This window comes from Canis lupus, chromosome 38 (assembly GCF_048164855.1).
Source record: "Canis lupus baileyi chromosome 38, mCanLup2.hap1, whole genome shotgun sequence".
Classification (NCBI taxonomy): domain Eukaryota; kingdom Metazoa; phylum Chordata; class Mammalia; order Carnivora; family Canidae; genus Canis; species Canis lupus.
In genome coordinates, this window is record NC_132875.1 from 17885769 (window position 1) to 18007664 (window position 121896).

Here is a 121896-nt window from a genome sequence, read left to right on the forward strand (position 1 = left end):
TGGCCCAGTCCTTACTCACAATGGGAGAGTTCTCACAGCCGGACCTCACACATGGAGGCTGGGGTGAGAGCATCACAGGGGACCCACTCACCAATTCAACGTCCATTTGAGAAGGAGATTCAACCTCAGGATCACTATCTGTGATCATCTCACAGATCGTCTCAGGAGAGGTTTCCTCTACTGTCTGGGCCTCAGGGCTGTGGTTCACAGGCCGCTCAGGACTACTTTCCACAGCTGGTGGGACTAAGGTTGTCTCCATTATCAGAATGGGTGGAGCTACAATCTTGATCTGCAGAGGAGGTGGCTGTTGCTGTAACTTGGCTGTTGCAAGGCCTGAAGTCGGGGAGGCTGCTGTAGAATGGTCACTTGCTGCTGAGTGGGGGGCTGAAGCATCTGTTTCAGTGGAGGGGGTTGTAGTCGGGGTGGAGGCAGTTGCATAGAAGCAGGGCCTCTCCCGCTGCCTGCAACACTGAGCGAGTGACAATTTAGGCTTGTTGACTGGGCTGGATAGTGGCTGTACTGGTTTGGCCTGGTTGGATTCCCTGGGAGGTCACCACTATGGCTGGGATAACAGTAACTATCCCTCCTTGAGATATAGTAATAGAAGAGGGTAACATCTGTTTGGTAATAATCAACTTGGGGATGTTGGGTTGATCTCTGGCCCCAGAAGATGCCTGGTTTGCCACATAGGAGGAAAGAGTGGAGTTAACAATAATGGAAGGGGACAGGGCAGGGGCTCTGTTGTGGCTGGTGCTGGAGATGCTGGGTCAACAGTAGCCATAGGAGGTGGAGAAGGCGTCTGCGGAGGTGGCACTGGGTCCAAATCTACTGGTTCCACAGTAGCACTGTGGAATCAAGACACTCTTGATTGTTTTTATATGCAGCCAGAGCCTTCAGATACTCTTTCTTAGCAGCTTCAGTTTTCCTCTTACACACTTGTTTTTGCTCCTCTCCAAGACTATCCCACACGGAGGCCACAATTTTTGAAACATCCCCAAAAGTGGCATTGGGATTCTGTCCCTTGATGGCAGCCTGTGTATCACGAAAAATAAAGCATATGCTGAAACTGGCTTCTGAGGTTCATTAGGATTTTTCTTTTTTCTCTTCTTTGGGGCCTTCTGCTTTTTTCCTGCTTCCACCACAACTGTCTTCTGGCTGGGAACTTCCCTCCGGAAATCCTCAACACCATCCTCAGGAAGTGAACTAGTAGGTGAAGGGGTGGTTGAAAGACGATCCTCGGGTGACTGGACAGGTGGCAGGATGGTGCCACCCCCTAAGCTCAAACCAAGCTGAGAACTTAGTTCTGACTGATCAATGGTGGTCAACTGGCTATGCCCCATCGAGACAGATGTCATGTCTGTCATTGGTACATCAACTGTTGGCGCTATTTTGAGTTCCTATACAATGGTCCAAGTCCATGGTCAAGCCCCCACTCAGGAGCCCCCCGTCCTGCTCCATAAGCCATGGGTCATGCCCACAGGCATGTCCAATGTCTGGACCCCACATGGGGCTGAAAAGCTGCCATCCCAAGAGGGGGAGGGGTCTACTAGGTCATCACAGTGACCAACCCACCTGAGACAGCCAGTGAGGGATCAGAATCCAAGATGAGTGGGATTTCAAATTCCTCACCTCCCAAGCTTGGTGTATGGAATGTCTCAGCCCCTGACAGGAAGGGGTGCGAGGGCCCTGTGATTGTTATTTCCTCCGGGAAACTCCATCTTCACACAACGGCTACCACCATCTCAGTTCCCTCATCGCTCCCACTGCCCCCACTGGACTCAAATTCAGTTGGGTTTGTTGTTGTTGTTGTTGTTGTTGTTGTTGTTGTTGTTGTTGTTGTTTTAGGGAGGTTAGAGAGAGTAGAACAGCAAGTAGTGGGGCAGGGGCAGAGGGAGAGAGAGAATCTTAAGCAGCACAGCCTGGCAGGGGCTCCATCTCACCACCCTGAGATCATGACCTGAGCCAAAATCAAGAGTTGGATGCTTAACTTACTGAGCCCCCAGGTGCCCCAGACAAAGGAAGTTTTTAAAGACTGCTTAGGTGCTCCTAAATTTAGAGGAAAAGTTAGGATTCATGTCGGGGAATAGGATGTTGCTGGTTAGAAGGAATAACGTGAGCAAAGATGCAGCAATATTGAACCATTGTGTTTTCTAGAAACTAAAAACAAAAGGTTGGATTAGTGGCTACCTTTCATTGTGAAACAAGGGCCATCAGTCAGAAACGTAACTCAGGGTAACACAGCAAGTATTTATGGATGCCTTCCACTTCTACAGCGTGCACTTGTCGGGACTTAGCTGCAGACGGCTCTGCCAAACTCCCCAGGCTGTGCCCATTTCTAGACAAGCACACAGCAGGATGTCTGCCTCGGCAGCTGGGTGAGGGCTCTACATCCTATGTCCGGTCTAGGAAGAGATTAAGCCCCCACTCCTGCTGTTTTTACCCTCCTGCAACAGCTTTCATTTTCTGCTGGCTAGGATGTCCTCCACATCCCGCCTCCATCTCTTCTCTTCAGTGGGACCTTGCAAGTGGCTAATGTGTACCTAGCTGCCACCTCTCATGTGAGCCAATAAAATTAAATGAAGTAGTGGTGGAAAAACAAGCAGAGATCTGATCCATCGTTAAGCTAAAACAAAACATAGAGTCTCTGGGAGTTTTGTGTGTGAGTCTTTCTTATGTTCATAAACCGTAGAGATGAGAACGTGAGGTAAATAATTAAGGGGAAAGTTTGAGTCCTTGAACCTTCCATACTCCTCCCTCATCTTGTATTAATTTGTACCCATCACTTGATCTACCCAAAGAGAAGTCCACAACAGGGAAATCTCCTATGAAAGATTATGTTAGCAGATGATTAAAGTTTTGACTTGATATACTTTTACATCTGCACTGCAGGCTTATCCAGGGATAAGTATCTTGGAAACAGTATTTCCAAATCTAAATGTCAAAGCAAGTTCAAAAATAGCCTGCTGGAGTGTTTCCCTTAAGCAAAGCAAATCCCCCTCCAAGTCCAACATGTGCAAAGTTTAAAACAAGGGTGGATAACTCTACAATGAAGCCCCAAATATTGGCAGGCCTATAAAAGATTTATTATTGGTCACGTATTATGAAAGACTATTTTTATCACTTTCTTCCCAGACAACAGGACTTTCTGCATTTGCAAGGAGCTATTCCGGATAGTCATCAAAGAGTAAATATCATGAGTAAAGATCTCCAAAAATAAAAGTATAGTTTCAAAAACACTGATCTAAAAAGAAAGTATTTCACCATCACCCACATTTATGGTTTTCTTTTCTTTCCTTTTCAACTCTCAAGCTTTTATATATAAGAGTCATGGTTTCACTTTACTTTAGATATCATCAACTCTATCCCTTAGACTCAGAAAGGACCCAAAGTATCATTTAATCCAATCCTTTCATTTCACACATGACCAACTTGACAAACGGTATGGAGCACCTGCCAACCAGGAGATATACTTATATGAAAAATCCATGTTCCTTGAATCGTTTAACAAAAATAATTTCACTTGTGACTTGAAGTTTTATATTTATTTGAAGAGACTGATACTGTATACATGCAGAGAAGGATGATTGCGAAAAGATTTGGCTCAAACGAAGTGCAATACATAGACAGGAGGAACTTATTTTGGCTGGTGGAAGTTGAAAGTAAATAGGATTTGGACTGAATTTGAAGAATGGATATAATTTCGCTAGATATAAGTGCAGTAAAAAGTTTTTCCCACAGATGGAATAGTGTTGGTAAAGATTCATTAATAGTAAAAGCGATGTGTGTCCCAGGAATTCTACAATGTGATTTGATAGAAGCAATGAAGAAAGTATCCAAAGTTGGAAAGGCACAGAATTAAGCCAGGTGGAGAAGTCTAATTTTTCACCATTTTTTACAGCATTTTGTATTAAGGGGAATTTTTGATTGGAAAAAGGAAAGAAAATAGGATTATATATATAACGGCATTGGAATAAAAAGTTGACTGAGCTGCTAAGGGTCCTACATCAGGATTAGGGCCTCCTAATGTTGAGAGTTTAGCAACAAGGATGCTTCTGACTACAAGAAGCAGACAACCTCAACTTCAAATTATCAGTCAACTTATTATCTCATGTGAGAAAGAAGTCCAGAAGTTAGATACTTCCAGGATATGTTTGTCAAATTCATCAGAGAAACTTGCTTTTTCCATTTTTTTCTATTGTGCCATCTTTGCCACGTTGGATTGGATCTCCCTTCATGTCACAAGGTGGCCTCTGTGGCTCTTGCCATCACTGCATGTAACACAGCATCCAGTAGAAGAAGAGAGACTATTTCTTCCCTGGGCCTCCTTTTAAGAATGAGGAGATCCATCCCACGAGTTGTTCAGCTGTCTTCTCCTTTGGCTTGAACTACAACATGTATTCATTCCTAAATTAATCTCTGAAAGGGAATGGGATTACCCAAAGCAACCAGGATTTTACCCTTGAGTTAAGGGGGAAGAACATCTAAGTGAACATGTAAACAAAGTCAGAGCTTTGCTAGCAAAGGAAAAAAAGAGGGTGGCTTTTGAGCAGGCAATTCATACCGTGAAGTGACCACAGCTATTCCCTAATAGTTGTTTTGGGAAAATGTTAAAGTAAGGCCCTCCCTCCCTATTCAGAACAACAGCTCATCCACCAGGCCTGGAGAAGCTGAAGGCTGGGGGGTTCATCTAGGTAGCAGCAGGCCTGGTATGATAAACAACAGTTTGGAGCTGCAGCCATGGTGCCTTCACATCTTGTTCAAATCACTATGCAGTCAGATGCATGAGGAGAGAAGCAGAAAGAAGAGGTAGTTCCAGGTCCCAAGCAAAGGTTGAAAGAATTTAAAGAAGACATTTGGAAATAAAGTAGGATCTCCTCGGCCCTCCTGGGGTTGGGCAGGGTTGCCCCATCATCTCACTAACCAATCTTAAACACTCAGAGGGTTGGTCCTTCCCAATTGCATGCCTCGTACCAGTAATATAATGCTCGATACATATATTTAAAAATGTCTCCAATTAATTTATTATTTTCTCCATTACTTTATTTCATAAGATGATGTCAGAACTCTTAACACCTCAGTAAAGGTAATGTTTTGGTTAAGGTAACTGTTGCATCCTGCGTCAAGGGCATACAATCTGGGCACCCAAATCAACTTTCATAATCGTCTGTTGCTACATTGTCATTTTAGTAAGGAAATGATGATGATGTTTTGTGAAACCACATCTTTTTTTTTTTTTCCACTGTTTTCTACCTTATGATAAGAGTGAACACAAAAACAGAATGAGTCATTCCTTAGCCACCACTTCCCTTTCATTTTCTTTCCTGTTTTCCCATTGGAGCTGTATGTAAGGTTAGTGATGGGCTCATTAGATTCTCAAATCACACTTAGGTAAAAGTATTGAGGAGATGTTTTGTCCTTCATTCCACAAATATTTATTCCAGACACTGTGCCAAAGAATAAAAAATCCAAGTAAGATACAGCCATCTAGTTTATGCAGCTATTGAAAATGATCAAATGAAAGCACATTTAGCAGCATGGAAAAATATAGCAAATGAAAATACATATCTATAAGTATTGTTTACTTTAGTGTGTATCCATCAAGAGACCCATCAAGATATTTTTCAACTCATTCTCTCTCTCTCTCTCTCATTCTCTCTCTCTCTCCCTACATACATACACATGGGAGTGGAGAATGTTATTTTAAATAAACAAAAACATGACTGTAGTCACTCTGTCTTCTTTGGGTTGATGGGGGTGGCAGGGAGTTCATGCCAGGAGAAAAATAAATCTCTATATTGCTTACTTTTGCTTACACAAACCAGTGCAAACCAGTTTTGCCTAAGAAAAATTACAATTAGGGGCACCTAGGTGGCTCAGCGGTTGAGCATCTAGCTTTAGCTCAGGTCATGATCCCGGGATCCCAGGACTGAGTCCTGCATCAGGCTTTGCATGGGGAACCTGCTTCTCCCTCTGCCTCTGTCTCTGCCTCTCTCTCTGTGTCTCTCATGAATAAATAAATAAAATCTTTTTTTAAAAGATTACAATTAAAAGAAGGATTATAATTTCAAAACATAGATTGCTTTTGCCTAATATATTTTAACTTTACAGCAATGCGCACTATTTGTATAACACAAATCTAAAAGGATATAGTTTCCATCTTCAAGGAGCTCTCCTAGGAGAGAACTTATAAATAAAACATTGCCATACAATATTATAGGGGGTATTTGAAGGGACATGTATATATAGTATATATTCTTGAAAGCACAGAGGGAGAAGCTACTAGCTCTACCTGGAGGCTCCTAGAAAGGCTTCCCCTAGACTTGGCTTCTGAATGGGGTTTTAAACCAAAGTCAGAGAGAATATTATATGTTAAAGCATAAAGAAATCTGACAACCCAGTAGGACTGGTTCTCAGATGGGTATATACAGAGACCCACATGGGGAGGGGGGGGTAGAAGTGGTGAAAAGAACAGACTGAAACAGTAGATGGGGACCAAATAATGAAAATACAAGCCATCTTCCAAAATGGCTTCACAGGGGCACCTGGGGGCCTGGATGGCTCAGCAGATTAAGTGACCAGCTCTTCATTTTGGCTCAGGTCATGATCTCAGGGGCCTGGAATTGAGCCCCAAGTTGGGCTCCATTCTCAGCAGGGAGTCAGCTTGAGGATTCACTCTCCCTCTCTCTCTCTGCCTCTCCCCCTGCTCACGCTCATGAGCTCACTCTTTCTCTCTCTCTCTCTCTCTCTGAAATAAATAAATCTTTTTTAAAAAAATGGCTTCATGAAGAAGCCATTGAAAATTACATTTTTTAACAAAAAAATAAACACAATTTTTTAAAGTTTTTTAATGGGCATTTTTTTTGCAATCCTAGAACCAAAAGAGAGAATTCTTTTCATATCCTGAAGTTTTAGATTCTTAAGACTAATTCTTTCCAATTAGAGTGGCATATGCACAACAGGTCCCCAGATTGGGGTCAGCCAATAATAAACTTTCAGCAGTCTAAGAAGCAATAAAAGAAAGAAGTATAATGTAGTGAATGTTGTATGCAACTTAAATCTATTCAATTTTTTTTGCATCAGTCATTAAAAAAACAAAACATTGATAACCCTAGGTTGTTGCCCCTCATTTGTTTTTAGATCTTCACTCAAGAAAGCTTAAGTCTGTAAATCACTGGACTATAGTTGTCTAGTTTCACTAGGCACTGAAAATAGCCAGAAAAAGGAAACTAAGCTGAGCAAAAACACAGGAAAAACAAGAAAGAAATTAGAGAGTTAGAGGAAATTCCAATGGTCTAGGAGAAAGCGTGGAAGGGGAGAAAGAACTACATTTACTAGCAAATAAAGCATTTGTTCCCTGCGAGGTTGGAATAAATCTTTAATTTTATTCTCAGAGAGACACAGTATATCTTTCTTTTAGATTTTTCATGCCAAACATCTAGATTAAACATTTATATCTTTAGGAGATGCATTTGGGGCCTGAAATACAAGGCGGCAGCATAAATTTCCTTTCTTTATATGTGTCTTCCACACAACTGGCTCTCAGGAATTTTTTTTTTACCAGGTGAATCTTTATTCTCCCATTTTTTTCAATGCTGAGAAACCTCCCTCTGCCGATTGGGTTGACAAGTCTAAAAGGAAGCTGTCCTGGCTTGTGGGATGCAGCAGAGTGCAGGGTATTTGCTGAGAGTTTCACCTTATAATTCACATTTCCTTTGCACCATCTTCTTTTATTTTATTTTTTTTAAGATTTATTTTTTTATTCATGAGAGACACAGAGACACAGGCAGAGGGAGAAGCGGGCTCCTCTCAGGGAGCCTGCTGGGAGAGGCCATCCCAGGACCCCGGGATCATGACCTGAGCCTAAGGCAGATGCTCAGCCACTGAGCCACCCAGGTGCCCTGCGTGATCTTCTTTTCTCGGCGCTCTTGTTCCCCATTCTGCAGCCCATCTACTTGCAAGCTCTTGGCCCCCATTTGTTCCTTGATTGGCTGTATTCTGCTAGCCACAAGCATGTCGACTCCAGAGATCAGTTCCCTCTGCTTCTATTTGTATCCCTGCAGGGCCCCCAGGCCCACAGACTCATTTAAGTCTATTTACTTTCTTCTTCCCACAGAGAGCAATAAAGAAAATGACCTTAGCTCTATAATCCTCACCCCTGATTTATAGACTAAGGTGAAACCATCAGTGGTTTTAATTTCAATCCTATCAATCAATGGTGTTTGGGCAGGATATCTCAAAGTTAAACATCATAAAACTAGATTCAATGGTAAGTTATTGCTATATAAATGGAAATATCCTTTTCACATTTCACTTTCCATTTCTTTTAAATCATAATACAGTGCCTCTAGTATATATGGTATGTTTAGTTAGAGACAAAAAGAATAGAAATTAGAAGGGGAGCTTTGAAGACAGGTTTGAAAATAACAAACAGATTTTCAAATTAGACTTTGCTTTTTAAGAGCAAACATGTGTGCGTTGTAAAATCCACAAAATGTGTTTGTTTATTTCCTTATAAATAATGAAAGAAGAGGATAAAATTTAAAGCTACACATACACATTTTAGAAATGTTCATTTTTTGGTCAGGTAAGAAAATATTTTGAGAGTGTATCAGTTTTTTATTTTTTTCTTCTCAATATTTATTTTTTTTAAAGATTTTATTTATTTATTCATGAGAGACACACAGAGAGAGAGGCAGAGACATAGGCAGAGGAGAAACAGGCTCCCTGCAGGGAGCCCGATGCAGGACTCGATCCAGCGACTCTAGGATCACGACCTAAGCTGAAGGCAGACGCTCAACTGCTGAGCCACCCAGGCATCCCTCAATAATTATTTTTTTAAAGACTGATTTATTTGAGAGAGAGTAGGAAGGAGAGGCAGAGGGAGAGAGAGAATCTTAAGCAGACTCTTGCACCGAGCCTAATGCAAGGCTCGATCCCATGACCCTGAGATCACAATCTGAGCCAAAACCAAGAATCAGACACTCGACCCACTGCACCACTCAGGTGCCCCTCAAAAATTATTACACTTAACTTATAAATTACTTACAAATAATTATTACATATAACATACAAATATTATAAATAACTTATAAACCTACTTCACCATCAATGGTTTAAAAATTCCATAAGCATTTTTAGTAAAACACATAAGCCTCTCTTTATCTCTATGCTCCTTTTTTTTTAAATTCCCCTACCTAAAAATAACTACAATAATAGTTGTATGTATTCTTTCCCTTCAGAGTGTATTTTAAGCAGCTAACAATGAACCCAATTTCTTAATATCACAAAGATACATAAATAAAGCATAGAGGCTTGCATTGGAAAAAATATACCAATATCACTACTCAAGATCAGTAAGATGAAGAAACTGAGGCACAAACAGGTTAGAAAATGTGTTTTGGGTCATACAAGTAGTTAGGAGCAGAATTAGATGTCAAGCTCAGGCCGTCTTATCCCACAGTTCCATAATCTATAGCCTAAATAAATAGATGGATGAATGAGCAAGAATGATTTTCGTCAACAAAAATCAAATTGTATCACTGCCTTGATTCAAACCCTTCAGGAACTCCCCTGTGTATGTGTAATAAAAACATTAACTTCTTAGCCTAGCCTGTAAGGTCTTGTGTGATCTCCTACTTCATCTTTTGCCTCACATTTCATGTCCCTCGCTCTCAAGTCAGATACAACAGCTTTCATTCAGGACCTTCCTTCTAATTCAGGCACTTGACACATGCTGTTTCTCCTCTCTGGAAGCTCTTCCCCATCCTCTTAACTGGTTAATTCCAACTCATTATTCAAGACTCCACCTAAATATGATTTCTTGTGAGAGGTTTCTCTAGTATATAGTATATGGTATATAACACAGATGCCACTTTTTTTATATAATCTGATTGCATTTAAAATAATTTCAAGTTGTGTGTGGGGGCGTGGGTGGATGTGTAGATCTGATTGTCTTTCTCTTTTGACAGCCTGTAAGTGTGATGAAGGCAGATACTATGACTCTTTTTTTCTATAAATGGCCGATATTAGGTATTTGAAAAAGGTTGTTGGAAGTAAGAATGAATTAATGAGTGAATGAATGAATAAACGGAGCCCGATCAAGAGCATTATTTACAATGACTTCTCATAATATTGTATGTGCATGTGTATTATTTCCAATTGCCAAATATATCCTGCCAAGCCCTAGCTTAAAAACCAAGGCACATTGAAAGAGTATCTACTGTGTGTTTGAGGAACTAAGACTGAAAATGGTTATCGAGTCAAGGATAAAATGAAAACAAAGGAAGATCTACTTCCTCTTTTCTTTTTCACGGTGCGAAATATATTAACTATAGTTTTATCTGTTAAGCCTGTTTGGTAACAGCTCACTTCCTCCTCTTCGAGAAAGATCTCCTGCATATTGCAGGACTCTGCCACGGGTGGGAGCAAGGAACCAGGTCAAACCACTCAAGGTCTCCCATACCTCTAGCAACAGTGATTCTTTCAGGAATGAGTATGAGGTCCCCTAGGGACCAATCAGAGTCCTCCATGTGCCTATTAAGTTAGTTCAAATAAGGTCCATTTCCTCTTGCTCTTTGGAGTCACAGATATGGGAAGATTTAAATTTAAGACTGCTTAATTGTCATCTTCCCAAGTCACATGGTGGAAACCTTTCTGTATTACAAGAAAAAGAGGCCAAGGTGCCAACGTAAACAGAAGTAAACAGAGATAAGAAACAGAGAGGAGAAACTGCTAGCATCATTCAAACCCTTGTGCTCAACTGTACCTGAAGCCAGCTGTATCCCAGACTTCCAGGAATGTGAGCAAACAAATATTTCTTTTTCACGAAGTTGATTGAGAAGTCCTTTCTATTATTTGCAGCCATGTGCCCTGACTCCCACAAATTCCCAGCCAACAACATTTCTAATACGTAAAAACATAAGGCATTATAGAGAACTATCTCAAGATTTACAGATAACTTTAAGGCTATTGGTTTGGCTCAGGTTTATGGTGAGCTTACACACAGCGTATAAAAACAGAAAATACTGTCCTAATCATAAAATCATACCAGGCCATACAAGGGCAAAGAAAGTAGAATATCCCTGGGGAAGGAAGCAAAAAGGAGGAAAGTATCCCTTATCCCTTGCAGAGAAGAGCTTCTATCCCCTCTCCACTGAGAGCTGCTGTTATTCTGGGTGAGGATCCTAGGAAAACACTAATCATGTTCCTCCGTGCCCTCGTGAGAATTCCATCAGATCAGGCCTGGCTTCCTCATGAGAAGTATGACTACAGGAGCTGCTGTTTCAAACTAAATCTGGTTTTAAACTTCAAGAACACATAATCCTACCATCATCTGACTCTGGTACTCTTGTGAAGTTGAAACTTCACATCCGTTTGTGTGATGGGATCAACTTAGGAATTACACACCAAGATTTTTATCCTTATTCCCACAGTGTTCCTCAGCACCTTACAAGATGGCAAAATAGTACAGAAAGAACAATGAATTTAAATGATCTTCTAAAAAGATGTTTATTAACTTATAAGCAACAGTTTGAAAGCAAAGGTGTGGGCTGACCGACAAAGGTAAGTTTATGGACACAGAATTCTATGAAGGTTTTCAATATTTTTTTTAATCCCCCAAGAGCTTGGTTTTCCAAAGAGAAAGGGACTCAGGTCATATTATTATTTTTTTTTTTGTTTTTTTTTTGTTTCTTGTTTTTGTTTTTTTTTAAGTAGGCTCCACTGGGCATGGAGCCCAAGGCTGGGCTTGAACTCAAAACCCTGATATCAAGACCTGAGCAGAGATCAAGTCTGATGTTTAATCAAACTGAGCCTCCCAGGTGCTCCAGGATTCAGATCATATTTATCACTAACATTTAGAAAGCATTTACTGTAAGACAGATACTTCTTATTTTAAACATTTTAACATTTTTAAAGATTTTATTTATCTATTCATGAAAGACAAACACAGAGAGAGAGGCAAAGACATAGGCAGAGGGAGAAGCAGGCTCCATGCAGAGAGCCTGATGCGGGACTCGATCCCAATACCCCAGAGTCATGACCTGAGCCAAAAAGCAGATGCTCAACCACTGAGCCACCCAGGTGCCCCATTTTAACCTTTTTAATAATTGTATTGTCTCATTTTGCTGATGAGAAAATCAAAGAGGTTAGATCCATGAAGCTATGGGACCACAGCTTACCTCTACCTTTTCTAGAATCTCAATACTGCAATACTTGGTTATCTCCAAGTCATCTCTTTCTGCTTTTTTTTTATACATCAGCAATTTTAAATCTTTATTACTCTGCATGAAATCTTGACCCTGTATTTATTTGTTCTACTTTCTGGAAGATTTCTTCAAATTTACCTTCCTTTTTTTTTATAGAACTTTTAATAAACATTTTTAATTTCCAAGAGCTATATTTTGTTCTTTGAATTTTCTTTTTCATGGCATCCTTAATCCCTCCTGTGAGGATACTTACTAGATTTATTTGTGTTTCTCTTGTTCCTTGCACTATATTTATTTCCTCAGGGACATTTTGTTTGTATGTTTTCCACTGGTGTTGGGGTGTTACTTCAAATGGATAGGGATCCTGTAATCTTCATTTATATTTGAGTATAAGGCACTAATAATAAGCCAGTTGGAGGTTTCGTTAACATGAATGAAGTTTTTTCAACGGATAGTTTGCTTTAAGATCATGACCTAATGAATAAGCCATTATACCAGGGTTCCTAAATGATACCACTTGGAGGTCCCTTGTGAGGGAATGCTGCTTATTTAGAGAAGAAACCTCTGATCTTCTAACTGAGGATTAGTAGGAATCATACCAGCATTTTGTACGTTGTGGCCGCTATTTCATACATAGACTTCCACCCCCTTGTTATGAACCTGCGTCTGATTCTGCCAAGCAAATCCGCTTTCTTCTTATTCCATTTTCTTCTAAGACTCTCTGGGGTGCAGTTTCCCTGCTGCATCTATGAAAACTCTATTTTCCACCTTCTAGGATTTTGCTGAACTCTCTCATCTTCCAGGGGCACCTCTTTCACTGTCTCCTGTACATTTTCATGAACTTATTCTTTTGTGGTCATTTTATGACAAGGTCAGGAGGAGGGCTAAGTTCTGGCTCCAACAAGAAGTCTCATCTCTATCTCCACCAGTGCTTGGGATCCCCACTCCAGCTGTCTCTGTGTGACTTCACTCTTGCCACAACACCTCGACTGTCCTACATTTCTTCTGAGCATTCTCTAATTGGCTTTTACCATGGCACAGGCTCAAATCTCTATCAGCTAAAAAAAATTTTTTAAATAAAAAAGTACTTAAATCCTATTACACCTTTTCATGACAACTTCTTTCTTCTCTTAAAAGCCAAGAATATTGAAGTAATTGTCTACATCTGCTTCTCTACCTCCTTATTTTCCAGTAATTCTTCAGCTACTGCAATCTTGCCTTCACTGTCATCCACGGAAACTGTCCTTATCAAATGACATCTTTGTTATTAAATCTAATTGCTATTTTTCATTATCATACTTGACCTCTCTAGCACTTGTCACCAATGCCTCACCTGTCTTCCACAAACCACAGTATCCAGGTTTCCTCTCCAATGCTCTATTCCTCCCCAGTATTCCCCCATGAGTTCCTCTTACTCTGTTTATTTTAAAAATATTAATATTTTCCAAGATTCTGAAGTTTCTTCTATCCCACTCTAAAAATTATTTATAAAGTATTTATTCTAATCTTGTAACTACAGTTATCAGTTACATTGTAATAAGTCAAAAAACTGTAATTATAATCCAGTATGAAGTTTTCTTTTTTACTCCAAATTCCTATATGCAATTACCTCCTGGGCATTTTAACCAACTTGGCCTATAAAGGCTCAAAAATCAACATCTTCCCTTATCTTCCAATCTCATAAATCTGCTTCTCCTATATTCCTCATCTTAGATGGATGCCACATCATCCACCCAGTTGCCCAAACCACCAGATACTATTTTCCTATACTATAAGGTCCTAGTTCCCCTCTTATCATAATATCAAATATTTTTTATTCTATTCTATTCTATTCTATTCTATTCTATTCTATTCTATTCTATTCTATTCCATTCTATTCTATCTCCCCAACAGACCCAATTCTACCCCACCCCACTATTCTTGTCAGGCAACAGACATAATTTGTCCCTGTCCGAAATACAAATCAAAACCACAGTGAGATACCACCTCACACCAGTGAGAATGGGGAAAATTAACAAGGCAGGAAACCACAAACGTTGGAGAGGATGCGGAGAAAAGGGAACCCTCTTACACTGTTGGTGGGAATGTGAACTGGTGCAGCCACTCTGGAAAACTGTGTGGAGGTTCCTCAAACAGTTAAAAATATACCTGCCCTACGACCCAGCAATTGCACTGTTGGGGATTTACCCCAAAGATACAGATGCAATGAAATGCCGGGACATCTGCACCCTGATGTTTATAGCAGCAATGGCCACAATAGCCAAACTGTGGAAGGAGCCTCGGTGTCCATCGAAAGACGAATGGATAAAGAAGATGTGGTCTATGTATACACTGGAATATTCCTCAGCCATTAGGAATGACAAATACCCACCATTTGCTTCAACGTGGATGGAACTGGAGGGTATTATGCTGAGTGAAGTGAGTCAATCGGAGAAGGACAAACATTATATGTTCTCATTCATTTGGGGAATATAAATAATAGTGAAAGGGAATAGAAGGGAAGGGAGAAGAAATGTGTGGGAAATATCAGAAAGGGAGACAGAACATAAAGACTCCCGACTCTGGGAAATGAACTAGGGGAGGTGGAAGGGGAGGAGGGCGGGGGGTGGGGGTGAATGGGTGACGGGCACTGAGGGGGGCACTTGATGGGATGAGCACTGGGTGTTATTCTGTATGTTGGCAAATTGAACACCAATAAAAAATAAATTTATTATTAAAAAATAAAATAAAATAAAATAGTATAGGTATGTATAAAAAAAAAATTTGTCCCTGTTTCTTGAATCTTATTCTCTAGAAAGGCTTCCCTGAAATTCCTCCCCAAACTAATTTCTTCTTTTCACATTCTTATTCAAGTCTGTACTCATTTATAGCACTCATTACAATTATAAATAAATTATTCATTATGTTGTCATTTGTGTCCCTCAAAAAATGTAAGTTCCTTGAGGGAATATAACACTCATTGTATTTGTTGGATGAAGGAATATATAAATCCTTCTTAAATATTGCCACCACCCTAATCTTTCTAAAACACAAACAGAGTCATTTCACTCCACTGTATAAAAGTCTTCCAGGGACTCCCACTGCCTTTAACAATTGACTTTACATCTAAACCTTTTTAGCATGGAATACAAGATTCTCTATGACCTGTCTTGCTTACCTCTCCAGTTTTGTTTCTTATAATGATTGATTGCTTAACATTACTGTTCTTCCTCAACCTTACTTAAGATAAATTAAATATTTCAAAAGTGAAAAAGGAGAAAGAATACCCTTTTAGTACTTTATCATGCTCACACTTAAAAAACAAATGAATAAAAATTATTAAATAAAGCAGCAACCTTACTTCAAACAAACACTCTAAGTTACCTCAATCACCTAGTGTGCTTCTTATTAAAAACCAAAGAATATTCCAGGTGAGTTAGATTTAAGTATAGCACACCCAGACAAAATTCCTTAACAGGAGTTACTAACCTGGTGTTACTCACTTTGGACATCAGAATCTTTTAAAAAGTAGTGTCCATTAGGTTTAGGCATAGATAGATAGGTAGATAGATAGATAGATAGATAGATAGATAGATAGATAGATAGATCAATCGATCGATCAACATGTGGAGGATTTCCTGAGAGTATAAAGGATTTTATTGAAAATAAATGAACTAGGGCACCAGCTGGCTTAGTCTGTAAAGCATGAGACTCTTGATCTCTGGGTTGTGGGTTCAAGCCCCATGTTGGGTATAGATATTATTTAAAAATAAAAATCTTTAAAATAAAAAAAATTAAAAGAAAATCACTAAGTCAACTCTAAAATGAGAATTATATAAAATTTGTTCCACATATCTGTGAAGGTAGATCTCTAGGTCCCTACTTCTCCACTCCAGACCTCTAATTAACCCAAGACAAACTCCTAACAAATAATTTAATCAAACCCTTGCAAAAAGATAGTTTCCAAACTTCTATTTTGTCATTTATATAGCTAGACGTATGCTGAAAAGGAAATATTCAGTAAGTGGTCAGCTTTCTATACTGGGCAACAGGGTGGGATTAAATAAGATACTCTGTTATAATATCAATTATACCTTTGGAGAACAATTTGACTTCACACATTTGACAAAAAGAAAACATTTTTCTTCTTTCTTAAAAGTTTAGTAGGTCTTGGAAAAAGTTTGTATGGGTGACTTTGTTGTTGTTGTTGTTGCTGTTGTTGTTTCTTAATTGGAGTTCGATTTGCCAACATATAGCATAACACCCAGTGCTCATTCCATCAAGTGCCCCCAGGTGACTTTGTTTTTTGGGAAGAAGGTGAAAGATTAAAGAGTTATTTGCCAGACAAGTGAAAGAATAAAGAAAAGTCTACAACTCACACTGACAGAAACCATAAAGAGAATAAATATTGAGTGTCTGATCGGTTCTTCAGGGATCTGGGGCACCAAGGTCTCTGATACAGTCATTCTTACTCCCAAAGCTACATAAGGACTCAGAGCACCAACATCCACCATAGACTGTCCTACATGAGTCCTACCAAATTTCATTCTGAACAGATCCATTCAGATTTGGCTAATAAGAATACTGTGAAGGAAAGTATGAAACCTGAGAGGAATGTCAACCTTAATTAATAAAGACAGAATTACCTAAAAACTACATGGTTTAATAGGTGTATACTTACCTATCCCAGGATTCATTGAGTTGTATATTTTAAATATGTACAGCTTTAAATATATATATGTATTGTATTATAGAAATATACCCAAATACATCACTAGTCATACACCCAATAAAGAATTGGTACACCATGGGCAGATTTAGAAAGTAATGCTCTTGCAAAGAAGCCCAAATGTGAAGACAGAGTGTAAAATGTTGATGACAACTATAAGGCAACTAGTCCATGGCAGATTCAATTTCCTACATGCTTTTCCTTTGAACATGAAGAAAGTCACATTTAGAAACAGTTTTATTTCTTCATCTTGCACCATAATTTCCATGTGTCACCCAAACCCACCAGTAAAATCTAACACACCTACACAGTCTACTGTGTGGTTAATATGGAGAACAAAGGGCCAGGACAGTAAAGGGAAGTATGATTTGCCTACATCTCATGAGTATCTTTTGGTGTTTATAGGAAAGAAGCTGTTACCACTCAAGAAAACTGGGTTAGGTGGCAAAATTTGACTCATAATAGAAGTGGAGGTGCGGAGAAGGAGAACGTGCTTTGGAGAACATTTGCTAACGTAAACTTGAGAATAGATATAAGACATCCCCCTTTTTGACCCTCATATACCAGCATAAGAGGACATTGAAGAAGAAGCAAAACTGGCACTTGGTTGTTGCAGTTATACTGAATGATCTAGAATGTAACATTCTACCAGTTCTTACTTGCCAAGGTATGGCGATCACAATTAAATGGTTTGGATTAAAGGAACTGACTCTAGGCTCAGAGAATCTTCTTTTGTTTCCCTCAAGCTGTTGTGTCAAGATTTTTCTAAGATATTTACATCTTTTCTTTGAGGCCTTTGCAGATGAGTCTTTGCTTATGAACCCTGGGATGGCTGTGTAATACTGTTTTCTTCCCATTAGAATAATCCAATTCGTTATCATATGTGCTTTCTTAAGTAACTGCCTTCTCTAAGCAGATTTAGCATTCTTTGATCAGAATGGTTTATTCTGGGGCAGCCTGGGTGGCTCAGCAGTTTAAGCACCTGCCTTCGGGCCAGGACGTGATCCTGGGGTCCTGGGATCAAGTCCCATGTCAGGCTCCCAGCATGGAGCTTGCTTCTCCCTCTGCTTGCTTCTCCCTCTGCTTGCTTCTCCCTCTGCTTGCTTCTCCTTCTGCCTGTGTCTCTGCCTCTCTCTCTCTCTCTCTCATGAATAAATAATCTTTTTTTTTTTTTAAAGAATGCTTTATTCTCTTGTTTGCTGTGACAATGGGAAATGTTTCAAAGGCTCTCTAGTCTAAAGAGACTATTTCAGCTGGAGTGCAAAAAATGAAAATACATCTAACACTTGGATAGTGCCATTAAATGTCCTTCAGTTGTGGGTGCCGTGGTGACCACTTAGGCACTTACTCCCACACGACCCAAGCATTCACTCCTTTAGCCCTTGTCTGTGTGGTCTTCTCTTTACTCACAGCTGAGAACCTCCCAAGGAATTGGCCTCAGCTGAGGGATCTGCCTTGACTAAGTTCATGTTCCTCTCCCCACCCCAGATCAGCCTGCTTCAAAGTAGATACAAAGGCTTGGTCCCCTTGCCTTAGCTGGAACATCATTGAAGGCCACCCCAGCTCCACAACTCCTGAGGGGTGGACTGAGATCACAGCAATCACTTGGGCAAATCAACTTCTTTCTCTGTCTTCCTTCCTTTCTTATAAAACTTCTACACGCAACCTTTCATTTCAGAGTCTGTCCCGGGAACCCGATCTAATGACTAACACTATTAAGGTTTAATGATCACTTCATTTCCAATATATTATGGATTAGATAAATCTACTGAAATTCATTAGATCTATTGACATGTGGAAACAGAAATTAATAATTGAGGACAGACTGTCATTATGAAAGAAATACCTAATTCATAATTATTTAAATATTCCTTCAAATTATCAATCATTTTATATTTAGTAATGTGTATTTATTGATATTTAGTTTTTAATAATGAGTTTATAGGGAAAATATGAATTTGATGAAAAAAAGCACAGTGAAATTTTATTCAGTTATGAACATTTATTTGTCTTAATTTTAGTGCAAAGCATTTCTAGACAATTTGAAAAAGGTTGTCCATAACTTGCCTTTGTTTTTAGTTCCAAAACTTTAGTTTCACTGTTAAATATGAAGATTTTTTTTTTTTAATCTTAAGAGAAGCTTCAAGTACACCTCTGAGTTTATATGCTCAGCATTCCTTCCTATGGAGAAACTCCCCCCATCCCTACAGCTGAAGGTTCTGATGGTGTGGCAGTTGTGATGCTGCCCTATCCCAAAGTTTGAGCAGTGATCCAGGCTGGGCAATAAGAGCACTCTATCACCTTTGCATTTGAGTTTATGAACTAAATAGGGTGAAAGAGACTCTTCCCTGGAATGGATATTTGCAAGACAGCTATTGGAACTTCCTATAGCCAACCTTTCCTCTGCATGCCAAGATCTTGCCAACAGAATGAAGCCAATACCCAGAGAGAAGCAAAGCTGAAAGATGATATCATTCAAGCCCCTGGTTACAGTGAGGGGATCTAGCCTGTTTTGGGGACTTCCCAATATATAAGGCAATAAATTCTATTTTACTTGACCAGTGTGAGTTGGGCTTCACTTCAAAAAATACCTGACACAAAGTTATATATTATCGCCCTTACACTCACAATCATTCTTCTGAGGACTCAATTCTCAGCCTTCTCTTTTCTAAGGACAAAGGCAAAAGCCACTACGTTCCCAATCTTTTTCCCACCGTCCTCTAGCTATTTTTCTTATGGAGCCATAACACCTGATGGTTGTAGTCACCCGGTGTTTACATTTAGTCATAAAGCACTACTTTACCATTTTGCAGCAAATATCATTTCCCATTCTTGAACACAGACCAGTTTCTATTCAAGAGACATAAATCCTGGTGTGCTACATTTTCTCCGACTTAATAATTTCTCTGTGTGCAAATGAGCTTTTGGACTGTGAAACTGCAGCCAAAGCACAGCGGTTTTCCTGATGGTAATTTTCTCAAATTGCTGACATATTGCTTCGGAAAAAATAGCCTCTGTAGTGCTAAATTTGCAAACTTCAATCTGTTGAGGCAGCAAATATCACATGCTTCATTAGAATAGTGAAGGCAAGTCAGTCATAGGACAATTAATTATGTAAACCTGCCACTCAATTGCCTAATAAATAAGTATCCCCAAGACTCAGGTGCTGCTGGCTTTTTCTGCCATTCTAAATCTGTTCCAAGAATCATGGTGACAAAACTAGCTTGATAACAAGTTTATCAAGCTTGTTTGATAACAAGTGATTTTTGCAGCTCTAGAGTAAAATAATTCTACAAATGAAAAGCCCATGACTTGGGCCATAGAGGAAGTTTAGGTTGATGTTCAACACATCTGTTAACTGCTGACATTTTCACAGGTGCTCAAGAAGCATGAATGTGCAGGCTCAAATAGAAGCACAGAACACACAGAATTGATCTCTCTTTGGTAGTCACAAGAAAAGCTTTGTAGCTTATGTAAAGCATGATTTGTACCCTATTTGCATAAGCAATTCTCGATTACAGAATCACAGGATGTTAGAGTCAGGAAGCACATAACAGATCATTTAGTATAATTCCTTGAAACTGAGATTCAGGGAGGTATCATGATTCACCTAAGATTTCACAGCTAGTGAATGACACAGCCAGGAGCAGGCACATCCATTTCCTCACAATTTGTCTGAAGCTATGTCACGACTTCTCTTCTGTAAACTGTTTCTTCACCGTAAATCATTAGTTTGCTCCAACCTCTAGCTGTGATTTGGTGACAAAAGCATTAGAACTAGGGTTAGAGAGCCAAGATTTAAGTCCTAGCCTTGACCCTCTAGATTTATGATCTTGGTCAAATCACATAACCTTTCTGAACTCCATTTTCTGCATCTTCATCTTTTCCTCTATCTTCCGGGGCTGTCACTAGAGTTAAATAAAATAATACATAAAGCACTTTGGTAGACTGCAAATCACTTTGCAAATACAAGGTATAGTATTTATAACCAAACTTCACCATGGTTAAAAGAAAAAATAATCAATCATAGTAATCATCAATAACTGTTCCGTACTGTTCTTGGCATAGCATTGAGCAAATTTTTCCACAAGGAACTTACCCAGAGGGTAAATCCCTATCTACAAGCAGTTTATATTTTGAAGAAATGGATTCCTGTTCTTTTATTAAGTCACAAAAGTCGGAGTATTTTGCCTAGTAAACAGAGATATGATGAATCTGGGAGACTGTCATTTAGGATACCTTTGGCTGTACCAGGAAGCCCTGACCCACAGTGTCTAAAACAAGAGGTAGGACAACTTCAGTTATAGTTTGTCAGGGTCCCAATTCAGCTTCTTAGCAATCTTTTGGCTCTGGCTTTCTTCATATGTTTGCATCTTCCTCAGCTGGTAGCAAGATGGCTGCAGCAGTGTTTCTAAATATCACATCCTAATGAGATAAAGTAGTTGAAAAGGTCTATGTCTTTAGTGTTGCCTACTCAAAAAGCAAAGAAGCTTGTCCAGAAGTCTCCAGCAGATTTCTGCCCTCTTTAGCCTGAAATGGACACCATAGAACTACGAATGCCTTAAGATAATCAGAATACATTTCCCTGAGTGGCAGATGGAACCAATTTTTCCTTGAACTTGGGTAATAGGCTAAAGAGGTGGATACTTAAGCAAAATTAGGAAGGAGAGATGCAAAGAATTCTGATGCCATACTTTTCTCATTGTTCTGTGTCTTCATCATTAGTCATGCCTCCTAGGCAGCAATTATCAACACAGGTGATGGTCCTGGTAGAGACAGAGGAGAAACTCCTAATCGACACCAGCTCACTTTCTAGGTTGTCAACTGTAAAACAGTGGGGAGTCCCTAGAAACTAAATCAGTTTGAGTTTTGTCAGCATCCTGTTTCTTTGTTGTATGTTACCTGCTATGTGATGTTATGGTAAGAATCATGCTGAAAAACAGAAGAGCAAGTTGTAAGTATTTATGATCAGTTTTATGGAGAAAAAAAACAGATTTTCAGAAATCTAGAAAGAAGATGAGCATCAGTCTGGAAGATTGAGAAAAATAATTATCTGAGGTTGAGAATATGGGATCAGTTGGATTCAAGAATGACATAGGAAATGGGACTGAACACATGAGGAAAGTCAAGCAAAAAGTAGGAAATCCAAGAGCAAGGTTAGCAGGAAAGCCCAAGTGGAGAAAGACTTTCACATTCAAAACAAGTTTAAGAAAATGTAAAAGCCAAAAGAAATCCATTTGAGAGCCAGATTTGGCTCTTGAGCTTCCAATCTGTCTTTATTGGTAGAAGACTTGAGAAGAATCATTTGAAGGTATCTGATTTCTATTATTCAAATATAGAAACATTTGCAGAAGCCTAAAGTTTGATCATTTTTCTGAAACATTTTTGTCCTTTATAGTGTTTAAAATTTCCATATATCCAATTCTTTTCCAAAAACCAATTCAATTTAATTCTATTTCATGTATGGATTTCATATATAATATCAAATGTAAGGAGTTTCTCAAAATTTTATCCCAAAACATTATATGTTTTCAAGACTGATTCTCAAGTAAAACATCTATTCCTCAGTAGTAAGACTCTTAAGTACCTATGCAATTCAATCATCTTGTTCATTCCTACTGGAGTGGCAGTGGATCTAGCAGGAATTGAATGCGCTTTTGTTCTAACCAGTGTATCAAAGATGGCTGCTTTCCACCTCTCTTTTAAACATTCTGAGCTGTATGTGCCAACCATATTCAGACAAAGTGAGTGGATGATTTCCTACACCATTTTATGGAGGGATTTGCTTCACAGCCATAGTGCTAATAGTCACCCTGCAGCTCAGCTTTGCAATCTTATTTCTTCTTACCCTATTCTTGCCCCCAAATTGGATTACCATAAAAGACAACTGAAGTCGCTTTCTCAACCATGTCAGGAGACCAGGGAGATGACTGCATAAATGTCAAAATAAGTCAGCATTCATAAATGCATTGAGACAGGGCAAATGTACCTGAATCTATTTTTGGCTGGTGAAAACTCTTACCATTTTTGGCGGTGTGAACAGTCACGCGCATGCAGTCTCGGCTCAATGCAAACGCTGGCAGTAGCTTTGATTTGTTTCTATGGTTTCAAATCACTGCAGATGACAGCCGTGATGCAGCTCACAGTAATGACTCCTGGTAAAAATCTGGTTGCAACACCTTCCTTCTCCAGCTCCCTTTAAGAAAAACTGTCACAAAATCAGCAACTCTGATTTACTGAGGGCTTTTTTTTTTTTTGTAATCACTACTTTTTAAGTGATTGATATTTCTTTGATTATGGTGTAGAGAGAAAAAGAGTTTGGGTTGGGTTAATGAAATATCTAAGTGCTACAGATGAAAAATGTAAGTTTTGAATTTCAAGAATGAAGCACCAAGCCTCCTATGTTATCTGGCTGAGTGCCCCGCCTCACTAATTTTAGTATACTTGCTGCTGAAGTGAGCACTCCTGACTCAATAATCATTATTGATATATATTTTTAAAGATGTTATTTATTTATTCATGAGAGAGACACACAAACACAGAGGCAGAGACACAGGCAGAGGGAGAAGCAGGCTCCATGCAGGGAGCCCAATGTGGGATTCAATTCCGGGTCTCCAGGATCACACCCTGGGCTGAAGGCGGTGCTAAACCGCTGAGCCACCAGGGCTGCCCTCATTATTGATATTTAATGAGATCTTAAAGTGCCTGCTTCAGTCTTTTGTTTGGATGGTATTTTGCTATGTAACAATTCACTTTGGTCACTTGAAAACATTTATTGGAACATTACTAGATAAGTCAAATACCTAAGGCTATCCTTAAGAAATTTAAGGAGTCACAAAGTTAGATGCATTCATCATGATGAGGGTAGCAGGGAAAGAAAAGAACTTATTATAATAAGGATAGAAAAAAAATTGTTTTTTATTTCTAGACCAACCACTTCCTGTCCTAGTAAATTTGTGAGAGACATTTGCAGAATGGATATCTAGAAAAATATACATCTATTTATTTATAAATTTATTATTTATTTATAAATAATTTACTTATTATTTATAAATATATATTTATTATATAAATAAAAATATTTATTCTATAGGGCTTTGACTAAAAATTTCTATGAGACTCTCACTTTTATATACTGGGTTGAATAGTGTCCCCCAAAACCTCAGATCCACTCAGAACCTTGGAAGATCATTCTATTTGGAAATAACGTCTTTGCAGACCTAATTAGCTCAGATGAGGTCACCCTGAAGCAGGGTATTGGGGCCCTAAATCCAATCACTGTTGTCCTCGTAAGAAAAGGACAGACATGCAGAAACACACGAGGAAGAAGTCCATCTGATAACAGAGGCATTTATTGGAGTGATGTAGCTCCATGCCAAAGAACACTGGGCATCACCAGCAACCGCCAGTAGCTAGGAGAGAGCATGAAACAGATTCTCCCTCAGACACTCCAGAAAGAACCAACCTTTTCAACACCTTGATTTTAGACTTCTGGACTCCAAAACTATGAGAAAATAAATTCCTATTGTTGTAAGTCACCCAGCTTGTGGTACTTTGTTATAGTAGTCCTAGGAAATTAACACAGCTTGTAAGGGGCCGAACCAGGTACTGCTGCAAGGAGTCCCTTTACCCATGTTCATAAGGCCAAGACTAAAAGTTGGCACCCTTGGCTCCTTTTTTTAAGCCTCCAGTTTACCTTTATAAGGTATAAGGTATACCTTATGTAAGTACCTATATACCTATATAAGTACCTTTACCTATATAAGTCATCAAGGTCTTTTACCCCTACAAAAGAATAACCAACTCAAAGAAAAAAGTTTTTTTTCTTGAAGGCTTAAGCATAGGCAGCCTAGTAATCCATCCTATGCCTTCATTCCTATTAGATTCCACCTTGACCCTGGAAGAGAGCCAGAGGATCCTTTCCAAATTAAAAGTTCCACCCAACCGAAGATTTTCTTATAATATCATAAATGGGAATTTAGAGAAAGAACGAATTTAAAGAGCAGTCCAAGTTAAAGAAAGGGTTCTTATCTCTTTATTTTCTAATTGTATTTGTTAAAAGGTATAATTGACATATAACTATATTGATTTCAGGTGTACAAAATAATGATTTGACATTTGTATATATTGCAAAGTACTCACCTCAATAAATCTATTTATTATCTGTCCTCATATGAAGTTAACCTTTAGGTTAACTTGGCAACTTTCAAGCATGAGCTACAATATTATTGACCATAGTTACCATACTGTACATTATATCCCATGGCTAATTTATTCTACAAACAGAAGCTTATACCTCTGAACCCCCTTTACCATTTCTTCTATTCACCATCCTCCATCCCCTCAAGCAACCACTCTATATGAGTTTTGTTCTGTTTGGTTTTGTTTGTTTTGTTTTTTAGATTCCACATATAAGTGAAATCATACAGTATTTGTATTTCTCTTTCTGACTCATTTTGCTTATCATAATACCCTCAAAGTCTATGCATGTGTCACAGACAGCAAGATTTCATATTTTTCTATGGCTGAGTAGTATTCCATATCTACAAACATAGATATCTTATATCTCCCACATCATCTTTATCCATTTATCCATCAATGGACATTTAGGTTGTTTCCATATCTTGGTTATTATAAATAATGCTGCAATGAATATAGGGGTACATATATGTTTTCAAGTTAGTGTTTCATTTTCTTCAGAAAAATACCCAGAAGTGGAATTGCTGAGTTATATGGTAGCTCCATTTTTAACTTTTTGAGAATCCTCCATACAATTTTCCCTAGTGCCTTACCACTTTACATTCCCACCAATAGCATGCCATTGTCCTTTTTTCTCCATTTCTTCACCAATAGTTATTTCTCATCTTTTTGATAATAGCCATTCTAACAAGTGTAAAAGGTGAGATCTAATGTGTGATTTGTGATCTGTGTTTCCCTGATGATTATTGATGCTGAGCATCTTTCCATGTGACTATGGGCCATCTGTATTTTTCTTTGGAAAAATGTCTACTCAGCTCCTCTGCCCATTTTGTAATTGAAGTATTTGGTTTGTTGGTTGCTTTGTTTGCTGCTAATGAGTTGTATGAGTTCATTATATATTTTGGATATTAACCACTGGGGTTAGTGTAATGAAGGTCACTTGAAGAATGTGGTTTCCATGCAGTGATAGCAAATACCTGTTGCCATGGTTTTAAGAGAAAAGGAAAGGAGACAAATTTATGACAGTGAATACAGAGGATGCTTTTAAGGAGGTTTGCTGCAAAAGGGAGCAAGGAAACTGAGTGTTAGTTGTTGAGGGAAGTGTAGTCAAGATACTTTTTTTATAAGCCTGTTGGAATGATCCATTAAAAAATGAAAAAAATGGTAATGTAAGAGAAAGAGGAGAGAATTTCTGGAATGTTGTTCTTGAATAGACAAAAAGGGATGGCTTCTAATGACAAGTAAAGCAGCCAGCTTTAGATAGGAAGATGGGTAATTTATCTGCAAGAACAGGTAAGAATGCAGAGGAGGTGCTAATGCTTTTAAGTAAGTAGATGTAGTGGTGAAAGTCTATGAAGGTTTTCTTCTGATTAGTTCCATTTCTTAGTAAAGGAGGAAGAACAGACATCAGCTGAGCATAGGAGTGATGTTGAGGTTCAAGTAAAATGAAAAAAGTCCCCATATGATCACCTCAAAAAGACAAATGAAATGGCCTAGAGATGTATAGAATGCTTACCTGATAGAATTAAGGGCCCACTTGAGGTTCATGATCAGAATTTCAAGCGAGACAAGGTAACCTGGTTTAGTTTTTTTTCCACCAGATCAGCTTCAGAATAACAGCAATTTGGACTTAACGAAAACCTAGTTTTGCCAAAGAGAACAAAGAGAACAGCAAAATAACTAAAGATGTATACAAGAGAGTTCCTGTAATAACTGACCATGAAACTTGGGCTGCGAAAAGAGAGAATACAGATATCAAAAAAAAAGAGGAAAGTTGGAAATGTGGAATTGATAAAAATGAAGGCTCAAGGGGAGTCAAAAGATTGCTGGAATTAGAATGCTAGAAGGAGCATGACATGAAGATAAGAAGTGGTGTTCAGAGAGTGAGGAGCATGAAATTCAGATGAAAGAGATGCAATTATTGGTGATAAAGAAATTCAAGGGTGTGATCACAGCATTGAGTGGCTAGACTAGAGAATATTGCTGAAGGGAAAGACTTGAAAGCACTGAATGACCAGGGTGCTGTATACTGAAATTATCAAGAATTAAAACAAGAGTTGTGTAGGAGTAAGTAACATGATTTGGGAGTTAAAATTACGAAGAAATTAGGGGTGTTGACAGCAATGATGAGTCATATAATTTGATGACATGAGATCCCAAAACAGCAAGTTTTAAGGAGGAAAGAAGGAGAATGGAAGAAGCAATGGTGAACAAGGAAAACAAGACCTACCCAATCTCAAGACACACCCAATCTCAAGACCCAGTGGAAAGAAAAAATAGCAACCCCCATAGGGTGCTAATGCTTTCATTAGAGCAAGAAGGTAAAAGAAATACTTAAAAATCTAGATTGAGGATATAAATTACATAAATTACACTGTGGGCACTGTGGAAAGGTTTCCAAAACTGAAGAGGGTGGCAAAAGGACACAGAGTCTAAAGGTGAGTAGAGCGAGGAGGATAGGGAATACCCGGGAGTCTGTGGAGTTTTGTGGTACGTAAATAGGTATAAAGAGTATGGTTAGCATCATGCTTTATTTGTCTATTCCTTTCCATATCCACATTTGCTCCTTCTTTATCAGTTCTCTGTATTACAGCAAGTGTGATCTTATAAGGATGCAAATTTGAACCTCTTTAATGATTTCTATTAATCTTTACATAAAGACTAAAATCCTTAGTGTAATTCACAAAAATCTGCACAAGCACCACTGTTAGCTGTCCAGACTCAACATGTGCATCCCAGTCGTATTGCCTTTTTAACATTCTAAAACACTAAATTCTTTCCTGTCTCACAGACTCTGTACTTCCTTCTGCCTACAGTACTTCCCTCCACACACAAACCCCCAGTTTTGCCTACTTAACTCCTACTTTTCCTTCGATTTCAGCTCGAACTGTCACCAAGATAGGTCATGTTCCCCTGTTTGATGATCTCATAGAAATAGTTGCTTCACAGCACTTACAATGGCTAGCAATTATGTATTTGTGATTATCTGGTTCATGTCTGTCAACTCTCACTAGAGTAAGTTCCATGAAGACAAAGATAATAACTGTTGCTTTTACCTTTACATGCCCAGAACCTCATTAATCTAATGCTTGTTATATGTTCAATAAATATTTATTAAATGGCTTGCTCTAGAGGACACTGTCTCCAGCACTACAATGAGGCAAATATTATTAGCATGATACCATCCATGTCCATGTTCCTCCTTATTGATAGAGTAATCTGATAGTAGAGAAGCATTAGAAATAAAATTTCAGCTTTCCTTAGAAAATAAAATTTCTTAATATCTAAAAAGCTATTACAAATGGATAACAAAAATATTAACACAGCAATAGAAAAACGGGCTAAATACACAACAGGTACTTCATTAGCAAAGAGATACAAATGGCCATTAAACACACAAAAGATTAACTCCACTAATACTCAAGGAGCATGGAAACACAAAGAATGCCATTACTGCAGAGATAAAAACTACATGTATTTTTATATTCTTATTGAAATTAACATCAATTTTTTAAGTAATTAAGAACTACTGGTAAACACTGACAGTTTCTACATATCGAAATGAACAGAAAAAGAACTTTATTGTCTACTAATGCTGTCCTGGGAGTAGCCTAGATCTCCTGGTTACAAGAACTTCAAATTAACTAATTAATTATTTTTAAATGGATGAAATGAACACAGTACCAACAAAATAACAAGGAATTACCAGACCAAAAGAAAAAAGAAAAAAAAACAGTTTGAGAAAAGAATATATGAAAGATGTTTTTGCAAAACTCTGAATTTTTTTTTTTTTTTTTTTTTTTTTATGATAGTCAGAGAGAGAGAGAGAGGCAGAGACACAGGCCGAGGGAGAAGCAGGCTCCATGCACCAGGAGCCCGACGTGGGATTCGATTCCGGGTCTCCAGGATCGCGCCCTGGGCCAAAGGCAGGCGCCAAACCGCTGCGCCACCCAGGGATCCCTAAAACTCTGAAAATTTTAAGTTTCATTTTTATGGTCTCTCAGGTCAGAAGGAATAAAAATCTAAGCCCCATCTCCCATAAAATAATATTTCAATTGGAACTTCCCACAAAATCATTGAGACTCCAAAGGATTATATACCATGATAAGAGAGAACCATACTCATATCAGCCTTTGCATCATTTTGTAGTTCAGGTTTGAATGACTTAGGTAGGCCAGGAAACCCTGGTTCTTCAACGTAGAATAAGCCTCTTCCAAACTTGCTGAGTTTCTAGGTACTGCCAGAGGCAGTATAAACCTTCTCTGGAAGAAAATTTCATGCTAGGCCTCAAAAACGTTCTTACAAATAACTTTTCAAGAATGATGAGATAAGAAACACACACATGCATGCATAGACACACACATACACACACACACACACACACACACACACAACTTGAGCAAGAACTAACAGAAACCACAAACAGTAAAAACAGATCCACTAAGACTTCAGATATTGGAATTATCAGACTCATCATGTGGTAACATAAACTTATTATCAAAATCCAAGCAATGTAGTATGAGAAAGGAAAAATGAAGACCAGTATTACAGACATTAGAGGCACAAGTTCCAAATAACAACAGAAACCAGTAATACATAAAAATTTATACTCTAGCAGGACCAAATTAGGTTTATCTGAGAAATGTAAGGTCAGTTTAACAATGGAAATATCTAAATGTTGAGATCAGAAATACGCAGACGTTTCATTGATAAGCCTCTTCCTCTGGACATACTTCAATAAATTGTATGACTTCATTGTATCTGCACTTCTAGAATTGGCCATCCTTTTTGATTAACACCTTGTTTTACACAAGTGTATTTAATGTTGTTCATAAGTATATTTAATTATGTCATAGCAGAGGTTACAAAGTAGAGACTTTGGGTCAGGTTCAGCACACAAATTGTTTTATTTGGCCTGAGATATTTTAAAGAAATGGAAGCCAGCATTTATAAACTGAAAAACTTCAATAAATCCAGATTTTTGGCATCTCTCAAAAAAATAGAAATATCTGGCAATACTAGCCATATTTCTGCATGGAAATAATCAGCTACAACTGAGGAATAACTGCTCCCTCTAGATAGGGTGTACTCTCCTGTTAGCTATAATCTCGGCCACTCTAGTTAAGTGTCATTTGCCATTAATCTATATGTGTTCTTTTTCCCCCTTCTTAGAGTAAATTTGGTAGAAAAATAAAGTACTTGTTCTATCTCTCAGATTAGGGAAAATAGAAAATCGGACAAAGAATGGTCTATATGTCAAGAAAAGTGGAGGAAAACATTTATTGGTGGAAATGAACAATATCACTTCATGGTTAGTACACCAATACCTGGTCAGCTTCACTCCTTTATGTTACTCGCCTAGCTCGATAAGGTGTTCTGTTGGTGACCTCTGAGTTAGTCACATCCAAATGGCCTGAGAGCAGTCTATTTCATGCTAGCAACTTACCAAATTTATACTCTGTTATGTGTTGACATTATAATTTAATTTTCAAAACGCAATCTCATTGCTTGAATTCCCAGGTGCCTGGAAAGCACCTCACTAGTCCCAAATGCTAACAGAACTTAAAAGTTGCAATTGCTACTTGTTATCTACCTTGACTCTTATCCAGCTAACATCTCTGTTGTCTTTCTCCTCTTGTTTCCTCCTCCCAAAATAAGCTGTTACTAAATCTTAAAAAAAAAGAAAAAAGTTGACAGGAATGTTCACACTGTGACCACAAAATATAATAGTAAGTTGGTATCTCAAGTGTAAGTCGATTCTCATAAACATTTGTCCAAACTACATAAACACTATTGCTGCATATGGAGCAAAATAGACTTAAGAGTAACAGTTACTTATCATAATGCTGTCCCTGCTCTTTGAGGAAGTTATCACCAGTGAGATTTATTGCCCCACAAGGCTAAAACCCAGCCCAAGTCCACAGAGCAAGATCATGTCTTTTCATCCATGGAACCTCAACACAGCATTAAATCTCTCTCAGAGGAGATGCGTAATTTGATTGAATGAATGAATTAATGAGTGAACAAGTAGATACTCAAGCCTCTCCTTAATCTTGCCTCTTCTATTATAATTACTATCGTGTGGTATTTATAGTAGGGCTTCTGTCTTGACATTTACTTATGCTAAAATAGATCATACAAAATTCTTTAAATGGAAATTATATCACAAGTCCCCAGAATTGTCTACATTTATTTAAATATGTATCCAGAAAGAAGTTGATTTTCCTCTTTGTTAATGAAGGTTGCTTATACAAATGACTAGATTTCAAATTGGAGATGCTGTGTCAGAATACAGTTTACACAGATGGCCCCCAACTTAACAATGATTCAACTTACAATCTTCAACTCTTCAATGGTGCAAAAGTGATGTGCAATCAGTAGGAACCATATTTCAAATTTTGATCTTTTCCTGGACTGGTAGTATGCAGTATGATGCTCTCTTGTGATGTGGGGCAGCTCCCAGTCAGCCATGCAATTATGAGGGCCAGCCCAACTGTAGGCTAATGTAAGTGTTCTGAACACAGTTAAGGTAGACTAAGCTATGATGTTTAGTAGGTTAGGTGTATTAAAATGCATTCTAGACTTAGAGTATTTTCAAATTACAAAGGGTTTATCAGGACTTAACCTCGACATAAGCTGAGGAAGATCTGCACTAGCTTACACTCTTAATACCATTTTAGAGGTTAAAATTAGCAAAAGGACTGCTTCAAGATAATAATACAAACTAGATGTATAGGTTTATCAGGTTGTCAACCCAGGAGGCAGAGAGATCCCCAAAACATTGGGATAAAAGCTAAGGAAATGTAACCAAACTTTTTCTAAATATCATGTGTTTTAAAAGAAAAAGAAAGTCATATAAGCATGATTTCTTATGTTTAGACTCAACCCTGAGAGACAGCAAGAGGGGTCCAGAAGTGTTTGTGTCTAATACAACGAAGCTTTAATAGAGCAATATTTGTTTTAGGGGTGAGTCGTATAAACATACATGAAATTTGTTTGCTAAGTGCTACTTGAAATTTATAAGAAAGGACAAAGTACCTTTCAGTAGATAATAGGACAAAGGCCAAGTTCATACAAGTTAATAGCATAGCAGGACCAGAATCCCAGGTCACCCAAATCCACTTGTGGTGGTCTGCCCTCCAGCATACTGTACCATAGGGTTACGATTTGAGAATAAATTGGTGTGCAGAAAGCTCAGTGTCTTACCTGTGACACCGTGTCTGCCATCTTCAAGAAAGTTGACAAGAATGTACAGTTCTTAGAATGGTAGCAGAGGCTGGGGCAACCAAGTTACTTATGGAAGATATAATGAGGCTACTTACGTTGACACACCATTGTTTTTGATTGCAAATGTTGATGCAAATAAATTTTGGCCTAAAATCTGAAAGAGTAACTACATCACCTAATGTGCTCATACAGATGGCCCCCAACTTAACTATGTTTCTTTAATGGTGCAATTTTTCTTTAATTGTGCAAAAGGGATATGCATTTAGTAGCAACCATACTTCAAATTTTGAATATTGAAGCAACACAAGTACCCCAATAATAATCCTGTGTGCTCTAAAAGAAACACTTTCCACATCATCTTAAGTGTTCAGGCATTCCAAATATGTAAGTTAGATATAAACTCTTTCAGGCATGCGATATTAAAGGTCATTGTGGCGATATTAGAACAGAAACACTGATTCGTCACACATAGGTGTTACATAGATTATAGAAAATAGTCCCTTCATTTAGAGACAGTTTAAAAAATTAAGGAGCCTCTCCAGATATCATGAAGCCAGATCAGAATAAAATTGAAATAAAATGAATATAAACTTAAGTTACAACATATTTGAAAACACCTTTTGATATGGAAAAGGAAGTAGGAGAATATCAACCAGAGAAGTGATAATTATGGAGTTTCAGATTTGTCATTGTGTCTCTAGCAACGCGTAGAAGGATGCAGTAACATTTTGGCCAAGAGGTGTGTAGTGTACTAGGCAGATCTGGCTAGTGTCTAGGATGCCAAAACATTTCATGGGTTATCACAGCCAGTATCTCTAAAAAACAAATAATTTCCTTTGGACCAGTTCTATAGTCAACCCACCTTCTGGTCTTAATTTGGTTTCCTTGGTAAGTTTATGTACCAGGAAGAGAATGTATTGATAGGCTGATAGGAACGTCTGGTCTGCTTGGCAGTTCTAACTGTAAAGTAAATTAGTAAATTGTCTTACAGGTATACACCCGTCTGTAAGTTTTATTAAGCTGTCTCAACTACCCAATGTCCTTATCACCTTCAGTGAGTATACACACTCAATGCCTCAAATCATAAGCTGAAAGGGCAGACTTTGGACTTTGGTAACTTTAGTAGGAGACACAGCCTAGGAGGCCCAACCTGGATAGCTTGTTGGTCTCTAATCAAAATGATTATAATTACCAGCCCACACAGAGCCACTGGATCCCAGAGCTCATGATTACAACTTACTCTACATATTCCTTAATAATTCAGTGAAGGTAATTAATCTCCTATAAAGCTACTAATAAATCCAGAGATATGATAGCTTTTTCACCCAAGAGCCTACACTGTTTGTTTCTGTCCATAATGCAACTCTCACCCCTAAGAATGGGGAAGGGGGCGGGTGGGAAGGAAGGGAGTAAAGAAGGGTGGGGCATGGAAAGGGAGAGAGGGAGGGAAGGAGGGGGAAAGATAAGAAAGGAGGGGGGACGGAGACAAGGTGCGGGGAGTGACAGGAGGGAGAAAGGAGGGAGGAAGGAAAGAAAGAAGGAAGGGGAGGGAAGGATTCAGGAGCCAGTTAGCTGGGTTTGAATCCTAGGTCTACTGCTTACAGAGCTGTGTGAACTTAAGTAAATTACTTACTGTTTTAGTGCTTTAGTGTTCTCATAGGAAAAATGGGGATAACAGGATCTACTTCATATCCTGTGGGGATTAGAGTTAATATGCAAAAATACTTAGAACATTGCCTGGCACATTTCAAATGGTTTTGCATTTTCTTCCTCCCTCCCTCCATCCAAGTTTATTTTTAATTCTTTAATTTTTAAATTTTATTTTAGAAATGCTCCATGCCCAATGTGAGACTTGAACTCAAGACCCTGAGATTAAGAGTCACATGCTCCACAGACTGAGCCAGCCAGGCACCTGCTGCATTTAATTTCTAATCAATTTTCTAATCCTACTAATTCTAATGCTACTGAAACTGCAAAATCCTAAGATCAATTTCTTAAGTGCACAAAATATAGCACAATGCCCACTGATTATGAAAACAGTATTTCCATAAATATAACAAATGAGCCTGTGCTTGTTAAATTTGAATATACAAAAGAAGTAACTGGGTATCTTATTAAAATGCAGGTTCTGATTCCATTGGCCTGGGATTCTGCATTTCTAGGGTTCCCAGGTGATGCTGACACTGCTGGTCTGATTTTGAGTAGCTAGGTTACGGATGGCTTGACTTAAATACATATATGCATACACACGTAAGATAAACAAAGTAAAATAAAATATTTTAAATAAGAGACTATTATGCTAAGTGAAATAAGTCAGAGAACGATAAATACCATAGGATTTCACTCACATGCGGAATTTAAAAAAACAAACAAATGAACATGGGGGGGGAAGGAGAGGCAAACCATAAAACAGATTTTTAACTACAGAGAATAAACTGAGGGTTGCTGGAGGGGAAAGAGACAGGTGATGAGTTAAATGGGTGATGGGTATGAAGGAGGACACTTGTGAGGAGCACTGGGTGTTGTATGTAAGTGATGAATCATTACATTCTACTCTTGAAACTAATATTACATAATATATTCATTAAATGGAATTTAAATAAATTTAAATAAAAACTTAAAAGTACAAGAAATTACTCAATTAATTGATTAATTAAAAACAAACTGCTAGGAGAATAGGCACCAGTGGGGAATACCCTGGAATAACCAGTATTATTATTGCTAGGAAGACATAGGTATGCCTTAGATTGCACAATAAATATTTATTCAAATGTATGTGTTATACACATACACATGTAAGCCGCATTTATGTCTTGTTCATATTTAAATGCATTTAGGGAGCATCTTATTGAAAGAAATCCTGACAATACTTTTGTCACAAGAACAATTGGTTTATTTATTGATATGGTTTATTTACTTATGGTTTAGAACACAAAAGTAACATATTCTGTTAGGAAAAATTTCAATCATCTCAGAAACCCATGAAGTTTAAAATTCTCCATTTCAACTTTTTCACTTCTAAGCCCCTGGGCTACTAACTATTGAGAATCTAGTGTGATACTTTCAAATACTCTTCTGTTCTCATATATTCACATATAAGATTTTTCTTCAGAAAATGGATTTATACTCTACCACTACAGTGCAATGTTCATTTTCCCCCAAAACTTGTCAGAGATGTCCTTCCAAACTAATGCATAGAAATTTATCTCATTATCTTCAGTGATCTGTGTATATTCCAACATACTACAACTTATTTTTCCATTCCCTCTTGCTACGCTTTTAGGTTGTCTCCAATTATTTGCTATTACAAATAACACTCTAATGAATCTTCTTATACAGATCTTTATCTAGTATAAATAATTATATAATATGGTTCTTGGAAGTTAAATTATTTTAAGGATAGTACCATCTAAATTTTGAGAATTGCTAAATTGCTCTTCAAAAAGATTCTACCCCTGGTCCATCAGCCTGCCCATTTATGCCCACACTATAAAGTAGATGTTTACAAGCACTTTAATTTCTTGATAATCTGAAAGGAAAAAGGCATCTCTTTAATATTTGATCTGCATTTTCTTGATCACAAGTGGATTTACCATATTTTATAATGTCACTAGCCATTTTTTAAGGTCTTCTGTGAATTGCCTGTTCATATCATTTTCCTGGGGGAGGGCTCTCTATATATTAGTTATTAATTAGACTTCTAATGTACATATTACATTTTATATGATGAAATCTTGTTATCTTGCTTTTAAGTTTTTATGGTGTTTGTTGTACAGAAATTTCTATAGTCAATTGTTTCTCTTCTGGATTCTTTTTTTTAATCTCTTGCTTAGGAAGCTTTTCTCTATCCTCAAATAATAAAATATCCTCCCATATTTTTCTAGTAACTTCATTGTTTTACTTTTCTTGTTTACTTCTTTAATCATGGTGTATGTCAAATTGTTAAAATACACTTGCATGAGACTTTTCCCACTAGTTTTGTGGTTTAGCAAAATACGATAGTACATTGCTACAAGAAAGTGTTACGTAAGTTTATGTAGAATATCTGGATAGCCTAAAAAAGAAACTAGGCCAGTGGTCCTAGCCTTTTATACATGTAATTTTTATTCAACCTATTTTCATATTGAAAATCAAATCAGAATTACCCCCAAACCAACCTTTCTAAACCGTTTAACTATCACATATTATTTAAAATTAATCTTCAGAATTTTTGCATATTGGTTCTGCCTGTATGCAATCCTTTCATAGTGCTGAGTTAGTACTACAGAGAAAATTCTCTTCATTTAGATCTCTACTCATTATCATCTCTTTAAAGGTATTTGCCTTGGCCATTCCATCAAACCTCACCTCCCTCCAACTCTTTTTACCTGCCTTATTTTCCTTACAGTTACCAGTAATTGAAAAATTATATTATACAGGCTTGCCTATTGCCTATCTTATCATGAGGGCAGGGGCTTGATCTTGTTCACCACTACATCTCCAGCATCTAGAACAACTCCGATATACGTTGAATAAATTATCAAAGAAAGTTCTCAAGACATTAATATAATCAAGTCAAAAATCAAAAGTACCTAAGTATGAATCTTTGACATCACGGTCATTGGATTTAAGCCAATTAACCACATGCTAAGGAGAAGAACAAATTGAAGAACATGCATGTGTAGCAGATCTAGTATCTCATGTCAGTTTAAAAAATAAATTCCTCCCCCTAAAATCAAATTATCTAGTTTGCCCATTTTAGTTCTATGCTTTATTCCACACTACTGGGCGCTTGTTAAATATAATAGAGCATACTTATATAATGGAATACTAAGCAAGGATTTAAGATGTGATACAAGCATATTTATTAATATGAAGTTTGTCGGGGGGAAAGTATAAAGTATGCAATAAAATATTTAATTGTAATCCCAATTTCATAAAAATGAAAATATCTATTACATGTTTAAGTGTAAACACATCCTCTGGTGAGATCAACATCAGAACATTAACAGTGATTATCTCTGGGTTAATAAGGAATAGATTTTCATATTTTTTCTTCTCTATATTTTCTCATTTCTCTAAAATAAACATTACTCCTGTAAAAAGAAAAAAATTGTTACTGTAGAAGAATGTAGTAACATGTGATTGAGTGGATTTGCCAGCCTCCTCCTAGAATGCTTTCCCACTCTGCAGAGACTAGAGAGCTAAAAACTAGCTTCCTAGATTCCCCTGCAGAAAACCTAATGAAAATTTTCAAAGTCAAATGTAAGGCAGAGGCCATCTGCCTGTTGCCTTAGCTATTCTGAGTGCCTAGCTGTGGAGAGGTTGAATTTTTCTCCAATTCTGGTGTAGTGGCTGAGTGATAACACGTAGTTGCAGCACAGTCTTCATTCCTAGACCACAGCTCCTGTAGCATGTTCTAACATCGGGGACTCCAAGGGTGATCGATCCCCTAGAGTGCTGCAGATGTTGTTCCCCTGGTGGGCTAGTAACATTTTGGAATATGGGGAGGGCATACGATACTAACACAGACAGAAACGCACACGTATGGGGGGAAAGGATCACTAAATAGACTAAATACACTGAAAGGTCAATGTAGTCATCCCCGATGGTAGAACTATGGGTAATTTAAATTTCATTTTTGCTTATCTTTGTTTTTTTTAAAGGGAAAACTTTAAAAGCTTTTTTTTCCCCCCACAAAAGACACAAAATCCTCCTACAGGAAAAAAAAGGAGTATTTCTGAATGTATCTTGGAGTGGTTTAGGCAATTAAATTAAAGTTATTAATCTGCATGTAACACCATAATACACACAGAAGTATGTATCATGGTCTAAATAGGGGAGCAAGTCCCCATGGTTCATGATCTTAGAACAAATATTTGTCTATTCTAATGGCACAGTCAAGCTGACTGCTCTCTGCTAGAAAAAGGGCAGCTATCTTGGGAACTAAACATATGAGGTGAGACTAGCCAGTGCAGCAGCTGTTGGCAAGCTTTCTGTTTATGAGAGCAAAAGTATATTGCTTAGAATCATCTAGGTTTTAAAAGGTACCAAAACAGAATGGAAGTGCCCTCACCTACCCAAGAATTAAAATGAAATTTTAGAAAAGAATGGGCAAAAATGAAATGAAGAAAGGATACTTTCTTTTAAATACTCCTTCCAATACTCCTGTTAAAAACAAACAAACAAACAAAAAAAAAAAAACAACAAAAAAACCTTCCCACATAACATTTATATATTTCTGGATTCTCTTCATTCATCCATTTGCTCTTTCTTTACCCACCCGCTTCATGACTTAAGACCCAGACAAAGACAAGTCGTATTTCTTTATTCACTGGCAGATGGCAGACATTATCATGAAAGATCACAATGCATTTACAATCATCAAAGAAGCAGATAAAATAAACCATTCTTAAGGTATGGAATTTATCAAAGAATTAGATTAATAAGAAAATATCCTTATATCTATTAACACAGTTTTATAAACCTATTCTTTAATGTCATTTGATACTGGTTATTCTTGTTAAAAGCATCTTTCAATGACAATTAATTTTTATAAACAGATTTTGGATCTTTTATGGTTGTTGCTGTGACCTAAGAAACTTTAGCTATCTTGAAGTCACAAAGATATTCACCTACAGTTTCCTCTAAAAACCTTTGTACTTTAGCAATTAAATGAAGGTCTATGACCGATCTCAAATTCATTTTTGTGAGGAAGGGAGTCTTGGTTCATTTTTATTCCACATGAGGGTTAGCTGTTCTGGCCTCATTTATTGAAAAGACTTTCTTTCTCTGTTGGATTGCTTTGTGACTTTTGTCAAAAATCAAGTAATCATATAAATGTGGATTTGTTAATAGGCTCTCTCTTATATTCCACTGATTGATTTGTTGTTGATCCTTATGCCAGTATCACACTGTCTTGATGACTGAATACTACTGACTATAATATTCCTTGTATTGCTTTACAAAATTCAAGCCTCTATAAAACGGGGTATAGAGGTACCTGGCTGGCTCAGTCAGTAGAGCATGCAACTTTTGATTCTCAGGGTTGTGATTTCAAGCCCCACATTGGGTGTAGAGATTACTTCAAAATACAAAGCCTTAAAATTTAAAAACAAGGTATATAAATTAGGTTGAAATAATTGCATGGGATCAAGATGAGCCTAAAATAATCCTTAAGAAGTCACTTTTTAAAATTGTATCATGGCTTTGAAAACACTCCACAACTACTATTATATCCAGAACAAAATATATTTACCCACAAAAAGAAAATGTAAAACTACAAATTCTTCTTTATTCCCAATTGCAGTTATGTATGAAAAATATTTCATTAACTTTTCCACTCAATTTCCCAGCAGATTTCCTCACATTAGTTATTTAATAATACCACAATGTAATAAGTTTTAAAACAATCCTTAAAAAGTTCATGTGTTTGAAGCTAGAAGATGAATAGGAGTCCCCCTACACGTCTAAACTTTTCCATAATAAACTGTTAAAAAGTCATGTATCAATTTCAGAAATGTATCTAGTTAAAAAAAAAAAAAGTAGGTAATTTCCTTTATAAAAAGAAGTTCTATAAAATCTCCCTTGAACTTGCAAAAGACTAGGAGCAAGAATACAATTATTTCATAAAATAACAAAAAACAAAGCAACTCCCAAAAGTAATTTTTAAAAACCCATTGTGAGTAAACTACATGGTTCTTGAAACTACTAGGCTGTACCAATTTCATTCAAATTGGCATAGAAGGATCCTCCAACATCATATCCTATTTTTTAAAAAAGCAGATAGCCTGATTTATCAAACCTCTGATTTTTTTTTATAAAGATACAACTTAGCAGCTTGAAAAATATTGCCAGACTAAGAAAACACCAAAATATTTTAAGATTTATCATTTGTTCTTAACCTGAAATTCTGCTTTGAAGCATAATTCTCACACCTTCCTGAAATAATCCCATAATACATAAATACATAACCCCAAACAATTAAAGAAAGTCTGCTAAAATAAACTGAATGTTTATTACTTTTTCTACTGGCAGCAATGAAAATCACTAGAAACTATAATTCTGTCTTTTTCAAATGATCTGCACTAAAACCATACTTTCTCAAGATAAAATTCAGTCTTAAAATCTTCAAAATGTTTATAGATATCATAGACAAATACTGATTTTTTTTTCATTAATGATGAGGAGAAACAAGAGATCCACTTTAATCAAGATCTGACATTCATAAATTTTAAGCATGTAACTGAGCTAAAAGATTAAGAGATTAATTCTAACAATCACAGGTAGAGAATATCATTTATGCAATTTCTAGGTTCATTATATTAGTATATATCCAGAGAACCAACAGAAATTCTCAGATCCAATTTCAAATAATGGAATTTGGGCAAGCACTCTTAATATCACTTTTATTTAATATGCACTACATGCACATGATGCAGGTAGGGAAAGAATCCATGCATTAAAGACAAGACAGACTGGTACTATTGCCAAACGTGCACTGAGTCAATTAGGATGTTGCTCAAAGTTCTTTATACTTAATGGTTTCCATGAAAATAAGTGCAGAAGCAGAAATGTGTATACATCCCAAAAGATCTTCATTTGGTTTCCTGTGCTTTCTTTGCATTCTGTTTTTCTTTTGCCTAGAAGTTAAAGACAGTATTCTATAAAATCTTAAAAGTCCATTTTAGATCATATTAAACTGTAAGTGGGCATTCTTAAACTAAAAGGCTTGAAATGAATTGTTTTTAAGATTTCTAGAGCATTGTCTTTCATAACCCAAGATTTGCAACAAACTACTGCTGGACAAATTAATGGTTATACTTTGCTCTCAATTAAAAAAAAGGTTATGTTTGGTTTACAGTTCTTTCTTATCTGCAGTTAAAATGTAATATTATAATTTTAATAATTTAAGCATACATAATTACTCATTCCACAAAGTCATATTAATAAATACTTCAAAACAATCTATTTACATATGTGCCCACTTGCCATTTAAATTGAGTATAAGAAAAATCTTATATTAGTTTCTGCATATTTGAACAAATGAGTTAACAGAGTATCACTGAAGGATCACATATCTGTAGTACAGCCAAACTTACAGAATTGAAAAAATGCTCTCCCACCTTATTTCATTTGATCCTTATGACAATTATATAGCTTGAACCCAGTAATTCTATTTTCTTTTTCAGCAGATGAAGAAGAAAACAGAGTTTATAGATATCAAACTTAACAAAAGTCACACAGATCGTATAAAATAAAACCTCAAGAGGTAAAAAGACACCTATTCTATAGCAGTGCTTCTCAATGTATGTACCAATGACCTGGGGACCCTGTTATAAATGCAGGCTGATTCAATAAAAAGCCTGAGATTCTAAATTTCTAACAAATTTTCAGGGGATACCAATTCTGCTGATCCTCAGATAACACTCTGAGAAATAAGATTTTAGAGTACTAGAATATAATGTTCTTTCCACTATGCCATTTAATCAGAAAGGAACAAATTAGAGTTTTGCTATTATACAACTAAGAAAAAAACTTCCTTAAAAAATAGGGTAATTAGAACTATAATATTTTTACAATGTATTAGGTAGTATAATTATTATATAACTATATGATTAAAAAAAGAGTTCTATGCCTTAGAAAATATCTTGAGGAAATATGTTACATGTACCATATGAAAAAAATCGTTTGCCTTAACATTTTTAGTTAACAAGCATAATTTGTAATTTGATATGTACATAATTTTTAACAAAGTTCTGTTTCCAAATAATAAAAATACAATTTCACATATAATTTGAAATAAAAATATGTATTTTCCCCACACTGATCTCTGAATATACAGCAGAATATTTAGTAGGATTAACAAAAATAAACTTACTGGTTTATGACATAAACTTTACAGCATAACTTAATGAGCAACATGTAACACCGAGTGTCTATACATTTATTAAACTTTATAATTCAAATAAAATTAAGAATAGGTGAAATAAGTTGAAAGGAATTACCACCATTTCTTGAGTACTTATTTATGTACTATATAGATATCTTATTTAGTCCTCAAGAATGTGAAGTAGGTATGATTCCTAATTTACAGATGAAGAAACAGAAACTATAAGAAAATAACTTGCCTAAAAGCACCAGCCGATAAGTAACATAACTGAGATTTAAAACCAAAAGATTGTATTCTGTTCAGTCTTTGTTAAAAATATTACATTTCTAAATAGCATGGAAAAAAGGAACATTGTTACCTTCTATACAGTATGCCAATGAAATACTAAAAACCACTCACTCAAGTCAGATAATTCTATAATCTCAAAAATCAATGTAGATATTGTGAATACCAACTATTCTTCTATCTTATTTCTATTAAGGAATAGAAAAAGTAAGTTCTGAAGATTATTACCAATGGAATTATAATGTCTTAGTAAAATGTGGACAAAAAATATCGTGAAGATACTTTGAATCCCCCACAGCAACTGAATCTATTATGGTAGGTTACTGGTGATTGTTAAAAACCTGGGATTAAAAAAAAAACAAAAACAAACCTGGGATAGACAATGATCCAAAATTACTAGGTTAAGATAAAAATATTAGAAGAATTTTAAGTATACCTGAAATAAGTAAAAGTTTTACAAATGAAATCTTCAACTAGCTGATTTTATATTTTAAGAAATAGACTTGGTATATGGCACAAGAAGTTTTGTAACTATGTATTTTTAGGTTACTTCCTGAGCTGTTCTTATATAATGTATATTCAACTTCTGAGAGAAGAGCAGAAGCCTCATATAACAAAAACACTTATAAGGCAAGATCTTAACCTAATTCATTATAGCCACATGTCCTTGGGAGAATTAAGTCTTGGTCTTTTCTTTATTATTCTGTAAAATAAAAAGATTTTCAAACTCAAATACTTTCATGCTCTCACAGGCTTATTATAAGCAACTATCTCAGTTAGCCAGAGATCTGATCCTGGACAGGTTTGGCATTTAGCATCACTGCCCAGAGTAGCCACATCTTTTCTGTTGGGTTCCTTCTACCTTTTTCATGCTTTGTTCCTTTTTCCTACCTTCTCTTGGCATAGGGAGCTGAGGCATGGAGGAGGAACATTTTGAACTTACTAATTTCTTAGCAATTTCAACTTACTCATTTCTGAATTCTGTATCTAATTTTTCTTAGAGGTATTGTTATTAAGCAATTATCACTATTAAAGTCGTTGTATATAATTATAAAAATATATTGTTTTTCATGTGTGACATTTTTGTTTATCAGCAGGAAGTGATATTCAATTCGAAATAATTCTTTTTCAAAATGAGATGAACAAAATATATTTGTTCTTAAGGAAGCTGATTTATTGGTAGAGAATAAGCATTTGATTCTAAACACAGATTTAAAATTTTATGGATATGAAACTTTAAGTAGCATAATGCTATTTAGGAGCTACCCTGTGCTCCGCCAGGACCTTCAGCATGAATTTATTCTGGCACTTATGAGAACAATCCTATTCAGCACAATACTATAATTTATTCTTTTCCCCAATAATATCATGAACTGCTTAAGGCAGAAGAATGTGTCTTAATTATATGTACATCTGAAGACTTTAAGAGAAGTCCCAGAATATATTACAGCTAGATAAATGTCTGATGAATAACTGTAAAATTTCAAAAATTTTAATCAAATAATGTATCTAAATTCCTTTATATCTTTAAAGAATATTCCTTAGGGGATAACAGACTGATTCCTTTAAGGGAATTCCTAAGGGGCTAACAGATATTGCATATACACAAGGAATAAATGTAACCTCAATATTGCTTATACAATATTATTAATCAAAGAACAGCTTCAATAAATAGGCAAAAGGCATAAGGTCAATAACTATCCCTTCAAAAAAAACCTGCAAATACAACACACTGAGCTGGTGTCCCACTAACACCAAACATTCATATACTGCCACCCTGTGTCCAAAATGCGAAGTAAGAAGTTATGGTTCTAATGCATGTTCTCAAACTATGATTTCAAAAAAATCTAAAGATATATTGTCATTAAAATCAAACAAGAATGGTCATTTTCCTAAAAAAGTTTATTCACAGGCCAATTTCAAAGCAAAATACATACAATTTTAAATTACTCAACATTTGTCTGGCCTTTAGTAATATTTATCTACTTAGAATCTGATGTAACATGATTTAACACAACAGTACATTATTTTAATATTTTTAATAGAGAAATATTTCATATTGTTTCATACAAAGAACACAGTATCTAGGTACTTTTTAGAATCACAGAACCCTAATTGTTAATCTAAAACTTTGAAAATCAGTTTCCCATCTTAGAATTTTATAGCTTTAATACCCTAAGATACACGAACAGGAAAGCTTTATGGAAAAGATAAGACTAGCAGTTTTCTGCAATAATTTGTGCACTTAGTGCTAAAAGCAGAAGCATACATTTCAGATCTGGGTAATAAGGCATACACAAAAACCTTCATTCTCATCTCCTATTATTTAAAATTTATGATGATACAAAAGGTGGGTTGAAATGTATCTTTGCTTCAGAAACTTTAAAACTAATAAGAAACACATACCTACCATGTATTCTGCCCTTAAGTTAATGGTTCAAAATTTTATTTGCCTAGTAGCGTCTTCTCAAAGTGTTTCTCAAAATGTGGTACACAAACCAGCTGCATTAGAATCATTTGGGGTAACATTAAAGATTCCTTCCCCTATATCAGAATATCTGAGGAGGGGCCAGGTAACATGTATTCTAAAGAGTATCCAGTGATAGTCACTTTCAGAAACACTGATTTACAGTTTAACTGCATTACATTTATGCAATAAGTATTTAAGTGCCTTATATTAATGAAAAAAAATCTTAGAAATCAGAATTTTTTACAAACCTATGTTAGCTTTTCTTCAGGGGAAAGAATATTAGCTTAGGAATGAATTTTAAAAAACATTTCTTAGTCTACACTATAGTTATATTTTCTCCCTTCAATGTCCATTCTAGTTTTGAATTCTATAATAATTGAAATATTTTCTAAATTAAGTAACAGAGAATCTATTACTTCAATTGTTAACATTAATAATTTGCTTTCACCTTAGGGGCGCCTGGGTGGCTCAACTGGTTAAGCATCCAAAGTTTCAGCTCAGGTCATGATCTCAGGGTCATGAGATCAAGCCCCACACCTCAGGCTCTGCATTCAGTGCAGAGTCTGCAAGAGATTCTCTTTCCCTCTTCCTCTGCTATATAACTATAGCTCTCAAATAAATAAATAAAATCTTTTTAAAAAATTTGCTTTCAGTTTAAGGAAAGGAAATGTTTTAAATTTTAATCTAACATTAGGCACAACCGAGTTCTTAAGACTAGGGAGTCTTGGAAGTCTAAAACAATGGGGCAATTCCTTATTTTTATTTCACAATATCAGGTTGAACAAATGCTCATCTAGAATATAAAACAGTAAGTAAAAGCAAAAAAAAAATTAAAATAAGAATGCTTCAACAAATTTTACCTCTACTCAAGCCAAAAAAAAATTTCGTTTTGGGGGAATTTACATCTAAATATTCAACAGTAAAATACTTACCTTTTCTACTAGTGGAATTAACTGCTGGTGTTCTGCTAAAGTCTTTAATAATTCCATAATGAAAGGCAGGTAATTATGCTTCCTTCTGATATTTTCAATCTGAAAATAAAACAAATATCAAGCAACACTAACTTTACATTTCCACTAAGTGTCTGATATTTTGATCTTTGCATCCAATCCAAAATAGAAATGGGAGAAAACCTTCCATTCTCAAAAGAAAAAAAAATTAGAAATAATGAAATTCCATCCCCACTGAGAATAAAGACTAATATAATAAAACACATGAAGAGTTTCTTGGGTGTGGCTTCCTATTCTTGGATTATCAAATAAAAAGACTTTTAAAAGGCTAAAATTATTTATGAAAACATAACCTATGAAAGTAAATTTAAGAAGCCCACATGATAAATTAACACTCTTATTACTACTACTATGCAAATAATCAGGCCAAGCCTGCAGATTTATTCTGTGATCAAGAATGATCTTTCTTTAAATTACTTTTAATCAAGAAGGCAGACTACAGGGAAAGATCTGTGCTTCAAGTGAAAACTATGCACTGTCTACAGCACCCTTCCCAAGGTACATGAATTCTAGTTTTTCACTGCCATTGAGCTATTAAATAGTCTGTCTGATAAAGGTTCAATTTATTTCCATTCTCCCATAGAAAAAAAAGTTTCCATCTTTAGTAAATTCATTTCAATGTTCCTTTACTTGAGCTTCTTTAACATCTTATTTGAATAGTTGTGAAATCTTCCAGGTTCCTTCAATTAATTAATGAATTAAATAAAATCCTAACTCATGTTCATTTAATAGCTGTATAAGAATCATTCTACCTTTCTCAACAAGCATTCTAAAACAATGAAGCAGGTAAAGATTCTGAAAACTAAATTTGTGTTTTATTTTAGGCTAATGTTAAAACTTACTTAGTAATGGAGTAACGTTGCATAAGAATATGTAAGTGATGGGTAGTTATTTTTGCATACCACATAAAATGGAAGATAATAAATATTCAAGCTTTCATCCCTTACTTTCCTATCTCCATGACTTGGAATACACTTCCATCTGAAGAAATCCTATCAGTCCAAGGCTCATTTTTTTAAACATTTATTGGCTGTTAAGTATGATGCAAAGAAGCATTATGCTAGCTAATGCTTTGGTGACCAAGAAAAAAAAAAAAAGGACATGCCTGCCTTCAACTGAGCTTCAAATGAATAACAATGCCTTTTGTACTATGATATACATGAGAAATGACATAACTACCACTTCCAAACTTACACAAAATTCAAAGCTCCCTTTACTCTTCACTCTCTGAAAAAAGCTAATCAGATTGCAAGTGAAAGAATATTACTAAAAATAACCTTGCTTTGTATTTGACTCTGAATTCTATAAATGTTTGCCATAATTAAAATTGAATCAAGAGTTGTTTAAAAACCCTAAGAAACTGGAAAGGAAATTTTAAAAATGTACCCAATTGTGTACCAAGTTGGTGACAGAACCAAAACAAGAGGAAATTTTTTCAAGTGAATTTAAAAATATAGCAATTTGACTGTATATCCAAAATGGGATACACACTAAGGAAAAAATAAAGTTAAAACATTTTTCAAAAAATAAATAAAAACTTTTTTCAGTTGTTATTAACACTACTATTGTTATTCTGAACCTTCTTATACAAATCCATGTTTTTTATACATATAGCATAAACCAAGTAATTACGTTAATATTGTTAGGAATCAAGACTTTCAGCTTGAGAGAAGAGATGCAAATGGTTAATTTCAAGTATAAAGCCCTCTAGTTATTGTTTTCTTTTAAAAGGCTCCACACCCAACAGAGGCTTCAACTCAGGACCCTGAGATCAAAAGTCCCATGCTCTACCAACTGAGCCAGTAAGGTGCCCGAAGCCGTTTAATTCTAAATTTGAATACTGAATTCACATTGTACGAACTCACATTCTATTTCCTCTTCAAAACTAAAACAAGAAAACAAAAATGTATTTCTTAGCTCTGAAAAGGCCTAGACATAATAACTAATAAGTATTATTAAGCACCCAAATAGTGGTTTCTAAATATCATTTCCCAACAGAAGGATCCAGGGCTTCTTGAAAAAAATGGCTAATCCAAGTCTGAAGTAGGAAATGTACAAAATGAGTCTGAAACATCTTGTCACTCTGGAAATCAAGGAAGCTATCAAAAATTAAGAGAATCATACCAAAAGGACTTAGGAGACAGCCTGAAGTGGATCCTAATGGCCAAAGACAAGACAATTTGATCATCATTAATTGTAGTGAACTGAAACATCAAATAGGTTAAAAATCTGTTCATAGTGACACTTGAAAAAAATTAAGAAGAATCCTTACTAGTTACCTCTGTGGGGTGCAAGGAATCAACTCATTATTCTTAAAACTAGTAAATGAGGAAAAACCAGCATTCAACATACCCTCATGTCAAAATATACTACTCTATTAAAGGAACAAATAAAAAGAAAACATACCTTATATCTTTTTAGTTTCTGTACTTCTTCTTCAATAAGCATCTGATTTTTGGCAACCTCTGACTGAATAGCACTTAGCATATTATTGCCCTGGTCTGTATCCATGGGTTCCTCCTTAGGGTAAAGAAAAAGAAACAGCATACCCTAATGACTGAGTCCAAAACATTTTAAAATGATAAATACAGTACAATTATTTTCAGATTTTACTCAATACTGGTGACAGGATACCTGCCTATTAACTGCAAAATTAAAGGACAAAATCCCTTAGTAGTACCTCCTGTATTTCTATGTTCTACAATGACATGTATGAACTTTTACCTAAAAACAACCTATACTGCAAAGTACTAGATTGTTATAATCTTTTGTTCAACTATAAAATGAATTTGCTTAAATATGCTCTTAAGACAGTATGATCAAAGGAATGTAAAAAGGTACTATTACTAATTATCTTCTCTAATATTTACTCCAGAAAAATAATCAATAGACAAGTAAAGATTACATGTAAATCTAAATGTACCCAATTAATTCTGTGAGAAATATATTCTAACTTGCCTAATTACATAATGAAATTAAATAATTAACTGCTAACATGTACTTAGCATGTAATATTTGTCAGTCCATTTTAAGTGGCTTACATATATTATCTCGGTTTATACTCACATCAGCCTTATCAGGTAAATACTATTAACCTCACAACAGCATTATAAGGTAAATACTAATAACTTCATTTTACATTAAGGAACTGAAGCACAGGGGTGCCTGAGTGGGTCAGTCAATTAAGCTACTGATTCTTGATTTAAGTTCAGGTAGTGATCTCAGGGTTGTGAGCTCAAGCTCTGCATGGGCTCCGTGCTGGGCATGAAGCCTACTTAAGATTGTCTTTCCCTCTCCCTGCCCTCCTACCACTCTTACGTGCACATGCAGCATGTGCTCTCTCTCGGAAGAAAAGGAGGGAAGGAGGGAGGGAGGGAAGTAGGGAAAGAGGAAGGGAGGAAGGGAGGGAGGCCCGGAAGGAAGGAAGGAAGGAAGGAAGGAAAGAAGGAAGGAAGGAAGGAAGGAACTAAAGCACAAAGAAATATACTCCAATTCATACATCCACTAAGTGGCAAAGCCAAGAGCTGAATCTAGGCAGCCTGACTCCAGAGTGTATTCTCTTAATTCTCACTCGGGATACTTTATTAAATCAAGGAAGGAAGGAAAAAAAGAGAAAGAAACAGAGAGAGAGAGAGAGAGAGAGAGAGAGAGAGAGAGAGAGAGAGAAAGAAAGAAAGAAAGAAAGAAAGAAAGAAAGAAAGAAAGAGTGAAAAAGAGAAACAAAGAAAAAGAACAAAGAAAGAGAGAAAATACCCTGAGATCACTAAACTAGAACTTTGTACTTAAAAACGTAGTCACAAACCTCAGCAAGTTGTCTTTGTAACTCGGCTATCTTCTGTTCATATATCATTTTTCTGTCAGATACAATGGCCATCAAGTTAAACCGAATTTCACCTTCACTGTACCTAAAAAAAGTTAGTTTATAATGTAATAAAGAATTGTAACAGTATTACAATTAAGATAACTATTGCGATCATGCCAGGGTTCTTTAGAATAAACATAAATCTATCAACTGACTAACAGTGAAAATTAATACTAAAAAAAAACTTTCAGGGATGCCCGGGTGCCTCAGCAGTTGAGCATCTGCCTTCGGCTCAGGGTATGATCCTGGGGTCCCGGGATCGAGTCCCACATCGGGCCCCCTGTGTGGGGCCTGCTTCTGGCTCTGCCTGTGTCTCTGCTTCTCTCTCTCTCTCATGAATAAATAAATAAAATCTAAAACAAAACAAAACAAAACAAAACAAAACAAAAAAACCTTTCATATATGAAAGGCTACAACTACAGAAAAAACTAGATAAACTTAATCACAAATATTTTTAAATGTTCTAAAAAATATTATAACACTAAAGATTTGAAATAAAAAATATTATCAGTTTTCCTTTTATAAGAAATATAACAATTATCATTTACTTAAGATCTCAGAAAAAAATAACTAAACTAAGACCTCACATTTGTTGGATTAATTATACTGGCATTTTTGACAGTAATTAACTATATTCCTAACTACATAGTTTTTTCCAAGTCATCATGTAGTTGCTATTTTTAATGAACATATTTTTATATTTCACTTATATCTTATATTTTATTATAAAATATTTGTATAATATTTTATTAATATAATGTGATTATACTGTTGGTCAAATTTCCAAGTGATGTTTTATTTTCACTACTATGATACCAGAGTATCACAATGAGACATCTCATAGTATAAATTTATTTTTGGTAAGGAATGACATTAGAAGAATTATTGGTAACATTATGTAAATGGTGCTTAATCAAGATGAGGATATATAGAAAATGTAAGCTTTTTTTTTTTTTTTTTGCATTATTTGCTTGTAACAGTTTCTCATACACAGTTCTATTCACTGAAAGAATTGGGAGCAATATTAACTACAGTGCTTTGAACTATGTAAAAATGTTTTAAAAACTCTGCTGTGGAACTTCCATTTCCTTATTCTTCCTACTAAGAAAATACCAAATTGAAACCACAAGATATAATATATAGACATACATACATATATTTTTTTTTAAGATTTTATTTATTTATCCATGAAATACAAAGAGAGGGAGAGGCAGAGACACAGGGAGAAGGAGAAGCAGGCTCCATGCAGGGAGCCTGATGCAAGACTCGATCCGGGGTCCCCAGGATCAGGCCCTGGGCCTAAGGCGGTGCGAAACCGCTGAGCCACCCAGGCTGCCCGACATAATATATATTTTTTAAAAGAAAAGGAAAAGATAAACAAAAATTCTGAAAAGTGGAGAGAAGGCAGACAAGCTAGGGAACCAGGAGCCAAAAATGACACAATAGTGAGCTCCTTGAGTTATTTCATCTGCCTTCATATAGTCTAGACTTGGAGTTAAAGAAGCCAGCAGCTAAGAAATGCCAACAGGCACAGACTAAAAAAGCACCAACAAAAGTCTGCTCCTTCTACCCAAACAGAAAGGGGGCAATTCAGGAGACAAAACCTTTAGACTACTCTACCACTGTACCACACCTAAGCACAACTGAAAAACAATTGTGCCCCAACCCTACCTACCAGCAAAAGCTGAGTAGGGAGATGGGACTTTATCCCTGAAGGCAGTAACAACACCTACTGCAGTGTCTAGAAGAGACTAAATGGGAAGCCAAGTGGGAAGTCACTACTACAGTGATAAAGAAGACTTTTTCTTCAAAATTGTCTTAGCTGTTATAGTTTCTCTGTCTTCCTGTATAAATTTTAGTATAATCTTATGTATATAAATACAAATAAATACAACCTTTTAAGATTTTTTAATTTATTTGTTCATGAGAGACAGAGAGAGAGGCAGAGACACAGGCAGAGAGAGAGGCAGGCTCCCTGTGGGGAGTCCCATACGGGACTCGACCCGAGGACACTGGGACCATGATCTGAGCTAAAGGCAGATGCTCAATCACTGAGCCACTCAGGCATCCCATAAAAAATCTTTTAAAGATAAATACATAAATGTATAAAACTACAACAAAGGGCACCTGAGTGGCTCAGTAGGTTAAGCATCTGCCTTCGGCTCAGGTCATGATTCCAAGGTCCTGGGACTGAGCCCCACATGGGACGCCAGACGCCAGTTCAGCGGAGAGTCTGATTCTCCCTTTCCCTTTGTGCTTTCTCTCAAATAAATAAATAAAATCTTAAAAAAAAAAGTAACCACTACAATTTGAAATATTACTACCCATCTACTAGAATAGCTAAAATAAAAATTTTGACAAAACTAAATGTTAACAAGGATGTGGAAAAACTGTATTACTCATACATTGTTGGTGGGAATGTAAAATGCTACAGTGACTGGAAGAGTTTGGCGGTTTCTTAGAAAATTAAACATGCATTTTGAACTCAGCAATGGCACTCCTGGGCATTTATCGCAGAGGAATGAAAACTTATGTTCACCCAAAAATGTGTACACAGATTGTTTATTGCTAGTTTATTCATGACAGCCAAAAACCAGAAGCAATCCAGATGTCTTTCAAGGGTATACAGTCAAAAAAATGGTCCTACTCATACCACAAGTTACTATCCATGATTAGAAAAGAATGAACTACTTATGTACTTAATGACCTGGATAAATCTCCAGAAAATTATTCTGAGTAGAAGAAGATAACCCAAAAAGGTTACATATTGTATGATTCCAATTATGCAATATTCTTTAACTGACAAAAATTATAAAACTAGACATTAAGGATGGGGGGGGAGAGGCAACAGAAGAAGAAAGTGGTTGTGGCTTTATGAAATCATTCTGCATCTTGACTGTATCAATGTCAATATCCTGGCTGTTGACACTGTACTCCAGCTCTCTAAGATGTTACCATTGCTGGGTAAACGGTATATGGGATCTCTCTATATTATCTTCATAACTGAATGTGAATATATAATTATGTCAAAATAAGGGTTTTAATTTAATTAAAAAAAACAGATGCTTAAAAACAAAACTCTACAAAACAACTATACAAAATATCTAATGGAGATCTGCATGTTTAACTTTTATAAAGAGCACAAATTACTATGTAGATTTTAAATATTTCTGAAATAGATTTCTTGAACATATTAATCCAATCAAAAGTAGATATTCAACAAGCACTGCTAAAATAAAAAAATAAAAGTTGAAAAAAATGTTCAAAAATCAGAATATTACACCAGTGAGATTAGCTGAGCATTTACTTTTGTATCCTTTTTTCTATGACTGGCCTTACTGCGCTGATCCAGTCATCTTGATTGCATGCACCTAGAAAGAAATTTGAAAGCAATTAAATAAAATAAAATCACCATTAAAATTATTTCAAAAGTTAGTCTAAAATGTCTTTTTTATAAATATTTTGGCAAATTCAGGACAGTAAAAATCCTTTTAGCATAACTATGTTAAAACTCAGTTCTTATTTTCTTAGTAATGGTAAGGGCAAAAAGCATTAGTATATTTGCATTACCACATTATTGTATGACTTAGTAGGTGCTGAACAAATGTTTGGAAAAGTAATTAATTAGGGAGTTATCCCATTAAAATTCACAACTTTGTAAAATAAGAATAACTACCTTTATTTTACAGTGATAAAACCGAGGGCTAAGAAAAATCAGCACACAAATTAGGAGCAAATAAGGATTCAAGCCTTATCAGTCTGATTCCCTACCATTTTAAGTATAAAATAAAACACTGAAATCTACACATAATGCAAAACCAATTTTACCCAGTTGTTTTAATCCTCTTTTCCACCATAACTTCTAGCACTGCCACCAGTTGTATAACAAAACTGGCTATTTTATTTTATCTTTTACTTCCTTTATATTTGATGGTTCTAATGAATAGTGACCAGATAGTAGAAGCCAACAAAGAAAATGCAGAAATCAGCTCAACTACCAAACTACAAAAAAATTAATTTCAAGAGACTTTAAAGAACATTCTATCAATTTTCGGTGACATAGAAAAATAAGTATTTTTAAATATAGAAATAACATGTAAATCTGCATTAGACAAATTACTGGTTCTATGCAGGAGACATGCTCAAAAAGTACAAACAAAATGAAACTATGTTTATTTTTTAATCTAAAACTAAAGTTTTATGAACAGCAGATAATGTTACATTCAATAAAAACAGGTTTTATTGGACTTAAAAAAATGAACCTAATTTTTTAAAAAAGGAAACTTAATGAGGTAAAAATAAGTAGTTAAAATTCTTTGTGGTCTTATGATTTTAGTACTGTATCAGAATCACCAATTATCTCCTCAACCTTATCATTTTTGCTTACAGTTAGAGACGGTAGGATTGGGACAAATCTACCCTTTGGCCCAAAGAACAGCATTTTAATATTTAAACAGAAACTTTGAAGAAAAATACTTTTACAGATTGTTCAACACTGAATTAAAGTGATTCTGAATGATCTAATTCTAAGGGAAAACGGTTTAATATAAGATGGTAAGAAATGCTTATTATCCCTTGTCAGTAAGTTAAAAATGACCAGAATAACTTCTATTCACTAAAAGAAGCTTTTTAAAGTTAACTGGAAAATAAAAAATAAATTATGTAATCTACGCATGGGTTTCTCTTACAAAAAAATTAAAGATCCCAGTTGAACTACAGTAGTCAACACGTCCTTCCTATCTGTTATTTAACCTCATAAAGTAATGAAAAGCTTAAGACTCCCATGACATTATACTATCTTATCTCATAGTCACCTTTCCCTTCAAAATCTAAGCAGTGGTGTGGCTAAAGCAAAGAAAGAATACCCAATCTTTTTTCATTGTCAAAAGTGAAATACCAGGAACAGGAAACAGATTACCTAAATCAATTGGTCCTTCTCTTAATCCATCTAATTCATACAATCTTCCATTTACAGGAACATAACTGACAAAATGAAAAGCATCTTCTTCTTTTGCTGATGTCTTTGCATCAAATTCAAACATCTGCTGTCTACAGTCAAGAAAAAAAAAATAGTGAGAAACAAGCAAAAAAAGAAACGGTGTTCATTTAACAAAAAGTCTCTTTACCTGGCAAAACTGTTGTGTACTTGTCGAATCACATCTGAATTGCTTAGTGCCAAACCTTTCATCTAAAATAATTGTTAAAAAAAATTAAAAAATAAAATAAAATAATTGTTAAAGTAGCCTATTAAAAAGAGAATTATCACAAATAGGGCATTTCAGGAATAATATGATTATACTCACAGCTGCATCAAAACTTTGTGAAAATTCTTTAAATTCTGATAATGTCTCTCCCAAATGGACATCTTGATGGGTACAGTTTAATAACACACTTACTATGGCTTGGGTAGCACAAGCATTGTTAATTACCTATAAAACATAAATGCAAAAATATTATCAATTTATTTTTCAAAAAGCAGCTTTTAACAGAAGACAATACCCTCCAAAATATGTTGAGTAATGCTAACAGTTTTCAAAATGTATTTCATATATTCTTAACATAAACATAATAAACATGCTTAATTCCATCTACTATTTTCAGGAATTTGCTGCAATTCTGGAGTTGAGGATTCTAGGAAACCAAATAAATTAAATAAACTCATAACATCAGCAAAACCAATCCAGTTAGGGTAATAAGACCAATCTTTCCTGATCTAAACAAAGCTGATTAAAACCAACAGAACTTATCCTCCCTCCTACTTACTTCTTAAATTCATTTCTGCCTATCCAAGTTTAACCATATTTCAGTATTTGGCACAAGCTCCAACTCACCTAGGTGGCTTTGAGAGAAATTACCCAACAACTGCTATTAGTTTCTACCCTCCTTTGAGTTCCTAAAAAGGATATATATTGTCCATACATTTTTTCAACTCAGTCATATATAGTCTTTACAGTGCTGTCACCTAGCTGTTAACTATTTTTTTTTAACACATTATGTGGACTACATTTTAGGGTGAAAAAAACATTTAGACAGCACTTACTCTGTGCCAGGTACTTTTCCAGGCACTTCACATGTATTAATTCTTTCAATTCTCTCAAAAACCTATGAAGAAGGAGTAATACTATTATCCCCATTTTACATCTGTGGAAGCTAAAGCACAAAGAAGTTAAGTAACTTGCCCCAAGGGCACAGAGTTAAGCAAGAAGCATACAGGCTGGTTCTAAAATTTGTGCCCTTAGCCACCATGTTAGGCTGACTGTACATAAATAGTCTCTCTAACAAGATTATAACCCACTGTGGACAAGGGCTTCTTCCTTATTCCCTATACAAAGTGCTGAGATTATAGAGCTAGAAAGAACCTCAAATGACTAGTGTGAATATCAGGAAAGTTAATTGTAAAGTTGAACTAAATTTAGTGAATGATATTTAAAAATACAGTTTAGTCCAATTGCTATATTTTGTTACTACACTATAATTTAATACTATCTTCAACTTAGTCTTTCCATAATGCTAATTCCCTTATCATTTTACTATTTAACAAATTATCTATTTATATCTTGCCAGACTTCAGAAGAAAAATTTTCAATTATCTTCTGTCTTTAATTCTTATATTCCTCTACTTTTTGTGTTGCCAGAGGCTTTTGAGGTCTTGTGAAATCCACCAGTTTTTAAATTGTTTCCTGCGGTATGTTTGAAAAATTCATTGATAAGACTGCTTTCTCCACTAGAAACATTTTCTTACAGTCAGTTCTCAAACAAACATGATACACCACACTTCTGATATTCCTTTCTGATAGTATCTTATACTCAAAACTATCTTATAACTGGCAAATTAAAGTAACAAGAAATCTAGAATCCAATTATATTGCTATTTCTTTTAACATGTATTTTTCTCTGAATCACAGTTCTTTAGTAAATTTGGATAAAAAATTTCAATGGTTACACAAGACTTCATACAGGTGGTTAACTAAAACTTTGTAAGACTCAGTACCCTCTTATCTTGGACCAGAATTATCTGGGATGAAAGTATCTGGCAATGGGTTGGTAAGAGCAAAGTTAGAAGTTAAAATTTATACTCATTCACATGTTCTTTCAAATTCATACATTAAAGACATACTATGTACCTGGTGCCAGGTTACATGCTGAGGCTATGGCAGAGAATATTCTCAAACATTCCTATGATCTAAGGATTTCTGTAATCCATCACTTTAGAAAACTTTTTTAAAGTATTAGAAAAAACTCCTTCCAAACTCATTAAGTTAAATACATTAAATGTGCAGTTTTTTTGTATAATCAATCATATTTCAATATTTTTTAGAAAGGGAAAAATCCTGTAGTTAATATTTCCCTCTCAATGTTAATAATGATTCACACTATCCATGATTTATTACAAGTTATTTTGTGTGTTTATGAAGAATAGTAATCATGGTGTGCTTGGGAATAAAAATATCTTTCCAGGTTTAAAAATGAGTTTAGCGCCACCATGTGGTTATGTTACATACAGCACAAACTGCCAAAAGAAAAAAGATGGTAAAAGAGGTACCTCTACACTGTCTTTCAAATATTTACGAAGCAGCTACAGTGTGCCAAACATTGTGATAAGTATGTAGTGCACAGTGAACGAGAGAGTTAGTGAGGTCTTTCACTTCATTAAACTCACATAAAAACACCTTATATAGATCTATTTGGGACAACTTTAACTTTAGTTCATGTCACAAAAAATTTAGTGCAGCATAATTTACATAGTCCCCAACTTTTTACATCTTTAATTTATCCTGAGTATTCTAGTATATACTCTGGCTTGTAATACATTTTCTTTTGTGTGTGTGGTAATACATTTTCAAACACCACAGTAGAGTTCAACAGTAAAAGGAGGCTAGACTAGGGCTGGCCTGGAACCTTAAGAATATGGTTTAAATTCCTTTGAGAGAACATATATTCTTTAGTTCATCCAGGCTCTTCCGCTCCCTATTATCTTCCACACAACCCGATTCACACACGCATGTTGCCTATCTGATACTGCAGCCATTTGACTTGCAAACCTGGACTAGAGAGTAACTTCTATTCGTAGTTTATACAAAAGAATATGGTGAGTGCTCAGAGGGATGCTCCTAAAATAGCTAAAAGTACTAAATTATAAATTACAGTCATCTTCACTGAGTTGTAGCTATAAAATAAATAAATTTTCAATATTTATTTGTAGTCAAGGAAAAAAAGGTTGAGAATACAACTATGGGTTCCTAAAGGGAAAGTGACTCTAGAATAAAGACAAAACAAAGAAAGTATGTAAAAATGCCCTGCCTGTGAAAAATTTAGGAAAAAAAAAAATCCATACATGAAAAAGGGATTAAAAGAAAACCAAAATGATGAAGAAAGAAATCATCTTTAACTGAAGTATCAGAGATTTCTCTATGAATGTAAAATTTTAATAGGGCTTTGAAAGCTAGACAGGATCTAGAAAATAAAAAAGGAAATTCATTCAAGGAAGCAAGAAGGGTATGAACAAAGGAACAAACTTACATGGTATGTTCAAGAGACAATGAGCATACTGGTTTGTATTAGTAAGTATGGTTGTGGTCAGGGCATGACATCATAACAAATGTCATCATTTGCTACCTTGAAACACTGACCTTAAGCTAAATTAATTTAGTAGTTTGCTCTAGGAGCAAAAGCTTTTTAATAGGGAAATAACATAATAAAAATAAGTTTTTTATTATGAAAGATTCAGTTTGACAGTTTATAGCAAGGACTGAAGATGGCTGAAAACAGAAACAAGATCAGTTGGATTGCTGTCCTAATGCACATATGAAACAATAAAAGGTGACAGATTAATGGAAATAAACCTCTATCACACAAATATGCAGATCAGAATTCTAGGAGACAGGAATACAAGTAAAAATAAAATAAGGTTAAAAAGAATAAGGGAATACTAATAACCATAAGAAACAATTTTGTAAACTTAAGCTAAAAATGAAGAAATTTTTTTAAAATCTTATCAAAACCAAGTCAAGAAGAAGTAAGTAGTCTGAATGGTCTTTTAACTATTAAACTGAATGAACAGTTATATACATACTTACAAAGAAAATACCAGGCCCAGAACTGACTATAAAGGCCCAGAACTGGCTGTATAGGCCAATCCTATCAATATCTGAAGAACAAGAACTAAATTTTATGCAAATTCTTTGGAACAATAAAAAAAAAAAAGAGGAAATTCTAACTCATTCCCATAAAGCCAGTAAACCTCTAATACTAAAACTAATCTAAGCCATTATGAGAAAAGAAAATTAAGGCCCACTTCATTCATAAATACAGATGTAAAATGCTAATAAACAAGAATACTTAGATCTTACAGTACATAAAGACAGAATATATCAACACCAGTTGGGTTTTTCCCAGATATGAAGGATGGTATGATATCTAGAAAAATCATAAACATAACTGACTGTATTCATCTTTTAAAAGAGAAAAAATAAACAAGGATCATTACATTAAGTGCAGAAAAATCACTTAAAAAATTATCATAATAAAGACACTCACTGAATAAATAACAGAACATCCTTACCTGAAAAAGAGCATTTAAAAAATAAAAACCCTAGTAAACATCATCCAAAACAAGAAAATGTTAAAGCATTCCCTTTAAAATCATGATGATTTTACTGAAGGCCTTAGGCAATTAGAAAAGAAAAATAAATTAGAAGCATAAAGATTTGAAAGGAGGAAAAAAAAAACTGTTAACATTTGATATAATAATTTAGATAGAACCCCCTCAAAAAAACCAACAAATATTAGAGATAATAGAAGAGTTTAGCAAGATAGTTAAATATTAAAATATAAAAGTGAATTGCATTTTTATTACCGTCATCAAAAACCTAGAAAATTCATTGAAAGAGGATTCATAATTGTAACAGAAATATCAAAGAGTTAAGATAAATCTAACAAAAGATGTAAAAGACCTCTACAGAGAAAATTACATGTTAAAGATAATAAAGATCTAAATAAATATACATACTATGTTCATGACTTAATATGAAGATATAAATTCTCCCCAAATTGATATATATATTCAATGCTATTCCAGTCAAAATTCCAATAGAATTTTTCATACAACTTGATGACTCTGAAATTTACATGAAGAGCATGGGGCCAAGAATAGAAGGGTATTTCTGAAAAAGAGCAGGGAGGGGAGACATGACCTATTAGATATTGAATCTTATGAAGAAGTGGAAGGAACTAAGACAGTGATACTGGCACAGAGACAAACTGATGAGTGAACAGAGGAACAGTCTAGAAAACACACACACACACATATGGAACTCTGATATGCAACAGAGACAGAATGTTAGATCAGTAGGGAAAACAACAGATGTTTAATAAATGAGGCTAGAAAAAAATGATGATCCATATGGACAAAGATAAAATTGAACTCCTACTTCACATGACATACCAAAACCCAATTCCCGATGAATTATAGACATAGATGTCAAGAATTAAAATTTAAATACACAGGTAAATATCTCTTACAACTTCAGATAAATAACAATTTCTCAAACAAGATATGAAAAGCACTGGCTCTAAAATATAAAATTCTATTTATCAAAAAGATACTCAGAAAAGGTAAAACAATAAGGTGCCAACTTGGAGAAGCAGTATCAAGAAAACATAACAAGTCAAAAAGAAAAGCATGATTCACTCCATAGAAAAAAATAAAAATAAACAGTAATTTCACAGAGAAACATGTATGGCCACTTTCAAAATTATTAGTGTCCAGGGAGACGTAAACCAAGACCACAATGAAGTACCATTTTAGAACAAGCTTGCTGGCAAAAATTAAAAAGGCCTAACAATATCACACATTGGAGCATGTGGCTACTTAGTTACTCAGATATTGCTAGTGGGAGTGTAACTGGAGCATCTAATTCAGAAAAGATTTTGATACATTTATGTATCAGATGAAGTAGTCAATTCTACTTCCAGGTATATACCAGGAGAAATTTGCACATATGTAATAGCAGACATATAGAAAAATGTTTATAGCTACACAATTCATAGTTAACTTAAATGTCCAATCTAGGAAAAGTAGATCATGAGTTGATATTATGCAGCATGCAAAATAAAGGAACTACTATGATAAACAACTTACAGAAAAATCTTAATGATATAATATGAAGTCAAAAAGTAAGTTCCTTTACAATGGATGAGTGATGAAATGAAATGAAATCACTTAAGGAGTTTTAAAATGGAGCCAGGAAGTCAATAAAGAAATGGGCCTTCCAGGGTGCGATCTTGGAGACCCGGGATCGAATCCCACGTTGGGCTCCCAGTGCATGGAGCCTGCTTTTCCCTCTGCCTGTGTCTCTGCCTCTCTCTCTCGGTGTGTGTGACTATCATAAATAAAAAAAAATTAAAAAATTAAAAAATTAAAAAAAAAAAGAAAGAAATGGGCCTTATGCACATCCTCAGTGGATAAAACCATGAACTCTGAATTGGGCCAAAGGGCGTAAGTTCCAAGGACTCTGCCTAAACACCTGCAACTTGCTACAGTAAGACTTGGCTTAGTGATATGATAGCCTTAGTAACCAATTATATTCAGCCAAGATTAGTTTTCTATGAGTCAATACCAATGAAAATTCTCTGTAAACAACACATATAAACATTCCTTTTGCCTTTTAAAACCCTGTCATTCTCTAGGGAACACAATTTGTGTTGCTACCCAAATCTGTGCTCCACAAATTGCAATTCTGAAACCCCAAACAAATGCTTTTGTTTTATTTCAGCACTGTCTCTTTTTTGTTGATAACCATAATACTTTTTCTTTTGTCAAAGTTTTATACAAAAAAAAAAAAAAAGTTTTATACACACCACCTTTTAGGATACAAAAAATACATAAAAAGAAAGGAAGGTTCCTGGGTGGCTCAGTTAAGCAGCCAACTCTTGGTTTTTAGCTCAGGTCACGATCTTGAGATCATGAGATCGAGACACATTTCCAGCTCTGTGCTCAGTGTGAAGTCTGTTTCAGATTCTTTCTCTCTTACCCTCATGCACTCTCTCTTAAATAAATAAATTCTTTCTTAAAGAAAGAAAGAAAAAGAGAAAGCAAGGAGATGATATACCAAATTCAAATGGATTATAAGTAATGGAGGGAAAGAGGATGAGAGTTAAGTTGAATAGGTGAGAGAAGGAAATAATAGATGAAGTTTACCTGGGAGGTGAGTTCTTAGGTGCTTAGGCATTACTTAAAATTACAAAATAAATAAATAAATAGGAGTCATGAGTGTGTGTCATCAATCAAGGATTATCACAATCCTATTCCATGTACCTGCAGACTAATTTTTTTAAAAGGAAAAAAGAAAAAGCCTTCATCACTGACTGCTATGTCTTCTTCTTTCATCCCCATAGCCAATCTATTACATATTAAGGGTGCTAACTACTTTATTTACTAAGCATTATTCAAATCTATTCATATTCATCTCTACCACCGGTCTTTATCTACTCTTGCATGTACCTCTGCAAAAGCCTCCAACTATTCCTATATTCTATACCACCGTTTCCTCCTCAAATGCATTCTCCACACTATAGCTAAAGGATCCCTTCTAAATAAAAATCTGATTGTGTCATACTCCTTTAAACACTTCAATAACCTTCTATTACTCTTAGGATACAGACAAAAGTCTCAATCATGGCCTAAAATACCATTGATGATCTGACCTTTCTCAGCAAATGTGGCAGAAGGCTGATAGTTATTCTCTAAAAACCATCTTCTCCTCCTTCCATATGAATAAAGTACCCAAATTTTATCTGGTCCATGACCACCTGGAATGAAGACCACTTTCCCACTCTTTTGTTGCTAAGTACAGCAATGTGACTGAGTTCTGGCCAGAGAGAAGTAAGCATATGACATAGGCAAATTCTAGAAAATGTCCATAAAAGGAGGGAAGTGTGCTGTCCCCTTCCTGCTTTCTGGAATGTGAAATTAAGATAGAATGACTAAAACTCCAACAATCATCTTGGGCCACAAAGTAATCTTTAGAATAGAATCCACACACAAAGGAACAGAAGAGCCTGTAATCCTGACAGTTCTTGGAAGTGAAAGAGAAAAACTTTCATTTCTCATAAACCATTGTTTTTCTACAACCAACTGTACCTAATTCTGATTAACATGCTGCCTATGCAGCCTCATACCTCATGTCATCTCCTCCTTTCTCTATATATGCCAGTTACACTGCTCTTCTTTTAGTACATTTTACTAGTCTTACCCCCTTTATTCCCTGCTATAAAGCTGTTATTAATCTAGGATGACCCTCGGCCTCTTTCCCCCAGTTAATACCGACTTAACCTTTAAACTTCAGCTGAACTGTCACTTACTCAGGGCTTTCTCAGGTCTCCCTAAAGTGTTAAGTCCCATTTATATACATATAATATATGTATATACGTATACTATATGTATGATGCCCAAAGAGAGGCCGTGCCTTTGCCCTTGGTTCCTGCGGGGGGGGGAGGGGGGGAGGTAAACTCTTAGCTCTTGAAAAGAAAGGCCTCATAAGAGCATCTTTGTTTACCTGGGGTATTTGGTCCACTAAGGTAGGCTAATACTGTGACTTTGCATGGAATCTTGAGTCAACAGTATCAGCTCAACCTCCAAAGTGACTGCAGACTGAGGTCCGTCATATGGGTGGTCAGTCAGGTCTATGTGACTGAGGTCAAATAAAAATTCTGAATATCAAGAATTAGTTGAGATTCGCTGGATGACAATACTCTGTACATACTGTCACATACCGTTGCCAGGAAAGTTAGTGCCATCTGTAGCTCTACTAGGGCTCTACTGCCCCATCCCTTTCCTTGGCTGAATTTAATCTGTATCTTTTACTGTAATAGACCATAACTGTAATTATAACAGATTTCAATAAGGTCTATGCATTTTCTTGGCAAATTATAGTTTTTCTTGGAGACCCTCTCCAAACTTGGAATTGCCAGATATAAGGGTGGCTTGGGAACCCCGAACTCTATATAGCTGGTGTTCAAAGTGAGGGTGGTCTCAGATTGTTTTCAAACTTTGCAGTATAATATGGTTCTCATTTCACTCCATGCAGTACTTATCACCACCATAATTTTGCATTTCACTGTTTTTTTTTAAAGATTTTATTTATTTATTCATGAGAGAGACACACAGAGAGAGAGGCAGAGACACAGGCAGAGGGAGAAGCAGGCTCCATGCAGAGAGCCCGACATGGGACTCGATCCCAGGTCTTCAGGACCACGCCTGGGCTGAAAGTGGTGCTAAACCGCTGAGCCACCTGGGCTGCCCCATTTCACTGATTAAAACCAATCTCTTCCACTAAACTCTAAGCACCTTGCGAGCAGGGATTATGATTATCATTCTCTAAGCACCTAGCACAGTGTCTGGCACATTGTAGATAACCATTCTTTCCTGGAAGACTGCATAGATAATCAAACAAACCCAGTAACACTACAGCATAATCTTAGCAAGTAAATGATGAAATGGTAACAAAACTATGATGTTTTACGGAGAAGTATTATCAAAATGTCATTTCTTATATACAAATTATAATTACTAGATTCTTTTCTCGATACTTTCTTAATCAGTGATCCACATATATGCATTCCTACAATTAGAGCATATGATCAGCTTAAGACAGCCAGTATTACTATTACTATTAAACTGACACAATTCCATTCATAAATACCAAAAATACATACTTAGTTAATACGTATGACCTTATAAATAAATATAATTTAAATTACATTTTTAAAATTTCTGGGAATAGGGCAGCCCGGTGGTTCAGCGGTTTAGTGCCGCCTTCAGCTCAGGGCCTGATTCTGGAGACCTGGGATCGAGTCCCACGTCAGGCTCCCTGCATGGAGCCTGCTTCTCCCTCTGCCTGTGTCTCTGCCTCTCTCTCTCTCTCTCTCTGCGCCTCTCATGAATAAATAAAAATTTTAAAATATATACATAAAATAAATAAAATAAAAATAAAATGAAATAATGAAATGAAATGAAATGAAATTTCTGATAATGGAGATTCCTGGATAAAATCATTATTAGTTCTCAAAGCCTAGAATTAAGGATTATATATTTATGTAATATAAAACTTTGGGCATAGGCTCATAGGATGCATACACTAAAAAGACTAAAAAAGGGGCACCTGGGTAGCTCAGTCGGTTAAGCATTTGCCGTCAGCTTCTGGGGTGCTGGGATCAAGTCCCAAGTTGCTCCCTGCTTAGGGGGGAGCCTGCTTCTCCTCCCTGCTCCCCACTTGTGCTTTCTCTCACTATCTCTCTCAGATAAATAAAATCTTTTAAATATATAATAAATAGACTAAAAGATATTATTGGGGAATTACTGACCTGTCAGTTCAACAAGAACTGTTGACAGAATATAGAACAAAAAACACCCAGTAAGGGATCCCTGGGTGGCGCAGTGGTTTGGCGCCTGCCTTTGGCCCGGGCCGCGATCCTGGAGACCCAGGATCGAATCCCACATCGGGCTCCCAGCATGGAGCCTGCTTCTCCCTCTGCCTGTGTCTCTGCCTCTCTGTCTCTCTCTGTGTGACTATCATGAATAAATAAATAAAATCTTAAAAAAAAAAAAAAAAACAACACCCAGTATTATAGGAAAATCACTAATTCTACATATTAATAAACATGGCAGGAATAATATAATACAAATAAAACATTAAATTATAGTTAAGACAGAAATACAGAACTAGAAAAATATCAAGGGACTCCAGAAATTATAAATTCAAGCCCTAGTATCATTAGGGCTTTACTTTTCTGACTTTTTTTTACCTTAAAAATACTTACACCTGTATAAATCATTAGTGCCTTAGTGTTAGTGAATACTAGTGTTAATTGTAATATTCTTAGAGATGAAGAGCTCAGTCTACATTTATTGGATATCTACTATGGGCCAGGGACTGTACCTAGAAACAAAATCTCACTCGTTCACAATTTAGTGTGGAAGAAATATAGTGTGGAAGAAATTAAATACACACATACACACAGAGAAACTCTGAAAGAATATAAATCATTTTCAGTGGTTATCTCTAACACAGGAAACGTAAGGGACTTTTATATTCTACATCATATAGTTATAATACTTAAATTTTAGAAAATGAGTATATATTTTTATATACCTTTCAAAATAAAACCTTCCTTTAAAAGGAGAAAAAAACACCCAAAGGACTTCTAAAATTATTTTCTCCTACTTTTTCTCTACCATCTAGATCTTGAAAATCACAAACTTTGGTTTTAAAATTACAATTATTGGGGCACCTGGATGGCTTAGTTGGTTAAGTGGCTGCTTCGGGTCAGGTCATGATCCTAGGACCCTGGGATCCAGCCCCACATGGGGCTCCCTGCTCAGCAAGGAGCCTTTGCTAAGCAGGGAGCCTGCTTCTCCCTCTCCCTCTGCCCCTCCCGACTGCTAGTGTGCATGCGCGTTCTCTCTCTTGCTCAAATACATAAAATCTTTAAAAAAAAAAAAAAAAAAATTATAATTGTTATACAATAATACATAATTGCACAAGTGTTACAATATATCAACAAATTATTTGTGTTAGAAGAAATAACTAGAAACTCAAAAGTGTGTTCATTAAGTGCTGGAGTTTGCACCCCAGCGCTGCCAACGTTTAGCTGCATAACCTGGGCATGTTTTCATAACCTCTCTGGGACTCAGTTTCCACATCTGTGAAATAATAAGAAATCTAAAAAACCACAAAGGGCTGTTGTGAGTAGTAGTTACTACAAATAAATTAATACATAAAAAATAATATATATGAAAGAAACTAATAAGTCTGCAGTAAATGTTAGCTAATATTATTATGTGTATGGAAGTGGAACAAAGTCAAACTTTTATCATTAAGTGAAAAAAGATGCGAAAGATTTTGCATAACAATCCAACTTTAGTAAGAAAATTATAAGAATGGGTTAACATATAAAAAGAAAACGTGGGAGATAGTAAGGCAATGTGGAATCACAAACCTGGGTTTTAGACCTGCATTTAAATTCTGTGTGACCTCTGGAAAATAAGTTAATTTTTCCAGGCCTTGATTTCTTCACCTGTGATATGAGGTTATTATAACCTCAGAGTTGATGCAAGGACTAAATAATAATATATTAAAGCACAATATCTGATACACAGTAAGAATGGTAAATGTTGGCTACTGTTGGTAATGCTATCATTATAGTTGTTAGTAAGAAGAAAGATGCCTGTTTTATTCACCATTATACCCTAGCACTTAAAACAATACCTAGCACATAGTGGGTGCTCAATAACTCCTTGTTGATTAAATCAATGAGTCAAACCATTAAAAGTAGTTAGTAAAGATGGGTGTAGGATTACAAAGATATTCACTTTTATCACTATATATTTCTGCACTTTAAATTCTGCTATCAGAAAAAAATACAATAATGTTTTCTTAAAGTAAAAGCAAGAAAGTGCTAATTTCTCTAAACACTCAATTTTAAAACGTTGGGGGAAAATGGAAAGACGTAGTAAGAAATAAAGGGAAAACAAGTTACTAAGTGAAATAGCAAAAGCTTGATCCAAAGGACAGTAATGAAAATTAGCAGTCTTCTTTTCAACCTTTCTTTAGATTCAAACAGGTTATCCTAAGCAACTTTTTGAGTCTCAGAAATAAGTGCAATTTTCAAGCAAATGCAATCATATTTAGCTTAGATTTTAAACATTAATCAAATCTCTTTTATCATTCTCTTTTTCTCCTTTCCCAAACAATGGGAGGCATCTAGTAATATTCAACACTTCACTGACTTCACTGTATATACTAGAACAGCAGTTATCAAGTGTGGTCCATGGACCTTGGGAATTCCTAAGACCCTTCTCAAAGGGTTCATGAGTTCAAAGTTGCTTCTATAATAATTCAAAGACAGTTTCTGCCTTCTTCCCTGCTTTCATATTTGCACTGATAGTATAATGGCAATGGTAGATAATACTGCTGGTATTTTAGCACCAGTCTGGGCAGTGCCATTAAACGGTTTCATTGACACAGATACATAGTTTAAAAAAAAAAAAAAAGTAATTTTACTGAAGACTGTCTTTAATGAAGCAGAAGTTATTTTTATTAAAATCTGACCTCGGCTTGCTTGCTCTCTCTCTCTCTGTGTCTCTAATAAATAAATAAAATTAAAATAAAAAAAAAAAAACCTGACCTCGGAATACAAGTCTTTAATATTCTATGAAATGAAACAGGTAGCAGAAATAAAGCACTTCTGTTGCAAACCAAAATATGCTAGTCATTTCAAGGAAAAGCAGTAGTACAACTGTTTGAGTTGTGAGCTAAGTTGGCTGCTTTTTTTCTTGGAACATCTTTTTCTCTTGAAAACACAAATGGCAGACAAATATGGTTGTTCAAACAGGGCATATAGCAGATATTTTCTCTGAATTGAGTGAAATGAGTCTGTTACTTCAAGGAAAATACCTGATAGTATTTGTTTTTCTGATAAAATTTGAACTTTCAAATTAAAATTAGAATTAAGATCCTCCACTATCAGTTTAAAAGTTTCACGATACTTAACCCACCGTGAGTTTAAAAGTTTCATGATAATTAACAACAATTCTGGGACTCCCAGGTGGCTCAGTGGTTGAGTGTCTGCCTTTGGCTCAGGGTATGATCCAGGAGTCCCAGGGTGGAGTCCCACATCAGGCTCCCCGCAAGAAACCTGCCTCTCCCTCTGCCTGTGTCTCTGCCTCTCTCTCTCTCTCTGTCTCTCATGAATAAATAAATAAAATCTTAAAAAAAAAAAGATAATTAACGACTTTTCTGATGATGTATGTGACTTGTTGATAATGTATGTAATCAAATGTAAAAGTCGGTGAACTTTCAAAATGACCAATACACAATGTTATCAAATGCTGCATGAATAAAAGATTCATTTGCAGAGCAAGATAAATCAAAGAATTTTAATATAATAAAGGGCAAAGTTCACTGATATGGTTTCAGATTTCACATTGCAACTAACCTTTAAGAAAGCAATGTTTCTAGAGTCTTGATATCAAAGAATGTCCATAATTTTCTGAAAAATATATTAAAATACTCCTCCCTTTCCAACTACACATATGTGTGAAACTTATTTTTTTTCATATACTTCAAACAAAAACAAAACAAAAATACTGCAACAGACTGAATAAAGAAGCAGATAGGAGAATCCAGCTTTGTGCTATTAAGCCAGACATTAGATTTGCAAAAAATGTAAAAAAATGTAAAACGTAAATATAAAACTTCTTGCTAATTTTTTTGTTTGGTAAGTGTGATTATATTTCACTAAAAAATGTGTTGTGTTAACATGTAATGCATTTGTTTTTAACATCTCTACTCTCAAAATATCACAGTCTTAATGTCTAATATAATAAATATTAATAAATATAATCCATATAAACAGAGTAGTTCTCTGGAGACCTCAATAATTTTTAAGAATGTGAAGGGATCCAAAGACAAAAAGCTTGAGGAGTGCTATACCAAAGACACAAAAGTGAAACAGAGTTCTGTTTATAGAAAGGATTGCTCTCAAGACTTCAGAGTATCCAAGGACCATACCTGCTTGGCAAAAAATATTGTGTCAAGTCTGGAGTCCTGAACTACAGAGCCTGCTGGTTCTTCTCCTGGCTGCCACTTGAAAAGAAAAATTAACCCATGAACTGGCCTACAAAATAAAATACAAATTAGTTGACACCAAACCCTGCTTCTTTTTGAATATGCTGTCAATACATTACATTTTAGTAAGCTACTTAACAAATGTATTGCAAACAAAGTCAGAGAAATTTTTTTAAGATTTCTACTGCTATTCATAGACACTAGAATGTTGCCTACAACAAGGCTAATAAAATTTAAAATTATATCAGGCAAAGTAGAATTATAATGAAAACTTCATTCTCAAATCTGGATTATTCATTTCTACCTTGTATCATTTCATTTAAAAACTAAAAACAAGAACATAGAAAAGCTGAAAGAAGCTGTTAACCCTACAGATTGAATTCCAATCTATATGAATAAAGTCCACGTACAGTGTTCACAGATAAATGGTTTATAGCATATATATTATAAAATATACTAAGTCACCTTCATATAATTGTTGGGTTCATGAACAATCATCAAACTGCAGCAAGAACAGATGCTATCATCTCATACATAATTAAGTCACACTTTCCTAAAGGAACTCTTTTTGCCCATGAAACATTAAATCACCTCTTTAGGATTCTCTCCACCCTTTTATAACTGTCTTCCATGCAACAAAACCCTTTCCTATCCTTTAAAGACAGTTCAATTGATGTATCTTTAATTAATCTTCCCTAATCACTTATTTCATCTCGAGTCATTGCTCCTTCTGTGGGGAAGGGGGAAGTAGAGGGAAGCAAATGATCCCTTTATTATTAAAAACGATAGCTATGTCCCTACAGTCCCTATTTCCCCTCTAGAAGCCTACCCCTTGTCACATTCCAAGAATCCAAGAATTCTTCCTCCAACGAAAATTCTTCTCTCTCTGTTCAATTCAGGGTCAATGCTTAGGGGCATGGAGGTTAGGGTTAAGGGGAGTCTCAGAGAGGTGATTCCAGTCATAGGGAAAAGAAGAAACTTCCTGGTATCTTCTTGGGAATTTGAACTGTAACTTCTCCAAAAATCAATGTGATAATGTATAGACAAATTCTGAATTACTATTAACATACATTATCTACTAAGTATGCTTTTATAGACCAACCTATTATTCATGTTTTTAATGTTAAAATGTGTTTTATGTTCTAACCCTATTGATCTATAAATGAACATTGTAAAACATCCGCCAATCAATCAATTCTCATATGGAATTAGATACTTAGTTTTTAATCCCGTGCAAGTTACTTATATAGAATCTCAGGCCTGGGTTATAAAATAAGAGTAATAATACCTATATCATAAGATCAAAGAAAGACTTAAAGGAGATGATGTATTCAGCCTAGAGTAATCCAAGTAAAATAAACAGGTAACAGTTTGCTTAAAGTACAGACATACTATTTTTCATACAACTAAGATTATACTTACTTTAATTTTTCAAAATTCTCAGGCTCTAAACTCCATATTTCTTCCACTTGGGCTCCTCGGCAACCTGAAATAAGAAATCATTTCTTTAGAAAGCAAAGTAATTGGGACGCCTGGGTGGCTCAGCAGTGGAGCATCTGCCTTTGGCTCAGGGTGTGATCCTGGGAGTCCCGGAATCGAGTCCCACATTGGGCTTCCTGCGTGGAGCCTGATTCTCCCTCTGCTTCTCCCTATGTCTCTCTCTCTCTGTCTCTCATGAATAAATAAATAAAATCTTAAAAAAAAAAAAAAAAAAGAAAACAAAGTAAGGGATCCCTGGGTGGTGCAGCAGTTTGGCGCCTGCCTTTGGCCCAGGGCGCAATCCTGGAGACCCGGGATCGAATCCCACATCGGGCTCCTGGTGCCTGGAGCCTGCTTCTCCCTCTGCCTGTGTCTCTCTCTCTCTCTCTCTCTGTGACTATCATAAGTAAATTAAAAAAAAAAAATTGAAAACAAAGTAACTTATTTTTTCCTTCAACATTTAATAAAATATTAACTGAAAGAAATGTACATTTAGGAACAATGAGATATATATAACAAATTAAAATGGTAAAACTGAGAAAGCTCACAGCCAAATCCTTTTACTTCCTTTATTACTTCCTAATTATTTTTTTTTAAGATTTTATTTATTTATTCATGAGACAGAGAGAGAGAGGCAGAGACACAGGTAGAAGGAGAAGCAGGCGCTATGCAGGGAGCCTGATGTGGGATTTGATCCCCACCTCCAGGATCACGCTCCCAGGCTGAAGGCGGCACTAAACTGCTGAGCCACTCAGGCTGCCCACTTCCTAATTATTTATAATGGGAGTATATTAGTTTTATAATTTAAAGACTTTTCAAGAGTTACTTTTCAGGGCCACCTGGGTGGCTCAGTGGTTGAGCATCTGTCATTTGACTCAGGTTGTGATCCTGAGGTCCTGGATTTGAGTTCAGTATCAGGCTTCCTGTGGGGATCCTGCTTCTCCTTCCGCCTATGTCTCTCTCTCTCTCTCTCTCTCTCTGTCTCTCACGAATAAATAAAATCTTAAAAAAAAAAGTTGTTTGTTTTTTTCACTGAAATACCACCCCAGACTTTTCAGTCTCTCTCAAATCTCTACCTCCTCTATATCCACTCTTTTCACTCAATTGCTGTTTCTCTAGCTCTGACCTTGGCCCTCTTCTTTTTTTTTTTACTATATACTTTTTTTTAAAGTGGTAATAAATAATTACCACTTAACAGTGACTTTCCTATCAGATGTTTAGTTCTGACCCTTTTCCTAAATTCCAATTCTATATTGCCTTTAACTTTATTTTCAACTACCTCAGAGTCCCCCAAACATACCCTTTTCTTAGGACAGTGTTTCTCAATCAGGTGATGCTTTTTGCCCCTTGGACCCTCCCCCACCCCATCTGGAAAATAATTTACAATATCTGGAGACATTTTTACTGTCACTATTGTCACTGGGATGGCCTTGGCATCTAATGGATAGAGGCCAGAAATGCTAAACATCCTACACTGCACAGAACAGCCACCTACAGCAAAGAATTATCTGGCCCAAAATGTCAACACTGCCAAAGCTGAGAAACCCTGTCCTAGTAGTATGTATCATAGTAACAGTGCACTGGTCAAAATGTTGGCTATAAAAATGCTAGGGTTTGAATCCCGACTTCTCCATTTACTAGCTATATGACCATTTATAATACAAAAAACAGCCATATTTACCAGTGCCTTCTATGTGTAAAGTTCTTTAAATGCATTTTCCCTAATCACTGCAAGGCAAGTATTATACAGAAGAAGTTTAGGGATGTCAAGTGGCTTGTCTAAATTCATTACAGCTAGTATATGCCAAAAAACAAATTAAGGCTGACGTCTGGTTCCAAAGTCTGGACACTTTTTAATATTTGAGATTATTTTCAAGTAAAAGCTAGAGAAGCCTTTGGCCCCTTTGGCCTACCTGCAAAAAAAAAAAAAAAAAAAAAAAAGTTGAGCCAACCAACCACCTAACTTTGGGCATTCATATAACTCCAGGACCCCATTTGCTCTATTCAGCAAATATCTATTAAGTACCCACTCTTGTATTAAAGATACGCGTACAAGGGGGAGTTACTAGGTTGTTTGTGGTAGAAAACATGTTGCTAGAAAAAAGAAAAAAGAAAACATGTTGCTAGGCATTCACATGTAGCAAGTTGGAGTTAAAAGCCTTAAGGATTCAAATATAGATTGAAGTGTGAATCTATATTTATATGAGTGTTGAAAAGGGCACAAAAGGACCCTAATGCATCTGTTAACACTGGTTATTGCTATTGGAAATCAACTATAAAAAGGCCAAACTTAAAACATTGTACATATTATGCTAAAACAACAAAAATCTACTGAACAAAAGTGTCCCAAAATCTTTTGCACAGGTAGAATTTCAAGTGGGGACACCTGTTTAAACAACCTCATGCTAAACACACAACTCTTCGTGTAAGGAAAACACAGTATTCAACTCTTACTATCTTTCTCCTTATATAAATTCTATATCTAATAATCCTCTTATATAAACTCAATTTCAAATAATGCATGGAATAGGAAAGAGAAGCAGTACACAAGAGACCTAAGTTCCAATCCCAGCACCGCCTTAAAATGCTTAACCGTGAGCAAGAACATAATGTCTTTGAGCCTCACTTTCCTTATGTATACAACAAGGGTACTCCCTGCTTTACCCAATCCACACAATCCTTGAGAGGTATACATCATAAAGAATCCCTTAATGCAGACTCCTTAACATATATTAAGTAAAAAGATGGAGGTAGGGTGGGGGAAGGCTTTAAAAAGTTAACAAAATGCTATTTTACAAATACCTTGTATTTATAATACCTATGGTACTAGGTCCTGGCAAAGACAGGAAATAATAAACTATTGTCATAATACTTAAGACATCTTAAAAAAGAACCTAAGAACATCACTCAGGGGGCTCCTGGCTAGCTCAGTCAGTAGAACACGTGACTCCTGATCTAGGGTCCTGAGTTCCAGCCCCACATTGGGGATAGAGTTTAAAAACAAAACAAAACTTCACAACTAGTAGGAAACAAGTATATATAATTCAAAGACAATGCACGGTGCATAATTTGCATACGAAAGGTACACTGGAGAGCCTTCTGGAAGTAGTAGGAGAGAGTAAGTAGGAGAGACCATTGCTATCTTTGCTCATCAGAAACTTTCATGGATAACTGGACTGCATCTTAAATAGGATGAGCACAGAATCTGTCATCCAAACCAGAACACTGCTCCAAAGTGAAAGGAATATATTTTAAATGTTTGAAATACTTAAGTATTGACAAACATAGTTGTATTATGATACTGGTGGCTCCATAATAGTTCTATTCCAGAACTAATTTCAAAATTAACTTTCTTAAAAATATACTTGGAACATTTCTCCCCAAGAAAAATACCCGGGGGGATGCCTGGGTGGCTCTATGGTTGAGCATTTACCTTTGGCTCAGGGTATGACCCCAGTCTGAGGATCGAGTCCCACAACGGGCCCCCTGTGTGGAGCCTGCCTCTCCCTCCTCCTGGGTCTCTGCCTCTTTCTGTGTGTCTCTCATGAATAAACAAATTAAAAAATTAAAATAAAATAAAATAAAATAAAAAATAAAAAATAAAAAATAAAAAATAAAATAAAATAAAATAAAATAAAATAAAATAAAATAAAATAAAATAAAGAAACCAACCAACCCAGGGAAGGACCCTCCCTGTTGCCAGTGCCTTAAATGTAATGCTATCTTCCAACAGTTTTGACAATCTGTCATTCCCCTAACCACACCAAGTCTACCAGAAGCAAAGGCATGGCCCCAGCTTCTGTACCTTCTACAAAAAATAGTCCCAGGTATCTTCCCTAACCATGTCATTCCATGTTATTTAGTTAGTGATGTGACCAAATAGGAAAAAAATGAATTGTGGGCACTCAGTAAGCCCTCCAAAAACAAGGACTAGATGCAACTATTTGGGAACCTCAAGTTGGAAAGCTGTTAATTTATATCTCTAATGAGAGGGTTCCATTTTGGGGACCCCAACAATTATAAGCAGTACTCCTTTCTAGGGGTAGGTACCAGGTGCACCGTCGTAAGTATACTTGTATTTCTTGTGTGAAAGCCAGGCATTAACTTGCCTCTCTCCTCAAAACAAAGTAACACGTACCTCAAGAGAAGTCATAACAGACTTTCAGGTCAAGGAAAAACTATGTTGGCCCCCCAAGTCATTCAGATTTGTCTCAACCCCGGGCCAGAGTTGTGGATAATGGAATTCTGCAAGACTTTTTCCTTGCAAGCCCAGGAGGAGTCCATGCAATCACTAACACACCCAGCCATGCCTGAGCTAATGCCTTAAGCCAAGATGAAATGTCAATACATAAAAATATAAGGAGAAAGCCACTGCTTTCTGTTGTAAACACTATAAGAGATAAATTAAACAGATCTGGTGCCAGCCCTGTGGGTAATGTCAGATTAATCAGAGTAGCTGAGGGAAAGGTATATTTAGCGTAGAAAACAAGAATGGATAACGTTCGGAGACAATTTTCACTGAGTTTCTCCTGTTTCTGCTTGTCCTCTGAGAGTTCTGGACTATCTTTTCAAGGATGTTATTTTAATAAACAGACTTGATAGAGATAGTATCTTTTACTGGTGCAGAGGCAAGATATATTTGCTGTCCATTGGATCTTCCTAAAGCTAAAGACTGAACAGAGACCTCTTTAATAAAACTGGGAGTTCCCTAAGCTCAGGTTCCTTAGCTATGACATAGATTCATGCAGCAACATCCACCTGGATCCACTGCCACTCCTGTGGACTTGTAGGAAGACAAGGGAACCAATGCAAACGTGAATCTCCTGCTGCTTACTGTGCCAAGAGTAATACAATTCTTTATCTCTTTACACTTGATCTTAGCCAAAAGGCCGAGAAGTGATCTTTATCTCTTTATCAATATGTCAAATAATACAATCCTTTATGAGATAGTGCAGGCTAACTTGTTAGCTGGTAAACAGGGTAAAATATAATAGTACATATTTCTTAAGAGATGTTGGATTGTATCAAATGCTTTTTGTATCTACTGAGGCAATCATACAGTTTTTCTTTAAGTTTGTTAATATGGTAAACCACATTGAATCTCAAATCTTAAAACATTGAATTCCCATGAATTCATAACTGAGTGGGATTTATATTAATCTATATCATTATAATGTATAAAACCTACAGATTATAACCTATACTAATTGATCTATATTAATTGTCCATTTGCTAAAATTTTGTTTAGAATTTTTGCATTTATGTTGATGATGGAGTTAGGTCTGTAGTTTCCTTTTCTTGTAATGCCTTTGTCTGGATTGGGTGTTAGGATAATGATGGCTCTCAGAATGAGATGGGAAATACTTCTTCCTCTCCATTTTTTTTTTTTAGGAAAAGTTTTGTGTAGAACTGGTATTAGTTAATCCTTATGTATTTGAAATAATTTACTAGTGAAGCAATTTTGGCTAGAGTTTTCATTGTGGGAAGATTTTAAATTATAATTTCAATTCAATAAATACAAGGCTATAGAGGTTATCTATTTCTTCTAGTATGAGCTTTGGTAATTTTTATCTTTAAAGATATTCATACATTTCACCCAAGTCAAATTTATTAGCATAATGTTTAGAATATTCCCTTATTATCTTTTTAATCTATAAAATCTATAGTGGTATCCCCTTTTACTTCTAAAATTGGTCATTTGTGTCTCCTCTAGTTTTTGTTTTTTTTTTTTTAAGATTTTATTTAAAAGCCTACAAACCAGGGATCGAGTCACTTGCTCTACTAACTGGGCCAGCCAGGCATCCTCTCCTCCCTTCTCCTCTCTTCTTTCTAATTACTCTGACTAGAAGTTTATCCATTTCATTGATTTTTGAGAAATCAGCTTTTAGTCTCATTGATTTTTTTCCACCATTTTCATCTTATTTTGTTTCACTAATTTCAACTCTGATCTTTATTATTTCCTTTCATCTGCTTACTTCAAGTTTCATTTGCTATTCTTTTTCTGGTTTCTTGAAATGAAAGTTGGGGGTCATTGATTTGTTGTAGGAAAAGTAAATGCAGTCCCTGTTATTCCATCTTGGCTGGAAACATAAGTTTACAGCTTCTGTTTTTAATCAGTAGACTATCACAGTTTATTTCAGTGCATTTATGAATTATGTGTGTACCACACCAATTAAAAGTAGAAGTTCTGCTCCATCAGTTTCCTAATAAAAACTTTGTTTTGGGGGGCGCCTGGGTGGCTTAGCCAGTTAAGTGGCCAACTCTGTTTCATCTCAGGTTGTGATCTCGTAGTCATGAGATTGATCCCCAAGTCAGGCTCTGTGCTCAGCAGGGACTGAGGATTCTCTCCTCCTCTGCCCCTCCTCACACTCAGGTGTGCACGTGTGAGTGCTCTCTCGTTCTCTCTCTCAAATAAATAAATCTTAAAAAAAAAACAACTTTGTTTTACCATGGATTATACTCCACTAAAATATGTATTTATATATTCATCGACTCCACAAGTAATTTCCTCTCCAGTGAAGAAACTTTTAAAATAAACTTACAATAGCATTCATGACACAATAAGATTGTGCACTTTTTAAAAAATGAACTTCAAAAAGCTTTTTAAATCCATGAATTGTGTAAGAAAAAAGATGGAAATGACTGGAATAAACTTATGTTCTCTTTGAAGTATCTGATGATGATATACAACTTGTATCATTTAACTTTTTGCAACATTTTTCTGCTAATAAAGCCAACCCATTAATAGCAATTGCTTCACTTTCCATATGTGTCAGTGCAAAAAAATGCATTTACATATCACCCTCTTTAGTATAACTTTTAATCATTCTGAATTATAAGTTTTCTATGTATATAGGACTGAAAAACAAACTTGCCTAGTACACTGTTTCTTAAAGTCAACACTAATGTCAAAAGAGTTAAGGTGTTAAAGGTTAAATTTCATGGCTAAACCTGCAGACATCTCAAACTAAAAATCCTAAAAGGAACTCATTTTCTTGTCTATCAAGCTTGTTCATCAAGCTTCACCAGTCACTCGAGCTAGAAACCCTGGAGCGTTTTCACATTTCTCCCCTACATCCGGTCAGTGGGCTGTCCTGCTGGTTTAAATAAAGCAAAATCATTACAACTACTTCCTCCTCTTTAATCCATTACTTTAAGTTCATCATCTGACTCCAATCATTTTAAGACACCTCTAGCTTCTCTCCCTTCATTTCACTCCGGCCCGCATACCACACGTGGCACAAACCTTTTCTAATTACAAAAATGTCATTTCAGCATTCAATTATCTTTGACAGCTAAGTCCCCAGTGACGACAGGGCAATCCAAACTATACAACTCAGCATACAATCTTGCCTCAGTTTACTTTTCAGCTTCAGGTTCAAATATCTCCTCGTCTGTTACATTATGTGTTTTGGGGTTTTTTTTTTGTTTGTTTGTTTTTTGCCACTTTGCTGTTTCCTACTGCATGTACTTTACATTCCTGTGTACGTTTTTCCCTCTGCCTGTGCTCTTCCGTGACCTGTGTCCCCTTAACGTTTTTGCACATGCTCCAGCACAGCGATTAACGCACCGCATTCCTTCGTCGGATCTTTAGAAGAGAAGTCGTGGTTTATTCACACCGAAAACTCCCCAGCCCTACCAGGGTGCCCGACGATACAGCAGACAAACGACACATACTTGATAAATCACATTCCTCGCATACAGCGATGCGCAACAGACAGCATCTCTACCGACGTTTGGTTTCTAACCCCCAGTAAAAGTTTTAACATAATAGCTAGAATTAGTAATACTTGGGAGAAATGTAGCCGAGAAATAAACCTACTGCCCAAAAGAAAGGATGAGAACAAGAAGGACATCAAAGTGTCTAAAAAGGCCAAAACATGCTATTTAGGATGTGAGACAAGGAACGCGGCCAGAAAAAAAGAAAACTGAGGAAAGCATGTGGCCTCTGGTCTGGAGCACTGGCTCAAGAAACCACACTTTACCGGAAGTCAAAAAAAAAATAAAAAAAAAAAAAAGAGAGCGCGCGGGGGGAAGCAGCAGCAAAGTGGCTCGTCAGTGCCGCGCGGTCGGCGTGCGTGAGGGCCGCGGGCTCTTCACACACACGCGGTGCTGAGGGAGTCCGCAGCCTCCCGCCGCCGCCGCCGCCGCCGCCGCCGAGGAGGAGGCACAGCCTCGCTCTCCCCGCAGGGCTGACGGCCTGAGAGCCGGCGTCCAGGCTCACCTGCCGGGCGCGGGGAACGCTCCCAGGCGAGCGGCCCTGGAGACGGGAGGTCCGCGCGGCGGCGGCGGCGGCGGCGGCGGGAGGCTGCGGCGGGGGCGCGCTCGGGTCACCGAACCAGTGACTGGGCGCCGAGGCCAGCGGACGCCGCAGCGCGCAGGACACCTACGATCCCCGCCCCCGAGCCCCGCGGAACCGCCAGTGCCCGGGGCGGAGGAGCGGCCGAGAGCCCAGCGCGATCCGGGCTGCCGGACTCGCCTCCCGTCAGACGCGAGGCGCGGTGGCCGCCGAGAACCACTCCGTGTCCGGCCTGGGCCTCCTCCCGTGACCCCCGGCCCGGCACGGCCCCCCTGGCTCTCACCGAATCCTTTAATGAGCTCGGTGAAGACCCCGGGGTCGCTCTCCATGAGGCACCACTCCCCGGCATTGCCCGTCATGGCCCCGGCCACGCACCGCCCGCTGCGCCTCAGGCCGCGGCCGCCGCCCGCCCCAGCTGCCGCCGCCACGGATCGCGGCAAACCCGCCGCCGAGCTCGTCAACCCCACGTCACCCCGCCTACTTCCCGACAGCCTCCGGGCGCCGTCACCTGCAGCGCGACGGAGCGCAGGAGGACGCTCTAGCCACCCAGGGACGGCGGAACTCGGGCTGGGCCGCGCGGGGACCCGTAGCGGAGCGGAAGGGGCGGGGGCCTGCGAAGAAAGGGCGGGGATTCGGGCGCCGGAGGAGGCCACATCCGGGATCCTGGCCAGTCGGGGGCGGGGCCCCGGGGAGGGGCGGGGCGAGTCGGCGGCGGCGGCGGCGGCGGCGGGGCTGGGACCGGCCCGGGGCTGCTGCGGCGTCTTCCCGTCGCGTCCCCGCAGCGCGCGGGGCTTCACCCGGTGGCGCTGCGGCTTCGGAGGGCCGCCAAGCACAGGTGAGGAAGCCGCGGGGGGCCGCCGGGGCCCTTTGTGCGGTCTGAGCGGCCCCGCGTTCGCGCAGGATTCGGCGGATCCGCGGTGTCGCTCACCCCGCATCCCGGCGCCGGGGGCCGGGGCGGGCGCTTGGCCGGAGCACCCTCGACGGAGCCTCCGCGGCCGGGCCTCGCTGGAGAGCGGAACGAGCCCGCTGCGGGCACAGCCTCGCGGGGCTGGGCTCGGGCGCCCCCAGGGCGGGCCCCTCCCAAACCCCGGGCCGCTCCCTCCCGGGCTTCCATGGCTTCCCGCAGGCCGGCGTCGGGAGGCCCTGCTCGGCCTTTCTCTCCTCCTCTTCCTTCTCCTCGCGCGGCTTCTGCGCCGAGAGGCGTCGCCCGGGATCTGGGGACTGGGGAGAGGGATCCTTGTGGGCAGACCGGAGGCGAATTTATCCTGGAGGGAATGACCAGGGGAGAAAGGCCTGCCCTGCAGTCCGCGGGGATGATCGACAAGCGTAAGGGGATGCGATGCCGCAGCGGCCGACGTCGAAGAAACGTAGCGTATTAATCTATTTTCTTTAATTTTTTTTTGATTTTTATTCATTTATGATAGTCACAGAGAGAGTGAGAGAGGCAGAGACACAGGCAGAGGGAGAAGCAGGCTCCATGCACCGGGAGCCCGACGTGGGACTCGATCCCGGGTCTCCAGGGTCGCGCCCTGGGTCAAAGGCAGGTGCTAAACCGCTGCGCTCCCCAGGGATCCCCAAAAATGCCTATTTTCTTTTCTTTTTTTTTTTTTTTTGCTTTTTTTTAAATGCCTATTTTCTTTAAAAATTTTTTTTATTTTTTTAAATTTATGATAGTCACAGAGAGAGAGAGAGAGAGAGGCAGAGACACAGGCCGAGGGAGAAGCAGGCTCCATGCACCGGGAGCCCAACGTGGGATTCGGTCCCGGGTCTCCAGGGTCGCGCCCTGGGCCAAAGGCAGGCGCCAAACCGCTGAGCCACCCAGGGATCCTCCAAAAATGCCTATTTTCGCTAAACCGTGACGTCGCCCTCATTCAGCAGGCTTTTGCAGCACGCTAAGTGTTCAGATTGAAATCTTCAGCCGGGTGTGTGTGTGTTTCTGCACCACCACTCCTGAAAAGCTCTGCGTTCCGAGAAGGGCCTTCGGAATCCAGAAAAGATGACTGGATCCGCGCTTCGCGCCGGGGTGACCAGGGGCTCGGAGGGTAGCGAGCGCTGTGTTGCGGATTATGGGAAGCCACAAATAAAAGTGACAAATGTTACCGAGGGAAACAACAGCACAGTTTTTGTGTTAAAAACAAGCATGGCTGTGGGGCGCCCGGCTGGCTCCGTCGGTGGAGCGTGCAACTGCTGATCTCCGGATTGTGAGTTCGAGGCCCACATTGGGTTTAGAAACTACTTTAAAAAAGGGGGCGGGGGCATGGCTGTATTATGGAATAGAAATGAAAGTTTGTATCAAGTGTTTGATTATTTTTTTTCTTTTGATTTGAGACTTTTTTGAAGTGTCGAATTAGACAGAGGAGACTCTGGGAGTTAGAGGAGGTGGGGAAGGACTTCTCTGTTCATTAGCTGTTCCTAAGCAGACTAAAATGGAAAAGTTTGTGAGGCATAGGAGTCTAGCTGTATTTCCTTAATAAACCATAGCTAAAATGACTGTCACTGGAGCCCAAAGCTGTTTGTGATCATTTGTGGTATATTTTGATCTGTAATATTGCCGTGAACTTAAAGGGTCTTCTGTGCTGAATAAAGACTCAGAACTAACACTCATTTCATATCCAACTTAACATGGTGCCTATTGAAAATTTAGCCCTTGACACAACCTTGAAATAACCAGAAAGGAAGGTTGAAGTTTCTTCATTTATGCTAAATTCACATAAAAATCCAGATTTCTGGGTCATCTGGGTGGATCAGTGGTTGAGCATCTGCCTGGGCTCAGGTCGTGATCCCTGGGTCCTGGGATCCAGTCCCACATCAGGTTCCCTGCAGGAAGCCTCCTTCTCCCTCTGCCTGTGTCTCTGCCTCTCTCTGTGTGTCTCTATGATTAAACAAATAAAATCTTTAAAACAAAGCCAGATTTCTGGGTCTTTTGAGAAAAATGAGACGGTTTGATAATACAAGGTCCATACTTGCATGGCTACCAGTTGGCTGAAAGTACATGCCTTAAGGATGGAATGCTGTCATGTTTGCCACAATTCCTCACCACTTTTTATTGCATCTCATTTGATTTGATCAACTCAGGTATACTACCAGTCTGAATGATACAGTATGAATTTGTGGCCCCAGTTTTTAGAGTATTGTGTCTTTTAGATTGTCTGGCACTCTCCTAGATGTTAGCTTTGTTTTTTGGGGTTTTTTTTGGGGGGGGGGGGATTGCGTTTTTTAAAGAGAGAAGGGTTTTTTTTGTTTTGTTTTTTGTTTTTTAGATTTAATTTACTCATGAGAGACACAGGGAGAAGGGCATAGACACAGGCAGAGGGAGAAGCAGGCTTAACTGCAAGGAGCCTGGTGGGGGACTCCATCCCAGACCAGGGATCACGCCCTGAGCCAAAGGCAGATGCTCAACCGCTGAGCCACCCAGGGGTCCCGTATGTCAGCTTTGACTTCATTTAAAAAAGATTAAGCTGTAAAACTTGTTTGACCTCTTGGGATGAGAACATTTTCAAATAAGATATGATCAAGAGACTTTGGAAAGATACTCAAATATGTATGTTAAAGAAAAACAGGAACTCAAAACTAACAGTACTATTAAAAGATAACTGAATGTTCTTCTAATGAATGCAAAACAGAAAAGTATTGTGTATTACTAGTGTTCAAAAAAAAATAATTACTAGTGTTCATTGATTTTGCATTTAATATTAACAGAGAAGTGGGCAATATATATAAAATGGCCACAACCAATTTCAAATTATGGCCATATCTTTAAAAATACTATGATCTGTTTAATTCTTGCCCTAAATTTTGGGGCACCTGAGGGACTCAGTGGTTGAGGGTCTGCCTTTGGCTCAGGTCATGATTGTGGATTCCTGGGATGGAGTCCAAAAAAGGGCTCCCTGCAGGGACCCTGCTTCTCCCTCTGCCTGTGTCTCTGCCTCTCTCTGTGTGTGTCTCTCATGAATAAATAAATCTTAAAAAAAAATTATTCCCTATATTTTAATTTATGGAAGTTTGAAACAACTTTAGTTATGTTAAAGTCTTTGGAGTGGTGTGCTTTAAGAATGCTGGATAGGACAGGACAATCCAAAGAATTAACCATCTTTTTGTTGTTGTTAATCTGGATTTACAACACTCTGATTATTCAGGAGTGGATTAATTGACGACCAGGCTCTGACCTCACCCCAACTGCCTTCTAAATCACTGACAATGGAGTTTAACGCTTTGAGGAGGGAGATGATGGGAGTTGGGGAAAGAGGAAATTAAGGTCCTGTTTATGTCTGTGTGTATCTCAAATTGCTTTCTAAAGACAAATATAAAAAATACAGAGTTAAATATCATTTGAATATTTATTTAAATAACTTCCCAGATATGTTTTAGTAAGTCAACCTTTAGTTTTCATTTTTTTAGTGACAGATTTTTGAGATAGAATTTATGTGACTTGAAATTCACTATTTTAAAGTATGCCATACAGTGAATTTTAGTATATTCACAGACTTGTGTTGATGTAGGCAGACTGGGTCCATGGATCCAAATGGAGTCCTACAGGACCAGCCAAGAGGGTCCATGGCTTTACAAAGGATAGAAATCAAACAAAAAATCAAATCTCAGTTTTTGCTTGGGATGTGGGGTTTGTGATGTGATGTGATGAGGATTGTGATCTGGTGTACATGTCTTCTCAAGCATCCAGAAATTGGTCAAAACAAGGATGAGTGCTCAGGTGTCCTCCTTAAGTCACTTATGCTCTGGAGCCAGGAGGCTTGGCATCAGGGTGTCTGAAGTCAATGGTCTGCAAAATGTACATGACAGCCTTGCCCTGTCACTTCTATCGATTATACTGGAAAACTCCAAAGAAATCATTAACTTCTAGACCCTTACAAGGGCATACATTATTTGTACTAAGTATAAGGCACACAAGTGTAAGGTGGGGGTGCAGGTCTTAGCAAGAGTAGATGCAGGAAAAAGAGCAAAAAAAAAAAAACCCAGTTCTTCTTGGAGTCCCTTCAGTTTCCCTATCTCAGTGTAACCATCACCACCATCTAATTTCAGAACATTTTCACCACCCCAAAAAGAAACCCTTACTGTTGTGCCCAAGATTGCGAATCCGAGAAACCACCAAGGAGCCGGCACCGACGCAAACACACGAGGGTTTATTTACAAGCTCGAGCTTGGGTCCAAGTATACCCGACACAGTGGAGCAGGGACTTGGACCCTGAGGTGGGTTTCAGCTTCGTTTTTATAGGCTGGTCTAGGGGATCTTCAGAAGGGGTGGAGGAATTTCTCAAGTTCTGTTTACATTTTCATGTGGGGCTTTCAAGGGCGTTGAGCTCTGTTCTCATTCTCATAGGGGCTTCCTAGGACTTTAAGCTGCAAACTGTTTTCTTCCTGTAACTAAAGTAAGGTAAAGTTCAGCTCTTATTCACAGGGGCCTGGGATGGCTGCACTTGTGCTAACGCTGAACTCAAAGTGGAATGGCCTTAATTTTCTCGGCCTCCACACTTACCACTTTGGAGAACAGTCTGGCAATTCTTCAAAAGGTTAGAGTTCCATATGATCATCATATGGAACTCTATGCATTGCCACCAGCAGTGTATGAGGCTTCTGATTTCTCCAGATCCTCACCAACACTTACATTGTCATTTTGATTGTTGCCATCCTAGTGAGTGTGAAGTGGCATCTCAAGTCAGTTTTGATTTGCATTTCCCTGATGAGTGGTGTAAAATGTTGGGGTTCAGAAACAGTCAAGAAAGAATTCTTGAGGTGTCTTAAGTGCAGAAAGGATGCTGTTTATTAAAGTACAGGGACAGGACCCGTGGGCTCAAAGAACTGCACTGGGATTGTGAAGAGTGGCTGATTGTATACTTTCAAGTTGAGAGGGGGTTAGGGAGAGAGTAAGTCTCTCTCTCTTTTTTTTTTTTTTTCTTAATCTTTTATATTTTATTTTTATTTTTTATAAAGATTTTTATTTATTTATTCCTGAGAGACACAGAGAGAAGCAGAGACATAGAGGGAGAAGCAGGCTTCTCAGAGGGAGCCCAATGTGGGCCTCCATGCCCCAACCAGGATCATGCCCTGAGCCACCCAGGCGACCTGAGAGTAAGTCTCTACAGAATTTGAAAGCAGGGTTTCTAGAGGGCATTGAGAGGTTAGCTGTCGTTAGGAAAGGTCATTTATTATTGTCTAATAAAACCTTAGATGAATCTCAGATGTATATCGGGGCCCATATGCTTGGAGGATGACTGCTAACATCTATCTTGGGGGGAAGGGTAGAGATAAAGGAAGATTCCAAAGGGATTTTTACAGGATCCTGGAGGTTGGACTTGTCAAGCTTAGGCTGCCTTTTGCCTCTAGCAAAGTATTAACATTGAGGCAGCTAATAACTAACTAAGCTCTTGGAGGAAGTTCACTCTGCCTATCCCAAGTATTTGTCATTGGGCTGCGAAGGAAATTTAATTTTTTCCTATATTTCTTTTGCCTTTGTTCTCCACATCAATGAGTACTGATAGCATCTTTTTATGTATTTATTGGCCATTTGTATGTCTTTGAAGAAGTGCCTACTAAGATGCTTTGCCTATTTTTTAATTAGGTTATTATTTTATTATTGAGTTACGAGTTTTTTATGTATTCTAGATATAAGCTTTTTAAGGTATGATTTGCAAGTATTTTCTCCCATTCCATGGGATCTCTTTTCACATTCTTGGTGGTATCCTTTGAAACACAAGTTTTAAGTTTTGACGAAGTCCAGTTGATCTTTATTTTCTTTTGTCACTTTTGCCTTTAGTGTGTGTTCTGAGATCAGTTCTCTGACACAGACTCCGTGTCCTGCAATTCAGTTCAGTTTCAGAGTTAGCTTCAGATCCCACAAGTTAAAGGGCAAGTCCCCAAAAAGACTGCCCTTATTTCAGACACCAGCCCCAAGTAGGGTTCCTAGTCAATGCAACTACCTACAAATTCACGTCTTCCCATAACCTCCTCGATAATTCACTAGAATGACTCGCATAACTCACTAAAAGCATTATCCTTATGATTATGGTTTTAATATAAAGGATATATGACTCAGAACAGCCAAATGGAAGGCACATAGAGGCCAAACTCTAGAGGCAGGAGAGGGATACCCTCTGTGTGGAATCCTGGCAGTTCATACTCCCAGCACACGTTTGTTCACTGGTTAGGAAGCTTCACTGAAATTGATGTTCCCAAATTGTATTTGGGATTTTATTATGAGGCATTATGGATTACGATTGGGTGACTGTGTGGTTGAGCCCAGTCTTGAGCCTTAACACCCCTCCTGGGAGTTTGATCTGGCCCAAAATTCCAACCCTCTAATCAAATGATTAGTCTTTCCGGTGACCAGCCCCCATTCAGAAGCCCAGAATGAATTGCCACATTAGCATAACAAAGAGACTCCTATCAATCTGGAAATTCCAAGGATTTTTGAAGCTCTGCCCAGAAACATGGACAAAAACGAGATATTCTTTATTATACCCCTCTCTTATCACCCAGCCAATTTTAAAGCTAATTTATAATTCAGCACTCAGGGACAAGGAGGATTACTTAGAACTGCTGCCATTCCACTTTTCATATTTCACTTTAAAAATTTGATTCTGGTAAATTTGCACAAACAAGTAGAGAGGGGCCATTTGTGTGATCTGTTCCACTGTCCTATGTTGCATCCTGGAAAGACGAGTCACAGAAGCATGTGAAAAGCTGAGGATTTTTTCCTGCAGAAGTGTTGAAAATGTTTGTCTTCATGGTTGTCATTAACATATGGAAGGGTAAGATTCCTTTGAAGAGGTAATGAATAAGTAACTATATTTCTTATAATAAGGATTACATTTAGGAATTTCTCTTAAGTATCCACCCTAGATTTAAAAGTTCATTTTGCTGCTTGCTCAACAAAAGATACTTGAAAAAGATACTTGAATATCTAACATTAAATATATTAGAAAACCTTACAAAGAGATACTGTTCTAGAAGACATTTTTACTGCCTACTCATTACTTCCTCTTTGTAACTTTTTCACATTCAACTTTTCTTGATTGTATATCCATTACCTGCATATAGTACATTTTTTTCTGATTTTCAGAATTTATCTTAAAGGCTTGAATTACTTTTTTTTAATTGCACACATTCTTAATTTCAAAATAAATGTATTACAGGAAAAAAAAGTCACACATCATTCTTAGATGATTCAGAAAATGATTTTAATACTATACTGCTTATTCTTAAAAGTGGTATTCTAGGTTCAGAGGAAGGGTAACACAACTAAGGTTAGGTCCCTGCTCTTAAGGGAACTAATATTATTAGCTAGACATGCTCACACAGAATAATTACAAGGGAAAGAACTTGGAGGGGAGGGAATTTTGAGATTTGGATTGGAACCTTTAGATCATACTTCTTGGGCTGTGGTTCAGGAAAGCTGTTGTTTTAGCATAATATTGAGTATCATTTCAGTATTATTCGTCTAACAAATATAACTAATAAGCAGGAATAGCCAGGTTAAAGTACCATCCAAGGGTATTTTTATAAAAGCTTAAAGATGAAGTTAGCAATGTCAAATGCCGTTTAAAGGTAAAATAGAAAATTTTCCCAAAGAAAGAAAGAAAGAAAGAAAGAAAATTTTCCACTGGAATTAGCAGTTAAAGTGTCAGTCTTTGAGAAGCCTGTTATTCTCAAAGTTTTTTGGATTGAAAAGCAGATAAAAGCCATATTGAAAGGTGGCAGAGAATAATTAGCAGAAGCATCGTCTGTTGCACTAGGAGTTTCAGCCAATACTGCACTGGTAATTATAAATCAGTCCCTAATGACTAATATAATATGATCATTACACTTAAGCCTGCCCTAATATAAGCTACTTTATACCAGAGCTTTATTTGAAATATCACGCTGATTATTTCCAACACAATTCAAAGCACTGCTCCCCTCCAGTCATATTCGAAATGTGAGGCTCTCCATTCTCCCTTGCATTTATCCCCACACCATTTTGTGTTGCCCTTTATGAGACCCATCCTCATTGCTCCCTTGCATACCAAACTTCCCACATTGGGAACCTCCTCAATTTCCTTATTCTCTTTTCTCAAACCCATCTTCACACTTAGTGAAGGAGATAATCTATTTTGCTGTCAATAGGTCAGTCTCAATGTGGATGCTTTAAAGCTCATTCTGTTCCACTTTTAGGAATCTCATCCCTCAGTTATATCCTTTCTCTACTATCTTACACTCTCCAGATTGAACCATTCAACCTCAAACTCTCCGTGTCCTCTCATCTAGAAAGGTAAAAAGATTTTTCTTCTTCTTCTCACACACTCTGATTCCATCCCTTTTGGTAACAAAGAGTAGTAGTCACCTGTGAAGTTTCCCTCATTGCATGACTTGCATAACTCCTCACTGTTATCAGGCTCTTCCTTGCAGAACTCTACTACAATTGCCTTTCCTCATCACTACTGTTTGTTAAATCCAGTGGTCATTTTTCTGCATTATTTTACTTTGTCTCTGAGTATTTGATATTACCAGCCATTGACTCCTTGAAATTCTCTTCCCTGTGGCCCATGATACTACTATTCCTGGTTTGCTATGTACCCCTCCTTCTCTTTTCTCCTTCAAATGGCCCTTTTCTCCCTACTCTTTTTTTTATGATTCTATTTATTTTTGAGGGCGGGATTCGGGGAGCAGACTCTATGCTGAGCAGGAAGCCCAATGTAGGGCTCCATCCAAGGGCCCAAAGATCATGACCTGAACCGAAGGCAGACACCCAACCAGCTGAGCCATCGAGGCACCCTTCTCCTTAGCTCTTAATTATTAATATTCACCAAGATTCCATCTTAAGGCTTCTCTACAATACATAAACAGCCTCAAGCTTTTATCATCATCAAAACAAAATTTCTTTTACCTTGTGTTGCTCTGTTACTGTCTTATCTGTCAACATTTCTTCACAGCTATGCCATATACTTAGTTCTTTTTCTAAAATCTAAAGACAGCAAGATTTCAGAAATCCCTTTCTGGAATACATTCCCCCTCCCAAACTTAATATACTAGTTTTACATTTTGCCTTCTCGGCACAAGTCTTCTTGCATTATTAAGACAGCATTATTTTATTTTCTGCTGATTCACAGTACATTTTTATTAGAGGACTTAGTTACAGTTTGCTTTGTATTATGTATATATTTCTACCTCACCAAATAGAATGTGGTTTTTCCAAGGGCAGGAAAAAAAACTTTTTTTTTTTTTTTTTTAAATTGAACAGGAGCCTCTTTAATTTCTTACACATTATATGCAGTAAATGCTGGTTAAGGATTTTTTCTTGTTGTTGATTGTGTTGTTTGTTTTGTTTGCCATTGAGGGAAGCCTGTTGCACTCTGATGGTATAGGCAGGACACTTGGGGTACCTGGATAAGCAGCTCTACTATAGTAAGAGTAGCGGTGAACTGATACAGTAGTGAACAGTTGTGGCTCCTCCATTAAGAGGATAAAAAGGGATATTGTTGCCACACAGCCAGTTCTACTAGTTTTAGAGATGATGGAGAAAAGTACAGGTTGTTACAAGATCACATAAATTATAAATGACTTAAACAATAAGGATGCATTTATTATATGTTATGAAATTTGTAAGTAAGGCATTTCCAGGTAGCTGAATGATACCAAGGATCCAGATTCTTTCTATTTTTTTTTTTCCAGTTCTACCATCCTTATAAATTAGTGTGTCTTAAACTGATTCCCGCATGACTCAAGCCCACCACTCCAGGCATCACTTGTAATTGAATGTCTGGAGGTAGAACAGGGAGCATTCTTTTTTAAGAGCCCAGTCCCACTTTTAAGAATAAAGAAAACCTCAGAAGTATTCTCTGCAGAGGCACCTGGGTGGCTCAGTGGTTGGGCTTCTGCCTTTGGCTCAGGTTGTGATCCCTGGGTCTTAGGATCGAATCCCACATTAGGCTCCCCTAAGGGAGCCTGCTTCTCCCTCTGCCTGTGTCTCTGCCTTTGTCTGTGTATCTCTCATGAATAAATAAATAAAATCTTAAAAAAAAAAATTCTCTGCAGACTTAATATGTTATACTGGCCAGTTACATGCCCATTACTTAAACTTGTCACGCGGCAAAAGAAATGAGAGCATCACCTGGAGACTTGTTATAAGTACAAATACACAGGCCTCACTCCAGACATACTGAATTTTAAAAAGAAACTTTAGGGATGGTGAATGGAGCCCACCATTCAGTGTTTTAACTAGCAATTCAAGAATTCTGATACAGAGTTTGAAAGCTGGCTTAGAGAAACGAATCCTCCCTTCGGGCTGGAGAAAGGTCTAGCCTTCCCTGAAGGACTTTATTGCTAGGGAAAAAGGGGAGGGAAGGGATGAATGTTAGATACCCAACCAAAACTGTGTACACAGTTATTCTGGGAGTAAAGAGACTAAGATCTTTTTGAGCCTCAGCTACCATAGCTGCCCTCCCTACTCCTTTTATTCTCTCTGGGCCTCCAGACCCCATGCTGAGCTACCTGCCTAGTCTCTGAAGCAACCAACTATGCCTTAAAAATGTAATAACCTTCTAGTTGTTGGTTCTGGTTATCATACTACCATTTAACAAGCTTAAAAAATACTTTCAAGTTAAGAGATTTTGTAACAGGGGCACCTAGGTGGCTCATTTGGTTAAGCATCTGACTTTGGCTGAGGTCATGATCTCAGTGTCCTGGGATCGAGCCCTTAGCCCAGAGTCTGTTTCTCCCTCTGCCTATCTCCTGCAAGAGTGCCCATGTAGGGGCAGCCCAGATGGCTCAGCGGTTTAGCGCCGCCTTCGGCCCAGGGTGTGATCCTGGAGACCCAGGATCAAGTCCCACGTCAGGCTCCCTGCATGGAGCCTAATTCTCCCTCTGTCTGTATCTCTGCCTCTTTCTGTGTCTCTCATGAATAAATAAATAAAATCTTAAAAAAAAAAAAAAAGAGTGCCCATGCACATGTGCGTGCTCAGTCTCTCTAATTAAATCTTTAAAAAAAATAAAGGTTTTATAACATTTTAAAAAGCATAGATTAATAAATGTTTTCCTTTTTGTAATTTTACTGTTTTGTTTCTAGCTATGATAACATTTTGCTTTTTGGTAGGTTTCCTAAAAGACAGAAAAATGGAGGAATCCGTAAACCAAATGCAACCGCTGAATGAGAAGCAGATAACCAATTCTGAAGATGGATATGTATGGCAAGTCACTGATATGAATCGACTACACCGGTTCTTATGTTTTGGTTCTGAAGGTGGAACTTATTATATCAAAGAACAGAAGTTGGGCCTTGAAAATGCTGAAGCTTTAATTAGACTGATTGAAGATGGAAGAGGATGTGAAGTGATCCAGGAAATAAAGTCATTTAGTCAGGAAGGCAGAACCGCAAAGCAAGAGCCTATGCTCTTTGCACTTGCCATTTGCTCTCAGTGTTCTGACATAAGCACAAAACAAGCAGCATTTAAAGCTGTTTCTGAAGTTTGTCGCATTCCTACACATCTCTTTACTTTTATCCAGTTTAAGAAAGATCTGAAGGAAAGCATGAAATGTGGCATGTGGGGCCGTGCCCTCCGGAAGGCTATAGCAGACTGGTACAATGAAAAGGGGGGCATGGCCCTTGCTCTGGCAGTTACAAAGTATAAACAAAGAAATGGCTGGTCTCACAAAGATCTATTAAGATTGTCACATCTTAAACCTTCCAGTGAAGGTAAGCATAAGATCTTTGGGTTGGGGGAGGTTGCAGATATCTGATAAATAGCAAATTTTTATTTGACATAAGATGATCGTATAATATCTTCTAGAAATAGCCTTTTAGTCTCAAAATACATTGGTTGACTAATTGAAATGTTTTGATGCCAACCTGGAATTAAACTCCAACCACAGGCAATCCAGACATTACTAATCAAGAATCCAAGGACAGATTTACAGGTTAACATTTTAAATCTCAAAATGTCACCATGCTAACTAGAATGCTTACCCAAGTGATTATGGACTATGAAAGCAGCATGGACATGATTAAAGTTGTAGTAAGCAAAACACCTCCTAAGCCAGTAGATGGCAGATAGCCAGGCTACACTGCTCTAGTCCCTTATGATTTTTTTCCCTCCCTGTCTTCCTAGGATTTATGTTCCATGGAACCTAAAGGCTACCTGAAATAGTGCTGAACTTAACAATTCAGGATGTTAATTATCTCCAAGCAGTCAGCCAGGGGACATGGTAACTTGGGGCAGTTTTTCTATGTCTATGGGAAGAGACTTTTGAGAAGTTAGGTGAATGTATGATAATTACCTAGTCCTTCTTAGAAGGGAAATAAGAAAAACTTTTGGGCAAGAATAATGTAAAGTATGAAGTTACACAACATTTCCAAAATTCGCTCTTTTTTAATACCAGAAGTGAAACTTGAAAAGCCAGCTCCTCATTAATTCCTAATTTATCCATTTTATTATGAATGGACTTTTTAAAATGAAATTTAAGCAGCAAAGTATTACAAATATTTATGTAAACAAACCCATTTGTATTTTGGTTTTTTATTAGAAATTGTTTTAAAATAGCTGGATAATACATAAAAATATAGTGCAGAAAGTAGGAGTCCTGCCCTTCAAAAGAAATCACTGTGTTGAACATTACTCCTAAACATACACTGTTTTACTTTTAAATTTTTTATACTTTCTTCATTTCAATTAAAAACATATTGATATTTCTTCAAGTCAGTAGAAATGGTTGCTTATATACCATCGTATGAATATACTATAATTTATTTAGCGAGTCTCTTACTGATGACAGTTAAATAGATTCTGGTTTTTTATGCGATTACAAAAATACTACAGTGAAAAAACTTGAATAATGTAAATATTTATATAATAGGTAAACCCACAAAGAGTATTTAGAAGTGGCCAGTTTCCCCTGTATTTGAACACTGATTATTACCGGTGTGTTTTAATCTTTGCAAAATAGAATAGGTGAAAAATTATATCTTACTGAATTTATGGGCACTGCTGATTATTTGTAACTTTGTGGAGTGTATCTTTGCCCTTTTATCCATTGAGTTGCTATTCTGAATATTGTCACCATTCATTCATTCAACAAATATTTATTGAGCACCTAATGGATGGGCATTGTTCTAAGAACTTGGAACATATAGGAATTTATAACTTATTATATACATAGCATGCACTTCCCCTCCGCTTTTCTTTTTTTTCTTTGTCTTTCAATTTTTTTTGATGGGGGTTTCTGGCATATTGAAGTTTGGAATTTTAATGTAATGAAACTTACCATTTTTCTTCATAGATACTTGTTTTGTGTTAGGTTTAGAATGGCCTTTTCCAACCTAAAGTTATAAAAATACCTATGTTTTTTTCCCTTAACATATTCATGCTTTAATTTTTTATTTTTAAATTTTTGATTCAGTATAAGAAGGTAGGGAGGGATCCAGCTTTGTCTGTTGAAACATTACATGGTTGTGTGTACCTAAGTGCTAGTTCTAATTGGAAAAATTAGTTTCTGAATTTGTGCAAATAGTTATTCTGGGTTTTGGATTCTTGGTCTATAAAATGAGGAATTAGTTGATGTTCCCTAAACCTGCTCCCACAGATGGTATTCTTTAATTCTAAATTTTTTGAGGGCAGAACTCGTACTTAAAATCTTTGAATAATAGTATGTTCAGGGATAAGAGACCCTAAGCTTCTCAGAGTAAAAAGAATTTGGAAATATAGTCTAAGCTATCAAATAAGTAATGTTTTAATACTTTAACTGAAATGTGTATTTAAAACATATAAAACAAGAAAATGTGATTTAATCAATCAGTTTTTTATTATGTACTTACCATGTGGCCAGCATAGAACTTGAGTAAGATGACTGCCTTTAAGAAGTTATATTTTAACTGGAAAGACAAAATAGAAGATGTGCTCACATATGAAACATTTAGTAATTTAAGACAACATTAGATTTTGTACTAAAATCTGGAAGAGTCAAAGTACTTTAGAAGATCCTACATATTAGTATTGACTTTTGATCAAATTATTTAGAGTCCAGAGATATCACATAGGCTCAATCTGCCTTAAAGATGGATTTATTCGGCCAGTATTTTAGAAAAAAATGAATTCATGGCTAACATCACTTTAAAAAAATCAGAAGATCTCGCATAAAAATACCTATTCTGGCTTCTTTTGAAAATACTTTCTTTGGCAGCAGTAAGCCAGAACTTCACTGAAACATTAGTAGGTTATACTCTTTAGTTCCATCATCTTAACCACTCTCTATTATGTGACTTGTCCTATTTATTTTACCAGCATTTACCCCATAGACCTTTTTGAGTATGATAACTCAAACATCCTCTTCTCCATTTTACAGAGGTAAAATTAAGGCCTGGAATGGTCACACAGCCATTTATTGGTAGAATGTAGGATAGAACACAGACTTCCTCAGTCCCCCAATCCAAAGCCCTTTCAACTATTAAAAGAAATCACAAAAGAAATAAACATCTTGGTTTCTTTCTTTAATTTGGCCTGTAATACTTTCTCATTTATTAAAAACAACAAATTACTTACCTACATGTCCACTTCCACTTATCTCTGCTATTTATAAATGCTTGTTTAGTAGCAAAAAGGAACAAGTGAATTGAAGATTGAGACAGATCTGTACTTTGTGAATCATTCTGAGATTGTAGACCTGAGATAGGTATTGTCTAATGCTGGTGTCTCAAAACAACAAAACCAAAAGCTCTATAATAAAATGACTTAGAATATAGGAGATTTTTCTCCAGAGCCTTGTATTAAAACAATTGTGACGAAATAAGCGAGATCATTTGACTCCGTTGGCTTAAATGTGTCTGTTATATCACAGAAAGCGGCCTCACAGTGTAAAGAGTTTAGCTCCTCTGTATCTAGTTACTGCATTCTCAGTATATACGTTGTTTATCACCCAGAAATTCTCATGCTGTTTCAATTCCTTATTCTCTTAAAGGACTTGCTATTGTGACCAAATATATTACAAAGGGCTGGAAAGAAGTCCACGAATTGTATAAAGAAAAAGCACTTTCTGTGGAGACTGAAAAATTATTAAAGTATCTGGAGGCCGTAGAGAAAGTGAAACGCACAAAGGATGAACTGGAAGTCATTCATCTAATAGAAGAACATAGATTAGTTAGGGAACATCTTCTAACAAATCATTTAAAGTCTAAAGAGGTAAGTAAATTATATAGCATGTGATTAAACAGGAGTATTAAAATTTAAGGTGTGATATATAAAGTAATTTATGATATGTAGTTTATAAGACGGTAACTATATATACAGTTCTTTTGAACAAAAATGTAAAATATATCTTGAAATTAATACTTATTTAAAGTACTTAACACAATGCCCAGATGTAGTTGGCATTCAGTTAAGTGTTATTTCTACTTCAGATAGGCCAGTTAATTTGCCTTGCTAATAATTAAAAATAAGTAAAATTCTTCTATGCAGTTCCTTCATAGAATACACTTCACTTTCCTACTATAGTAGAGAGCAAGTTAATTTGATAAGCCTTTGATCATTGTGCAAATCTTTTTATTGAGGAAATACTTCAAACCCCAAAAGAAAGTCTTAAAGAATGTTAATAGTATTATTATTGATACAGCTATTATACTGATTCATTTCCCCTTAATTCCTTACATTTCTACCTATGTTTTCACTTCAATAGGTATGGAAGGCTTTGTTACAAGAAATGCCTCTTACTGCATTACTAAGGAACCTAGGAAAAATGACTGCTAATTCAGTTCTTGAACCAGGAAATTCAGAAGTATCTTTAGTATGTGAAAAACTATGTAATGAAAAACTGTTAAAAAAGGTAAGCATTAGGGTGCTTTGCTGACTGAGTTGGTTGAGTGTCTGCCTTCAACTCCATTCATGATTTCTGGGTCTGTGGATCCCCCCTGCTCAGCAGGGAGTCTGCTTCTCCCTCTCCCTCTGCACTTCCCCCCCACTCATGTGTGTGTACTTTTGCTCACCCTCTCAAATAAATAAGAGCTTTAAAAAAATCTAAAAAACGCTAAGCATTTGTTAGCTGCTACTAATTGAAAAAGTTAACTCCTAAATTCTGGAAATGTAACTAGTGCATTTTTAGGTGTTCTGAGAGTTTTATAATACCAAATTTCAATTAACTCTGAAATGTAAGATAATATGTCCTCATTTTTGTCTTTTCTTTAGGAAATACATTTATTAGCTACAGTAATAAAATCTAAGACACATAATGACTATTTTTCATTTGATTGTTTTGCATTTATTTCTGTCTCTGTCTTGTTTCTAGGCTCGTATACATCCATTTCATGTTTTAATTGCATCAGAAACTTATAAAACAGGTCATGGGCTTAGAGGAAAACTGAAGTGGCGTCCTGATGAGGAAATTTTGAAAGCTTTGGATGCTGCTTTTTACAAAACATTTAAGGTAATGGTTTGATTTTTGCTTTATAACAAAATGACCCAGTTGGGACTTGATATATTTTACAAAAATACATTTTAAAGATCATACTAATAGTTTAACCATTTATTAGATATTCTTTTTTTTTTTTTCGTAGTTCATGTAAATGCAGGTATGTAATTAACATTGTAAGTTTATGAGTAAAAAATTTCTCCATACCTTTGGAAAATACCCAATTATCTTATAAAATCATTTTGATAAGGTTAAAAATACCAAATTAAAATTTTTTTTTTATTCCTGTAGAGTTCTTTGACTTGGTCCTCTGCCATTTTGTTAATCAGTAGTGTACCTCTGTTGTCTCGGTGGGAAGTGATTTTTTTAGGACTGAAAATCCTACATCAGAGGATTTGATTTTAAGAATTTTTGATTTTAAGATTTTCTTATTTAGCAAAATAGTAGTAACTAAATTCAGTAACAAAGGGAGTATACAAAGATATTTATCTTCAATATACAAAGATGGTTCAATATACAAAAATTAATGTAATACATCACATTATCTTTTCCTGTGTATGTGTAGTGCATTCAGTACACATGCAGTGATTACAGTATTGCTCAAAGCAGTCTACACATTCAGCACGTTTTGCAGAAATAGAAAAACTCACTATAAAATTTATGTGGACTTTAATGGGACTCCCCAAATAACAAAACCAATCTTGAAAAAGAACAAATTTGGCAGACTCATGCTTCCAAACTTACAGATTTCAAAACAGCATAAAGCTACCGTAATCACAACCATGTGGTACTGGCATAAAGGCAAATTCATAGACCAATAGGATAGAATGCAGAGGCTAGAAATAAACTCTCACATGTATGGTCCCACTGATTTTTTACAAGAGTGTCAAAACAGTTCAGTACAGAAAAAAATAGTCTTCAAAAAGTGGTGCTGGAGAAACTGGATATCTATGTGCAAAGGAACAAAGTTGCACCATTACTTAGGAAAATTAAAGTGGTTCAGTGACCTATATATTTAAGAGCTGAAACTATACAACTCATAGAAGAAAACATAGAGTAAAAGCTTCATGACTTTAGATTTGGCGATAGATTCTTATATATAACATCAAAGCACAGGCAATAAAAGGAAAAGTAAATGAATTGGACTTCATCAAAATTTAATAACCCTGGGATCCCTAGGTGGCGCAACGGTTTGGCGCCTGCCTTCGGCCTAGGGCGCGATCCTGGAGACCCGAGATCGAATCCCACATCGGGCTCCCAGTGCATGGAGCCTGCTTCTCCCTCTGCCTGTGTCTCTGCCCCTCTCTCTCTCTCTCTCTCTCTCTCTCTCTCTCTCTCTCTCTGTGACTATCATAAATAAATAAAAATTTAAAAAAAAATTTAATAACCCTTTTTTTATCAAAGGGCACTATCAAGAGTGAAAAGATAATCTACAGAATAGGAGAAAATATTTATAGATCATATATTTGATAGCTTTCTAGTGTTTGGAATACATATAAAGAAGTGCTACAACTCCACAGTAAAAATACAAAAACCCAATTAAAAAATGAGGAAAGTCCTTGAATAAGACATTTCTCCAAAGAAGATATCCAATGGCCAATTAGCACATGAAAAGATGTTTAGCATCATTAGTCATAAGGGAAATGTAAATCATTGATTCTTATCATAAAAGCAGAAAAAAGGAGCCTTTGAGAGGATAGGAGAAATTGCAACCTTAGTGCATTGCTGGTGGGAATGTAAATGGTACAGCCCCTGTGGAAAACAGTTTGGTTGTTCCTCAGAAAGTTAAACATAGAATTACCATGCCATCCAGCATTTACACCAATTATATACCCTAAAGAATTGAAAAGAGAATCAAACGTACCTATAGATAAGTGTTCAAAGGAGCACTATTCACAATAGCTGAAAGGTAGAAAGTGTTCAGCAGATAAATGGTTAAACACAATCAAATATATACACACAATGGAGTATTCAGCCTTACAAAGGAATGGATTTTGAAACATGCTATGACATGAACCTTGAATGATGAACCTTGAAAACGTTAGGCTAAGTGAAATAAGCCAGACACTAAGGGACAGGTATTATAATGATTCCATTTATGTGAGGTACCTAGAATAGACAAATTCATAGAAAAGAAGATAGAAGTTGCACGAGGCTAAAGGGAGATGGGAATGGGGAATTTTTAATAATAGGTAGGGAGTTTGTATTTGGGATAATGAAAAGGTCTGGAAATAGATAGTGGTGCTTACGTGCCATTGTAAATATAATTAATTTCATGGAATTGTACCCTTAAAAATGATGTAAGAGCAATTTTATTTATATTTTACCACAAAAAAATTGTTAGATATTCTCAGTTTACTTTATGAGGAATGATTTCTTAAAAAAAAAAAAAAAAAAACAGGAAGATGGTAACTTCTTTAATGGAATTATTAAATAGGTGGTTTTATTTTCTTATTTTCCTCCAGAAAAGCTAAGCATTTTCAAGTTCTTGTCAATTGGTAAATTAAAAATCAGGTCTTTTATCTTAAAAGTCTTTCAAATGAAAAATAATATGATTTTTAGAAATTAATTGTAATTTCTATGATTGCTTTTAACACTTGCTTTGTGTGTTTTTGTTTTTTAGACAGTGGAGCCAACTGGAAAACGTTTTTTGCTGGCTATTGATGTCAGTGCTTCTATGAACCAAAGAGTTTTGGGTAGTGTACTCAATGCTAGCACAGTTGCTGCAGCAATGTGCATGGTGAGAACACCTAAGACAATTAAGAATTTTAGCCACCCTAAAAAATGTTTAATGTGGGACAAAACTATAAAGTTAGATATGATCAAGGATTATGTTTTCACTTGTTTTTGTCATTTTGCTTTATTTAGCACATTTTATTTCAATTGAATATCAATATATAAAAATAGTTAAAAATAAGCAAAGTTTTAAGACTAGGTGGCTCAGTTGGTTAAGCATCCAACTCTTGATTTTTGGCTCAGGTCATAATCTCAGGGTTGTGATTTTTGCCCTGTATTGGGCTCCACACTGGGCATGAAGCCTGCTTAAGATCATCTCTCTTCCTCTACTCCTCCCACTCAGGTGCAGGCTTTTTCTCTCAAAAGTTCTAGGTTTATTGTAGGTATATTTATAAAGCATGTCTAAAGAACAACAGAAATTTTAATTTTAAAAAATATTAAATATTAATGTATTGTTGAAGCAGATAATGCTTAGAGAAAGTATTATTAAATATAGAAATTAAAAGATCAGGAACCAAGAACAACAGTCAGGATACTTTGGATCTAGCCTGACTGTCCCTTCTCTTCTGTGGCTTTATTCTTTAATAAAATGACAAGAACATATACTCTATTTGATTCAAAGCACAGTTATGAGAACCAATTTCTTTGTAACAGTTTGTGAAAGTACCTTGAAAGCTATACTGTTACTGTGTAGTTCCAAAACAAAAATAAAAATAAAATAAACATTTTTTTTAAGATTTTATTTATTTATTGGAGACAGAAAGAGAGCGCACAAAAGCAGGGGAACAGAGGCAGAGTGAGATGGAGAAGCACACTCCCTGCTGAACAGGGAGCCTGACTCAGGCTCGATCTCAGGACCCAGGATCATGAGCAGAAGACAGATGTTTAATGTTTAACTGAATGAGCCACCCAGGTGCCCCAAAAATAAGCATATTCTAAAAATGAAGTTTAATGAACTTTAAGATACTCTATTTTACCTGAATCTGCTGAAAGTTACCACCTTTGATTTTTTTCAGGTTGTTACACGAACAGAAAAAGATTCTTATGTAGTTGCTTTTTCAGATGAAATGGTACCATGTCCAGTAACTACAGATATGACATTACAACAAGTTTTAATGGCTATGAGTCAGGTAAGGAACTGTTTTTATTAAGTTTACTTAACATGTGTTCTATAATAATAATCTTATTTTGATGTCATGTGTAATATTAATAAGTTTATGAAAACAAATAGTTTTATCTCAATTTTCCCAGAGCACAGAATAATAAATATATACACATGCTTTGAGAAGGTCTATATATTGGCTGTAAACAAAATGATGATGTAAAAAATAGTATTTTTAAGTATTATTTCAGACATCTCCGTAAGTAAACTAGGGCACTTTTATTCTTAACCATTTTTTTGATCTGAGTTAGATCCCAGCAGGTGGAACTGATTGCTCTCTTCCAATGATCTGGGCTCAGAAGACAAACACAGCTGCTGATGTCTTCATTGTCTTCACTGATAATGAGACCTTTGCTGGAAGTATCCATCCTGCTGTTGCTCTGAAGGAGTATCGAAAGGTAAAATTCTAATATTCTTTCTCACCCCAAATAAGAATCAATTCTCAAATATTCAGTATTTTTTCTAAAACATACTGAAGATAGTTCTGTATCTTTGCATAGGGATACAACACAAGTTCAACAATACTTGAAATAAAAAATATTAGCTATATTGGGACACCTGGGTGGCTCAGCAGTTGAGCATCTGTCTTCGGCCCAGGGCGTGATCCTGGAGTCCTGGGATCGAGTCCCGCATCGGGCTCCCTGCATGGAGCCTGCTTCTCCCTCTACCTGTGTCTCTGCCTCTCTCACTGTCTCTCATGAATAAATAAATAAATCTTTACAACAGAAAATGGGATATACATGTATGACTTATTTTAACTAGTCCCAATTCTATACATTACTAAAATATCCTCTGCAAAAGGACTATGTAAAATTAAAGCTATAAGCTGTGTTTTAAGTTTTATGGCTATTTCAGTGTTCTTTCTTTCTTTCTTTCTTTCTTTCTTTCTTTCTTTCTTTCTTTCTTTCTTTTTTTTTTTTTAAGATTTTATTTATTTATTCATGAGAGACACACAGAGAGAGGCAGAGACACAGGCAGAGGGAGAATCAGGCTCCACGCAGGGAGCTCGATGCAGGACTCAATCCCAGAACCCTGGGATCGTGCCCTGAGCCAAAGGCAGACACGCAACTGCTGAGCCACCCAGGTGTCCCTATTTCAGTGTTCTAATCAGTGTTCTCCAGTTGAGCTCTCTGAAATCATGGAAATGTTTTTATCTATAGTATCCAGTGTGGTAGCCACGAGTCACATGTGGCTATCAAGCACTTGAGTTGTGGCTAATGTGACTAGGAGAACTAGAATTTGATGAGGAGTTTTGTTCTCAAAATGTGATTTCCCTGCCAGCAGCCTTAGCCTGGGACCTTCTTAGAAATACAGATTCCAAAAAAAAAAAAAAAGAAATACAGATTCCTGGACCCCATGGGAGACCTGCTGAATCAAACTGGAGAGTTGGATTATGTTTTAACAAATCTCCTAGGAATTCTAATGTATAAGTTTGAGACAAAGGGAGAGAATAGAACCTGTAGTCAAGGCAGCCTGGGTTGAATGTCCTGGGTCTTTCTTTTTTAGTATGGACCTTAGCAAATTAACTGATACATGTCATAGTATCTAATAGTACTACTTACCTTTTAGAGTTATTGCAACAATTATATTAAATAAATTAAAGAGCTCATTATGGTATCTGACATACTGCATACTCAGTGACTATTGGTTCTTCTCCAAAATTCAATTATTGTAACGTTAAGCCATAGCTGTGGAAAATAAGTTCTTACATGTGACATGTATGTTTCATATATAACACAACCAACCAAAGACCAAAAGTTGATAATTGCAGGGTAATATTTCTTTATATATACCCACATACACTGCCCCAGTGTTTGATATACTGGTAAAAATATCTGATGCCCCCAAATGTCCTGACAGGTTTCATGAGTAAAAAGCCTCTAAGCTGCAAAGGAATGTACTCTATGGCCCATGGAACAGAGAAGCAGGAATTTCAGGCAGGCTGTCTACATAATTTTATTTTCTGTTCTTCTGAAGATCATAGACTCTGGCCCTAAAAGATTAAGAAATTTTATAGAGAGAAAAAAATTGACTTTGTAATAAGTTGTGATAGAATTTGAAGTGCTTTAATTTTGGAGGTTATTTGCTTTTGCTTATATAAATTTTACGTATTTTGATCTTTTCCAACAGAAAATGGACATTCCAGCTAAATTGATTGTTTGTGGAATGACATCGAATGGTTTTACCATTGCAGACCCAGATGATAGAGGCATGTTGGATATGTGTGGCTTTGATACTGGAGCTCTGGATGTAATTCGAAATTTCACATTAGATGTGATTTAACCTAAGCACCAGCATGAACTAAGGAGGTCCATTGTCATCCGTGATCTCGCTAAAAATATGTAGCTACTTCCCAGCTAATCTTAATCCAATGAAAGATGATGATAGTATAGTATATGCATAATGGAAAATTTACTTTACAAAAAAAAAGGAAGGAAAAGTAAGATGAGCCCAAAGTTCTTTCTGTCTACTAAACTAGCTCTCGGGAAATAGCTTCAGAATACACTGTAGCTTCCTCTATCTAACAGAGAACTTCTTGTTGATAGATACTGTAAAATAGTCAAACAGTTTTGCTGTGGTGAATAATCACATTTGTACTTAAAAGAAGTGAGAGCCAAAAGTGTAAGTAGTTCCATATCATGTCACTTGTTTGAAAAGTGCTTAAAGTTTTCATAAATGTTTGCATTGGGAAAGGACAGCTTTGATAATGTCCAAATATTCTAAAATGCACTGGACCATGTAACTGTGATGGAATATGAAATTCATCTATAAATTTTTATACCAAGGGGTTAAAAAAAGACATTTGATTAAATTATGAACAGGTTTTACAAATTCTTGGAGTTTTCTAAGATATAAATAGCAGCTTTCTTACTCAGTGAAAAAGATACTTTGAATCTGATATTTTATTTACACATGTAGGGTTGTTACATTAACCAGAAAATAGTGGAAAACCCCTGAGAAAAGACACTAAAGTTTGTGTCACCTGAGGAAGCCTATTTGGTTTGCTTTTTGTTTTGGTGCATTTTATTGCTGTGAGTGGGGCCATAACTTCACAATTTGTGCTGAAATAATAGCCACATGTAGCCACACTTTTTCTTTTTTCATAGTCTTACCAAATGAAACCAACAGACTGTTTCAAGCATTTAGCTCCCCCACTCCTAAATCTGTATGACAATTATTATCTCACCTGTAACCAGATTAGCTTTTACCTTACTTTAAATATTCTAATTATCTTTACCTATTTTTTTAGTCAATTGTAAGTGGGTTTTAGATATTTCCTGATTGTAAACATGTTGATGACGTATCTCTGTTCATTATTCATTTGTGACAAAACACTCTTTTTTAATAGTGTACAAAAGATAATAAAGCAAGCTAGGTCTTTCAGGTTTGAAAGGCAACTTTTGAATAACATTACCACTAACCAATCTGTAAGAAATTTTTTTTTCTATTTTATTTGTGTATATTAAACTTCCTTTTCATTACACTAAAGTGCATTATTTTCTTGAACAACTGTCCCTTCTTTCTGGGGAGGTTTAACCTATTAAAAATGCCAGTATCTTTGCTCATAATGATATCATGGTTGTTTAAGATGACCTAAAACTTCAGTTATTTATTCTTTTCATAATTAACGATTTACTGAAGATTTATAAAGCCCTTCTCACTGTCATGTGAAAAGTTAAACTAGTAAATATAAATTATTATAGCCTTCTATGTGCTTAGGAGTTAGAGGTTTTGTTTTGAAGGCAAAGGGGACTTTAGTAGTATAGAATTTGTGAAGATAATTTGTTTCATGAGAAATTTGGGCTCTGGAAGGGAAAAGAAGATGTCCCTTTCAAACTTATTTGACATATTAATGCTGGCTCTGCTATGTAGCCATTCCTTCAAGGCAACTGGTAGCAATTTGTAAGTGTTGTGATTTACCGGAGATTTTTTTTGTCAGCAAAGTAGCATGTGCACTCCCCCACCATCATCCCCCATACATTGCTTCTGATGTCATTCTGGTTTTTAACCCTCTGTCAAGCATTGGATATAAGGTGTTCGCTACTTTTGGTGACATTAAAATACTATGTTCAGATTAAAGGGCCTAGTAGAGTTATATAATAGTTTTGAAGTTTCTAAGTAAACCCAAGGTCTCCTTAAATTAAAAATTATAACATGATCTAACTTTTTATTCCTAATAGAAATGTTAACTGGAATGTAGCATAAAAGCTTATTTCCTTCACTTATGTAAACTGGATGTTCATAAGCTAATCAGTCCATCAGAAAGAGTAAGATTAGATGTGACCTTTTTGAAGTATTTAGATACGTCTAATTAAATGGATTAGAGTAAAATTTAAGGAACAAAAAAATCTGAAATTTAAAAGGTGATTTTTAAATGTAGGTTAAGGATCCAAGGTCTAAAAAAGTATGGCTTTGGAGTACTAGATATAGCAATCTTGGGCTCTTCATTCCCATTCCAGAATTAATCTCCCCACAAAATGGGAAGACAATGATTCACAGAGTAGGAAACAAAATAAAATTACTCAAGACTCTTTATCTTTTTAGGCATTAAGAAATAATGTATATACATGATTGCTTTAGGAGTAGAAAAACAAATTGTGAACACGTATACTTTTGTAGTTCATAATAATCCTCAATTACAATTAATATCTTAATAACCTCTGTTGCTACATATAACGTAGCCCTATAGAAAAAATTTTAAAACTTTACCTCATTATGAATAAAACTGTATTCAAGTGATGAAGAAGTTTTATTTTCTGAATTACTTTTAGAATTATTGCTACATTAATATTTAGGGAAATGTTGCTTTAAAAACAGCTCTAAGAAAAATAAACTTTATTTCCTAGAAAATATGTAAATATTTTCAGGATATGGTAATAATTAGTGAAACAAAAACTAATCTTATAATGATACCCTTACTTATTAGTTGAAATTTCTTGAAAATTGCATTTATTAAGTTACATATTATTTAGTAACTATCTTATGGGAACATTAGTGAGGAAGATGCTGGTGAATGGGATTTAGTGTTACCCCTCTGGAACCTCTTGCTTCATCTAACTTACTGTGTAACTATAGACAACCAGTTTAACCTATCAATTTTGTTATCTTTGAAATGTGACCTATCTTGATGCTTGGATCTTAGAAGAATCAATGATTTAATATCTGTATAACAAAGTTTAAATTAGGAGGGGGGGCTTACAATACAAATTGGAACTTTAAAAACATTCTTATTAGGAGATACATGTTTTGAATGATAAAATGGTTTAGAAAAACCATTCAATACGCTCAATAATTCATTAAAACATTCCTGTTATAAGTGGGGAAAATGTAGAAGAAAAATGTTTACAGTGAAGGTATTGACTAAGAAGTCACTATTCTGATCAAGAGAAAGGAACATATTCCAAGTCTCAGATCTACTTGGGTAAACCTAGAAAATAAATGTATATTCTAAACAAACACTATTAATAAGCATTTGATTATTCTTTTAAAATAACAGGTAAACCTATAAATGAAAGAATATCATTTTATCAAGGTTTTTCCTCATTTCCTAAGATTTTGGAAAAATAATATAAAATTAAATTATCTTGGAACTTTAAGAAAAAATTCCCGAATTGGAGGATCTAATAATTAAATGAAAAACTTTTTTTTTTTTTTTTTAAATGAAAAACATTTTAAAAGCACATCTAAACAATAACTGAAAGGAAATCACTTTGATCACTTACTGGACTTACCCTAATTTAACCTAAAGAATTTCATACCCACAAATAAAAATTTATTGAAAAGTAGTGTCCTTCGCGTAAGTTATTGAAAATGAAAAATTCTAGTACATACTACAAGTTTGAGGTGATTTATTAAGGCAGTATGTCCTCTAGAGAAATGTTCTACATGTGTAAGGAAGAATTAGAAAAAAAGATAAGCTAGGAGTTTAGTTACATTTACTGTACAGATTTTATTTAGCATTTCAGTATTATTTGCTTCCTAATCTTATTTGTTGGAAGATTACTTTTATACCTGTTTTTTTTTTCTTTCAAAATTACTTTATTCTGACATTTTTGTCTTCTGTTCCTTGTCCTGCTCTTAACCTTAGTAATAAAATGAATGACAGGAAGATCACCCATATTTAGTTTTGGGATGAATCTTTTTGCAGATTTCCATTTGTTCTATACAGATTTAAGATCATATTTGTTCAAATTAATAAGGGGCAGGTCTCTTGGAACAATAATTGGATTAATATATTTATTTCCCCACATCAAATTATATTGTATGTCTGTGCTAGATGCTGCAAAAATTCTGTGGACTTTAAGCCTTTGTTTGCAATTCTACATCTACTTTGCTCTTAGAAAAAGCTCTCAGAAAAAAATAATTAACTGACTACTCAGAAGATAGCACATCTCATACTCATATTTCCATATAAGGACTGCTTTCAAGTCTTGCATCTACTAAGTACTTCACTGAGCTTATATATACATTGTTTGTGGCCTAAAAGATCTTGTAAGTAACTTGTATTCACATTTAACATTTTTTAATTGGTTTTATATTTGCTTTTGAAAATTATGAACTTAAAAATTCTATGGCAATATTTTTTCATGTAGAAGTCTAATAATATAGTTAAGCATAGTATTTGAATAAAATCATAATAAATGACACATTTTCCCTAAACTCTGAAAGTATCAAATTATATTGGAAATTGGTAGAAACATAAACTAGAGGAGTTGCATTGCAAAATTCTATTACTGAAATTAAAGTGATTATTTTCAATGATTTTGAATTTTGTAAATACAATGAAAATACGCAAAAGCTGTTTCTGAGCCTAAACAGATTTTCCCTTTGCTTCTATTTAATTTGGCACCACCGTGTGTCCTATTAATTCAATGAACATAAGTGATACTGAATTTTAAAATATATCTTGATTTCTGTACTTTTGGAAGTTATCAGAAAACTGAACAAAAGAAATACGAAGTTAGCTACATTTCTGCAGGTTTCACTTAATGAACACTTAGATTGTTGAGGTTAGTAAATGAGGTAAAACCTTGCTGTTTTATTTATCATGACCATATATAATTGATAGAATATTGAAACTTATGTTTAAATATTAGGCTTTATTTGCAATGTAAACTTTAGAATCCATACACAGCCAAATTGAGTTTAAAATATTACACAACTAATGGATAGTAATGAAGAAAAAATTTTTCGTTGCACTATTATTTTAAATATGAATGATACATATAATGTGGTTTGGTATTAGTAGAACTTTTTGTAATGCTATATTTTCTCCCTTTATTGCCAGCTTCTGATAATGAAGAAATTCTCCAAAGGGATGAGATATATGAAATAATCTTTTTAAAAAAATAGGTTGAAGGAGTTCTAAACTATCCATTTGTTTTATATAAAGGCTTTTGATTTCCGTAATTGACACTTACTGAATATTTAAATTACACAGACTAATGCCTGCATAGAATAAAATTTAAGTATGCAAGAGCCTTAAAGTGAAAAAAATGAATCTTCTGACTGCCTTAAAATCTGACTAGCTCTCCAACAGGCATACTAGTTACTTTCCATAGAGTCTGTTCATTAAGTAATGCCTTAATAGTATTAGTGTTTCTGAAGTACAGAATTCAAAGGGTCTTTTAGAGCTTTCATTTTTTACATAATGAATGGAAATTTAACTGTTAAAGTTTTAAAACCTGATTGTACATTAGTTTAAGCACCTATTAACAGGATAATCTGAGTACACTGGTATGTTCTATATACATGACTTAATATCAGTAATATTTTGTGGTAGGTCAAGGGTTTTTTAATTGTTTGGTATAACAAATTATCCAAGAAGCTGGACTTTATGTAACATAATCTCCAAGGACCAAGCTGCATATTTAAACACTGGATGAAAAACAATTGTACAGTTTCAAAAATGATTACTTTTTTGAGGGTGTTTTTTTCAAGACAAAAGGCAAATGCTTTTGTTTCAAGCCTATAAGCAAATTCATTCAAAGAAGTGAATATAGTTGTAAAACATTGCGAATGTTGCAATAAAAAGTATCCAGGTCAGTGATTTAATTACGTTCACATTTTTACATTCACTTTGCCTTTCGAAGTAGGAATATTTTATAAAACTGAAAGAAAACTTAAAATTGTCTAGCTGGTGCTTAAGGATACAAAGTTTGATTTATCACAAGTTTCATTTCAAAGAAAAGGACCCTGCAAAGAGGGGCGGGGTGGTTTCTTAGGTCTGTTGATAAACTTACTGATGCTTTGTTGAGTCTTCCATGTTTTCACTGTAAATAATATATCTAACAATGTAATTTTGCTGTTTTCTGATTAAAAAAATCGATGAAATACTAATGAATTAAATTTATTTCATGATAAAGTTTTCACCGATACTGTGAAATCTTGACTTTCTCTCCTTTTCTAGCCTTCCAAAATACCATACGGAATACAACATTGTAGACATGGGGTGCAGATGCACATTATGGGAACTGCTTCTGGTCAACTGTATTATTGTAGAAACTGATAGATAAACCAAATAAACTCTATGCACATCACACAATGGTGTTCATTTATTTAAAGAAATAAGAATTTTAAGGTTATAATATGCCTTATAAAATCTAAGGCTCTTAGCAATCATATTTTAACAAGATGAAATTAAAGTTTGATAATTAACATTAGCCTTATTATAATGGCTCTAATTACATATATTTAAAATACATATGGTTGAGGAGTCTTTCCCAGTGAATTTCTGGATTTAACCAAATGCACATTCTTAAAGAGTTTTAGAATAGGATTCTTTTGTGAAAATACTCCATAAAGTTACCTTTGGGAAAAGTGATGTTAATACCAAAAATCAATTATGTAAACAAAAAGTTTTAGTGCCAATGCAGATGTTTCTTTTCTCTCTGAATTCCCATAAAACTTCTGAAAACTTATAAGATCTGAGCTATAGGTTATGCAAAAGAGTAAAAAGCAAGTTACATCAAAATAAACCTACCAAAACTTTGAACATTTGGTTGATTTTATAGTTCTGTATTTAAAGATGATAGCAGTTGTATGGAGAAAGTAAGATCACAAATTCTACATTTCTTCATTGAAGAAAACTAGACTTAGAAAATATTTAACAATAGGGGGCACCCGGGTGGCTCAGGCAGTTAAGTGTCCAACTCTTGATTGCAGCTCAGGTCATGATCTCAGGGTCCTAGGATAGAGCCCCACATCAGGCTCCCCCACTCAGTAGGGAGTTGGCTTGCTCTCAAATAATTTTTAAAAAGTTAAAATATTTAACATTAAACCTTATCAGTAAGACATAACTTTAAGAATACTGTTCAAATGGGATTTTTATATTAGTAAACAATCCTAATACATTTAGACAAAGACCACTTTTTTCAACAATTTTTTAGCTTCCCTACTAGCTATTTTGGCAATTCAAATATAAATTGATTAGTGATAAAATGAGAAATGGCCTATTTCTTAATATTAGTAGGCCACAATAAAGAGTTTATCTTCCAAATCTTAACATTAAAAATTATATAGACTGGGATGCCTGGGTGGCTCAGTGGTTGATCCTTCAGCTCCGGATGTGATCCCAGAGTCCTGGGATCAAGTCCTGCATCGGGCTCCCCGCAGAGAGCCTGCTTCTCCCTCTGCCTATGTCTCTGCCTCTCTGTGTCTCTCACGAATGAATACAATATTTTTAAATAGAGTGAAAAAAAGGTTTACATTACCTTTTTTTTTTTTTTTTTAAGATTTTATTTATTCATGAAAGACCCATAGAAAGAGGCAGAGACACAGGCAGAGGGAGAGGGAGAAGCAGGCTCCATTCAGGGAGCCTGACATGAGACTCGATCCCGGGTCTCCAGGATCACGGCCTGGGCCAAAGACAGTGCCAAACTGCTGAGCCACCTGGGCTGCCCTAACTTTACCTTTTCTTAAAATGATCACTATTCTCTTCTTTCTAGCCTTTGGTTCTGGAAAAACAGCTGCTGAGACAACGTCTACCTAGTTTTGCCAAGTTGTAAAATATGGAGTTACAGACTATCTCCCCAAAATTTGTGTATTGAAACTCTATTTCCCAGTGTGATGGTATTTGATGATGAGGCCTTTAGAAAGGTAATTAGGTCTTGAAGGTGAGGCCTTTGTAAGAGACGAGAGCTTGCTTTCTCTCTGCTGCCCTGTGGAGACACACAAGACAGCCATCTACAAACCAGGAAGAGGGCCCACACCAAAAACCAAATTAGCTGCACTTGAGCTGATCTTGAGCTTCCAAGGCTCCAGAAATTTGAGAAATAGACTGATGTCTAAACCATCCAGTTTGGTAATTTGCTATAGTTGCCCAAGCTAAGATATATGGTAAGGGAGAAGAACTGGAAATCCATCCCCCTAAAATCTTAACTAGGACACTGGAAAACCCTGATGGGTTCCCAAGAAAACCATACATACTTCTGAGCCATTGTGATTATAATAGCCATTACATATTGAAAAATCTGTCTATACTAAGCACCATGGTGTGTGATTTACATTATTTCCACTTCCCAAAATAAATACTAAGGAAGATGGTATCCATATTTTATGTAAAAAAAAAAAAAAGAAAAAGGACTTTATTGTTCAGAGACTGTCACCTACCCATTGGTCACACCCTCTGTGATCTGTGTTTTGAACACTTCTCTGTCTTGATCTAATAGGTACTGATCATTGTTTAAGTACTAATAGTGATTTTTTTTTTCCACTGAGGAGTTAGTGGTTTGTTGTAGCCCCAACCAAATACCTCCCCCTTAACTCTAGGCTTTGTAACTAGCACCTTTCAGTTAAAACTAAGTCTTGGTTATCTGGGATGGGTGCGTCAGGGCAGCTGCTCAGTCCAAGACTTCCCCTCAAACCCTGCTTCAGACACCAATCTGAAATCCAGATTGTGTCACGTGTTACCCTGACTGACCAGCTACAGATTAAGGGTTCTAAGGACCTGCTCCGTAGGACAACTGGTTTGCTAGAATGGCTCACAGAACTCAGAGAAATGTGTTACTTACTAGATTACTGGTGTATTATAAAAGGACAGCAGGAACAGCCAGATGGAAGAGACATATAGGGCAAGGTATGGGGAAAGAGTGGGAGCTTCCATGCTCTCTGGGCATGTTACTCCCCCTGAGTGTTCACGTGTTCACCACCCTGGAAACTCTGCAAACCTTGTCCTTTTGGGGTATATTTTATAGAGGCTTCATTACAGGGACACGACTGATTAAACCAATGGCCAATAATGACAATCTACTCTCTCCCCTCCCCAGCAGTCGGGTGGGGCTGAAAGTTCCAACACTCTAATCACATGGTTGGTTCTCCAGGCAACCAGCTGCCATCCTTATGGGCTTTCCCCTCAAATCATCTCATTAAATAAAACATTTTTATGGCTCTCATTACAAGAAAACCAAGGGTTTTAGGAGCTGTATGCCAGGAATGGGATTAAGACCAAATCTATATTTCCTACTGTAACTTATAGTATTACACAAGGTAACAGACTTCCTCTACTCTCTAACAAGGATTCTACAACATAGCAAGCATGTAGAATTTCTGGGACAAAATGCAAAATAAAGGACTAACGGACATTCTATTCTCTGCTCCATTCCAGTGTTCTAATTTACCACATGAGAATGAAATGATCCTAATTCTTACTTTATCAAAGTCTCCTAATGGCAGTTTAATAAATCCATGTATGAAGGAGCATCATAGATTACATTTAGCCAAAAAAGCCACCACCTATCTCCTGCAGAATTATCCCAGATTTCTTGGTCCACCTTGACCAGAAAAGCAGAAGCACTTCACTTCTCTTAAAATGCATTGTCCTCCCACCTTTGAGGAAGACTTCTCTTCACAGCATCTGGCAATCTGCCCTGGTGACTGTGAGATTAGCTAGGAAAATACTTCCTTAAGTGCACTTAAAAAATTCTTGTCGATAAGAAGCTTGAAATAGGGATGTGATTAATCAAGTATCCAAAATATTTTTAATTATTCTATAATAAGACGTCCTATAGGATAATCTTGTTTGCTAAGTTTATCTGAGATCAGCTTGTATCAGGAACAGAATTGAAGAATATCTACATCCGAAATTACTTTAGGGTCACTAAGCTAAACCCTCACCCAATACTTGGATCTCTAATGGAACATTTACAAACAGCCTTTCGACAAGTTTTGGAAAGCAGAATTTCCCACCTCACAATAATACTCAAGTACATTTCTGAACTATTTCAAAAGTTCATCTTCATACAATCTTCCCCCTTTAATTTCTGCCCTCTATGTACAGTTCCATTCTCTGGAACTACTAGGTCATTAAAGGAGTAACTGGGTTTCTCTGAAGAAAATTTCATTCCATCATACAAATGTAATAAAGTTCTCTTAGTCTAGAACTACAAAGTGTGAAAGTTTGTCACAATACAAGGATATCCCTACTGAGCTGACAACTATATATAAGAGAACCTTCCATCTTAAAGAGAAATAAAAAAATCAGTCCTCACCACTGAAAGCCATAATGATAAGGAGTCAAACTTCTGAATACTACACAGAATAAATAAAGAATCTCAAATGCTCACCTTCTAGCTCTTGGTTGTAAAATTCATATATAAATTCCTAATAAAATACATTATTTTATCTTTTAATACAATTCCACCCCAATAGTTGTAAATATCCTCCCTTTTGCTCAAGAATTGGCAAGTAGGAAGAGAGATTTCCACAATTTATTGTTCATTAGTTTTACAACTTTTTCATGAAGGTTATTTACATATTTAATACATTCTCAAACATTTAAAAGGCATTATCGGGCGTTATCATTTTACTAGCAACCTTATGAGCACATACATCACTAAAATTCTTTCCTCTTACTTTTTTTTAAATAACACTGATGAACTAGTGGAAGCAATTTCCCTTCTTTGTGAAGCCTATGAGTGTCAGTTGCACCTCCAATAAAAGTTCCATTGATAAATATTCTCGGCACCTGTTGAATAAACAAAAGATTAGGTGTCACTCTAGTCAGAAGTATAGGACCTTTCATATAATAATAATAATAGATGCTCATACTCTGGGCACTTTTTATGGGCTGGGCACCAAACTAAGCTCTTTCACAAAGTATCTACTTAAATCTCTACAACCCCTGAAGTAGGTACTAATTTTAGCCTTATTTTGGAGGGAAATGAGGCACAGGAACTTGCCCCACATCACAATGATAGCAAATGAAAGAGCTAGGATTTAAATGCAGGGCAATCCGACCCTCAGGCCCTTCTAATTGCTATGGCATATAAAAGGGAAAATAGCAGTCTGTAACTATTGTTTATATGTTTAGGTGGTTCTTATACTTGTTTACTGAACGGGAAAAGTATACCATAAACATCCTCCATGCACATGGAAACAAGAAAGGAAATGACACTTTATATTTTCCTGATAATGCATTTCATTGAAAAAATGCATATGGTTGGACAAATTTCAGGAATCTAAGAACATAAAGCACCTAAAGCACTCTTATTAGCACAGTAACTCAAGACTGACCCATGGTTTGTACTGTCCAAGCCAAAGGAGGAAGAATTTCATCTTGAAAGGAGCTCCAGGAGGATCTTAAAGATTCACCGACAAGTACTCATGACAACACCATTACCCCACTCTCCTAGTCAAAACACACACACACATGCATGTATGCACATATGGCAAGAATAAAAATAAAATGAATTCTGCTGTTTCCCACTCTCTGAATCTTGTTCCCTGATCTGCCATTTCTTTATCCATAGAAGATTCTCAGAGGATGAAAGAGAGAGTGCCTGGCTCACTTTTCTAACACAAAGGTCTAGGCTCTAGGTGACCCCGGTGCTACCTATTTGGGGAAAAGCACCACAGAGATACACTCACAGTTCTTTCACCAGTCATTTTGTAGAGAGCATCTTGAAATTGGCTTCCATATTCAAGCATGTCCAATTCCACCACTTTATACTTAACATTCATGTCATGGAAAAGTTTTTTTGCCATTGTACAGTAAGAACAAGATGTTTTTGAGAAAATCACCACACAATTATCAGAAATGGTTTCCTGAAGTCAGAAAAAAAAAATTCTTTTAATTCTAGACATTACTTTCTGGAAAAAAATCATGATTATAGTGGAAAGGAGAAAATAGATAATAGGGACTTAGTTTGAGCACTGAATCATGAGACTCCAAAATCCATCTTCTGCAGATTGAGAATATTATTATTCATTTTAAAGGAATGTTTTTAGGAAAAAAAGTATGTAACAGATGCAAAGTAGGCATGGAGTGATAACAATAATAATCATAGCCAGTTCATATACAGCAAACATCTCTGTGTGCCAGACACAATTCTTAACACCTGACCTTTACTAGCTCATACAAACCTCGTTATAATCCTGAGATAGGTCCTATATTTATCTCTATTTTACAGGTGAGGAAAGTGAGGCACTAGAAAGCGAAGTGACTGACTCATAGTCCTCACCTAAAAAGAGCTGGAAAGCTGAGACTTGTGGGTAGGCAAGTCTCATTCTATAGTCCAAGCACTTAAAACTGTTACATTGCCTCTTAAATACTTAATAGGTGTTTAGGAGTTAACTCCTTACCTTCCTTAACTTTTAATGGTGAGAACTGATACACGATTTCTCTTTAAAATATAAGGCTTTTTGGGACACCTGGGTGGCTCAGCGGTTGAGCGCCTGCCTTAGGCCCAGGGTGTGATCCCAGAGTCCCAGGATCGAATCCTACATGAGGCCCCCTGCATGGAACCTGCTTCTCCCTCTGCCTATGCCTCTGCCTCTCTCTCTGTGTCTCTCATGAATAAATAAAAAAATCTTAAAAAAAGAAAAATGTAAGGCTTTCACTGATCCAGGTATAATACCCCTCAACTTCTACTCCTTCTTAAATATCTTTATAGTAAAACAACAACAAACTGTCATTACAGTATTGTTAAGACATTCTTCTATTGTTGTTCCTGGAAAAGCTACTACCAGAAATGCTGATTCAATGGGTTACAGGCAGAAGTCAGAAAGTTTTTTTTTTTTAAACTTCCTAGATGATTCTAACATCAGCCTGGTTTGGAAAACACTCTTCGGGTCTTCATCACAAAAAACATGAGACTTTGCCATGCAACTGCATTGCATTGCCTGTGAAATTTGCTTTCTTTTTTGTTTCTAAATATATAAATGTGCAGGTTCTTCAAGAGATTCTGAATAGATAGGTCTAACACCCAAGCATCTGTCTGGGCTGTTCTTACGCAGGTCATAAGCAACACCTTCAAGATGAAAGCCAAAATTCAGAAAGTAATTCTAAAGTTACATCCATCTTTGGGTGTCAGAAGGGTTTTAAGGCAAGGTCTACCTGTCTGAAAGCTGGTCTACTTTTCTGCCTTCTCATTTTATAGATGAGAACGTTCACAATACTGAGAAGTTCACAATACTAGGATTTAACCCAACCTGTCCCAATGCCAAAGCCAGTGCTTTTTCCTCCACCATGCTGCCCCGGCTTATAAGCACACGGAGACCATCATTTAGAGAGAGCTGAGCATCCCGGGTGTTGACATTCATTAAAACAACTGATAAGGGATCCCTGGGTGGCACAGCGGTTTGGTGCCTGCCTTTGGCCCAGGGCATGATTTTGGAGACCCGGGATCGAATCCCACATCGGGCTCCCGGTGCATGAAGCCTGCTTCTCCCTCTGCCTGTGTCTCTGCCTCTCTCTCTCTCTGTATCTGTCATAAATGAATAAAATATTAGAAAAAAAAAAACTGATGAAGACAATTCAAAGTGAGTTGAAGCTCAAGATGACAATGCTAGAGTTTCTCGAACAATCCTTCTCACCTTCTCTTGAGCTCAACCTTGTTAAATTTTCACGATTTATATTCTTGTTTTAAAAGGAGCAATTCCCTCACTACAGGCTTCTAGCATTGCTGTTAAGTTCATCAGCTGTGAGTGAACATTTTTTTAGCCGAACAAATTAAAGGCAGAAATGTTATATATGTGGTGGTGGTTGGTGGTGGTGAAGAATAGAGAAAAGAAAAACATGAGTATGTCTTGTTGACTGCAAGGGAAGAAAACCATACATAAGAAAAGCTTCCTGAGGCAGAATTAACTGCGTTTTGCAGTGAAAAAGAGGAAAAGAGTTCACAGAAGCACACGGTGTTCCTGAGAGGATCACTTATAGAGTAACTACAGCACACTAAGTTCTGTGTTAGGGGAGAAAGCTTTACACACCATGCCAATATCAAACAGTATCCCTGGGGCAGCGTGACTGGTATCAACAGTACAATAAATTGTGAACTGGATTATTTTGATAGCAGATTTTAAAATATATATTTAGTAATTCATTTGCTGACCTAATGTCGTGTTGAATACTGAATAAGCATATTAAATGTGTAAGACCCAATTCTTTTTCCACAGAGGAAAGTTTTTTCCTACTTCTCCAACACTCACTTGAATCTGATTCACAGGAGCAGGTGCTGATGCAGATGATGATGTGCTGTTCCCCATCCTAAAAAGAATTTCAAAAGGCAATGCAGCTTTAAACATTAAAGATAATATATCATTAAAAATAAGACAGCAGATGAGATCCATTTGAAAAAAATCCGGTACGCAAATAAATATATATCCAAATCTATGAAATACAGAAAAGTTTTACTTGTTATTAGTACAAAAATATAGGTTTACAAAGTATTTGTTTACAAAAACCAAAAGGGACTGTGGACTGTGTGCTTTGCTAGCCTCCACATGTCCTTAATTATTTGATAAAACCACATTTACTGTGTTTAAAGCCTGGTGCACTCATATCTGAACACCAAATTTCGCACAGACTGTCCTAATGCTTGACCTATGACCTGACCATTAGTTCAAAAATAGTTTCCATTTTCATTTTAAAATATGCCAAATCTTCATGTCACAAATTCTCTGTGACACAGAGAATATACAAAGATTCAAAGATTTTAAGGAAATTAAGATATCTCAATCACAATACTCATAGCTCCAAGTTTCCTGATCCATAAAGTAAGAATAGTCACTCCCACCTCAAAGGGTTTACAAAGATTAAATGTATTGACAGCAGAACAGTCCCTTGATCACAGTAAATATTCAATAACGTTTAACATATTACTATCATTTCTTGATTACAGGGACCCTCGAGGTATATATTTATCTAAAACCTAGCTGTTGGAGCTTATAAAAGGAGGCATTCATTGCAACAAGAGTATATTCGCTAAAAACTTGAGCAGTTTATATCAAGTCTCTCTGCCTATCTCTAGGACCTCTCCCCATCCACTTTATCTTTCTTGATCAGCCAGGTCCACTGCATTGTCCAAACCACATCCAACATCCTGATGCAAACTAATTAGAGCAAAATTACAAATCTTACAAAAGAATCACAGAATAATATGGGCTTCAAAGAAGAATTACTTGAACATCTAAAGATTAAGTGACTAAGGGGGATCCCTGGGTGGCTCAGCAGTTTAGGGTCTGCCTTGGGCCCAGGGCGTGATCCTGGGGGTCCTGGGATGGAGCCCCGCATCAGGTTCCCTGAATGGAGCTTGCTTCTCCCTCTGCCTGGGTCTCTGCCTCTTTCTCTCTCTCTCTCTCTCTCTCTCTCTCTGTCTCTCATGAATGAATAAATAAATAAAATCTTAAAAAAAAAAAAAAGATTAAGAGACTAAAATAAAGAACCGAAGTTTCAAATATTTCAAAATATATTCTCCTTATGATTATGTTCCACACTCAAGTTTTGATAGAAAAATTTCTCCTTCCAAACACTTCCTTAATTCCCTGTGAGTGCATTTAAAATTTAAATGTCGGGAGCACCTAGCTGGCGTCATCATCAGTAACTCAGGGTTGTGAATTTGAGCCCCACATTGGGTGCAGAATTTAAGAGAAAAAAATTTAAATGGATAATTACATGTTATCCTCAGATGATGAGCAGCTGATTTACATGGCCATGCCTTCACACTTAGAATAAGGATGCTATAACAAACATCTCCTTCAATAATTACAAAGAGAGGCAGGAACTACTCCAAGGGAACATTATAGCACTAGAACTCCCCAATGTTTACAATCTATCTTAATAGTCAGCAAGGAAATCTTTAAAACAAAAAAGGCTTATGCACTTAACTCAGGAAGGGGTGAGGATAGTATGCTAGGGAGACTGCAACCAACTTAGATGGGGAGCAGAGAGTGCACATGAAGAAAAAAAAGCACGTGGAGTTCCTGGAGCCCAAACCAGAAGAAAAAAAAAAAAAAAAAGGTTAACCAGCACTGGGCTGGACCTAAGAAGGGGCTTCGGTGTAATAAATCAGCAACCTGGGCAGCCCGGGTGGCTCAGCAGTTTAGCAGGCCTTCAGCCCAGGGTGTGATCCTGGAGACCTGGGATCGAGTCCCACATCAGGCTCCCTGCATGGAGCCTGCTTCTCCCTCTGCCTGTGTCTCTGCCTCTCTCTCTCTCTCTCTCTCTCTCTCTGTGTCTCTCATGAATAAATAAATAAAATCTTTAATAAATAAATCAGCAACCTATTGGTTTATCAACTAATTTCCATCTCTAGTCCAGCATCTAGCCTTCATCCCCAAACTACCTACCACAGTATCTCCTACTGAAGCAGGAGTTTCAGTAGGACCTTCAAATGAATGTTATCTTGGGCAGTGAGAGGAGGTAGGGGGTGCGTCGCAGTATCATCTCCTACCCTCTCCTATAAAAGTGTTTCTGGAAAGAACCTCTCTCCTTCAATTTTGGTGGGGCTTGGTAAAAGTTATTACCTAGTAAGTTAAAGGGACATCAACAGAGAAGTGCACAAGAAACGTTTCACTTCAACAATGACTGCACCCATTAGCCATGCCACGTTTATGGAGCGCCTACTGCATACTAGGTGGGCGAAACGCTAAATGCCTCGGGGAGTCACATCACTGGAAAAACACAGGAACTCAAGGGCCTGTGAGTCAAATAGCAAAAACCACGTGGTTAGCACCTTCCGGAGTGGGTCACCAGCTTAGCACAGAAAGATCATAAAAGTTCCTGGCGCCTTGCAGAGCTGGTCAGAGTCACCAAACCAAGGAGGAAGGAAGAGACCCCGAGGCAGAGGGACGGGTGCTCAGTGGCCGGCACAGACACTGCAACTGGCCCCACCACCTGGGGGCCGGCCGGGGCCTGCGGATGGCTCAGCATCAGCCCGGGCAGGGTCCCCCCGCAGGCCTGGCGCCGGAGCGGGAGGCGACCTCAACCTGGGCCAGCCGCAGGCCCATCCGCCCGCTCCGCGAGGCCTTGTTATTCAGTAGGAAGCGGCCCCTTCACTTCCCGCGGCAGGCGCCGGGTCCAGCAGACAGACCTGCACAAGCTCCATCGCACGGCGAGAGCTTCCCTGCTCGTCTGACCCGTGCAACGCCTGGGGTCCTCGGGACTGGGCTCGCGGCGCTGTTCACCCGAAATCCCAATGGGTTAGGCGGGGGAGGGGAGTCCAGGCCGCCCCGACTCCGGCGCTTTCAGCCCAAGCGTCACAGGATCCGTAAGACACGAGCGCTTAGGGCCTCGTCCCCCCACCCCCACCCCCATCCCCATCCTTCCCGGGCCCCGCCGCCCTCCCAGGGCCCGCCCGGCGCCCAGCGCTCGGCCCAGGCCGCCCACCGGCCTCCGCGCCCCGCTCCGCCCCGCCCCCCTGTGCCCCCCTGCGCCCCCCGGCGCCCCGTACCCAGAGGCCGCGGCTCCCGCCGCCCCGCCGAGCCGCCCCGCCGAGCCGCTCCCGCTCCCGCTCCCGCTCCAGCTCCGCACCGGCCTCGTCGCCCGCAGCGCCGCGCGGAACCAGGACATGGTCGGAGCGTCCGGCGGCCGCGGCCCGGGAGAACCCGGCTCCGCCCGCCCCGCCCTCGGCCCCGCCCCGGCCCCCGCCCCCACCGGCGCCGGCCCCGCCCCTCCCCGGCCCTCCCCGGCCCTCCCCGCCCCGCGGGGCTGTCCGAGCCGCCGCCGGTCTCCTCCGCGCAGCCGCGCGCGTCCTCCCTGCATGGGCGGGGGGTGCCGGGCCGGGGGGAGCGGGGAGGGGGGCTGTGCCGGGGGTGCCGGCGGGGGGCGTGTGCGGGCCGGGAGGGGGGCGTGGCGGGGGGGCGTGGCGGGGGTGTGTGTGCAGGGAGCGGGGAGGGGGCGGTGCGGGGCCGGGGGGAGCGGGCGGGGGGGGCGTGGCGGGGGTGTGTCTGCAGGGAGCGGGGAGGGGGCTGTGCCGGGCCGGGGGGGGGGGGGGGGGAGCGGGCGGGGGGGGCGTGGCGAGGGGGGCGTGCCGGGCCGGGAGGGGGGCGTGGCGGGGGGGTTGTGCCCGGCCAGGGGTGTGTGCAGGGAGCGGGGAGGGGGCTGTGCGGGGCCGCGGGTGCCGGCGGGGGGGGGGGGGGCGAGGCGGGGCGAGGGCGGCGCACGTGCGCCTCAACAGCCGCGGACGCCCCACCTGCTGGCCTCGACGCCTCGGCCGAGCCCTCACCTGGCTGTGCAGGGCTGAGGGACGCCCATAGAGGCTCACGGGCGCGTGGAAGCAGCGCGGCGGACCGCGGCCCACATCCTGGCGAAACGTCCAGAGAAGAAAAACGTCCGAGAGAAAGACTCGAACCGGTGGCGTCATCACGACTTCGGGTCTGACGGGCGCCTCGCGAAGAGCCGGTGTCCCGCGGTGAGGCTGCTGCTGCTCGAGAGCCCACAGAAGCCCTGGGACTATTCGGCGGGACCTCCAGGATTAAAAGAAAACGAGTAACCCAACGTAGAGCTTTCATTCCGAAGAAAGCAAAATTTGTGTTTATAAATAAAAATGAAATCAGAAAATAAAACTTGAGCCGGCCCAGAGGGGTCTTGCCCAGGCGTTGAAACCAGGTCAAGCGCTGCTAAGGACTGTGCCATTCGTGGTAATCATCGCCCTTTGTGCGTCGCTATTAAAGATGGGGGGGGGGGTGGCGCTTTTTATTTATTTACTGAGGACATGGAAATCTATTTGTTAAGGTCAAAGGGCAAATACGGTATTTTTCAAAATTCTAAACGATTATAAGAACAAACCTTTTTTGATCTTTCACATCCAACTACATGAGTTTAAGACTCGCGTTACCAAGTCACAAAATTAGAACGTCTTTTTTTTTTTAGAACGTCTGTTTCTAAAAACAGACGTTCTAAAAAACGCCCCCCCCCATTTTCAAGTGAGGTGTTTCATTGCCTTATAAAAGTATGAAAATTAGTTGCAAAACCAGTACTCTGAAAAGGTGTGAAGTCATTTTTCATAAACCCAAAATTAACTTTAAGAAATGTTATCTATAGTGTTGGGGGGTTTGGTTTGGTTTTTGAAGCAAAGGTAGCTATTTAGGAAGTTTGCTCTGTTATTTTTGTTTTGAAATAGAATTCTAACTTATTTACAAAATAAAGGCCATTATGAG

At 37.1% G+C, this 121896-nt stretch overlaps 3 protein-coding genes, 1 long non-coding RNA gene and 1 pseudogene across 30 annotated transcripts; 1 reads left to right on the forward strand and 4 right to left on the reverse strand.

Moving 5' to 3' along the window:
* Positions 1-1718, reverse strand: part of LOC140626626 (TOX high mobility group box family member 4 pseudogene) — a 1858-nt pseudogene extending 140 nt beyond the window's left edge.
* Positions 1719-38630: 36912 nt separating this feature from the next.
* On the reverse strand, positions 38631-79829 carry UCHL5 (ubiquitin C-terminal hydrolase L5). Of its 14 annotated transcripts, none has more exons than XM_072814885.1 (12): positions 79753-79804; positions 70889-70952; positions 69410-69515; positions 55879-55940; positions 55142-55267; positions 54965-55026; positions 54757-54887; positions 53146-53209; positions 49779-49881; positions 48383-48496; positions 45899-45997; positions 38631-40961 (listed from the first exon to the last, which is right to left on the reverse strand). In XM_072814885.1, exons 6-12 carry the CDS (start codon positions 55024-55026, stop codon positions 40917-40919), a joined length of 618 nt encoding a protein of 205 aa, XP_072670986.1. In that variant the 5' UTR covers positions 55142-55267; positions 55879-55940; positions 69410-69515; positions 70889-70952; positions 79753-79804; the 3' UTR covers positions 38631-40916. The 14 variants fall into 14 exon arrangements, with proteins under 14 accessions (XP_072670986.1, XP_072670982.1, XP_072670981.1 ...); XM_072814881.1 differs by lacking the exons at positions 55879-55940; positions 79753-79804 and adding exons at positions 59848-60001; positions 79528-79689 and having other exon boundaries at positions 48383-48493; XM_072814880.1 differs by lacking the exons at positions 55879-55940; positions 79753-79804 and adding exons at positions 59848-60001; positions 79528-79689.
* Positions 79830-79926: 97 nt separating this feature from the next.
* Positions 79927-109066, forward strand: RO60 (Ro60, Y RNA binding protein). Of its 9 annotated transcripts, XR_012025923.1 has the most exons (12): positions 79927-80079; positions 84282-84449; positions 85191-85328; positions 91327-91926; positions 95181-95401; positions 95895-96041; positions 96501-96638; positions 99247-99363; positions 100376-100489; positions 100773-100919; positions 102652-107013; positions 108932-109066. XR_012025923.1 is itself a non-coding variant. In XM_072814870.1 (11 exons), exons 3-11 carry the CDS (start codon positions 85271-85273, stop codon positions 102802-102804), a joined length of 1695 nt encoding a protein of 564 aa, XP_072670971.1. In that variant the 5' UTR covers positions 79927-80079; positions 84282-84449; positions 85191-85270; the 3' UTR covers positions 102805-109066. The 9 variants fall into 9 exon arrangements, 8 of the variants coding, with proteins under 8 accessions (XP_072670971.1, XP_072670972.1, XP_072670974.1 ...); XM_072814870.1 differs by having other exon boundaries at positions 102652-109066; XM_072814872.1 differs by lacking the exon at positions 85191-85328 and adding an exon at positions 80669-80788 and having other exon boundaries at positions 79967-80079; positions 102652-109066.
* Positions 85139-103413, reverse strand: LOC140626971 (uncharacterized). The gene is made up of 3 exons (XR_012025931.1): positions 94042-103413; positions 89122-89199; positions 85139-87016 (listed from the first exon to the last, which is right to left on the reverse strand). It is a non-coding gene; the product is annotated as an uncharacterized lncRNA (long non-coding RNA).
* Positions 109067-113214: 4148 nt separating the features above from the next.
* GLRX2 (glutaredoxin 2) lies at positions 113215-121104 on the reverse strand. Of its 6 annotated transcripts, none has more exons than XM_072814894.1 (4): positions 120963-121104; positions 116947-117004; positions 114388-114564; positions 113215-113485 (listed from the first exon to the last, which is right to left on the reverse strand). In XM_072814894.1, exons 1-4 carry the CDS (start codon positions 120989-120991, stop codon positions 113354-113356), a joined length of 396 nt encoding a protein of 131 aa, XP_072670995.1. In that variant the 5' UTR covers positions 120992-121104; the 3' UTR covers positions 113215-113353. The 6 variants fall into 6 exon arrangements, with proteins under 6 accessions (XP_072670995.1, XP_072670997.1, XP_072670999.1 ...); XM_072814896.1 differs by lacking the exon at positions 120963-121104 and adding an exon at positions 120930-120950; XM_072814898.1 differs by lacking the exon at positions 120963-121104 and adding an exon at positions 120269-120371.
* Positions 121105-121896: the final 792 nt, after the last annotated feature.

Bases quoted from the DNA above. Each gene is read 5' to 3' on its own strand.
- UCHL5 (XM_072814878.1), bottom strand. From the start codon at position 79,603: ATGACGGGCAATGCCGGGGAGTGGTGCCTCATGGAGAGCGACCCCGGG. The intron at 48,497-49,778 runs GTTTGTGACTAC...CTTTACCCTAAG, and splicing joins TACAAAGACAACTTGCTGAG to GAGGAACCCATGGATACAGA. The intron at 45,998-48,382 runs GTATGTTTTCTT...TTTTATTTTCAG, and splicing joins AGAAACTAAAAAGATATAAG to ATTGAAAATATCAGAAGGAA.
- RO60 (XM_072814870.1), top strand. From the start codon at position 85,271: ATGTGGGCCTCCATGCCCCAACCAGGATCATGCCCTGAGCCACCCAGG. The intron at 99,364-100,375 runs GTGAGAACACCT...GATTTTTTTCAG, and splicing joins TTGCTGCAGCAATGTGCATG to GTTGTTACACGAACAGAAAA. The intron at 100,490-100,772 runs GTAAGGAACTGT...GATCTGAGTTAG, and splicing joins TTTTAATGGCTATGAGTCAG to ATCCCAGCAGGTGGAACTGA.
- GLRX2 (XM_072814893.1), bottom strand. From the start codon at position 120,307: ATGTCCTGGTTCCGCGCGGCGCTGCGGGCGACGAGGCCGGTGCGGAGC. The intron at 117,005-120,188 runs GTACGGGGCGCC...AATTCTTTTTAG, and splicing joins GCGGGAGCCGCGGCCTCTGG to GATGGGGAACAGCACATCAT. The intron at 113,486-114,387 runs GTGAGTGTATCT...TTTATTCAACAG, and splicing joins AAATGACTGGTGAAAGAACT to GTGCCGAGAATATTTATCAA.